General features: G+C 38.1%; 2 protein-coding genes across 8 annotated transcripts in view; both read left to right on the top strand.

Annotated features, from left to right (window-relative positions):
• Positions 1-14,135, top strand: part of ADGRA1 (adhesion G protein-coupled receptor A1) — a 278,773-nt gene extending 264,638 nt beyond the window's left edge. For all 4 annotated transcript variants that reach the window (XM_074591674.1, XM_074591678.1, XM_074591679.1 and 1 more), the window contains 2 exons: positions 8,668-8,763; positions 11,973-14,135. In XM_074591674.1, the coding sequence (XP_074447775.1) occupies positions 8,668-8,763; positions 11,973-13,194 (1,318 nt within the window). In that variant the 3' untranslated portion in view covers positions 13,195-14,135. The remainder of the gene's footprint in view (positions 1-8,667; positions 8,764-11,972) is intronic.
• Positions 14,136-66,097: 51,962 nt separating this feature from the next.
• Positions 66,098-130,059, top strand: KNDC1 (kinase non-catalytic C-lobe domain containing 1). 4 transcript variants are annotated; one of them, XM_074591866.1, is made up of 30 exons: positions 66,098-66,460; positions 71,137-71,335; positions 74,531-74,589; positions 90,916-91,062; positions 93,008-93,125; positions 93,483-94,504; positions 102,521-102,635; positions 105,756-105,827; positions 105,930-105,991; positions 108,207-108,365; positions 108,723-108,800; positions 109,405-109,498; positions 109,678-109,840; positions 109,934-110,778; positions 110,888-111,032; positions 112,590-112,681; positions 114,694-115,097; positions 120,394-120,487; positions 120,604-120,701; positions 120,995-121,206; positions 122,541-122,654; positions 123,053-123,200; positions 123,486-123,665; positions 124,833-125,048; positions 125,396-125,478; positions 126,719-126,869; positions 127,327-127,443; positions 127,546-127,605; positions 128,239-128,396; positions 128,676-130,059. In XM_074591866.1, exons 1-30 carry the CDS (start codon positions 66,362-66,364, stop codon positions 128,905-128,907), a joined length of 5,736 nt encoding a protein of 1,911 aa, XP_074447967.1. In that variant the 5' UTR covers positions 66,098-66,361; the 3' UTR covers positions 128,908-130,059. The 4 variants fall into 4 exon arrangements, with proteins under 4 accessions (XP_074447967.1, XP_074447965.1, XP_074447968.1 ...); XM_074591864.1 differs by having other exon boundaries at positions 127,321-127,443; XM_074591867.1 differs by lacking the exon at positions 127,327-127,443.
• The last annotated feature ends 14,120 nt before the right edge of the window (positions 130,060-144,179 follow it).

Here is a 144,179-nt window from a genome sequence, read left to right as displayed (position 1 = left end):
AATGCTCAGCTGAGCGAATCTAAGAACAAGCAACTTGGGTCTGTCAGTGAAGTCTCTGTCTTCATGACACTGATTGCTTGGTCATGAATGTCTTCTGAATCATTCTGTGCATATACAGCCAAAGAACTTAACAGAAAATAAAACTAAGAGTATTATTCTCTACAAAATGGATAATGTCACATATTATCTGTGAAGCTCATGCAATCAAAATTATTCAGCTCTAACTTGGCAATATAGCTCATAATAAAAATAAGGTCTCAGAATATCTCTTTTTAATACAACAAATACATTTCGTATCTAAAACCAAACTTATACCAAGTAGTGAATGAATAACCTCTGAATAAACTCTCCAAAGGTTCTCCTCCTGTGAAAGCTGAAAATAGTGTATTTTCAGTTGATGTTAAAATTACAAAACAAGGACTTGACTGGTCCGTTTGCTTTTTCTTCTGCAGTAATTTTTAAAAATTTCATCCTTCTTGATGAAAAAAACGTTACCTACAAAACAAGTAACTGAAACTCAAAAATGCATGAAACACAGGGGGATTCAGGGAATTGTGTTGGTAACTGCCATAATAAAATAATGGTTGACATAAATTCCTTTTTAAAAGTATGATTTCAAAATTTAGTCATAGGAGAACATAGACCAGAACCCCCTGTCAGTGACTTTCACAGTTGATCCAAATTAAAATATATTTCCTCCTCCTAGTCGTTTCATTTGGTTCCTTGGCAGGCTTAATGAAATATAACATCAAGTAAAACCAAAGAAATCCATATTTTCTATTTAAAATTCAAGGTGATTCTACTGGCAGTCATAAAACATTGATACTAATATAATGTGAATCGAGTATTAAATATGTGACAACATAAAGGTACAGCACGTATTATCACTATCTTTGCATGCTTTACTTTTCATTTCACTTTCATATTATATAAAATGGCATTGTCATATATAGGCTGTTAACAGAATTTCTTGTCTTGATGAGGGTTGATAGGTTAATGGTTCTTTTCTCCCCTTTGAAAGGCAGAAGGACATTCTGATGGTAATTGACTTTCTAAAGGTGTACTGCAACGCTCGGTGAAGCAGTTGGGTTTGATTCAGTAGGCTGGAACCGCAAAATAATTTCAGCTAACAGCTCTATGCCAGAGTAGTCAAATGCCTGGAAAAATGAGGTAGCAATGAATTGCTCTGAACAAGAGTATCAGGTATTTTACTACTAGAAATTAACTGTGGAAACAGAATTGAAAGGCCTGTTGTGTTCCCTAGGGATAAAATGGTTGTGCAAATAGAAAATACTCAACATATGAGTATTGTTTCTCCTCCTATTATTTCTCTTCAAGCATTAACGTAAACAGTTTTCTCTCTATGAGCTCCATGCTCTTTTTAAACTCTTTAAAATATAGATAGATTCTTTAAGAAATACGAATAAATATATTTTCTTTCTCATCAACATGCTGCTTAATATTTTACTTCTTTCCTTCAGAAGCACATTCAGCATGAATACCTCCTTACCCTGTCATCTATTCATTATGCCTGAGCAAGAGTAGAAGTCAATAGTGCCAAACTGCAGCATGGAATGCACTGTAAGAATCATCTCTCTCTTTGATTTCCAACCCCCCCCAAGGCATTCTACAATAATACAGAAAGAAAAAAAAAAAGCAATGTCTCTCTTGCTTCTTAGATACAATGGCTCTTCAAGTTGGCCTAGCTCACCAAGAGACAATACAGTTATCTCTATGTAAAAAAAACTCCCTTCTATTTCTTCTGAGTTTTCGTTTAAACATTTTTTGAGTTCTTGAATTCTTTTTTTATTTTTTTGGGTATATGCATTTTTGTTTCTCTGTCCTCTCTGCTGGCTCAGACTGTTTTACAGGGTCACGGTAAACCAAACTGCAACTGTACTGCCAGCCGGTAAATTCCTTTTCATCTGCAAAATACCGAAGTAGATATAATGGCTACACTAGCCATGAAGGGTGTAAGGGTGTTAACCAAGGAAGTTGAACAGAAATAGCTTCAGCACATCCTCTTGGCTTCCTCAACCAGCAGGGCCTAAATTCTCACAGTAGCTAACTGGCAGTGCGTGAGACATCATCTGACCCAGTCAGAAAGGAAGAGCAGCTCAGTATGAATATCTAGGGCAGTGGACTCACATGAGAAGCAAGTGGCTTTGAAGCCATTTGATAGGTGAGGTTTCGCATCTTCTGACACCGACTAACATTCTCCTGCTTTATCGTCCAGGTCCCCATATTATGAGTCTCTAAGGGCAGGTCCAGCAAAGTATTTAAACTCCTATCTTGTGGCCAATTCTAGTAAAAAATTAGAGCCTAGTTTTGTTAAATGGAGGCCTGGGCATCTTAAGATGAGCAAACAAATCTGCAGAGACTTTTCTTAATGGTTATGTCTTTCACGTCTCTGTGTTGTAGTCTCTGCCTCTGAATGGAGAAGGTTATATATATTCTCACAAGGACATTATGAAGATTGATTAATTAATGTTTGTGAAGCTCTTAATTTGCAATAAGATCTAGATAAAAGGGATATATATAAAAATTAATAACTACCTGTCCAGTGAGCTTTGTTCCTTTCGTGCTGAATGAGTGAAAAACAAACAAAAAAAAAGGACAAAAGGACTGTGAACAGGCAGTTAAAAATAATAACAATATTGCCACATAAAGGTGCTAAATAGAGTGTTCACACAATTCTTAATTCTGCTATTAGAACCTTTTAGAGGTTGACTTGCAATATTAGAGTTTATTTTAGCATTATTAGTAGATTGTTTTTCTTTGCTTTCCTTTTTTTTTTTTTTTTTTTAAATGTATTCTCCATGTTTATATTCTACTTTGCAGACAGGGAAAAAGCACTTAAGAAATACGGGCTATTTCTCTTCAGCAAGGCCATGAAGCAAAACACAGTATTTGTAAACATGTTCATAAGTCAAGACTATCCGGGAATAGGATTCAAAATGACTTTTTTTTTTTTTAATGAAAAGTCTATTTTCAAAATCCCATCATTTCTACAAAGTCTTCTTTTTATTTTATCAAAATTCCCAGGAAAAAGGACCATGGAATGATGTGATGCGTGAAAAATTCAGGAAGAATAATTTGAAAGTCAGGCTCATAAATTCAGCTTTCTACAGAGCAGCTACTTATCTGTCTGCCTGCCTGCCGGGTGCTTGAACTGTGGCATCTGGTTAGCTCAGAAGTTAATGACCATTTTCTGTATGGATTATTTTCACAAAGATGTTAAAATCAAATCCCAGCTTAAGGAAAAATAAAGGGGAGAGTCATTTTGCTGTGTCTCCTCTTTTATTTTCATGTTTATTTTGCAAGTGGCTAATAGATTGACATCTCTTCCTATATGAACTGTACCCTAGAAATAAGTAGAGCAAAACAGATGGATCTTTTTTGTACTGAGGAAAAGGAAAGAAATTAATGTTTCACTGATATCTTTATGTATCTAACATGTACCTTTCCAGACGTGCACGCAGAGAGGAATACTTTTAAATCTACATACATTTTAATCAAGTAATGTCTGCAATAAAGACTGTTTGCAGCTATTAAATCACTTCCTGATACATCTCCATTCTGCCAACCTCTGCAAAAAAAACTTAAAATCAGTCTTGCGTTACACCCACAAAGCCAAGGTCTGCTCCTTTTTGGAAGAATTCATTCCAGAGTCAAGGTTCTTAATCTGGAAACAATTTTGGGCTAGGGAATAGCCAGACACTCAAGCAAAAAGATTCATCACTGAGTAGAGCTCTCCTTTTACTTGCTGACTTACTGAGTAATATTTATGGAAATAAACTTAGAGGAATATACTGTGTGTTAAGTTAGCAGAATGGATGCTGCCTGCAGGCTATTGCAGTCATTCTTGATGACATTATCCTGTTTCTATCAGACTGGCTATGTAGCTCCCAGTATTTTGTGGTAGGGTTTGCCTTACAAGAGGAGTTCTTGCTGAAAGGAAGCTGGAAAACAGTAAGCCGTGATGTCAACAGAGGGACATCACCTCAAGCACTGTCTGCTGCTCTGTTGGGGGTTTTTTGTGTTTATGTCAGTGCATGTAGTAAAAAATATTGTACTTACTGGTCTCAGGCAGCTGCAGCAGGAACTCAGGGGTTCCCTCTAACGTTCGGTAAGTATGATTCCTCCCCCCACAAATGACTGCACATCATTTAAGCGTGTCTGCATAGCCTGGTTTACAGGCTGTAGGTGTTGCCTACGCTGCAGCTAAGAGGTGCGAGTGTAGCATGCTGAGGCCTGCCAGGCTAGCTTTAATCTAATTAGCTTGGATAATGATATTAGTGAAGATGTGATAGAATGAGCTTCAGTAAATAGATGTATTCTGATGTGAAAGCCTGCTAGGAATCATCAGGACATCCCTGGGTGACCAGCAACAACAATGTACAAATTTTAAAAACTCTTCCCTAGGGCTATTGAAGCAACAGCTTGGCAATTGCTTCAAAGCCCCAAATCATCCCACAGATAGTTTACAGTTTTCCCTATAAAACAATTTTAAAATACTATATAAATTAACTGCTTGTCAAGATCAAATTTTAGCTGGAAAAAAGTTTTAATTTCTTTCCTCTGGCTTGCCAGTCTTTAAAGATTTGCGTGCGTGGCTGTCTAGTCTCCAGCCAAGCCCTCTGTATTAGCTGGCTTCATCATAACAGGCACATCCGACAGAGCAGGGTTCTTCTGTCTTCTTACTTCTGCCTACATGTAGGACTCTTGTTACTGGTGGCCTGAGTATCACCATTGTGTTCTTGAATGGTAGGAGAGTAACACAAGTAGATGAAATTGGCTCTGGGTCCCGAGTTACTGCATGTTCTTTTGTGAAGAGGAGACAGCCCGCTGGCTTGATGAGAAAAATTAGAAAATTAACTCGAAACTAGAAAAGGTAATTGGAAGACAAAAGTTGGTTACTGAACCAAAGGATGTGGACCTTTAAAGCTTTAAAACCAAAAGATAGTCATGAGAGGAAGTAGTGAATGTAAGTTAGGCAAACAGTGTAGGAAAAAGATTGATCATTTTTTTCAAAATAAGAACATATACTTGGGGGGTGGGGATGGGCGGGAGGGGGAGGTGGTTGAAAAGCGTGTACTTGCTCAGTCTGCAAGGTTCATCCTTCCGGTACTGCTTTATTATATTGTGCTGTGAATGATCATTACTGGAGAGGAGCATCGCCCCTTACTTTTGCTCTTGTATGGCTGAAAGACACCAAAAGTTGTCTGCAGCAGCAAAAGCAGCAGAACCCAGCATCTCTCCAGTTACGACACTCAGACCACTTTAACTGGTCTGGAGAATCTGTATGTGCCCAGGCACTGCTGCATGAAATACCAGCGGATGTTAGTATCTGGGCTGCACGGGGAATAGCACACACAGGCTCCTCCTCCTCCTCCTCCTCAAGTCAGGCTTTGTAGGGACCAACAGGCAGTCAGTCATTGGCAAGGCTTAGTGAATACTGGGAGGGCACCACCCTAACCAGAGGATCCTTTAGATAAGGTTATATTTGTCTTGCTCCTGCGTGAACTCACAGAGAGGCAGTCGTGTTTCTTGGGCTTCGAGACAAAGTCCTGGATGCCATGATTTGCCAAGTCCCTTCATCTACTGTAACAGGGAGGTGCCTTGTGTTTAAACATAGGATGGGAATTAAGAAGTCTTGTACTGAAATAGATTTTCTGCGTGACCTTGAACACTTAATCTCTCCTTGCTTGTTTTCTCATCTGTACAACAGGGATAATAATGTTTATCGACCACACAGAGGACTGTAAGGCTAAATTAATTAATGTTATAAAGCACTTTGATTCTCTTACATAAAAGGTTTTCTGGAAGCATGAAGCATAGCTACTTATTATCTGCATTTTTTTCACTTTTTATTCATGCCCTATCAACTCTACTTCAGCTTTGTCTTCAAACTTTTTTGTCCTGACCATCTCATCTGGGTGAAAAAGAAATTGATAAAAACTAATGGTTGCATAGAAACTGGTCTAGATTTTTTAATTTTAAGTATACTGCCTCACAACTAACATGCATATGGATCCTCTTGAACAACGTTTCTTCTCTTTGGTGATTTTCCAGTGTGATCTTTTCTTCTTTATATATTGTTTAAGGTATCCATGAGTTCAAACAAACGGACAAGAGTATGCTCTTACAATTTAACTTAAATTTCTTTGATTATATTTTCTGTTCACTCTATTTTATTCCCATTTCTCTCTTGCTGACTTTTCTTCTATTTGGCAAACTTTTTTTCCCTTCACCCTTCAAGAATCCTGAATCCAGCAATGGCCAATTATTTGTATACACTGTCATTTCTATTTGCTATTTTACTTTTTTTTTTTTTTCCCAATGAGATAAGGCAGGCAGAGTGCTGTGCTGGATATCAGTACAGTGCACCTCGGGTACACTGAAACCATTTCACTTCACCTGATGTCGTTTCTAGAATGTATTTTCTTTCTCTTAGCAATGAGCCAGGATAGGAATTTGGCTAGATTTTGCCACGTTTCTGAAGCACTGTGTAGCTAAGTGCTTCCAGAACATCTGATGCTACTCTTGTAGTGTTCAACAGCCTGATGAAAGTGTGAGATATGAATTAGATTACCCAAATACTGGCTTGTCTGAGACTTTAGATAAGGAATGATTTAAATGTATGTATCCAATCTGTAAAAAGTGGCAACACTGCAAAAAATGAAATTATAGGTTGCATTGTAGGTAAATTCTATGGTGTAATCACAGATGAGTTTGAAGTGCAGTTCCCTATACTTGCTTCTGTATTCCTATTTTTCTGCTCCTTACTATTTCTTAGATAATTTGGGATTAACTTTTCTATGCCTCATTGCTTACCCTAGTCATTTCCTGAATTTCAAAAATGTCATTGAACATGTCTTTGTTAAAAATAATAATAAGCTATTAAACTAGCTTATTCAACATGCTCAAGTCAAAAGATATGTACAATCATTAAACTGCAGTGAATGAATGGATTTTGTAAGGAGGCAGCTCGTTCATTGGAATTTGTTGAGCCCTACAGAATAAGCCAAGTTAGAAGAAAAAATATATACTTAATGATTTTGAAGTTATAAAATCTGAAGGGCTTTTTTATGAATGTGGAGGATGATTTTCTCTGCTCTGTTTACAGCTTAGACCATTAGGACAAAGATTGATTGTAAATGTTTACGTGACATTTTCTGAGGCCTGGCCTCTAATTCTGCTTCGGAAGGAAGTGGTGAAAAGAGGTTAAGAAATCCTTACACTAATTCTGGGTTTGATTTAAATGCTGATTTGTTTAATCTTACTATAACTCTGTTTCTGTAAAAATCCTGCCTTGCAATGGCTGTGAAATTTCCCAATATTTATAGCACCTTATAGAAAACTAGTGGCCAGATTCTGGTCAGAACGTGTCCCACACATTATCAAATTCCTCTTAGTCCTGATGGACAACACAATAGCAGTGACTGGGAAGCGTCTGTATCCCTGCATACTGTTTCCTGCACCAGAGGAGTGGCTTGAAAGGAAACTAATTTTGTCTACTGACAGAAGAGCATTGGTTAAACCAGGAAATGAGTCAGGATGTTCAGAGAATCCGCTGAGCTTCTAGGTGTGGTGGAACGTTTTCCCTTTTGTCACTGGGTGGCTTTCCTTCCAGCTGTAGCCTCACATGCACAGGGCCGGTGCTCTGCACCCCAGAGACCCACAGCGGTGGAAGCGCTGTGCTCCGTGCGTAATTTTGTGTTTTGCTTAGGTAAATGGAAAATGTGATGGTGGTTTATTTTGCTGAATTCGGACATAGGAATGCAGGATGCCGACTTCAGTGACACATCCCCTAGGACTTTAATGTAGCCTGGTGATTCTACGGTGGAATGACTGCTGCTTCCAAGTGGTTCCATGGCATTTAACTGGTTAAAGGGGTGTGAAACTATGTGCTTTCAGTCTTCGAATACAGGTCTTTACAGAGAGATTAACACTTCGGTTAACACTCTTCTTGGATATTTATGAGATCTTGCTGAATTCTTAGAGGCCCTCACATTTTAATGCATTTGCAAGGCTGGGGTATTGAATGAGTGAAGAAAAGTGTGGTATATGCAAAGGGATATTTAATCCTCCTAATTTCTCCAGGTTTCTCCTCTGTGCAGAAAGAAACCATTTTGCCATGGGCTCCCCCCCCTTTTTTTTTTCCAAACTGAACTCGGCTTCTTTTGTCATCCAGGAGTTAGGGAAGTGTCTCTGTGATTTCACTGAATTTCCCTGGGAACATTTTCAGGTTAAAGTGAACACAGCTGCTTTGTCTGAATATTTTTAATTTATAATGCTTACATATTTAATAACTATTAAATAGAAATATCTAGGTGAGTGGAATAACTTTATTTGGCACGTATGTTCTTTTATTAGACACGGTTTTGTTCTTCATGTGACTGCAATAGTAACTACATTTACTAAAGACTTAAGAGATTGTTAAAAGTGGGTCCATATAAATATTAAATATTAAGCTGTTTGCTTCAAAAACTACAATGTTTATTGTGACAATACTTCATTCTTTGCTTTTCTGCTTTTAAGGATGTATTTAATATTTCAGCAATATTGTATACTGGAGATACTTCAAGAAGGTACAATTATTTAAAAAGCAGTATTCGACTACAAGTCAGGCAAATTAAAATATCGGTTATTATCTCTCGACAGATTTTATCTGATTAGTGGTGGAGTCCCTTTTATTATATGTGGGATTACAGCAGCAACCAATATCAATAATTATGGGATTGAAGGCAATGCACCGTAGTAAGTATAAACTATTATCGTAAAACTTTTAAAGAAAATATACTCTTTATCTTATGCTGATAAATGTAACTGACTTCATAAAGTGTACAGACATGCCATTTGGGATGACATTTATTATGAAATTTTATTAAATAATAGCTATGAAAGAGCAATGTCTTAATCTGGGGCTTGCTGCTTCACCTCTACTAATTTTACTCCATTACGGTCAATAGAATCACTTTTCATTTACAGAATTACTCCTCATTTACATCTGAATAAGTGAAAGGACATTAAAAGTACCTAATGGATAGCCTATTTAATGGAGCTACTAATTAATTAAATACTTTCAATTCATTATCTACCTTGAATTTATATCCTTCAGGTGACTTATTTGAAGTACTTTACAAATAATTATGTGAAAAAAGGACAGTAAAAATCCCGCCTCCCCCTCCTTCACCCCCATCCTGCTCTTAAAAACCAATTATTTTGGATTTTCACCACCTAGAAATGTTCCGGTCACAATGTCTTGCAATCCTGACATAGCCTCTAGTGTACTAGTGTGTTAGTGTTCAATATACCTCCACAGGCTGTCCAGGCATCATATCGTTATTAATTCTTGGCACGAAACATGAGATATCAATGAAGTACAATAAGTCTTTCCATAAAAGTGTAACAGAAAACGAATCAGACTGCAGAGTTAAATGCATTCTGTGTAAATGATCCGCATGGCACAATAACGGATATATTAGTACTCTGCCAGCGCTAGTACTCTGGAGGACATCACTCTTAGTTACTGCTTTGGGCATCTATTGTAATACATTGGAAACTAGTTATGTTCTGGGTAAAAAAAGTGGAAACAAGGGAGAATGGTTTGTAAGTGAGCATTTGGCTCCTTAAAGGCATTTTTATAGGTAATTGAAATTTAAATTCTGGTAATAAATTAGTACGTACCATGGCTAACTGTTTGCTCTGCCTAGGGCCTAACTCATATTCATATATTTATTCAAACTTATCCAATTAGACAATCACTTATAATCAACAGTATATTAAAAGACTCAATTATTTATGTTCATAAATGTGAGACATTTTTCATTTTGGCACAGTTAAAGAGGTTATACTTCTTTAATCATGGTAATCATAGCCAATCAATACCTGGTACCACAGTTCGTGCAAAAAAACAAGGCACAGGTGAGGGGTGGTTATAAGACTGAGTAAAAAGACAGCTTCTAATTCAACAACAGCATAGTGAGTTATATGCCTTATTCATTTTTAATAGTATTAGTACAGTAAATGTAGATGCACAAACTTGAACATTTTTTTTTACAGAACTGATTTTTTAAGTGATCCAAAATGAGATTCCACTTGAAATAAGAGCATCCCAAGAGACTGTTCCACTGGGGAGCATTCTATTCTCCACTTTGCATCAAATATGCAGCATTCAAATGTACTTCAAGTATTCACGTAGCCTTGTGCTCTCTGCTTATCCAATTAAATATAGGTGGTAACTTACCTATCTTTTCACAGTTGTCTTTCAGGGAATCTTTTCATGTGCATGTGTGACAGCAAAATACACACTCCTTGGAGTGTCTCTAAGTTCATTAATAAATGTGTGTATGTTTTTGTTTAAGGTTCAGATTTAAAAAAATTAAAGAAGTTATTCTGCAGTTTCTTGTGCTAAATACCCAGTGGGACTGACTCTTTTTAGCTGAGAGGTTCTCAGCCTAGAAGAAAAATTCTTTCTGCCCTTCTTATAGGAAGTGGTAGATGATTCCTGGCTTGGCAAGAATGTGATATCAGAGAAGGTTCCTCGTTGTATTGGAGGGACTGCGACCAATCACACACACCTAAATGAGTACAAACTGTCACACAGTGTCGCTGTTAGAGCTGGAGTGGATCATGACAAATCACCTGGTCTGTCTTTTTGACCCAGTGGGAAATTAGCTATATCCAAACCATTCCTGACAGTTATTTATCTGAGGTGCTTTAAATGCTCTGATAGTGGATAGACCACGCTATTCCAACAGCTTATTATCCTAATTGTCCTAACACCTAGGAAACTTTTTGAAAAATCTACTATAAATCTTTCTTGCTGTAGTTTAAGCCCATTACTTCTTGTCCTAGTCCAACAGATAAGGAAAGTAACTTATTCCTCTTTCCAAAAATCCATGCAATATTTAGATTTTAACAACCTAATAACAGCTGTACTAGCTTATACCACCAGCTCGGTTCCCTGTCTGTAACTGCGGCTAAAAGCAGATCATAGAGAAGAGTAAAAACTAGGCAAATACTCCTTCTCCCCCCGACCCAGGTTCTCCCAGTTTCCATCTGGGATTTCATTAGCCAGAAGTATTTTCTTCCCCCATGTTTATTTGATTAGATCATTCATCCTCAGGATGGTCCTGTTAGACTGCTACTAAATTATGTAGCTGACTGAGGCTTACTCAGCTCATACTGGCCTGTGATCTATTTTAAGCTGCTCTAAAACAGTTATAGTTGTATTATGTAAAGCCTAGCAAATAATGATCCCTGCTACAATAATATTATGCTACCAGTGTAACACGAAGAGACCATCAGTTCCCTTAATTTTTCTGAGGACATTCAAATTGATGTAAATTAACTCCCAGGAATTTCAGAAACAGTGGAGAATTCAGAAATGGCGTATGTCTTTTGGGTTCACTCACTGCAGAAAGCAGTGACCGTTCAACTGAAAGTCTTTTTTCAGCCTCTCTTATTACTTTGGCTGTTCTCTACTTTGGCAACAAGAAAATTCTGTAAGAGTTTGTATCGATGTTCATTCATACAAACCATTGAAATTTGTACATTTCTATTGCTCACACAGATTGTATAAACTATGCCTCATTTACTTTTTAATCAAAGTATTAGCACTGACATTTTTAATAGGAGAAAAAAGGGTTGACATAAATGGTCTTATACTTCACTGCAATTCTAGATTCTAAACTGACCTACATTTCTTGGAAATTTTCAGCTTTAATATCCTGTAAATTATATTAGACATTTTATTCTATTAAAAAATACGAAAGTGATGCCTCAGCTTAATTGATATTAAAGAAATGCTCCATTTCTCCACAATGACCCTATCTGAGCTTCTGAGACATTGTTGGGTCAAACAAGTTAGTCAGAAAGCCCAGTTTCACATCAGTCAGTTGCCCAGTACATCTGATGTGGGCTATAAAATGTTCTTGACTGTCTTTATTTTTTGTTGTTTTCAGTTGCTGGATGGCATGGGAGCCTAGTCTTGGTGCTTTTTATGGGCCAGTAGCATTCATTGTGCTAGTCACCTGTGTTTACTTTCTATGCACGTACGTGCAACTGAAGCGCCATCCTGAACGCAAGTACGAGCTAAAGGAAAAGACGGAAGATCCGCAGAGAATGCCAAGTACTGAGGTGGGCCATGGTCATATTACAGACTCTGTGTCCGTTCCCCAGGCAACCTGCTCTATGATTTCTTCTTCCTTATTGGAAAATGAGCATTCATTTAAGGCTCAGCTTCGAGCTGCAGCATTCACTCTGTTCCTGTTTACTGCCACTTGGACCTTTGGAGCACTTGCAGTATCTCAAGGTCATTTCTTGGATATGATATTTAGCTGTCTTTATGGAGCCTTCTGTGTGACCTTGGGGCTTTTCATCCTGATCCATCACTGTGCAAAGCGAGATGATGTGTGGCATTGCTGGTGGTCCTGTTGCCCATCTAGAAGAAACACCTATTCTGTCCAAGTTAACGTGCGCCCAAAGGTTAATGTCAATGGTGACACTCAAGTTCATGCACCTTGTCTTCAGGAATCACCGTGTCCCAACAAATCGGCTGTGTTTAATCATCCAGCAGCTAGCCACTGCAAACTCACTAACCTACAAGCGGTTCAAAATCACGTTAACTGCCTTTCGCCAGTGACACCATGTTGTGCAAAAATGCACTGTGATCAGCTACTCGATGATGAAGCTCACATTCACGTCCACAACGAGGGAACCTTCAGACCCAACATGCACATTCATAGATGTCTGAAAAGCAGAACTAAGCCACGTTATTTCAGTCGGCATAGATCTGCAGGTGAAAGAGAATACGCCTATCACATTCCTTCAAGTATCGATGGCAGCATCCACAGCTCACATACAGACAGTCCCCACAGTACGCATGATAGCCAGTCAGGTCACAGACGGGCCTGCTGCTCAAAAAGCGATCCATATCCTACTGTCAACCAGCCCGAAAGTAGCGATGCAAGTACTGTAATATATAGTTGTGCGAAAATGCCAGAAAGTGACACTGTGCACCATCCAGCTCATTTTGAAATGCACCCACGGACACAGTCATTGCCGTTTAATACAACGAATCACAACGGAATTCTCAAGGGAAACGTGCACGAAGCCATGATATACAGCTCAGATAGTACAGGAAATATCAAAACTGGCCCTTGGAAAAATGAAACTACTGTGTAGTTCATGGGCCATCATAACGTGGTTTTTCCCCTAAACCATTGTTAGCTTTGTTTTTATTCCAAACAATAAGATGACATATTTGTGTAGCTCATCGGTAAATTGTACAGCTTTTCCATCTTTATTTCTGTTTTCTTAAGAAGAGTCTAAAGAGAGAGATAGTGACGGTTTTAAAGTGAAGTTATTTTTAAAAGAAAGTTATAAAAATATTGCAAAAGATAATTAGAAAATGAAATCTAGACAATTGAATATGAGAGGCAATATCCTTTTGTTACGCAGAACAACATTTCTTTAGAAATACATTGTTTTCATTCATCGTTTTCGCTTTTGTTCTGTGGTAACTTCAGACACTTTTTCTAAACATATCAGCATCTTAAATTTTACTTATTTATTTTTGTAGCAAAATATTATTACTGTGCCATGGATTTTAATCAGAAGTGACTATGGTAGAAATGATAAACAGGATTTTATAAAATTACAGCTTTTTAGATCTACAAAAGTGATACTGCCTCTAAAGATCTTCTGTAGCATATGGCCTGTAAAGTTGTGTAATGTACAGTCTCTGTTCTGTCCTTTTTCTTGTTGGAGAGAAGTGCTAGGTAATGTCTCTGTTACATCTATGGTGCTGTATTGGTTGTATTTTGCATGACATACGTCAGGATATACCATTTGCTGTTTTCTAGTGTTACATGTGTTAAAAAAAGAGCAAAAAAAAAAAAAGTGTTGTACAAGGCTGTGAAAAACCCTATTGATATTAATCTAGAGCATTATAAATCTACAGAAAAAAAATCACTCTGCACTAGTTTAAGTGGCACAGTCCTTTGTATAAGGTTATATGATAGCTTTGATAAGGGTCCACTCTAATGTCTTTACAGAGCATGCACTACTCATTGTATGTGACACTGTGCGGTGTAATAGCAATTGTCTCAACAAGTTTTACACTTCTTTGTAAAGTATGCCTTTTGAACAAATCTGTAAGCTGTTTCACGATAACCTTTCCACATCTGTTAAGGTAGAGCAGTTTTATCATTAACTCTTTGAGGACTACAGTTATTTTCTTAAAATAGCTTATTCTAGTTCAGAGACACTGTGTATATATGATACTGTCTATTTAGTTACATGATCCAATGTAGTCCAGGGTTGTCAGGAAAGAGAACATTCAGTCATTTTCTGAAAACACACCTTCTTAGAGTCCATCTATTAATTTCACCACTTGCTTTCTGAAAACCCATTTCCTCCCCTAGCAAATTTCAGATCGTCTTCATCCTTTAATGCAAATTTGACCTTCTGAGAAGTTCTTTATGTTCATGATTTCTGCTGAATTGTAGGGCGTTCCAGGGTCAGTACCATTCTCTATTAACAAGGCTCTTGGCAAGAAATTTTTTCATGTTTCTGTGAACATCTGGACACAAAGCATCGACTCACAGTAGCGAACTGCATCATAATTATCCCTATATGAAATAAAACTGCTTTTTTTCAAATAGGAAGGGTGCAGAATAATAATGGATCGCAGAAAGTGAATAGGAGCATAGAGAGGAGACAAAAACGCCTACAGTGGGAAGTGAGCAGTGCATCCATAAAGAAGAGAAAAAGCACAATTCTGTATGGCCACATGAGAAAGTTTGCTGTCATGTCTTAACGCAGGCTCATGTAATTGCTACATCGCTGCAGAGAGGAAATAGAAAATTCCCTTGAGAGATCATCGGTCTGCGATTTTCTGTGTATATGTTGCAGAAATCTTCACATACTTCAACCCATTATTTTTCTGTTATTAGCAGTTTATTAGTCTCTACCTTTTTTTTTTTAATATGTAGGAATACGTTTCCTAATAGTGTACATAAAGATGACAATTATAATTGTTAGAATGTTATAAAAACATGTAAGTCAGATGAATGTGTTCTGCAGTGTTGCAGGTGGGAATTAGTACTCAAAGGGTTAATGCTCAGTATCTGAGTGCAAGAAATCTCGTTTTTCTGTATTTTTGTAAATTTGAAATATATATTGTAAAATCCAGCAGTGCAATGTATCCATCTCAGACTGTGTATTTTTAAAAGGTGAGCAAGAAGAATGCACTAGGTGGTTGTCACGTTTTAAGCCAATATACAACAGTTTCATGACTGCTTCTTTAGCTAATACGGAAAAAAAAAAACAAACGCCTGAGCTTTATTATGTATATGCTGTATATGCTTGAACTGTCTCTAAAATACAGTATTTTTCTTTGTTTGCATAATGAAAGATTTTCTTTTTAATAATTATTTTCTTTTAATATTACTTTTACTCATTCCACATAGACAGTGAGCCCTAAACAAGCATAGACATAATGTGAAATACCACTTCTCTGTGTCTCCGCACTATGTATATGTATATTGTGTAATAGCAAAATCCTAGGAGGTCTGTAGACCATTATGCAAAATAGTCCACACACACAGCCAAGTGAAATACTCACTCTGCAAGAACCCACTCGGTGAGCTTCTTTATTCAGCTTGTGTTTTAATCACCTCTGTTATTTTGTCCGAGAGGCTAGTTCCATCTTCATAATGGCTTACAAAGAAGTAAATAGGTGCTGCTTTCCACAGAATATCTTACGTGATAAAACTCTCTGGAATTTAAACGTAAAATATTAAAACACTTTTCTTATTGTGTTAAAAATTAATTTAGTGAATATTTCTGGGCTAATTTGGAAGAGATGTGTTATGCAATAATCTGTTTGCATATTATTTTTTCAGAAAATATACAGTATAACTACAGAGTAGGAAAACATGATATTAAATAAATATAAAAAATGTTTTGTAACATCAAATTTGACCAAAATGCTTTTTGTGCTTTTGACTTTTTTTTCCTTAAGATAAATGAGATAATTTCAACGCTTTGGGAGTCTGGCTTTGTTTTATTGTGGGGTTTTTGGTCAATTATCGTCAGTGAACTATTACTACTTTACCTGATTTTCTTTCCTATAAAAATAAAGTCAATGAAATAACTGGAGTATAAGAGATATATTGTCCTACTAAATTCCCCATGGACATGCACACGTAACATGCTTCAAAGTCAGCATTAGTTTTGGCGATTCATTGATGACAAAAAGGACTGAACAGATTTTTACTGTTCTCTTTCTGTCTGAGATCAAGCAAGAGAAGTTTCTTCCGAAAAAGTTAATTTTTGGAGAACGATGCAATCAACAGAAATCTGAAGGGTTGTTATTACAGTACTACCAGGATAAAAATATGGTCCGATGCTGCGGTGTTCTTCTCCGCATATAGAAATTCCAGTTTTCATGACCAAATTTCAGATCTAAGTGACTCCATTTTAAGTCACATAGGCTGTTTACCGGCAGAATTCCTATGCAGCCTCATATAAAGAATTTTGGTTTTAAAATAAAGCGTACATTTTTGCACATTATGCCTGATCATATGTGTTGTTCCCGAGAAGTCTGTTGGTTGTGTCTGCACTAATATGAGCAAGCAGTTGCTGTCAGTGACCATAAACAGATGTTCTCCTTCACCACACAGCAGCCTGCCAGCTACGCTTTGGGCACCCTATCCAGATGTTAACCCACCGAGGGAGGATTCGCTGCAGCTCTAAAGCATTCTCACTGCCTAAACCAAAAGCAAAGTCTGTGCTTAAAGCAAATTCAAGGCCGCCTTTGATAGACAACACAGGGAATTGGGCAGCCTTCACTCAAACACTAAGGGCTGAAGGCAGATAAACGTAATGGCGATGGCTTTAAGCAGTATAACTCCTCCTCCCTCCAGCTCTCTGCCTAAACTACCTGCCTAGTAGGTCTGCTGCCTCTAGACATCTGCCAAATCCAGATAAATCCAGGCAAAATTAGTCAGCTTACCTAAATTTCCTGGTTAGCTGAAATGAGAGTGAAACAGCACAATGGAGTTCATGATCAGAAAGTTGGAGGAAAATGTTTTGGATGCTCTGTCACAAAGCTGCTTGTTCATCCTGCGTGGGAACATGGGTCTAAGCGTCCTTGCTCTTGTAGAATAGCTGACTGTGACTGTGACTCCACAAATTTGGAGGTAGCTTCTGCTGTAAATTTTATGGCTTTTTACAATGAGTAGATTGTCTGACAGAGGAGGCTTATCCATTCGCATATTTGGGAAAAAGAAAGATGTCATCAGGATCAGGCCAATAACCTTTTTAACATAGAATCTTCTTTTCATGGACACAGAATAAAGGAAGGTGGGTATAGTTCTCTGTAAAGGAGACCAACTGTACTGTCACTGAGATTTGGTTGCCTATGACAAGAATGTCAGACCGACAAAGGCATTAGCAGCTCAGCAGCTTCCTTACCAGAACGTACATTCAAGTTTCTGTACCAGCATCCTACAGTTCAGAAAGCAGCTGCAGGAGGCAGCTGGATCAATCAGGATCCATCAGCTGGGTTTAAAGGTTGGCTGCCTGACTTCAGTCAAGCAATTTCAGTAGTAAGTTGATGCTCTAGGCAGCTGTTACTTGCTTAGTTAACTCTACAGAGAAGGGAGCTTTTGGTTTGGTTATTTGTTTTCTTTTGCTTTGCCCAGTTGGCCAGTTTTTAATTAGCGATTGAAGTACTAAGAAGAAAACTTATTCTACAGATAACCTTGACTGTATAAACCGTGGGGGTTTTGTTCCCTGTTACTAGGTCTGTGAAGGTGCAAGTGAAAACCTATTTTGTCCTATCAGCTTATTACTTGAGCTTTTCAGGAGCCAAAAAAAGCATCCGTGAATTCAGGACAGGATTATAGGGCTCACTTCTCTGCAAGGAGGGCTGAAATTTGGTTTGCAAGCTCTAGAGCAGTTCGACCTCAGACCAATATCCTACCTTAAGGTTATGCAGCTGGCCATGCCTGAGAGGTAAGGTGGTTTTTGTAAACATGGTGTTTGTGTACCCTACAGGTGCTACTGTCTCTTTACGTTTTGATCTATCGGAACGCTGTAGCGCCTTGCAGGCTGAACAACAAAATGACTGACGGTTCCCATCAGCCTGTCACTGCCCAGGTGTTCCCCTTAACCTGCAGCACGCTGGTGAGCGAGACTGGCCGATGGAGTCCCTGCTCTCATTCGTTCCTTTGTCTGTTTCCCAGGCACTCAGGAACACCCGAGGAAGGCAGCAGAAGGAGCGTATTTGGGGGTTAGGGGGAAACTCTAGGAGAAGGGTTAGCAGTAAAAAAAAAAACAATTAGGTATTACACATTATTCATATTCTCCTCACAATGCTTTCTTTTGTTAGGCCATTTGTTACTGAGCTGTAAGCAGTTACAGTCACTTATTCCCTGATTCTTTCCATTGTAAGACCTTGTTCTCTACTAATTAGAACATAGCCGAAAGTTAACCATTTAGCTTGATTTATACCCTCAGTAGTAACTGCCCTCAGATGGATAATTTTAAAGAGTTCAGCCAAAACGGCTGCGATGTTTTCAGCAAGGAGGGTCGAGGAAAGAATGTTTGTCCACAGTAACACCTTTCGGTGATTTTTTTTTTTTAATAGTTCTGCCTTCAAGGCCCAGTATTTGAAAACTCAGGGAAGGATGGTTTTTCCAAGAGGAGATAAGGGCCCTTTTTGCTGTTTCTAGAAAGTCAATGTTTCAGTAAAGACACCAATTTTAGCCACTAAAAATATCCTCACATACTTCTGTGAAAAGTCTCCCCTCTTCTTGGGACGGGTATGCCTTGACTGGGGCTGCACTCACCGACCGCGTGCTGCTGCAAGCTACAGCGGCTCTGCAGGACCTGCCCCATACATGATTGACTTCAGCTGCCCTCAGCTTGGCTTAGGATGGAGAGCAGGGAGCCTGGATTCTCATGGTCTCTGCCAAACTCTCCAGCTTGTCTGCCCCTCGTAGATGCCACCGAACTGCCTGATTTGCACGAGGAGAGGCAAATGCTGGGCTAGAGGAAACCAAAAAGAAGAGACTGAGCTTTTAGCAGTGGATCGAGTTGAATGGAACAAGCTGCCCAGAAGGAGAGAGGTTGGTATGAGGAGGAAGCTGCAGCAAGCTGGCTGGGGGACTGATTTGAAGCTGGGAGGCAAAGGAGGATCACAAAACTGAGAAGAGGCACTGGGAGGGTGGGAAGAAACTGGGACCAAATTGGTACTGAGAGGGGGAGTAGGGTGAAACAATTACGTCCGTGGGTGTTTCCAGGTTGGGTATGTAAGCTGAGCTTTGTGTCCGTCAGTAAATACGTGAAAACCTACTAGCAAAATGCCTATTGCTTATAATGTTGGTTCTCATAGGAAATGACAGTGCTGTCAGCTGTGCCATTAACGCAAGTGTGAGAGATCTGTGTAATGAATCACAGATGCTTAAAGCTGTTGATTAACCAGATATTTCATGTGCCGCATGATAGAATTTCTGTATTTTTAATGTCCTCTTTCAAAATCCAGGCACTATCACAAAAAAGACAACTGATTTCAAACAGTACTAGTGAAGCTGAAAGGCAAACACACCAAATTGAGGATCTGTTAGCATTAAGGTTGCCTTTGGAATTTCCATTCACACCTTTGGTCTGTCTTTTGATGTTGTTTTTAACTATTGGAATGAATGCTGCTTTCTAACACCTTGGCTTCGATGCTGCACGTTTAGTATTCTTTAAATGTGTGTTATTGTGTACAGCGAGAGTTAAGCCAGTCATTTCACCGTAAGCTCTTTTTCATGTTTTTTTTTTTTCCTTCAACTTTTAAAGAAAGTCTTCTCAGAAGAATTTTGAGGTTGAAGGTTTCTAATAACACAGACCCTGCTTTTCTGCCCTTCACTGTGCTGAGTGCTAGGAAGGAAGAAGCGGCTTGAAAGACTTTCCTTTGAGCTTCTCCTTATTTGGGGTTCTTTTCCAAGGTATTAGAGTAGCTGTAGAATTGTTCCAAGAGTTGTCATCTCTATGAGGATGTAGTTATTCTGCTGTAAGCTCCAGGAAGCTGTTTTCCCTTCAAAATCTCACGCTTCATTGCTGACCCTGAACCCATCGCCCAAGCCAGAAGCTGGAAAGCCCAGGTCCCCGTGACAAGATGGCATGGGAACGTGATATCAGCAGGGAGGGCTGGTTCCTCTCCATCTTGCGTAAAACGTATTAAAACTTTCCCTATGTTTGTATATGAGAAAAAAGCAGGGAGGAGAGAGTTAAATGACCAGCTAGTCTCTTCTGGGATAGTAAGGGGAATAGTTTAAGTGCTGGGAAAAAAAACCAAAACAAACCTCCAGCCATTCCAAGTTAGCACAGAAGCCTTAATTCTAGCATTATAACAATGTTGTATTCCACCTGACAGCACAGCACAAGCAACGTGACATACAGTCAGGGGCTATAGAACATTGAAAGTAACTACACTTCACCCACGATGCTTTTCCCCTGGGTAAAAATAAGCTGTACACAGTTGTACTGTGGAAATATTTTTTGCCTCCTTTGATGCACTGCTGGACTGGTTTAGACTAAGGATCCGTTTAACGTGGATGTGCACTTAAAATGTTTTTGTAATATTGCAGTGAAAAGAGGGAAAGTTAGTTTTGTTTGGTTGTTTTTTTTTTAATTACACAAAAAGCTAATCATCAGTATTACACTGAGATTTTTCTTCAGTGTGTAGCTAACGCAGAGCCAGCCAGCTGCATAACAGAGCCCTGCATCAAGAGCGAAAAGTAGCCATGGAAAATGGGAGTGGAAATGCTCTTGCTGTCAGTGGTTCAGAACTTCACCTGTAAGGGAACGATTCCAGATCGTGCAATCTGCTTCATTAGCACATTCATCGTCTCAGTGCGTTATTAAGGTTCCCTCTGCTTAACAAAGGCAGGGAGATCAGAATACGCCAGTCAAGTTCAGAATGACTTGAACATTCTCTGGTGTAAGTGGCTTACGTAGCTCATTGTAGATAGATGCGGGGAATCTGCTGATAGAGACAAAACGTACAGGATGGGATTTCAAAGGCCCTGGAGCTGTAGGATGAAAAATCTTTAGCAGAACTCCTTTTACTTAGACAAAGTAAGAATAAAATATCTTATGTAGGCTATAGGTCTTATGTAGGTTTGAATTTAAATCAGTGAAATGATGAAAGAGACCGACAAAGCGGCATTTTGAACAGCTCGGCCCAGGCTTTCCTTCCTTGTGTAACCACTGCTGGATGCAAGGAAATGTTAAATTTATGCAGTCTTTAAACTTTTTTCACTTTAGAGCAATAAGCTGTGGAGTTCAAATTACAGGCAGGAACCTTTCCATCCGTTTCCACGGGTCCTGTGTTGAACACACAATGAACAGAAAAGGCACAGTGTATGGTTCAGAACCTCAGCTGAAAACTGACAACACGCAAACCTCATTAAATGGAGGCTTTCCGTTGTCGCATGGGGTGGCAAGTCCTGGCACGCGTCCACAGGGGGAAGGACCTGGAGGAAAAGTGGGTGGAAATGAAGGAGAAATGGGGCATAAAGGGGAGGAGGGTGTTGTGATGGACGATGAAATGAGCACAAGTGCCTGCTGCAATGGTGTGAGCACGAGCGCGAACACAAGCCCTGGATGAGCAAAGGGGCGTATTGAGCAGGACTGAGGGGTGCACAGGTGAGCTTGATCCTGTCATAATAATCATTCAGAGAGGATGCCAAAAGATTGGTTATGTTTGGACTGGAAATATGTTTAAGCTAAAGGCACGTAATGTGTTCAGGTTGCGGACAAAGAGAAGAGGGGGGAAAAAAAAAGTTAAGGAATTTGATCACTGCCTACAGGTACCTATATGGGCAGAAGCTACCATACAGAAGGTTCTTTAATCTAACAGCAAAGGTATGAAAAGATCCAGTGATTAGGAGCTGAAAGTAGGACTTGTCCTTTAATCTGCAAAAGTAATTAACTTCATAACAATTCCTTAGTGATATGGTAAGTTGAAATTTTTAACTCAAGAGAGCATATCTTTCAGCAATATATTTCACTTCAAACACAAATTTTTGACCTTGGTCCTATAAGAACTACAGGGTAAAATTTTCCAGGCATTTACATTATATTTGATGTTCGGTACACTTAGCCTCAGAAAAATCCTACTTTCAGGAAGGTATTGTAGAGGTGAGGTAGAACAGAAAGGACGATGTCTCAACTTGCCTATGGAGAATTTAGGAAATTGTGTTGCACTCCAACACCCTTGGTTTTGGCCTTTGTGGCATTGTTCAGTTTAAGTGCCATTTTAATGTTTATGATCCCAGGTTGTTTGTAAACTGTGTATCTGAACAGAAAATCTTTATATTCTGCAACACAATAAAGCTCTTAGTTGATGCTTTAAATTAAAAATCTCCCTTAACCTCTGACTAAAACCACAATGGTACCTGCTTAATTAGATGTTATCAGTATGTCCTGTAACAGTGCATTAAATCAAATTCTTCCTTATCTCCTCTCTAGCACCTAATGGCCAAACATTGAGCTGCATTAAGAATTTGGTGTTTCTAATTGAATCCCTTCCTTGCAAACTTCCCAGGGTGTTGCCTATACTAGAATACATTCTTTATAATCCTCCATTTTTCTGTGTTTCCAGTAAAACTGCTAAGATAATTCCAGATTTCACGTTGCAAGTAGTAGAAAATTCGAGGATCTCAAAAGTTTCCCAAAACCTCACTCCAGCTTCTAGGTCCAAAGTTTCATCTTCCTTATTTGGTGCGTTTACTTGATCTGGGTGTAAAATGATGGAGCCTTTAGTCTGTTGGGAACAAAAGTAAAGCAACCATGTGTTAGGATCCTAACATACTGCACAGGGACTGGCATTTGCTAGGTAGAGACAGCCCTGATTTTGCACATAGTTTGTACATAGTCCCAGCATTTGTATCTGTGCACCTCAGACTACGATGAACAGGATGAAACTATTCCCGGGCTGTGCTGGGAGGTCTTCTTTTTCTTTTTTTTTTTTTTTTTTTTTCCCCTCTTTCCAGCCTCATGCACAACGTTTCTTCTCATATCCTCCTATTTTTCATTATCTGACTTTGGTTTGTGCACTCAGTCACGTTGCTGTTATGCCACTCACTTTTCCGTGTCCTTCTGGAAAGGCAGCAGAGGTTCAGTGCTGACCTCAGCTTACCTGACAGCCCCAGGTCTTCTGCTGACAGGGTGGTGTCATGGCTGTGATCTGAAATGCTCTTTGCTGACTTTTCTCTCTCCTCCTAGATGTGGATTTAGCCAGGGAGATAACTAAGCTGACGCCCCCCCACCCCCTCCATCTCTCCTGCCTGCTGCTGTGCCGGGTCCTGTGGTACGATCACGCGTGTCCTTGCTCAGGCACATTGTGTAACATCAGTGCCAGGCATCCAGGGGGTCATCCTCGCTCTTCCTTTCTGAAAACGCTTCAGCGGTGCAGCACATAGCTCTGCTTGGTTGTCTGTAGTGTTTGTTGTGAAACGTCCACACGTGGGAAGCGTTGTTCTGATTATAGACCTGTGGCAAAGCGATTGGAATGATTTCTGCGCTTTCTCACAGTAATCATTTCATTTGCCTAGTAACTGATTGTTTACGAGTACTGAAACCTGAGCACCACAGCCAGCTTAGGAGTGTCCTCTGCTGACGTTCCCCAAAAGCCCCAGTGTTGGGCAAATCTACCAGGAAGCACCATTTCTCTTTTAAGGCGCTCGCCTGAGTTCTTCATTTTCCGCTTCTGTGTTGCCCCTACAGCTTCTTGCTAGTTCTTGGGTTTTATTCTCCCTCTCACACTTTGCTCTGCGTGGCTCAGACAGCATCCAGATGGTCCCTTCCTGAAGTGAGTCCCTTCTGGAAAGAGCCTCACTGTTGTCACTCACAAGAGGACAAAGCTGACCTGAAAAGACTGGTTCAAAGCAGAAAGGTTATTTTTCCTTTCACTGGCACTTAGGAGGTATATAGCTCTAAACTATATACGTGTGTGTATGTGTACATATGTGTATAACTTGTATGTGTGGGGATATGTATAAACACACACACACCCCACATACATATAAATGAACAGTGGAGAACATTCGAGAGAGATCAACTTAGGGCTTGTTACTGTCTCCCTCTGTTTTGATCAAGCCGCCTGTGTTTTCAGAATATGTCTTCTAACCTGAAGTATTACTGGTATTTGCTATGTGTCCTACTGGTTTTAAATGGAACCGACAGTTTTCTAATTGTTACAGGTATTCCAACTCTGCATAAAAGGAACGAACCATTTAAAACCTCAGAAGCTTTTTCAGTGGCTGTAATTGCTCTTTCACTCGCACTGTAAGTACCTCCCCAGAGGTAGGGGAAGTTGCCACTTGTAAAATTAGTCTGAGAGAAGCATGAGATTCCTACTAGTGATATTTTTAACACAATTTTTTCACAGGCCGGACAAAATTAGACCTTTTATTATATCCCTGATATGCATTAGCAACTTTAAATTCCTTTTAATAAATCTCTTTCCCATGGAAATGTCTTGATTTATAAGCAAAGAATACTACCGGGCGATATTTCTAAAGAATTGAAGCCACATGGTTCAAATTCAAATTATTGCAGATGCATGTAGTTTACAAATGGAAATTCCCCCGTAAACCATAAGATATTGATGAGTTTCTCCAGTTAGGAGTTAAATGAGTCAGACCGCAGTCTGTCTAGTCATAACAATTAGAGGCAGAAATCATTAATAATTTAATTTAATTATAACCACTCTTTTGACTGTGGCTGGTGTAGAAGATTGCACATAGGAAAAGCTTGCATAATTATTATTCTGGAGATCATTCAGGACAAATAAAAGACTGAAAAAGATGTTAAATATCTTAAAGGACTTATTTTAATTATTTTAAAGTCATACATTAATTAAGGTGTTTACTTATTAATCCTTGGAAATTGAATTCTGTACTCAGAATAAGTGCTGTAATTTTCTTGAGTAAGTGCTGTGTTTCTCATACATAAGAGAGGTTGAATTGCTCAACCTTAACTTTAGAATTGTCTATAATAACTTGAGGGATGCTGACAATTAACTCGCTCAACAATTTCTCTATGCCTCTAGCAAGTTTTGTGGCTCTAACATCTCGCTCTTTAGAAATCCTCTGGTTGGCCTACTTTATTTGGGTCATTTACCAGTCGTTGTCTGCTGCTTCATTTCTTGCTGACCCTAATTTATCCATCTGGAATTAAAGCAGAATGGAGACAGAATAGATTCTGCGGCTGCAGTTGCATGCCAGCTATCGCAACAACCTGAAGCTGAAGCACTTTGATATTTGTGGCCCTTCTGGAGAATCTCCTTCTCACAAACGTAAGGGATTGGGGTGTCTTCTACCCTTTACTGCTTCCTGTTCCTCCTCGTGCTGGACCTTTGAATGTAGGAAGTAAACTTCACAAACCTTCTTACACATCCGTAGCTCTCCCCGAAATCTTTGTGGCTCAGAGTTTTAGTTATCATCCCGGTTTTATGCTCATGAAAAACGTGTTAAAAGCCTGAAAGTCAGGTTCATGATTTTGTTCTTTACCTCGTGTGCACCATATTCCCCTTCCTACTCCTCTCTCTTGGGTCACCCATATAAAACCCACACTGAGCGCTTTATCCTCAAGCAGGGAATCAGCCCTAGTGGCTACTGAAAAATGAGTGATTTTGGTCTAATTTTTTTTTCTTTCTAGAAAACAGAATTAACCCCACTGAAAAGTAATGTTTTGAGTTATGTGGAACATTGTAAGCGCATTAAAAAAGAGGCATGAAAGAATTTAGGTGGTTTAGATTAAGACAACGGATGCTGCAATAGCATTCACAGGCTTTTGCAGCTTTTTCAACCCTTGCAGGTCCCTTATAGCCAAAAACTATACATTGCCTTCTGTGCTGCAGTGCCCAGGGAAAAACGACAATCCTGCTTCTTCAGCAGAAATGCAGCAATCTCACCGCAGATGACAAAGTACAAAGCCACAGTTCTGCAACAGCAAGCTGTAGAGCTGCCTGGAAGGGCACGGTCGCGAAAATGAGAGGTGCCCTCCGCATCCAATTGTAAGTCGCCTTGCTTGCTTTGCTTTGCTTTGCTTTGCTTTCCTTTCCTCTCCTCCCTCCCGCCCCCCTCGCTGGCCGCGCAGACTGAGAGAGCTACTTCTGCACCAGCTGGAGCAGATTTAACTTTCACATGGGAAGTAAAATATTGGGTAAGAGAACGTGAATCATTTTACTGTTGTGCTGTAGCAGAAGGGTTATCAGTCACACTTTGTAACTTCGCGCCATCTCACAGACAAAGCCCCGCGTCGTAGCTGTAACCAAGCAGCACAGAGTATCGGCAGCTGAAGCCATTTTCAATGTTGTCCCCTAACTAGCTGATCTCTTCTCCCACACCGTGTTATCTGTGGGCTATCTGAAGTTTCTCCTCAGAGCACTTCAACATTTTGGTGGGCTCATTTGGTGGGTTGCCCCGTTTCAAAAGCTAGATGATGTCCTCTTGGTTACAAACCCAACAGTCAGAAGAATGACGGGCGTTACCACCTGCTGCAGAGACCGGCGGATGCCCCCAGCTTGATGTGGCCGTTCAATGCCGGTGACACGTAAGGTCTGGGCAGACGTTAGCGGGGAAAACAATTTGCCTACATTTGATTGACTCTCCTGTTTATTCTGCGTGCCGTCAAAGCCACCTAGGAAAATCTGGACAAATATTTAAGCACTGAAGTCTGTTCAAGGCATTAAAAATTTCCTAAGCATACAGATGTTATCGATTAAAAGTTAACAGTCTACAGCACCTTCCCTGACTGTCTCTTAGAAGGAGAAATCCTGTGTTTGTGAAATTCAGGTGCCAAATAAAAGATTAAAGCTTCAGGCTCGATTGTGGCTGTTAGAGCCCTTTCAAAGGCAGTAAGTCATTGGCCTGAGGTAATTTACCTTTTCAGGCTGTTGGAAGTAGGATACATAGAATTTCTCTGAATGCCCATCTGAAATAGCTCTTCTTAGCTACAGAGTGCGTTTATTGCACCTGCAATTATTGCAGTAATTGACAAGGTCTATTTTTCCCACATTAGACCAAAAATGAAACATTTATTTTGACACATTGGGCTACCGCCATCTGTGCCCCAGCATCAAAACATTTTTTTTAATGTTCTATTTCAGCTGTTCCAGTTGGCCTCAAAAGAGCTTGAAATCTGGCAAAAATAGCACCAATGTTTAACTGTGCACAGAAGGTATTATTTATATGTCAGTAGCACATTGTTCGCTTTCTAGGTCTTTAACAGCTGTATCTAATAACGTGATCCGTTACACATGCTAGTTTTCATGGAATATGTCACATGGCTATTAAGTATAAAGTGAGGGTCAGCATTTCACTTTTTATTTTTCTCGTGGATACAAGGACGCTGCGTGGAATCTCGGCGTAAGCCAGACACTGTATTATTTCGTCAAAAGTATTAATGCATTTTCCTGGCATTTGTAGAAAAATTGATTTCTGTTAATCTGAGTCTCTTCTTCAAACCTTGGGTGAAGAGCTCCATTTAAGTCTTTTTGTACAGAAATATATGGTATGTAATATCCCCCCAGGCAAGAGCTAGGACTTGGCTCTCAGATGACCTAATTTTGAGAGAGACAATAAGATTACTGAATTGAGGTGCAGCTGATATCAGTGCCCAAGGCCACCCCTAAGCTTCATCGCAGTCTGTGTGATAGAAGGTCACCTTACTTCAGTGTCTGTAAACTGTAAACAAAACAAAACAAAAAAACCAGCAGTGCAAAAGGCCTCACAGAAACATGTGGTTTAGATAGAGACCTGTTCTTTTTTCAAGTTCTTTAGAATACATTAATTCTAATTTTTAATGTAATATAAAAGAGCACTGGACACAAGATGTTTTTCTAAACTATAAAGCTAGTTGTAACAGTCAGTAAATAAAAACATAACAGTCACTTTGGCTGACCGTTAGAGGAATATGAGATAAACCATCTGAGCAGCAATAGCAAAATGAAAGTATTATGACACCCCCAAAATCTAAATATTTTTTTTTTATCTCAAACTCTGATAAAATCTTCCAATTCATTAAGCAGTAAATTCCAGATGCTGCCTGATTCGCCTTTTTCCATAAAACGAAGGATGCACATGAATCCGTAGACACATTGCTTTGGAGTTACAGGAGGAAAAACAGAAATGTCTTCAGGCAGATTTTTAGGCAAAAGGCATGCATCAGTCTCCCAGACAAATTGTGAAAGTTTATCCCCTGTTGTTGATGCTGAAACGAAAACATTATAGAAATAAATGTCTTTCAATTCAAGCTCACCTCATTCTGTTGGGACAGTAGCCTGAGGGGGGAAAATAGATTTGTAGCTGTTTCAGAGTTGCCCAGCTACTGTGTCCTGCCATAAGCTACTACCCTACAAAAGCTAGCAAGTGTTCAGTGTCGGCCCCCCCTCACTGACCGATGCTCAAGAATCTGATTTCAGTCAAAAAAAACCAACCAAACAAACAAACTTATTTAAGGAAAAGGGTAGACTTTATTAAAGAAGTTTAAGAAATAAAGAAAATAGTCTCAATTTTTTAATGCATGTGAAGTAGTCTAAATGAGAAATTAATAGTACAAAATTGAATTCATATGATTCAGTGGTGAGTTGTGGGTCAAAATAGCAGCACTGAGAACGAAAGGATGATCTGTTCAGATGGAAGCTGAGAGCCGTAACTGGCTGCGCCCTTAAAAAAAAGACTTGTAAGCTCCAGTTTTTGAATACAGTCTTTAGTTAAACCTTACTCCCCTCCCTGTTCTTAAGTCTCATCATATTTACAACACGTAGGTACATCCCTAAATAGCACAGATTACGATACTTTTTTCCCCCCACACCTCAGTATCATTCAGCCATCTCGGGGTTAACAGAAGTGAGCAAAGAAGTCTATTTTTGAGACTGTCTGAGAGTTGACTTTGATTATTCATAGATGAATCAGCATGTCGTCATCTCTGTAGGTCTAGACGTAAGAAAGGTATAATACCCAACCCCGTGCAAGTCACGACTGCAGCAAAAGCCCTTTATCTGAGCAGTACGAAAGCGCGTTCACTCAGGAATCAGACGCAGGCTCAGAGGCAGTCAAGCAAGAGCAGCTCAGCTAAAGCTCTGGGGAAGAAAAGAAAATGCTGGCCTGAAATATTGTGAAATATAAATAACAAGACCGGTTTCTGTTGCATAAGCGTATGCTGAATGACATGTGAAAAAATAATATCCTATAAAAACCTGAAGTCTCTCTTTCCCCAAAGGTAAAGCCATTCATGGCAGTTTAAGGCATTACTTGTTCTTTGCAAGTCTGCTATACCTGCAACCGCCATCTTCGCTGACAAATTTTCATTGCATCAGTGTCATCAGGAGAAAGGTGCACGGGCATCTAACTATATTTATTTAGCCAGCAGCTTCAATATTTTCCTTTTTCAGGAAACCTCATCTGACATTATAAATGTAAAAGCTAAAAGCTCACTAGGGATTGTAGAGCAATGCCAATTTTATAGAAGCGGTCAGATATTATCTAAAACTTCCTTGTTAACAATTCTTTCAGGTCCTGCAGGGTAGTTGGTGCACATTAAAAGAGATTTCCACAGAAATCCGTTTGCAGACTTTGCAAACCCATCCTTCAGTCTTTTTCAATGGAAAGCAATGTTTTCGCCGCTCCAGCTGTAATGGGATGCCCTGCAGTGTCGCCTCACCTACAATCTTTGCTCCGATCAACGTCTCAGGGGCAGAATTTTCTTCAGTGAAAACAACAGTGTTTCAATGACGTGGTTGAGATGCACGATACTGGGATAACGTATGGAGGAAGAGCTTATATCATCTTAAAACAAAATAAATTTTATATGTCGGAGACTGAAGTATTGCTCCTACCTTGAAAAGGTAGCTATGGTGCCTGTTACCAGATGTGAAGGCACACAGAGAGTGTTCATGAAGATGAGGGGAAGACTACGAGTTACAACAAGCCGTAAGGAGGAAGGCTAACCATCTGGTTTGCGCTCTGAAGGCCTCTATTGGAGCGTGACCCCCATTGGCTTCTTACTCTGTGAAAAGTCCTCAGGTGCCTTGAATGAGGTCTCTGTCTTATCCGATTAGGTTTAATATACTGAGCTGTATATGAAAGTTACAAAAAGTGTTCTGTATTTAAACTAAAAGTTCATTCCATCTGCAAGCGCTGCCTTGTCTACAATTATAATATGTTAAAATCCTTGGTGACCCAATAACGCAATGTTGGCGGGTGCAACTTGTCCATCCAAAGAAAAACAGTGTGATGCTGTCTGGGCCACATCAGTACAGGACCCCTGAAATATATAAACACGGAGAGAGAGAGAGATTAATAAACGATAGTTGGCATGGATATTTTTTAAGTTTTCATGAAAACAGACAGAGATGAGAGAATATCTGGAGAGGGACCAATTACAAATAACCCTGCACATGCATGCATAATTAACAGGATTCAAGAAGCAGTAATGATCATTCTTTTAACACAGCATAAGTCTGCCTAGAGAGGTGAACACATCAAAAAACCTCAGCATGGAATTTAAAAAAAAAAATCCTTGACTAGTTTGGCTTTGGGGAGCTTGTCAGATTATTAACATTACTTTAACCTAATTTTAATTTTGTTTAATGTGATTTCTTTTTCCATGAAGCTCTTTGAAAAAAATGTTGTTTATGCAAATAAACTACATGGAAAATTGGTTTTGTAACTAAATGACAGTTGACAGACTAGGCTGTAATAGCCAATTGGGAACTTCTAAAGCATGATGTGTTTACTCAGTAGTACAAATTGCATAGCTCTGATTATTAGGGACAGTAAATATCTTAATAGTGGCTATTTTAATTAACAGAGTCCTACGGCTGGATCTCAGTCCCCACTAAGACTGTTTTGTGCTGCTCCAGTGGCAGCAAAAATAGCCTTAATCCTTATTTCAATACTTGGCCTATTTAATAGTTCAGAGGAGCTGGAATAATGAAGGTCAGATTTGTCCCATTCATTTCCTACCGAAACAATGTTTCTTGCTTGACTGTTTGCACAAAGAATAAATCCTACTATTTTTATCCTCACTGTCAGCTATGACTTCTCTATTTGCCTTCATCTGACTCCATAGTTCTTTTTTTCTGTCTGGGATGCAAGTCCTTCAAGAAATCACTCTTCTCCCAAATCTTACATTCTACTTCAGTGTCAGATCTTGGATTTTTTTTAAGAATTTACGTCTTCGTTTGAATTTCAAGGTATTTTTATCATAGACCTCTATGGAATTAAAAAAAAAATCAAAACACAATTCCATAGTCATTACAACATCTGTAAGTAAGATAACAACCTTCTCACATCTTCAGATGTAGAAATATAGATGCTAGGTATGCAAAAAGCTGTTGAACATGTTGCCATTTTCCTGCCAGTGCAAAATTTTGCCTACTGACAGCAATTTAAAATAGCACATTGTGATGAAATTATGCAGCATCGTAGGCACCGGTTTCAATTCTGAAAGCCTGGTAATCCCAGAGATACATTTATTAACTGATCAATATTTGATTGTTGTGTTAAAAAAATTCAGGGAAACACCTGGGCCTCTGTAGCATCCTAACATCTGTCAAACCTTACATCATCCTAACGGCACAGGTCCCGTTGAGCAGAGGATGAAAGGAGGCCAATTCCAGAGACCACGGAAACCCCTCAGCAGGTGAGTTACCCGGGGAGAGAGGAGGCGGCCACCAGCCCTCTCCTCACATGAGTTATCTGATCTATCTGACAAGCAACTGAAACCCTTTCAAAATGACTGACTTCGAATTTCAAGGTATTTTCCTCTCGTCCTCCTTTCTGCCGGTCCTTTCACGCCTATGGGCCTCTCACATGGGAAGGGAGTGGATATTTGCTTTCTGGGCTGTTTTACTGCCCCCCTGGCTGCTCAGGATGCCACAGGCAGAAGGTCAGTGAAGACACTGCAAGGCAAGAGTCATTCGAGGAATCTGAAGGAGAAAAAGCTGGTGGCAGCACTAGTGAGGTGAGCAATGCCATGAATGAAATAGCCCCAGTCTAGCTAGGAAATCATCTGGGACTACTGAGAAGCAATAGAAATATTAGTATAGGAATTAAAATCATCTGGACAACAAAAGAGAGGAAGCTGAATTATGGTGCAGAGTGTCAAGCCAGATATAACGAGGGCAACCCAGCTGAGGTAGAATCATAATAATAAGCTGCAACATAAATAGGAAAAGTACACGTTGTTCAGGAAAGCTAGAAATAAAAGGCAGGGTAGTGAAAGACTATTATATTATTATATATTCATAATATGCTAAGCTAAAAAAAAAGGGATAACATGATAAAATGGATAAGTTTGAGGGAAAAACAATTTAAGGAAGGATCATAAAAAGGTTTAGATAATGTTGGATGGCTGCTTTAGCCCCCTAGAGTTTAATTTGCACTGGATAAAGATCTCCATAATGTTATTAGAAAGAGAAATATTAGCATTAGGGAAGATTTACTGTCTTTATGGGAGATTTTGACCTTCCAGAAATAGGCTTTAGAACAAATATTACTAATAATGGCAGAATGTAGGAATATCTAGCCATGGTAAGTAGAAGATTTTTTCACTGAACAAAGGAGGTATAACAAAGCCACGCATTTAGGAAGAAAAGCAATAGTTAGGCATTTGGGGTTAAACATTTGAAAACTTGACAGTCACAGCGTATCTGCGAGTCACGAGTGTAATAGGGAAGAGAAAAAGTAAAAACTGTACTCAAACATATCAGGCAAGCTAAAAACAATCAGGGACTGGTTAAAATGTATCTGCAACACAATAAGCAGTTCTGGTTACCTGTACTAAAAAAGACAAAAGTATTCTGCTAACCAGTTTGATGGTAGAGCTTTTTTAATTATTTGAGCTGAAGAGTACAGATGGACAATATGTAACAACATTGGAAGGCAGAATAAAGTTTGATAAAAAATGATCTTGGCTTGTTTAGAGAAAATAAATGAAGGCTGGAGGGGGTAGTAACACGAGGGAAAGAAAAGAATTATTGAAGCATAAGTGATAACATTGGCGTAAACCCAACTGGACCTATGCTTGTACAAGCAAAGGATAAAAGATCCTTAATCACTGGAAGATTTAATTTCGCAGACACACCAAGGCAAAGAACCCAGTGAAGATGTAAAACTGCGATTTGATAATTGAGATGGTCACTTCAGGTGACCCTGGCATCCAGGAGGGATGAGATGATTTTGACTCTTGGCACTGACTAGCAACTGAGATATTTTACCCTGAGATTTTGCAAACGTTACAGAAAAGAGTGATTTCCAATTTGGATGTGAGGTAGTTTCATTTCATTATTCCCTGATCTTAAATACCTTGTCAGTAATTTGGACTGTGCCAAAATATATGCTCTTACAATAACTAAGTCTTGGCACAAATTTGATATTTTTTTTAATATATTTTTGAATGTGTTTACAAGAAAAATGGAAAATGATAGAAAATTATTCGATTAAAAATAGAATTTCCCAAATGAAATGGTCTTTTATTTATATGATGTTACTATGGAGATACAATATGCTACTGAGAGCACAAAAAAAGGCATTTGGTTAGATAGATGCATACTCTCGTAGCCACATAGTAAAAGGGAGTTAAAATGGATACACTTATTGCTGTGAAGTTTCTGAGGAAATAATAGTAAAAGAGAGCTATTACTTAATTGCTGTTATTTCGAAGTTCAATAAAGGGGAGCTGAACAGATGTGATTCTCGCTGCATTTGGAACCAATGCTTCTGTCTGCAGATTCAGGTGGGCATCTCTGAATTCTTTACGTTGTTAGCCTTACTAAAGGTAGCTCTGCTTCTAGAATTCAGTATTTTTCACTGAAAGCTGAGTTGCTCTGGCACAACTATCTGGCAAACTGCAAAAACCACAAATGAAATGACCAAGCATATGACCGCATGCATGCTATTTCAAATAGCAAGTGCAAAAGCCTTGAAATTTCATGAAGCTTCCTGGGTCTTGTTACATAAACAATGCTATACAAAAAAATACCTTCCACTATAGTAAATATAATATATATAATACAAATATATATTTGTATTTATATGTATATTTATTTTATATATAATAAATATAGTAAATATATTCCACTATAGATATGGTCTATAAACCTACTGCCTTTTCAGATCACAGTAAACCTTAATGACCTGTCTGCTGGAGACCTTGCAGATCTTTTTATGTTGCAGATGTATAACGTAGTGGAGTGGAATATCTCTGCTCTTCAATACTCTTCAGCTAATGCTAGAGACGGAGAAAACAACTCGAGTAACAGAATAACCAGTCAGGTCTTTCCCAGCACTCAGCTGGCTGCGCTTTATCTAAATGTGAGTTCTTTGTTAGATAAGGCAACCTAATTTACTCTGTCTTCACTAAAAACAATCTCACGTTGTTAACGCCAGGCGTTCCCTGTGCAGTGGTCGGGAGCGATGACCTTGCAGCGCGCTGGGGCCCACCACCCCAGCAGCACCACAGAAGCTCCTCTATACTTTTATTCTAGCCATCACCTTACTGCTGGAGCTCAGGGCTGAATGCATCAGCTACAGCTGTCTGGGCTCTCTCAGCAGCACCTTGCAGAAGCGAAGCGTTCAAACACATTAGGACGGCTTCAAAAATAAGTTAGTGAGTTGGGGGCTAGAGAGAAGCCGTAACCCATCAAGAGCCACCTGCAAACTGTCAATTAAAGCTGCCACCCCACAGCTGAACCTATTTTGCTGCATACTATGGGACTGGTTTTTGTTAATGCATTCAGCAGAGTCAGAACATGTGATATTAAGGTTAAGGTTGTACTCCAATAGCTTATGAAAACCTGGCTATGCATTGCTTTGGCTTGTCGTGCAGTAGAAGAAATAACTTTGCAACTTTGGGAACTAAAGTCCTTACTCTGTCATTCACGAAGAATTTATTTGCCAAAAAAATTCAATCCAGGCTGTTCTCGTAGCAAACAAAAAGATATGTCTCGGCTAAGTTGCCCCAGATGAATCGTAAAATATAACTTAATATGCACATGCATCTGTTTCATGGAAACTACAGGAGAGAGGAAAATTTGTGAGTGTTTTAAAGGTTCTTTAGTAACGATGAGCTCAATTGTATTTTGTTAATGCGAACTCAAAGTTACAAAGAGGAAGACACAGTAATGGATAGAACTCCTTTTCCTCTTTCTGTCCTTCCCATTCCCCTTCCTTTCTTATTTTATGTCTAGTCTAATAGGCTGCTATTATGAGAGAGATCCTTTTTTGTGTGTTGCCCCTGACATGCAGATTTGTTTATTTGTCTCCTGGAGCTGAATTCAGAACCGCAGAAGCAGTTCTGGCGGAATCTCTCCTTATGGTTGGTTTAAACTACCTAGATCGCTCTAACAATGCTGTGGTTTACAGGAATGATGCAAAGAGACAATTGACCTTTATTTTCTGCCCTCAGATACCTGACCTGTTCCAGGATTACAAAAGCCCATGGTCCTGTTATATGACAGAGGTCAGAATTTACTGACACTGGTGGTAACTGCTATAGAGAACAACGCACTAAGGTATGCAATGTGATGAGCAGAATGTGGAAAAATACTATCTATATCTGTTTGATGATAGGGAAGGGTGAATATTGGCTTGTTTTGTGCCTTGCATTATCCAGCCAAGATTTTTTCAGTCTGTCACCAAGACAGTGTCTTGTCGCCTGTGCTGTCTGTCTTGCAGGCATGGAAATATCGGTTTTGCTTTCATCCCTTTTTTTCCTGGCAACACAGGGGGAATGGAGGGGGGGAACTTGTTAATATTAAAGAGAACAGTGCTGCAAAACTTAACAAGGGCAAAACTGGGCATCTCGTCTGTCTAAAGGCTAATGTAGCTGCCCAGGAATGCACAGGCATAGTTAAACCTGCAGATTTTGGAATATTAATCTACTAAAGGCCAATTACTCTGTTGTGAGATATTGGAAGGTCACATTGATGGCAGTACAAAGGAAGCATGAAATTTGACCAAGAGGTTCCAGCACGCTGGCTTTTTGGAGTTTGCTGACAGGAACAGGTGTAGAAACCAGGAGGTTGGGTCATTCAAAAAGTTACTTGAATTTCGTACTCTACTGCAAGAAACTCCATTGTACACAGGGAAAATCTCGTTCCTAAACACTGTCAGCTTGGGGTTGGTTTTTTTTACACTTAATCTTGATAAATGCCAGCATGGAGGCAGACTGCACAAATTTGATTTGGATGATAGAATTACTGTAACTGTGAAAATCGGGGTTCTCACCTGTTGGATTTTGTTTCTGGTTTAAGACATTTTCTAACAACAATAGCAAAGAGCTCCTTGATATATCCTTTCCCTCGTCTTTCCCCAACGCACATTAATAGTCCTGACAGTTGTCAGCGTACCTATCGTCAGCAGTGCTGGCAGGCGAGAGGAAGAACAGAGAAATGTGTTTATTTCACCAAAATAAAAGCTTGTGATGATCATAACTTTAATGCCTCTGAACTGTAAGTCATTCCCCCCTGAAATGTCAAACGATATAAGCCGAACAGGGAGGCAAACAACTTGGTCATTATTCAAGACAAAGAAAGGATATTTTTCCTTCAAAATAAAAGAAAACAAAAGCACCACCACTGCCTCCCCACCCCACCAAAAAAAAAAATTAGCTACAAACATTGCTTCTCAAAGGATTTCTTTTCTCACGGGATTCCTTTTCAAAATACAAAATTTTGAACAAAATAGACATTTTTCCAATAAATAATGTGGCCAAATGAAAGCTGGAAACCATTCCATTTCTGTTGTTACAAATGAGTGGGAAAAATCACATTAAATTGAAAAGCAAATTTTCATTGTAAGTTTTTCATGGACAAAAATATTTTCTTACAGCTGTAGGTTGAAGGCTATGACAATAAAAGTAGCTTTTGGGAACAGGAAGGTTCTCTTGCACTAATTCTAGAATAAGTTAATGTGTTATCAAGCCCCAGGTATACTGATGGCTTCATATTTTCAAAGATCTTAAGAAGGCCCCAAATTTGACATATCACGGCTATATATAAGTTTACAGTTGTGTATTAAAAACAATTCTGATGAGAAACGTTGTGCCACATACCTCTGAAAATCCAGCTCTCTGGCTACCTTTTATTATGTGAAGCTCTAATTACATTTTATGGAAAAACGAGGTGTAACTTATCTTACCCATGAGTTATAATCTCCACATTTTTTTGAGAAAACAGAGAAAGCATTAATATAAATTAAGGTTAGGATTTATCTGCACAGATTTGCCAAAGACAGAGTGTAGCCATCTCTCCTCCTTGCTACTTGTGGCATTTCAAAACTCTGGCAACTCTTAGCCAAGAGTGAAATGTTGGTGTTTCTAAATTCCTGAGACCAGGCACTTACAACTCATATTTTCACAGAGTTTGAAGGCCAGAAGTGACCACCTACACTGACCAACACATCACAGCCCAATAATCATTTCTGATTAAAGTGTATCCTCCAGAAGGCAAATCGCCACTTTTCAGCTTTATTTGTTTCAGTAGTTAATGTTAAATCTGTGCTGTCTTTACAATGTGAATTTTGTCTTCCATTTCCAGTGAGTGTTTTTGATCCCTACTAAAACTGTTCTAAGTGAGTAGCAGTTCTGCTTTTTAGTGGTAAACGTAGTAAAAATCGAAACAACTTTTAATTTACTTTCAGATAAGCCGAGCAAATTTATTTTGCTAAGTTGTTTGGTATTTCCTACGGTTCTACCATCGTTATTGTGATCCTGCCTCTGCAGTTTCTTAGCATATTTTTTTACGCTGGGCACCAGGGCTGTACAGTAGTTTGTATCTCTTTCATATTGCTGTTACTGGATCAAAAACACGCTCACACTTGTATTCGCTAATTAACTTGTATTTATAGGGTCAGTTTCAGACAATTTTCAAGGCAATTTTAAGGAGAACAGCATGGTCTTTTTCTTTTTTTTTTCCCTTGTGAAAGCTATTTAAGATAAGCAACAGTTCTGAAATGAGAAATTACATGGTCATGCATATGTCCACCCTGCATATGTCCACAGAGTGAACTGCACAGTATATCACCTCAAGCAAAGCAAATTGCCAGCTTGTCTGGAGAGATTTCATTTGCCTCCCACTGGCTTGGCAGAGCAACCTAATGTCTGCCTGTAACTGAGCGTGTAGATGTGTGCTAAACATGTCCTGGGACCCCTGCGGAACTCTGATCGCTCGTTTGTGATACCAGCGTAGATATTAGGAGCCAGAAGTTAGAAGAGCACTGTCAGGATTGTGTCCAGACTGACATATGAGACCCTGGGCCTGTTCTGCACATCCAAGTACGAAACACACCGTACACACGCGAACCTTCCAAGTGGATATATGCCAGTCTCACCAGTCATTTGCTGGTGAGTTTGACGTTGTATGTGCAAATAGGACTCTGTGCCAGAGTCTGCATTGTTTTAAAATCTGCATAGATTACAGGCTGTTTGTTGTTGCTTACAAATTTAAATAGGACCTGGCTGGTATTTGGTGGGGTTATCCCTTTTGTCGCTGCTTTTATGATACTCAGACACAGATAAAAAGCCATTCATTTTTTCCAGGCTATAACTGGGGATTTAACTTGATCTTTGTTGTACCTTGTCAATATGATCCCTTTATAATTTTTTTTTTTCTCAGAAGAAATCAGGCATGGATACATTATAATCTATTTTTAAAGTCCTTCTCAAGAAAATGCTACAATCTATCATTTGATCTTGTATCTGAGATATGGTACTTTTGAGTTCAGGAACTTTTATATAAAAAAATGCAGTGTTTCAGTCCATTAGTTGCTCACTTTAGTTTGACCCAGCTTTAACTGGATTGAACACTGTGCTAATGAGATAGATTGGAAATGGCCTTCACTAGAATGAATGATTTGATGATCTCTACTAATTTGCTATAGGACAATGACCACATTAAGGAGATGTATTTTTTTCTGGCTTAGAAAAGACTTCAGGCTATGTACTAATGGAAAAGGAAAAAAAAAAAAAGGAACTGACTTTTTCCTGTTTGATATCCCTCGTCCAAATATGTTTCTAACACTTACAAAGGGAGTACTTTACAAGTACAAAGATTACTTAATGTGCTAATTTACATTACATATATGTCTTGCATCGCTGTCATTTGTCCAACCTGTTGCTCTCATTATAGCAGAACCTGCAGCTTAGGTTTCATTTCAAACTACTGTTTGTAGAATCGAGTTTCAAATCTTCCCTCTAATCATCTGAAGTCTTACCTCTCTGGCTCTGTAGTATTCAACAGGAAGAATTCTGCCTTGCTAGAAGGTTGGATCAAATACATCCTTTTTGTCCTTCTCACCAGCAGTTAGATTAGAATGAGATGCCCCTGATTAAAATGCCAGTAGTTCCCCATCAGTAATGAAGTTGCACCACCAACAAAAATAGCTAGCCATAGGAGAAAAATCTAGCATGGGCAGTGTTCATCTCTAACAAGAGAATTCCCAGCGGGTTTCTAGGGCAGCTTCCCCAAAGCAGACATCCAGCAGTGCACTCCCATGCAGAGAAGACTTTCGGCTGGCTCCTTCCCAGACAGACTGCAGCAGCGAGCTAAGCACAGGGCACCCCCAGAGGGACTACTTCTTTGGAGGTCAGGAAGGAGGGAGAAGAAAGGGTGAGACAGGGTTGTCCTGAATTTATACCCAGCGCGTCTAAAAATGCCACTTGAAAGAGTGCAGAAAAAGTATCCTGTGTGTTAAAACATGCAAGATTTCTGGTGGGAGTTGTTCACAGCCCAGGACATTATATTCAATAAAACCTGGCATGGGGTTGGAAGGAGCAGAAGATGCTGTGAAAAGGGTATTTTAAAATCTCTATTGTTAACTAGTCTGTATTTGATCATTTTAAATTACATTTTCTGTTGGTGAATCATGAAGTGGCTTTTAGGTCAAGCTAATCAGAACAGTTAAAACTACCTTCTTGCTGTCCTACAGCGTCTCATTAACCCACACAGAAGAAGAAACCTGCCATTTCTCACTGTGTTTCATTTAATTTCTGTTCAAGTAACCAGCCTATTTCCGCTTGTCTAAGTTGTCACTAGGAAAAAAAAACAAACCTGAAATGTTAGATTTATAAATATTTGACAAGACGTGCTTTTGGGGTTTTTTTGTTTGGTTGGGGTTTTTTTAAATATATATAGGATGGGTCTTCCTTGTGACACAGCCTTACCTCCAGGACTGACCAGTACAGGAGGACTCAGAATGCCACCATTTACCAACGTTTCGAACCTCAACATCCCCTGGTGCCTCAGCTGGGACTCTCAATGGACAGGCAGTGAGCAATGTTCGCCTTTATTTCAGCATCAGCTGAAACCTGTAGCACCTACTTCCGCTGACAAACCTGGCTTTTAGAAGAGGAAGAGCCTGTATTTTATTAAGCAGTTGGAGCACTGAAAGGATTAATATCTACTAATTATAGCTATTTAAATGTTAGGTATCTAAACCAAGCTTATCATCTACAGAGAGATAACAGCTGACCTTATAGGCAAAAGACAAGCATTTCCAATCAGTAATTCATCCCTTCCTGATAGGCAGGACTAATCACCTTCTCTGAGAGCCTTGTTCTCTCCACTGACTATAAAGACAGCCTCACAAGTGGCTCGTACCATATGTCTAACTTTCCGAAGGCTAAAGTAGATGAGATAAATCCTACCTTTAACCAGGAAGCGCCTACCTGGGGTTAGTGCCAGCTCAGATACTCTGAGAGCTGTCTATTCAAAAGACATTTCCCCATCTTTTCACTCTCTCACTGGCAACTCCCTGTTTCAGAGTCGTAACTGGACCCATCAAAAACGGGCACCTGGGACCTCATTTTCACTTCTTGTCTCCTCGCGTTTCAATATTAAATAAATAAATAAGCAAGCTGCTCTCTTTTCAGCCTGTGTTCACACACTCCAAAAGCTCATCTGCAAGTTTGACTAGGGCCGAATGGATTATTCAAAGCATGCATGTTTGCAGCTTCGAAGGGGATTGTTTTGGTTCCATTCATTAGAACAATAGTGAGAAGAGTATCCAAATGCACTCACTGTGGCTGCCTGTAATGCTCTTATGCATATGCATTGCCATAGTCTGTACTGTCACGTGGACCCTTTGCGTCAAGTCTGAATCATTTTGTACCCACTAGTTAAGTCATTGTAGGAACGCTTTTTTTTTCTGTGTTATCAACTTAAACCTTTAAAGGGAAGCAAATAAATCCTCTGTGCCGTCTTCTTGAAAATGCAGAGTAATATATAAACAATGGCATGTTTGAAATCTGCAAATATTCACAGTTATTCAGTATTTTTGCCAAAGTAAATGAAGCCACTGACGATTTTGAACCAAATGAGCGCTCTCTGGTGGCTAATTTCAGTGTTCCAGTTTGTCATAAATTTTGTCGGATCATCATTAAAAAATCCTGCTAATTTTTCTTTCTTTTCTTTTTTTTAATTATAGATTAGCACGTTCCTGGTGCTAAATCAAGTAAATGATTTTTTTTAAATAGCGTCCCAGTTTAAAGTTCTCTTCCCTGTTGCTTGATCATGTTCCCACAGTTGTGATAGAAAAGCCAGGTATGACAGATATACAGGAACAAGCGATTCTCCCCTAAAGTCTCGTGAAAGTTCCTCTGTGATTGGTTCCTAATTAGCACAGGAAGGTAAGTGGTGCAAGGCAGAGCGTGGCTGGACAGTCCGCAGAGGTCTCCAGAATCTCCCCTCTTTATGCCTATGAGACAGCGGTGCTGTTTGTCTTTTCTGAGGTCTGGTTAGGGGGTTCCTGAAGTAGGTGCATCCCAGTTCCAAAAGCAGTTGTGCTGCCACGGGCATGTTTTTGTGCCTTTTCCTCTTCTGAAAGCCATGAAAAATTTAGAAGTAGCCAGGAGCATGGACTATTTCTCTATACCGAGGGCAAGTCCTTGCACCCTCAGCATCTTCTTTAGCAGAAGGATACTGTGGACTGGTGTGCATGCTTGGATCAAGGCCCAGCCTCAGATGGTAGTTTAGTATAAATTAACTTTGATCAAGAAGCATCAGTTAGACCAGGGGAAGGCTTGTGAGTTTGTCGAGCTCCTTCTTCCTGCTCACATACAGCTCTTCTCCATGAGGTGTCATCCAGACACACGTTCAATGTCTGGCTGAACAGAAAACGCCAGGGAATGCTTACACGGACTTTCAATGTTGGACTTTGTCCAGAGGAGTCTCTTTTAAAGTAGGTGAAACTTAATGGAGATTAGAACGTCACGCTGGAGTGGGAACACTTCCCAGGTCTGTCACACTTGCACAGGGAGGCCCCAAACAGGCTTGTCTGTTCCTGCGTGTTTGAGAAGGTGCGTAATGGTATAAGAGGTAAGGGTGACCTCAGAGCGAAGCCAGAAAAAGGTAAGTACTTAATATTCCTGCAGTCTCTCTGGCGAAATATCTTGTCCTAAGACTTTTTTAAAGTGAACTGGAAGTAATGTGGTTAATAAAAATTTCATTTTTATCATATAGATTTCTGTGATTAATAGGATCCCTTTTATTGGTTTTTCATTATTTTTCCTGGTAAAAAACTTGGCTGGGTGGGAGGGAAGGCAGCTGCCTCATTGCCTTATCCTGGCTGCTGCGCTCTGGGTTGGGGAACCCCTGGAAGCGTGGCAGAGCCTGGGGCGAGGCGCTCAGACCCTTAACACAGTTCACTCTGGGGCTGGCGCAGACTTCCATATTATGTTACAATAGGATTTGGATAATTGACAATATTGTCATTAGAAAACTCAGGAATTATTTTTACAAGCATGTTTCATGTGGTTATGTGATGGAAAACTGGAGAGTAAATTGAAAAAGACAAAGAAGTGTCTTCATGTGCCAAGCCTTCGTCTTCCTTATAATGGAAAAAAACTTAAGTCTAATGTGTGAGGATTAAAGAAACTGAGTTTACCTTTCTGCAAAGGCTAGCTCAAGGTTCATGCATAATTTAAGTCATACTTACGGTCTATTTTAAGGTCTTAGGTGAGACTTAAATGACTTATCAGCCTTAAGCTGAATTTTCCCCTCAGAGAAGCAATCTATATGCAAAGAGTAAATCAGAGATACGTTAATTTCTTCAGTACACAACTTCAGCAAGAAACAGGGTTTTTTTATGTTTTATGACTTGAACCACCTAGAAAGCAATGAAAAAGCCCAGTGCATCATTGAGATGCCATCCCTTCTCCTAAGGATGAAGGTAATGCTCTGTGACACTAATGTATCCTTGCACCATCTGCTTTTTCACTCAATAACACTCAAAGCTGTTCCTTTCAGAATTCATTCATTTTAAATGTTTAAATTTTCAGTGGATGGTATATAGATCATATAATTCTTTTTATATGTGTTTTCATTTATACTGGATTTATATGTTTTAAAATAAAAGAGGCCAAAACTGTACATGAACAAGAAAGAACTTGGTTGTGCAAAGTTCTTAAAGTAGACTTTTCAGTTTTATAAGATTTTATTGAGAGATAGAAATCCTTTGGGGGAGAATTTATATTATTCGGTAGGTTTTCCTGTAACATTTGAAGTGATCCGAAAGAGGGAAATGAAGTGCTCTATGTTTCTTTTTCAATAAATTTCATAATGAAGTAAAAACTCGGGATGGGCTGACAAACATAATCAAGAGTTTCATGTTTTTCAGGTCGAGGAAGTTGACATGTAAACTGTAACGTAGCACTGAATAGAGCTATTCAAACACACAACTGTGGGTGTCAGCTCAAATCCCATCCAAAGTCAGCTGGGGAAAGAGGAGGAGCACTAAAGAGTTATTCAAGGAGATGGTAACTTCTCAGTTGCAAAACTTGAACGTCCCCATATCGAATGTTACCTCCCAGTTCTCCTTTGAAACTAAAGCATGCACCAAGTCCTTATTTGTGGAGTAATACAACCTGTAATACTAGGGGCCCTACACAGTAATGTTTTCTTTGTCTGCCCCTGCCTGAGCACAGGTACAGTATTTTCTCACAAATCTGAATCTATTTCCTCATCAAAGCCTTTGTCACCATTAGTTTATGTTACTGGAAGTTCCTCCACTTGCTGATACAAACACTGAAACCGGTGAAGCTATGGAAGAATTTGGAAGTCCTCCTCAAGGGAAATGTCTATTAAGACATATATTGTGAAAATTAAATTTCATAGATGCTTCCGGTATTTTGGCCAGGCATTTATTTATTAATCTATATTATTAATATTAATTGTTTATGCATAAATGTAAGTGTGCCAAAGCAACAGTGAGCCTAAGGAAGTCTTCTGCACACAAATTTTAATGTATCACAGGGAATGCATTTGTATGGAAAAAATTGAAAGAGACACCAGAGGAGCTGCTGTGTAATGTGAACAGACAGAGCAAAAGGGCTACATGACAATCCAGGGAGAGAAAGAGAACTGTCAGATAAAATATAAAGGTGGAGCAATCACAGCGCTTGGGGCTGTGTTTAACTCCACTGATGCCAGGCCAGGGTGAGTTCCAGGATTTATTATAGAGTTTACACTCATCTTCCTGTATGCACCAAGTTGCTACAGCCTCCATAATTGTTACTAGAGACAGACCTCCTCACCAGACGGATTTCTAACGTATGCAATGTAGTCATACGCAAGCAAAGGATTACAGCAGAGAAAGGGCAGGAAAATCTCGAGGATGTGTATTTTGCCTTGCTATCAGCCAGCTTTTCCAGAAGACAGATTAAGAATTCATTGGACAGGAATGTTAGAAATTGCACTCTCTTTCTCTACTGGCCAGTACTCGCCAGCTTTATTCAAAGGTCTTGTTGAGATATACCCACGCAGAGAGCAAGCTAATAAAAAATATATCCTGGGTTTCTTGTTGTTATGTGTAGCGGATATCCTGGCAGCTTTTTCTCAAACTATGATGTGAACCGGCAAGTGGGTTGCCAAGAGTGAGATGAAAGAGCATGACAGAGACTCTGGAGTATGGTAATAATATTCTAATCCCAGCCGCACTTACACTGTTATTTTATTTATTATTTGTTGCATGCCTGGGGTGTGCCTGACACGCTGCAAGACAACAGGAAAGATGCTTCTCTTGTGCCTTAGTGCACTTTGCTGTGAAACACACAGCTGTGCCTTTTGTAAAAGCAGGGAGGCATCCTTCCTTATTTCTGTAAGGCATAAGCCCTTCAGAACCAAGAAATAATGTCCAGAATTCTAGTAATTCAAGAAACGTGACCTGAAACTTCTGCTAGTTACTTAAAGAACTGAATAAATTATTTCCATGGGATTGTTTTTCATGGAAATATGGTTGGGTTTTTTTGGTTCTCCCGCCCCCCGGCCCAGAAAGACTGTTTTAGATTTGTCACACAAAGACCATTAATGAATGCTCCTCCCACATTCTCCTCACACCTCTGGAAACATTTCTGGCCTACGGAGATGTAATTAATGTCTCAGATGCATTGTATCACTCTCTTCTCTCTGACATGTCCTAACCATAACAGAACCTGTGAAATCCTGATTTTCAGATCTTAGCAAGGCTTTCCTTGAAGGCAATTGGGAGTTCTATTTATTAAGTAGAATTCTTACTCATTAGCACAGGTGGGCCAGATGGATCAGGTTCTAAAATAAGGCCCTTTTATGACTCTAATTCTGCCAATGGTACCTAGAAAGCGAACACTTCATGCCTTCAAGGAGCTGCATGCCTTGAATTACGGCACTTTATAGTCCTCTGCTTTATCGTCCCTCTGGAATGGGAAGGATTACGCCTCGAAAGCTGCAATTTTTCCATGTATTTGCTAATAGACCTTTGAACTAATGCAGAAACAGGCCTCTGGTAAATCATACCTTCCCCAAGTGACTACGTCACTGGAATTGTTCCCAAGGGCTGAAATAGTCACGCATGTGACACGCGTTCTCCATTAGATCAGAAATGGACAAATCAAGTTCAGCCTTTGAATTTTTATAGAACTGAGCTGGGGGATAACATGTATAATCTAGTCCATTTAAATCCTTCTGTTACCAATATATGTATTTATAACTTTATGTATGTGTATGAATAGATGTTTTATATCTCTTTATTACTAGTAATTAGGTAGTCACATAAATATAGCCAGACAACCACTGCATGCACAATATAAACTGGCTGAATGCAAGGTAAAGGGTGATGAGGGATATATTCTAATGGAATCATTTTGTTCTTTTCAACCTCATGGACTTTTTTCTTTTTTTCTTTTTTTTTTTTTTTCCCAGCTTTCAGGATGGAAAAGCCTCTTCCTTTAGCTTCACCAAATGGACTGGGAAGACAGTCATATTTACCATGAGTAGTGAAGATTTCTCTAAGGGAGCCTGGATGTTAACACAATGAAGGCAGTTTGCTGTCATGCTGACCAAAGCCTTAGGTAAGTGCTCTCCAACTCAGAACCACAAGGATTTCATAAGGGCTGTGGTCGAGCTAGTGGGTTTTTACTTCTGCCTCGAGATGGTCACTGGCTTATGAGGTTTCAGTTTATGTCAGTGATATAAAAGATGTTTTTTCACTCTGCAATTAATTGTAAGACAGTGATAAAAGTGTGTCGCGTTTTCCTTTAGAATATGTGCAGACACACCTGTCTCCCTTGCAGGACTTGACCAAAACATTAGGCAGACAGAAAGAAATGAGCTAGTCCAGGGCCACAACAATGTCCAGGCAGCTGGAGCACATGTCATTTGAGAAGAATTGGGCTTGCTTTGACTGCGGAAGAGAAGGCATAACCCGGGGGGAAAGCCCAAACTGTAGTCTTCCAATATCTATGAGGATGTTACTAAGATGGAGACAGGCTCCTTACAACAAGGAAACCAGAGGCAGTGGCTATAAGTTGAAATAGAAGGTTCTGAATAGATGTTAGGTAAAAATGTTCTCTGTGACGATATTTAATCATTGGAACAGGGTCGAGGGAGTCTGTGGAATCTCCATCCTTGGAGGATTTCAAGACACTATTGGCCAAAGCCCTGGGAAACTTGGTCTGAATTCAATGCTGAACCTAATTTGAGCACGAGGTTGGATTAGACACCCCATGAAGTCCCTTCCAACCTGATTTATCCTAAAATTCTGTGAGACTACAGACCATTGAGAGACCCCCTTCTTCTACTTAAAATTTATACCCACAGCACCTGTTTACCATTGCAACAACAGTACAATCTACCAACTTTTATTCAAAAATCTAATTTCCGTTTAATAAAAATTGTTAATGACATAGGGAAGTAATTCAATGGTGATGTAATTTCACTCAACTCTATGCAACTAGACATCATTTTTTTCCTGGTGCGGTTGTACTGTTCCTTGCACAACAGAACCTTGATGTGTGCAAGTAAGTACAGTACAAGTAAGTAATACCATGGTATTTCATAGCAGTTTTGTCTGTGAACATGAGGTCTGTCTACTGTTTTGGTCGAGCAGTGACTCTGCGAAAGGAAACAGCGAAATACGAAGAGAAGCAGAGAGAAAACACAGAAGAGTCCAAGACAGAGTAGAAAATGCTCACATACCATTACTTTAAAGAAAACTAGGGAGAGGTAAGCTTTGGTGTTGCCAGAAAGTATCTTAAAATTGGAAGGGGAAAATCCCGAATTTTGTCTTCTGTCATTTAATTACTGTCCTGTTCCAGAAAACGTGACTTTCTGACTGTTCTTAATAAATAAACGTGACAGCACCAAAGGTATAATACGATTGATGTTTCCAAATCAAATTTATATGAAGGCTCCATATAATGACTGACTGGTTCAAAAGTGGGTCATGAGGAAAATTTGTTAAAAATATCTTAATTTCTAGTTCTGCATAACTTTTATGCCGACGATGTTTTGTAAAGACAATTATAAATTTATTCCTCAGCTTCCTACTTGGAGGCAGGCAGCTCAATATTACATATTTATATTAAACCCTCAACTAAGAATATAGTTATATTTCCCAATCCTGTTATAACGTGCTAATAGTTGGGGTCCTTCAAAGAAAATTTAATTAAATAGTTCCCTTGATGCACTAAGTTAAGCATTGAAACAACTAGCATGACATAAACCATTTAACAACCTTTATAAATGCATTTTTCCCCTAGATTTTCATGCATCTGTGTCTTGCTTGTACTCGGAATCATCCGATTAAGTTCCAGGAAATTCAGAGCGCAGCCATGCATTCTGGGTTCAGAACGTGCCGATGGCTGAACGGAGAGATTTGATGAGAAGTGAGTGGCAGTTTGCTTATTTTCCCAGTTTCGGCTGTGGTGGGCAGGTAAGTGCTAACAGGAAGAACAGGTTGGGAGTTCCAGGGTCCTCATGCACAACACAACTCAGGTCAAGCAATACGCTCACACACCTTTACCACACAAATTCTATTCGATCCTTTTGTTGTGGTGGTTGATATTACTTAATTATGTCTTGATAATGTTTCATCCTTGGCATGCATGGCGCTTCATCCACAGCTTAATGCAACCCCTCTTTTGTATTAGGAGAACAGACAGGGCTTGATGAAGGGCTGTGTCACTGCACCACGTTGGCCAGGGAGGTGATGATGTGTAAAATAGTGTCCTCTACTGCATGAATCGAGATAACGCACTTGCACTAGGTTACCCTCGGAGGAAGGCAGACTGGAGTTGAAAAACTTCCCTTTTAGTAAAGTTATTAAGCTGCAGCTTTTCTGCTCGGGTTTTGCTGCTGGATGCTATCCAGGACTTCTATTTCATCAGGGCTGAAATGTTATTTTTTTTCCTTTTGGAGGGGATTTATTAGGAAAAAAAATATTTTTTCTGCAAATTCTGTCCTGCAATTCCTCACTTGTGATGTTCTCAACAACAGTGAAACCTGACCTAAAGGTAACATTTTACCTATTAATGGGAATATATTTTATCTTAAGAAGTAAAGAGGTTGGCAAAACCTTGTGCCTTCAGGGGCAGCACAGTCCATTATATGTCACAAAGTCTGTGACAGTTATTGATATTGTTGCTCCATAAAGATGAAGGAGACAGTTAATATGCAGCACACACTGTTTTTTGATGGAAACACTACTGGATTCATTTCACTCTTTAAAACACCTGAATGGTATCAAGAAGCTCAACTCTGACTTCAAGTACTCCGCTGGGTATCTAAGGAGGCTGGTTGCCCTGACTTTCTACTGAATAACTCAACTTAGTTTCACTGACCACAGTATGATTGCACAACCCATGCCAGCAGAGGATAGGACCCATTGCAATTAATTTAGTTAGATTTTAACGAAAGCAACATTTAGATACTGTTGACCACTGGCCATGGTATGGAGAAATGCAATATATAATACAGCACTTTATGACACAACTCATCCAAAGGGCCAATAATGTTCTGTTTCCTTCCCAGATACACAGACCTGTGCGGAAGAGTGGTCACGTGATGGGTCAGCAATGCCCAATAAAATGAGAGTTACTTTTTGAACATTACTCAAAATGAAATGTAATATTTATTTGGCTTTTGTACCTCTCAGAGTGCTGTAGGAATGATGAGTAGGCATTCTTAATCCCTTTCCACAACCTGCAACAAAGAGGGACAATTGTTGGCATAATCATAAATTAGAAAAGTGTCCTCTCTGTCAAACTCTCTCCAGTTTGCCCAGGTGTATTCCTACTCTGGGTAAATTCATAGCTTTGGGAATATAGGTTTGAGTCCCAGAAATACAAATTTTAGAAATTAATCCAAGCTTTTTAAAAAAAAATGGTATTGATAGTCAACCGTTAGTCCAGACTTTGCCATGAAGCAGCTGGCAACCACCCTGAGCTAATGCAGTTATAAAATGCCATGCCTTCCTGTTATATCCTTCTAGATTTTCTCCGGTTCTGCTGATGTTATGTTAGAGCATTCTTCTGCCATGTTGTTCTTTACTTTCAGGCTTTTAGAGTCCCGGTATGAAATGTCAGAATTTCTTTTCTGAGTTCGGTTACTCATGGTCTGGACCACTTTCTTGGCAAAACCACAAGAATGGAGTATCCGTCTCTTTAACTTGCCTGCTACTATTTCCCCTGCATAAAGCAAATTATAATTAAATTATACTTGGAGGAATGCATCTGTATGTGGAATTCCCTAGTGCCTAATAGATAACAGAAGCAATATGAGTCCATTGATCTGACAATGAATATTCTGGGAAGTATAGGTTATGAATGAGTTTGCCCTGCAATATGATGACGCGATGATTTACTCTGGATGGAGGCAGATCACGTAGCACCAATGCTTGTGATCATGGTCATGTTATTTAATAGCTTTCATGCTGCTCATGAGGCAAAGAGTGAATTTCATCTCCAGTTCTCGCAGAGATTTTGATGCAAGGAAATTGAGTGGAATGCATTCCCTCTGACACACCGTTCCTGCACTCGAAAAGTAAACTTATTACTTTGGAAAATAGCTTTTTTTAGAACAACGTATTTTGAAAAAGAACTGTTCTGGTCAGTTTTTCTCTACAGGCAAGCCCATCTGATGAGAGTATTGCCATATGGTAACATTCAGACTTTGATAGGAAGCAATTTCATTGCTGCTGATCAAGCAACATTTGGGAAAAAAACCTGCTTAAACCTTTTTATGGCAGGTGATGTTGAAGGGGAACCTTTTCAAAAATAAAATTTTTATCATTCATTCTTACATTTTCTGAGCAAAATTGAATGCAGTATATATAAGCTTTGGTCGTGACACTCTACAGAACAAGCGAAAAATACTAGTCTACACATGTATTAAGGGGTATTGGACAATTTGTCACTAGATAAATTACAGTTTTGTAAAGAAAAAAAAACCATATTTTTCATAATGTGGCAGACACTTGGAAGTTTTTAGAGGAAAATTTATCAATATATCAATACATCAATACAGAAGAGGAGAGCCAAGCAAATGAAACAAGACAGAACTCTGTTATGTCAGACAACTAAAATCTCTGCTATATCTGACATAGTGAAGAATACGATTGGACTTTCCTGATTGACCTTTTTCTCACTGAAGCTGCAAGACCTTTTTAAGTACAAAAGGCATATTTGATGAAATTCATGGAAAGCAGCCAACCTATTATTTAATATTCCACATGACTGGATAATATTATTGATGGATAATAAGCAATTTGTTGGGATATAGCAAGGAAACTCATGCATATTTTTCCACTTACATATACAATTCACTGAGTAAATTAGTTTTCTTTATTTTTCTCTTTATTTTTCTATTAGATAGAAGAACTAATAGAAATTAAGTGGCATAACATGAGGTTGGGTTTTTTTCTGTGGAGTTATATTTCTATTTTATAGATTTTGAAAATTGGTCACTGACGTAGTTATGTAAGACCGATATAAAAATATTATGGGAGAGAGCTGTGAAACAAGTGAGCATCCTCATGGATTCAGAATAGCATCTTCAAAATAGAAACATGACAAATAATGTCTCCAAAACATAACCGTGGAATACCTTAGAGGTTTCTGAAATCAATTTGCAAATAAAGAAAAACTCATCAATCTTATCATTTTTGTAAGAAGAAAGAATTTCTAGCACACTCCCATTAGATGCTGTAGAGAATTTTGGACATAACAAGTCTTAGGAAAACCTTTGTGTTTCAAATCAATACAAAACTAGTTTACTTCTCTCTGGTTTGGGGCTGCAAGATCATGTTAGTACTAATTTTCATTGAACATTTCTTTGAAAGGTGCTTATGCTATTGTTCTCTGTGACTTATGCTATTGTTGTCTGCTCATTAACTCTTTTGTTATTTTTATTAAAATATTAGCAAACAAAAAAGTTACTTTAATACCACCACATAATTCTAACTTGTCTTTGCCATTTCTACTCTGTACAAATTTCCCTGGATCATAAATTTACAACCTCATTTGTCTGTTTGGTTTTCAACATCTGAGAGCATCTCTAAGCTACTTTTCATGGCACATTTCTCCCTTCTTGACAGTAGCAGATTTTATGACTATTGTGTCACAAGCGATGGCGCAGTGACACACAGCTTTATAAGGGCATCCAGTCTTTACCAACTTGCAAAGCCTGACGAATGTTTTCATACTGACTTGGTAACTGAGTCACAACCTTTGTGAATTGCCTGAGGACACAAAGCAATTCAAAGGAAGAGTCATTCAGAGAAATCTTTCCCGGCTCCTGTGCTCTGTTTGCTAGTTGACAAGTGTCTTTTTGTAATCACAGTAAAATGATGATTTCGAAAAGTGGGGAAGGATCATTCTGTACATGCTGTTTTCTTATAGTCTTAAGCATCTGTTATTGGCCAGTAGCAGAGACAGAATAACTAACTGGATCTCTGGTTTGATTTAGTACATCAATTTTTATATCCAGGCAAGAGGGCTTATATTCCTTCTCAGATAACTAGAGGTTAAATATTGTTTGATTAATGTGAATAACATGCATTCATTGGATATATGGAGGATCTGCTCTTCACCCAGTTCAGAAGAAGGCTGTCAAGACCTTGTTGAGCTGTATGAACAACCACCTCAGACATCCCTAACAAATGTCTCTGTGAAAAGTAGGGTAGGAGAGTAAGGGTAGGAGGTCAGTAATACTTTTTGAAACTTCCAAGAGCAAGTTACTGAGAGCTCTCTCAGTTTCGGTCCTGCATCTCTTCTGTCATCCTCTGGAGTTACACAAGTGTAATTTAAATTAGATTGGAAATGTGGAAACAATTCAGCCAGTGATGCATAAGGAACAGAAACCAATTCTCCCCCTTCTGATCTTCTGTCGAGCTCGAGAGAGTAAAGAGAAAATCACCCCTACCGCCATTATTAAAATATGGTTCCTAATATTCAAAGGGAAGTAATCCATGGAGTAAGAAGGCACAGTTAAGACATACGTACTTTGCAGGGTGGCACAATATCTTATGTAAGCCTAATGCAAATGCAACATGACAAAGGTTTTGTTGAAAACCAGGAAAGTTTTAATGCAGACTTTTTTTCAGCTCTTCTTTTCTCCCAGTGCCTGTTGCAACTGTGGGCTGCAATAACACAGAATTGCTGTCATTAATAGTATCGACCTATTTTACATGCAGAGGTAGACTCAGCAGGACGGATCATTATAAAATTGTAGACAACATTAAAATAAACTCTAGGAATTGAGGTGGCTAATCTGGATAAAGAGTTCTTAAACCATGAGGCAAGGTTAAAAATAATTCAACATTGGCGGGTAGAGTGCCTTGTCTATAGTTGGGAGAAGAAAGTGAATTCTGTCCTTTACTTGATTACAAACAAACAAAACAAACCAACAAAACAAACAAACAAACAAAAAAAACCAAAACCAAACAGCCAGTCACTGAGCCTGTTATCAAAATGCTGTCACAACCATTCAAGCTGCTTTTCCCCTCTGTTTCTTGATGCTTGCTGAGGTCCAAACAAAAAACTTGTGATATCCCAGTCCAGTTTCACTTTGGCTTTCTGATTCTTGCAGAAAAGGAAAGTAAGTAAGAGAACATCCCATTTTCGTATTATCTGACTGCACATCTTTAGGATAAGGAGGTATATATTTGCAGTGCTGTCAAACTGATACTATTGTACGCACCCCTGTATGTGCTTACTGCCAGCGTTGCTGGTGGACCTGGCATTCTGACCTATTGACCATCTGGCCTTACCCTGATGTAATGCAACTTGTATGGAAGAGACAACATTGTCTGGGGTTCTCTCTCTGACCTCCAAACATCTATTCCCAGATAGCCAGGATTCATGCACAGCGTGACCCCATGCTGAATTTATGCTGCTTATGGCAACAGTAAGATGTTTTGTGTCATGTCTTCAGAACACCCTGGTTGCTCCTTACCAACTGACCACTCGCATTCAAAGCGGTCACAGCCACTGGAGTCATGATGTTTTCTTACCAGACTTGGTAAATCCCATGTGTAGGCAAAGAAATTATACAGATGTCACCACCTGTGTAAATAAATATTGAATTCCACTGAACTGAGAAATAAGGTCTGTATTTTTATTGGAATAAAGGATGATGGATGATCAAAGCAGAGGCATCTAAGAGGCAGATATACGTCAAAGCAGAAGCCTCTAATACAAAACAGCACGTTATGCTCGAGTTCATGGTAGTTCATTCTTTGTGAAGGACCCACACTATTATTCTCAGGGTTAGGACATGCTTTCCCAACCCAAACTTATAGGGAACTTCTCTCCTTCAATGCCACTGCCCATTTTTATCTTATGATTACCCAAAAAACATGATTAGGCCCTAAGCAGAAGGAGGGTAGGGAGCAAAGAGAGGGACTGAAGATTAGTCAGATTAGGAAACAGGTCGATCAAGTTTGCTGAGTGAATATTTGTTTCACACCAGTCTTGCTGATGCTTACCAGCAACACAGCTTCTCCCAGGGCAGCTGGTGCCTGTTCCCCTGCCTGCAGCAAGAGGATTGACTCCCAAGGTGCTTTGCTAGCAGGATGGCACCAAGGTCAGGTATTACAAATTCTGTCAGGTTACAAAATTGCTTTCTCAGATAATGAGAAAAAAACTGGGGAGGGATCTTCACAGGTATTTCTTACCTATATCCTCACCTTCTCCCCTCCTTCAACAACAGAAGCAAGGTTCATTTTTCCTTAACGCATTGTATAGTGGGTTTTGAAATCTGCAGGTGGAAGGCACAGGGCTGTTATTATTACTTACTGTTGTAAAAGACAACACAGGGGTTGCCATCAGCGAACCTGTCTCTCAGAGTTAGGTTTAAAATTTGCAGTCCTCAGCTATCTGGGTAGGTTTAAGGAATAACTTCTGTTATTTGTAATATATGAAGCAATAAATGGCTACTGAGAATGATTAATAGCCAAAGTGAAGCTCAGACATTTCATCGATCTCAAAAGCCATTTATTGCAAGTATATGAAAGCAATAGAGATTATTGCTATTATACAACAAACCATAAAATCAGAAAGGAGAAAAATGCATCTTTTTCTTCTTGCGGTTGCTGAGAAAGTGTTCTGCGCTTTCCCTCTGTGCTGGATTTTCCATCTGAAACACACACTGGAGGCACAAGTGGGATCAATAACATCACAGACGCAGCTTTAAATACTGATTAAATGATCAAGGACAGATACTGTTTGAGGATAAGCTGAAAAATTGTTCACACAAGCAGCTGGTGCAGAACAGAAGTGACCGGACTGGACAATGAGGGTTTTGTGTGCAGATAACGTTTGAATTTTTCTGGCTGAAATTCTCTGCTTGTTATATAATCTCTCTTGATGAATTGAGCCAGAGTGCCAGGTTGTCGGCTGCAGCTGAGGTACGCCTGGCACGGCCATGGGGAGCTGGCACACCAGGCTGCTGCCAGGCTTTACTCTGTTCTGCCCCAAGCCTAAAACAGAATAAGTCGTATGAAGACTTGACGCGTTGGATGTTCCTGTGCTGGTTCTGTAGCACCTGAAGGCTCTCCTTCATACCAAAGAAATGTCCAGCACTTTGGCTTCACACTGGTCAAAGCAGTCCCAAGGAGGCTCTGGCTTCAGGAGGACATTCCTGGAGGCCAGGTCCTCTGGTCGTGCTCAGATAGCCTTTCGCTCAAGGTAGGAATAGAAGCCATTCCGCTGGTCCTGTGCCACCCAGAGAAGTACGTACATCTGGGGAATCCAGAAGGCATCAGCTGCAGCAGGACCACTGGAGGTATTCAATGTAAGTGAATCTGGTCTTGCATTTTTAGGTCTCAAGTGGCAGAGGCCTTATTGGGATTATTCAGAGAGAAGTCATGATAGGAAGAGTTTCCCCCTTATTTCATGCAGTAGTAAGGAATATCCAGGATTAAGGAAGTCATTGTGAAAGCTTGGGTGCAGGTGCTTTTTGTGTGTGTGTGTTTTAACCATTTTCCCTGGCTATGCTTCTATAAATAATAATGTTTTATTTCAAGAAGCTGAACTGAAATAATTTACCTATCCTTGTGAGGCAGATTAAAATTGGGATGCACTGCCTCTGAGATACGAATAGGTGACTCCTGCCTGCCTGTTGCGTGAAAAGGGGCAAAGCGGTTTTGGCAGAAGATAAACCCCCTTGCGTTCTAACACTCCTCACCGAGGTGGGAGGCTAGGTGCGGCTAGGTTTAAATTCTGAGTGATGCCCAATTCAGCACTATCAGTCCAATCGCGTTTAATATGTATTAAACTATTACGATTTGGATACACTAATAGTGGACTGCACCTTCAGTCTAGTCGTGCTCATGAACTAGCACGGCCACTCTTGAGTCTTTGGTCGCGTTCAGTGAGAAACCAAAACGACTAGCTACTTAAAAAAGTGCAGTTTATTTAAACAACAGATATATAGGTTCTTAGGATTGCCGGTGATAAATACACTGTCTGCAAAGCACGTGCAAATGAAAGTATTGTTACATATACAAAACGCGCGACAAAGTTATAAACGATACAGCCTGGCTTTAAATGTAGGAAAAGAGAGTCTCTAGAGAAATTTCTAAGTTTCCCGAGGAAGCACTCGGTATAATCTAAGTCTTACCCAAAGGCGTCCCTATGGGGGGGAAGAGAGGCTCAGCCCGTCGACTGATCCCAGAAGTCAGTGATGTAATTCTTTATGATGGTGTCTTCCCTGGGTATCCCCCCTTTCTTGGGCTATTTTTATACTATTTGTTATCTTCAAGGTGGAGTTTGAGTGACTTTAGTCATACATACTTTTATCATGATTGGTGTAAATTTCTCTCGCTTCACAATTAAAGGTATAGTTTACGAGAAATTCAGGGCGCAGACTCAAGAAGGAGTGGTCGCACCTTGGAGGCGGGTAGCCTTCGGGATGGAGGTGTGTTTTGGTATTATAATGACATTATAATGAGCAAAGTTCACACAAAGGACAGCATTTCATCAAAATTTGACAAAATGTTGGCTCTGAGCATCTAGCGGGCAGCTAATTGGCAGCTTATCTGTTTCATGGTATCATCCCATTCCTGTATCCGCTATACATCATAAGGTAAAGCCACGGAATAATTGCATCCCGTCCCGTACCTCATGTAGCTTATCAGGGAACCACAGATGTTGTGTCCTTCATGCCAGCTGCGGCTATTTTCTACCTCAGAAGCCTCTTGATTTTATACTTTTCCTTAATGTGTGAACAATGCTGTACTTTTGTATTTTTTAGCCAATTTAGTATTTATTCCACACTGCCTCTCAAAAGGGGTGCCCATAGAGACACCAATTCAAAACTTTCAAGAAATCGGCAGAATCCTATTCAGTGCTGGATGGAGGCATCAGCACTATCTTGTACTCTCTTCTGCTTCTCCCTGTGTGCTGTGAGAGTTTCTTTATATTCATGTACCTAATTGCTCGCTACAGCCAATCTTTTCCTCTTTTTTTAGTGTTTATATAAATCAACTGTCTTTACTAAGAATGAAAATTTAATAACATGTTATAGATCCAGATGAATCAATAGCTCTAACAGGTTGGAAGAGAGTTTTACCCAGTTGTTTCATTTGGTTTATCAAATTTTGGAGACATATACTGTAGTTCATGGATTTTATGATGCCCAAGATGGCTCTGGCTTCATCCAGGAGGTAACTGACGATGCCTAATTAACGACAAATGTTTCAAGCACATACTCACTGTAGCTACTATAGACTTTGAGCTGAATTCAGCAATTTATCTCTCTTTCTGGCTCATTAAACACTATTTTGAGCTCCACTAACATACAGCTAATGATCACGTCTTTAGGAGTCTTTGCAAATCAGTTACCTTTTCCCCTAAATTAGTTCTAAAAAAGACAGGGAAGTCTAAAAATCTGCAGTCCTGTAACCAGACTGCAGCTCAATTCTTCGGGCCTTGTATTGTTGGAAGGCTGAGGGGTTATTTTCTCCCGTCTGCTGATCAGTTCTTTTGGTAAGACTTTCTCTCCTCCTGCTGGTCTGCATGTGCAGGGTACGAGATTCAGTCTCAACTAAGTTTTCTGGTTGTATTTATAAATTTTACGGCTAGATTCCGGGTATTGACTGCTTCTCCTCAGAGGAGCATTTCCCAGTATAAAGGAGTCCCAGTGGCACAATACATAGATATTACTAATGCATCCATCAGCAAATTATCTAGGCAGCAATTACAAAATCAAGACTCGGGTAGTGCAAATAATTGATTTTGTTGGTGCAGTGGCTGAAATGAGAGGTTGGAAATGAGTCTTAATTCAGGTTGACTGGAAATAGAAGTGTTGGGGGTTTTTTTCAGAATGCAAAAAGGGCACTCACCTGCGTGTGGCACCGGGGTTCAAACTCAAAGCCTGTCTGTGTAAAGGACTACTACTTCCATCTGCCAGGAAAGCAGCCTACTCGCAGCATTTTCAAGCTATCGTAGCAGAGGTCAACCTTAGCAAGTGCCCTTTTCCTCTGTAGTTGTGACTATCATGTGAAAAATACAACTCTCTGGGACTATTTTGGAAATTAAATCTGCATTTTTAATAGCTTCAGTATGGTTCCTGCTGTGTTTTTCAACAAACATTTTCTGATACCCGGTATGAGATTTGCCTCAGTTTGTAAGTAAAAACACCTCTGCTCCTCACCTCTTGTGAGGTCAAGTGAGTTCATTGGATGATCTGTGCCTTTGAAAGTTCTTTCAACTATCTTTGTTACTGATTGAAGGGCTTGGCAGAAAGACTGACTTCAGCATTGTGATCTGAAATTGATTGTGATCAGACATTCTCATCAGCTCTGGCACAAAGTAACATAATATAGGGCCCTCTGCCAAGAACAGCCTGATCTCAGCTACTGAGAGCTTCACAGCGGAGTAGTGCAGCCCTTGGGCTTCCATGGAGAGCAGTTGTTCTCCTAGGGTAAGAAAGGAGAACAGGTTGCTGGATTAGCAGTGTTTTTATTTTGGAGGGCCTGTAAGGAGTACGGAGAGCAGCACCTGGTATGCTCCCAGGAGATTTGGGTTGGTTTGTCTTGCACGGATGGAATTTCTGAATGCCTTTCCAATTCAATGTCGGGAAGAAAGAACTGCAGTGACTTAAGTATGAAACACATTAGCTAAATCCTCATTGGAGACAAACAGTCACAAGTCACAATAAATCAAAAAGATTAAATTGTAAATATTGTATATTACCTCTGATGCTAGTAGATCGTGTCATCTGTGTTCTAGTTTGTCTTTATGTTTTATTGAGAAAGATTCCCAAGATAACCATGGTCATGTCTCTGGGGAAAGGAACAGAAGAACAAAGACAATCATGGATTTCATATCAGCTGTTGGGGACAGCAGGTGGTTGGTTGGGGAACACTAGGTCTTCAGGATGGACTTTTCCTGCTGATTCATTAACTTCAAGAAGGATTTAAACAATGCAGTTTGATTCCCTGCCCCATGGATGGGAAAATGCTTTGTCTTGTCAGTGTTTTTGTTTCCATTATGAGCAGCTCATAGTGATCTCATAAATCTCTGTAGACGAAAGCTTAAGGAAAGAGCCAAATGTCAGAAATATAAGCAATTTCAGGCTTAGAATTCTGCCTGCACAGAGTTAATTTTTATGTTTCTTTAATATGAATTTAAGATTTAGTTAATTATTATGAGGTGTTTCTCTGAAGGGTAGCTAGTACTACCCTGCAGCTTATTTTCCAGTGTGAAATTGCCATAGGCATCATAGTAGACTTTATTATGCACATTATCTTTTAAAATGATCTTCTGCACAACTTTTTCTAGTATTTCCAAATGAACACCACTAAAATGAATTAAAAGAGCAAGGGGACCAATAGGTACTATAAAGACAATATTGTGTTATGAAGACAATGTTATAACGTCAAAACTAAAGCAGTTTAGAATCAATTGGAGGATGCTTTGCAATTATAGCGTAAATTTGGCTCTCCAGGTTTATGGCTTAAATTTCCAGTTGATATAAGCCTCCTGAGTAATGTTGGAAGTGATTTGTTTTCATGGTGCCTCACTTTACCGCATGAAATAAGCAAAGCGGTCTCCACCTTGCAATACAAGCCTATTGTGGGAATACCTGGAATGTACAAAGACACTGAGATAAAGGAAGTCATATAACACTACAGAGTGATAATAATAGAAAGAATCCCATTATCAGTCTCTCTGTATGTATATATATGTGTGAATACACACACACACATATATTTCTGGATAGATACTGCCTATGACAAACCTAATAAGGTAATTGAATTAATGAGATAATGACTCAGAAATTCCCAAATACCAGACTTAGCACTGGAGTGATTTTGAACTCATATCTCCTCTAGTCCTAATTTTCCAGTGGTGAAAAGAAAGCCATTTGTTTGCATATTGGTTATTTTCCCACTTGTATACAAATAAAAACAATCCTGGTCTTTGATCTTGCATCTCAGTAAGATGTCTTCAACAGAAATTACACCATGACAGTTTTGCTATTGACTTCAGTTCGGGCCAAATTGTATCTTTACTTCTGCTGTCTTTCCCTGCATTTCAGCTGGTACAAGAAGGCAATATCCAAGTGCAACAGCATAGGATATTTAAAGAATGACAAAGAAAGTGGAGATGCCTAAATGCAAAGCACATTACCCTAAAGTAGCTCCTGGTAGGAGCTCTCTATGCCTGCAGTGCTACCTAGTAGAGTTCACGTAGAAAGAATTGGAGATGCAGCTGCTGTTCAGAAGAAATCGTATTAGATGACGGAAAGATGTCCTGAGGAGAACAGTGAAGAATCCTTTGAAAGTCTTTCATATGAGGACAAATGAAACTACTATTCAAAGAAGATACAATAAAATCAAAGTCTTTAGACAATGGACATGTGAGAAGATTATGAAGATGAAAAAAAGGCATATGCCTCCACAAAGAAATACACCAAGGGGGCAGATAGAAGAGGATTCTATTGATCTCCTAAGCACCTGAGGAAATTATGAACTTGAGGTTTATCAGTATTACAAAGACAACAAAAGTGTAGTGTAGTAGAAAAGCAATCATGACTAGAACACGTGTTTAAGAAAATGCACTGTTTGGAAAAGATAAAAACAAAGTCAAAGGCAACAGAAGAGATGTACACGTAATATGATAATCTGTAAAGAAATAGAAACTGAGATTAAAAGATAAAAGATAATGTTGGGGTGAAAGTGAATGAGTATAAGTAGCGGCTGGAAATCAGAAGATTCCTAACGTAGGAACAGGTGGAGTTTGATATTTCCATGAAAAGAATGATGTGACAGGTGCCTATAATCACCAAAGACTGTGCTTGATGATTCCGAAGTTTGCATTTCTACCATTCAACCCCATGAAAATGGAATGCCTATATATGGTTTTTGCCATACAGTAAGCAGTCTATGCATATAATTTTCTGATGTTCTTCAGAAATGCAAAGCTAACGCATCCCTATTGCCTTTATAAGATTCTGAAGTACTTGGAATACAAACTAACCTGCCACTTCAGGCAAGAGATTTATGCTTACATAGGATTCATAGCAGCAATGGGGCCGGTTTAAAAATTGCAGTATCTTTACCTTTGAATTCTTTCAGGTTTTTCAGTAGCAGCAACACATAATTTGCTTTTTATTACAATGCTTTCTCACTGCTGCTGCAAAGGCAGCAGCAGTTGGCAACTGGCAGAAAGCTTTTCCCTGTCTTGAAATATATATCACTGCTAAAGGAAGAACAGTCGTTTCATAGACTGTAAAAGTATTAAAGCCCATGGCATTAAAGCAATCTCTGATTAACAAAAACCAAACAATAGAAAGGATATAAGTCATACACGCAAAAAACCCAATTCTTTATACTGCAATCCTTCGGTTCCCTCAGTTTCACCCAAACTAAATTGAAACGAGAACCTTCAGGCAAACTGCCATTAAACGAAAACTCTTAAAAGGAGAATGTACAATCTAATTATAGTGTAACAAATGTGTACCTTTCATCTACAAGGCTGGTACTCCAAAATTTTAATAGTCAATTATGATTATATAATCTATTAAAAAGAATAACCAAAGTGCTATAATGAGAAGGGAAAACCTACAAAAGAACATGAAAGACATCTCCAGTGGCACAAAGTGGCGTAACAGTAGTACCCTATACAATTTCCTTTCTCCTGTAGCTTGTATGTAGATTATGTTGCAGAAACACAGACACTGAATTCCCATGAATGTATTCTCTGAACTATTTTTTGACAATATCCCATATTGGAAATAAAAGGCATGAGGCTCATAACTAAATCAGTAAATCACAGTTAAGAGAAGTACTTCCTTCAAGTTTGTAGGTCATTAATACATTATTTTCAAAAATCTCTTGAGAGTCTGCCAATTCCATCTTTCTTTTTTTATTTCTTTCTGATTCCAATCTTCTCTTTCACAATTTTTAATTACATAATGACACAATTAGAGAAAGTACTGTGAAGTGCTAACGCATGATCAAAGTCATGGAATAATTTCTATTCTGTGAATGAGCAACTAGACCAGGACCTTTCAACCTGAAAATATGAAACTAGGCAAGATATGACAACTCTATAGTATCACAAAAGATAGAAAGGTGACAAACAGGGAATCTATCCACCACCTTTTCCAATTTAAGAAATTAGGGGCCTAAAATGAAACAAAGAATTTACTTTATGCAATGCGTGGGTCAGCTGAGAAATTTTGCAATAGGACATGGTGGATAGTAAAACTATTCAGATTCAAAAAGTGAATGAACAACTTCATTAAAGAAGAAATATTCCAGTGTCTCTTAAACCAATAGACACTACCACTGCCTTAGGGAATATCTGAACTGTGACTCTTTGGAGGCTGAGAGACTGTACCGGAAGAACATAATACATAACTACCTTGTTCCTACACACTCTTCTCTAGACATCTGCTATCGACTGCTGTCAGAGACAGAAATCAAGTCTGCTATTTTGCTGCAAACACTGCTTACATGAAAATTACAAACTGTCCTAACTCCACAGCATTTACTACAAATTAGATAAAGCTTAAGGGGAGCATGCTAAAACTGTGAGAAAACTGAAATCAGATGTGTTTGACCCAGTCCCTCTGTATTGTCTGTGATCATACACCAAGTCTAAGACATAAAACTTCGTGTTGATTCCATGACATTTTTGTTGAGAGGTTTCTCATGTATACCTACACTATACCTGGAGTTTACCTTTGCTTAGTAGTTTTCCATCGCTATTCTGCAATTCAGAAGTCAAAATCTCTAATAATTGTGATTCCTGGTGTAACTGTTACTAAAGAGATCTCAGTTCATATTCAAAATCTTATCACAGGGAAATTAAACCTCTCTCTGGTACTTCCATAATTAAATCTGTTTCAAATATCCTTTACCAAAACAATTTCAGTCACAGTATATTCCTTTAATCTAGGGTAACATTTCTTACTTTTTTTCAGGCTATAGAATATTATTAGTGCAAAATAATTTTTTTATTTCTGCCTCTTGAGAACCCTCACCTTTGAGAACCTGATTGCTGTTCTGTATATTTCTGGTTTTAATATAATATTCATTTGCATGTTCAGCCTACCTCAGACTCAGAAGATAATTTCCACAGACACTCACATATCCACCAACACATCTTTCAAAAAATGCCTACCAATACTCTATAAAAACCTCTTAAGAACTTTAACTTTCTTAAGCAACATTGTGGAAAAGAAAGAACAGAAAATATGACTGCAGAGGAACTGACAGCATCATCTACATGTGGGGTTTTCTCTAACGCCGAACTGTGTAGTGTTGCATGTCCTCCAACAATTCCCGTGGGCCATGATTAATTGCAGATGTTAATAAGAATGAATACTCTAGTGTGAGAATTGCTACATGAATGTATCAAAGAAGTTACAATGCCTTTTCTGACAGTTGCCTCAACCGTGAGACCAGCGAGGAAAGCAAAACAACAGAATTACTGATGAGAGCAGAGGCTTAGCAGAGCAATTTTTCTGGAAAAATCTAACAAACCATATCAGTTCCAGTGACCGTTCTGTCCTGCCTACCAAGGCATTTGTGATACGGCTAACAAGTTTTTGTTTACAGAGGAATCCTTTGTTCGTTTCATTTTCCACTTTGTACATATTCCACTTAGTATACGGAGTTCTTCAGTGGAGCAAGGAAGTCAACCAGAGCAACCGAGAGATAGGTCTCAAGCATCCCGAATCACCTGGATACAGTCAGTTAGTCACTTACTCTGGCAGAATCTACCCAGCCTAGATTCAAGGTCCAAATAATTCAGGGTAGGTGTCTGAACCCAAGTCTGCCAACCTGACAGGGAAATACCCTATCACTCAATTACTAATTGCTTTTAGCAAGTGAATTTCTTTTATACAACAAAAACTAGCATGTGAATTTCCTTGCAGCACCCATAGGTTTGACTTACACTATCATTTTGCAGAAATGTTTATGAATGCTGAAGTGACAATTGCAATGGAGGGCTTATTTAAGATGTACTTATGGATGAGTGTAGTGGACCCAATGTACACACCAGAGAAAATTTTCTCTTTTCTTTTTTCTTTACAATGCAGTTATGAGTCCAACCCATGAGGGTCCATTATTTAGCATCCTTCTTGGGTAGACTGAGCTGCCTGAGGAAAACATTTTGCCAAATATGCCGGTGAAATACATTTTAAGAAACATTTCATAAATAAAATAGTGTTGTTATTGGAGTCGTATTGGGCTTTATTTTCAGAAGCTCCAGGCACTCACTGTTTCCCATGCTATAGTATTTGTTCACAATTAAAAGCCTGAGTTACCAAATGACAAGTATATATAGATTAGAAACATTTGTAATCATGAAAAACATTTTATTCACATCGATTTAGTTCAAAATGTTACTAAGAAGACAGCATATATATGAAAGATTCCAATCTGCCTGGGTTTATTTTTTTCTCAGTAGCATGCCATAACTGTGGAATGTATCCAATTAATGTTTAATTGGGAGAAATCTTACAGCTGCTTCAGGATGGCTTTTATGGGGCAGTTAATCAAAGTATCTTTGTTTGCTTCACAGTGTTTGTTAATGTATATTTTAATAGAGTATTAATCTTTCCCAAAGAGTACTACATACAAAATAGAATATAAAACTCTTGCCTTGTTTGATGTACTGTGCACAGATTAATTCATTAACATACTCCATTTTGTCATAGAACGACAGGAATACAGGAAAGCAGAATAATGAAAATGGCACTATTATTTTCCAAGTACCTGTAGCTGTGAAATTTAATTACAGGAGAAAACAGCCTGCTCTCTCCATCCACCATGCTGGTTACGAGGGAGACGTGAAGATTTCGCTGTGGCTGTGCGCACGCTTAAAGCTACATCAGGAGACACCTGCCCTGGGGTCTGTGCAGCGGGTGCAGTTACCAAAAACCCGTTACCAAACGGATTCCCCTTCCTGGGCAAAAAAGGGGAATGGCGACAGCCTGTTTGCACAAAACAGCTTGAGGTTTCCAGTGGGGTTTACTTGAAACAAAAACATGTGGTGGTACTTTCGAAGGAATCCTTGATCTTGAACCTTCAATTTCAACAGAGTCTTAATGAAGTTATTTTAGGCAGCCTAAGCCCTGTGGTGGACAGCAAAAATGGGCTAGGGCTGATAAGAACATCGGTAATACCAGCTTGGTATTGGTTTTGTTTGTGCTTGTTATGGTTTGACCTGCGTCAGGAGTTACAGCCATGGTGATCCGAATACTTGGGCCACCTGCCTAATTTTAAACGCCGGGGTTTATCGTTTATCCAAGCGATTTGGAGCATCGATGGCGGTACAACGCGGCCGGGGCACACGGGCAGGCAGGGCCGGGGTTTAGACTCGCCTGAGAAGGCGAGTTTAAGCGCTCCCCATGGAGGAAATCGCTCGCCGGCGGGAGCGGCTCCCCGGCCACACCGACTGTCAGCACCTCGGGCGCCGGGCAACAACGCCGCCACGGCCGCTCGCCCAGCACCAGCCCTCCCTCCCGCCGCCCCCGTTTGCCCGGACACCAGCCCCGGCTCCCGCGGGGCCCCGGCGGCTGCAGCTGGCACTGCGGCGGGCGCGACCCTCAGGGCCCACCGCCTTCTTGCCGGCAGTTTCGCCGTGACCGGCGAGGAGGGGGAGCGTGGGACACGCCGGGATTCGCCACCGGCCCCCGGCGACTCTCGGGGGCGAGGCGGGCGGCGGGGGCGGGCGCCGCCGCAGGAGGGCGGGAGCCGCCGCAGTGAGGCCGCGCCGCGCGGGCGAGGCGGCGGCGGGCCGCGTTGCCATGGTAGCGCTGCCCCAGCCGAGGCCTTAAGCGGGCGGCGGCAGGGCGCCGGGAGAGGCAGGGGGTGCCCAGTGGCCGGGCCCCGCCGGGAGGGGAAGGGGTTAAAGCGGGGCGGGCGAGCGGGTCCGGCGCCGTGGGGGTCGCCGCCGGGGGCAGCCCGCAGGCGGGTGTGGGGATGAGCCGCGGCGAAGGCTGAGGGCCGTGCTCCGGGCGCGTAGGGGAGGCTGCGGAGGTGAAGCCTCTGCTCCCTCGCTGGGCGGAATGGAGGCTGTTGGTGCCACAGAGGACGTGTTTTATGAGGAGGAGGAGGAGGTGAACTGCTACGACTTCGAGCCTCTGCCGACGCTGCTGGAGGATGAGGTGAGTGAGGCAGGTGCGGGAACGGAGCCGCCACCGCCCTTGCGCTCACCTGTGGTGAGGCGGCCTCAGGGGCGGCCCGCGGCGCCCCCCCCACCCCCGCTCCCGGCGCCTCCTCCTGCCCGCGCTGTGGGGCCGGGCCGCGGAGCCGGCTGGAGCCCGGGGGCCCACCCGCCCCGCCGAGAGTGGGCAGGCCACGGCTGCATAACCGTGTATTCACCGCGGGTACCTCGCTTTCTCCTGCCCGCTCAGTTGGGCTCAGTCCATCCCTGTGCGCCTTCTCCACACGACAGCAAAGTCACGGTCCTCGAGGGTGGCCGAACTCCTGCCGTAGCCGTGGGTTAACGCTGCAGTCGGGAAGTATGTCTCCTTGTCGCACCTGATCAAGGGAAATTTCTTACACGGGCAAAAGTGTTTCCAGTAGCCGCCAAACAGATTTTTGTACAACCATTTCTTGCTGCCCTGTGTAAAAAGGCCTCTGTCACTGGGAAATAAAAAAAAAAAAAACCAACCCAAACTGTTAAATGTGGTTGTTCAGTTATTGCCAAATAACCTGTAGCTAAACCCAGTTCTGTCATCGTGTTTGTCTGGGTTTGTACTTGGTTTTGCACTTTTTATTGCTTTTGTTCATTTTTCTTTGTATCTTTCCACATGAAGCATATTCCTTACCCCCTAGTGAATGCTTGGGCAAAATGTTTGCAGTTTTATTCTTTTTTTAAGTAAAAGTTTGGTGAACCATATGTGAGCCACTTGTTCCCCAAGCCAGATATTGCAAGCTTTCTTGTTTGCTATGTCAAGAATCTAAGTTGAATCTGGATTTAAAAGCGAGTTTGAAAATGAAAAGTCCCTTCCAGCTTTCTATAAGTTATCTAATGGCTCATCAGTTTGGCTCTCCCATTGTCTGTGTGGTAGGCCCTCTCAGACTGGCCCATGCAAAATACAGGAGGAAGGTGGTAGTATCCTCTGTTTTACACGTTAGCTTAAATATTCGGAGTGTTTCTCCATGATGGGAGAGGCTGAGGGTCAACCCTTCTGTGTAAGGAAGACCCAAGCCCATTTTTCTCACCTCCTCAATATACACTTTAATTGCGGATTCCTACCACTCCCTTCTATGTAGTCATTCCAGGTGCATGAATATTTTTGATATTCTTGTTGAGAGAATGAGCATGACCTATCACTGGTGATTGGAAAAGTTAATAAAAAAGGGCTGCTTTGAAGAGTACTCGGTGAGCTTTCCCAGGCAACCCAATGTTTTTCTTCAAATGCAGTGAATTTAATGAATGATGTCTGCCACGTTTCCTATGATTCTGGAATAGATTGTTTTGAAGTTTGTGTGAATTATCTTGGCAAAAAGACTTAGGTGGTAGAGAGCTGTGAATGCTGATGTACCTAACTCTCAGCTGCTTAGTCATTTAGTGGAGCCTGTGCATCACTGTACACAGTATAAGGAATGAGGTTGGTGTGTGATGTATGTGGTTTACAATAGCCTATATGTGAAGCAAGAAGCTGCCTGAGCTGAAGAGTAGGAAATAATGAGGGTGCGGGTGTATTTCAAATGCCTTTCTTTACTAGGACTTTCTTCATCTCACTCTCCTTAATATTTAATTTCAATTTTTTTTAAGAAGTTGTCAGTGGCAAATTAATTTGTTTTCTCTTCCTGCTCTCTCTTCCTCTGCTTAGTTACATAGGCTATTGAACTGTTTTATATTTTCTGAAGAAAATATAAGGGAAAGTTGAGAACTAAAGTGAATAATTAAAGCATGGTTGTCTGACCAGTTCACTTTTTGTAGTTCTTAAACAGTAATTGCTTTTACAAGTGTCTTTTACTGATTAGGAGACAACAGAGAAAAGGCATCAGCATCTCTGTTGGGTAACACGCTTGAGTTTTTCTGTAATTTGAGTGAACCAGCTTTCAATGGTCCAAAGTACTGAAATCGTGGCTTGCCGGAAACTTCTGTGTTAATAGTCTTAAAAGGATATTTATATATTTTTTTCCCCCATAGTGAAAACTTTGTTTCCGTATTGCTTTGGGGATGCAAACTAATCAAATGCATGTCTTGGTGTTTTCAATGCTTCATTCTCTAGAAAGGCCTTGCTTTACTGCCATAGCAGCTTTAATAACTAAGGTCAAGAGAGTTTGGTCATTTGAGAAATATGTGGTTTCTGTGAAGTAAATAACCTCACATCCTGGAGCATGGGAAAGAAGGCGGCAAGCCATCCATTGCTGATGGAAGCCATCCATTGCTGATGGAAGCCATCCATTGCTGATGGAAGCCATCCATTGCTGATGGAAGCCATCCATTGCTGATGGAAGCCATCCATTGCTGATGGAAGCCATCCATTGCTGATGGAAGCCATCCATTGCTGATGGAAGCCACTGAACATTCGTAGGTCTTTTTCCTTTTTTCCCCTCTGTATTATCTAATATTTCCTTCCCCTGGAAGGAGGATACATTTTTCTGACCGGGGATGATCATCATCTTTTGTTTACTCCCCAAATAACCACAAGACAAAGGTGGTTTTGTAGGTATAAACTGTAGATATCGCTACTGACAATTAATATCTACTGCAGAGCTCAACCTCAAAGCTTGACTCAAAAGAAATTCTGTCAAGTCCTGATTGTGATGGAATTTGATATTGAGGCTGTATTAAAGGTTGCAGTTTTTACTTATTTCACATAATCTCTAAATTGAGCCTTTCTTGTCCACATGCACAGATGAAACTGTCATAGTTTTGCATCTTTATTGTTGAAACGTATTTTGTTTTCTTTTTTAGTCTTTTTTTGATTGGCCATAGAAGTTAGTCTTTCCTTTCCAAGCCTATCCTCATCCTGCCTATTAGTTTGTTCAGCTTCAAAGCCTAATGGTTTGTGGTCCGGCTCCTTGTCATACATTTATGTTTTGAGATACAGGAACCCCTGTTCGGCCCTTCGTGCCTGGAAGAAGTTCCCTGTAAAGATGTGCAAAAGTTCCTCATCCGCCCTCAAAAATCTGGTGGCAGCATTACACATATGGTGCTGAGTACAGCACAGAGGAAAATTAGATCTTTTGTCTCATGTACCTGAACTGTAAGAGCTTTTGCTGTTCATTATTATGTAGGACTGAACTCAGTGAGACCATGGTCCATGATTAGTGCTATAAGGCACTGTAGTAATGCTGCCATTGGTAAATCAGTCCATCTCTAGGCTGATGAAAACTAGGATATTGAAAATAGAAGTTAAGTTTCCCAAATAATAGTGAGTGCCCTGTATTTCCTACCTGTTTTTTTTCCTCATATTTATTAAGTGCTATACTTTAGAAGAAAAAGCAAAATAAATTTTTAGACTAAAGCAATCCTTGTTTGAAGGATATTAGGAGTACAATATTTAATTCTCTGAAAAACATGTTAACAAACTGTTAACCCTTCTGTAAATGGTAATCCAAATATCATTAATGTTCTCCAGTAAGGAGGTATGTAAAGAAAGTTATAACTGTATTTTCCAAGGGATTAAAAGTTTAAACCACTGCAGTTCTTTGAGCTTTAAAATATCTCACATTCTGCTTTGCTGACAATGAAATACTTTTCTTTTTTTCTATATTCTAAGTAATATGCAGCTACATCTTCAGTTCAAGGTATATTTAATATCATTCAAAAGTATAGTCTTTCATCTTAATTACTGCATATATATGACAGAGTATTATGTGGAATTAATAGTGGCATAGCTTTGATACAAAGTAACTTCTGTAGATACTTCAATTTTTCTGTTAGCTTATTTTTCCTTACAGATGGAATTGGTGTTTTGGTTGTGTGGTTTTCTTTGTCATGCCTTTAAGTTCATGAAAACTTTTTACTTCTGTAGCTATCGGTAATGTATTAGTTTTGTATTCTAAAAAATGTACGTAAAAAGTCTAGCTGCTTTGAACAAAGCAGTGTATCTGAACATCTTGGCCAAAAAAGCCACGTTAGAGCCACATTTTTTTTGGAACTGGATTCTTCGTAGCCTCACTGCAATGATGGGGTCAAAGGAAGTTGACTTGTATTTTGGGATGGTAACTTAGAAACAAAGTCCATAAACTATTTTGATCACTGAGAGCTCTGGGTCTAATGGGGAGCATAGGACAACCAAAGGGTTTGGTTTTAAGTCAAAGTATAAGAACACTTTTCCTATGGCTTGTTTGGCTTTTGAGTGTTTATCAAATGGCCTACACCACTAAACTTCACCACAGCATCATTCTTAAAACAGGCTAATTTAGAGGGTACTCTTTCCCAGATCACAGATGGTAGGGAAAACTGCTGTGAAGAGAATATTTAAATAGTTTACCCAAAGGCACCTGGGAGACCTTAAGGGAGACATGGGTTAAACAAAATGTTTTAACTTAGTCTCTCTGCTTTTACCTCCAAATGGTCTGTTTCCCCAACTTTGATGCAGTGTTTATGTATCTTGCATAGCTCCCATAGTAAGTCTTTTTTTGACGTTGACATACTATGATACCTTTGTTCAGGTTAACTGTGCTTCTTAAGAGACGCTGTGTTAAGAGCAAAGTCATGCACTTGGTGTTTCTTGGGGTCTTAATCAGTGTCCTAGAAAGTCTGAGAACTTGCTGGAAACGTTACTTGTAGCCAATTGTGTCAAATGTAATCTATGATACACAAAGTAGTGTCATGAAATCCAGGGTAATTTATGAATTCATGTCTTGGCAGGAGAATGTGTCCCTTGCTGATATTTTGTCACTGCGGGATAGCTGTCTTACTGAGCAAGATATTTGGGCAATTTGCCTGGAGTGTTGCCATTCTTTGAAGAGCATTGCCCATTCTGCAATCTTCCAGACACTCTGCATCACTCCTGACACTTTGGCTTTTAACACCAATGGCAACGTATGCTTCATGGAACAGCTCAGCGGTAAGTATTTGTGTTTCCAGGCCATTTGTTTTAGAACTTTGGAAAGTCATAGTGAGAGACTGTAGTAAAGCATTGTGTTCTATTCTCAAAACTTGTAATTAAAGTAAAGAGAAAACAGAAACTTGTTTAGGAATGGGTGAGTATAGGTCCGTATGCTGAGTTTTGTGATTGATGAGCAAAGACTTTTGTGAGTTTGCTTAGAAGATTCTTCCTAGTTATTTTAAGACTTATCCAGGGGAATGTAATTTATGTCCGTTTTGAACACTGTAGGTTATGCATTTGTGTATCTGTGTGCACAAGTCTCTACATATGTAAAGCACGTTCTTGGTATCTTCCAGTTCTTCTCATTTCATGGATAATGTCCTATTTCAGAGAAATTTGACATTCAATGTATCCTGATTGTGTCCATAGAGAATGGAGCAATTCTAGTGCATATTCACTGTTAGAAAGGAAAGCGTTCCCTTGAATAAAGGATTATTTTTTATTTCTTTTGAGTCATGATTTTTAGACTTGGGAAGTGTGGTGACTGACTGAGAAATGAATTTTAATATGCTAAAAAAGAGTATGTAGTGGCATGTAAGATCTTCAGGTATTGTAGCAGATGAATGGGAGGATGCTTAACTTAAAAAATTACTTCTGATTTCAGCACAGACAAAAAAGCATGTTATTGTTGCTGTTCCTTTTTCACATGACCCATCTAAGGAGTCTTTGTCTTGAGCCTGTTAGGGATATTACAAAACACAAAATAAGCCCTAGGTCTTATTCTGTAGTCCTTTTAAATTATGTCAGTTTGCAACTAGAAGAATCATTCTAGTCCATATACACGCTGTTCAGGTTTTTGTTATGTTTTCTTTAATCTAACTTATTTTTAAATCTATGTCAGAATAAGTGTTTATTCTCTTAGTCAAAATCTAGATGACAGTATTTAGAAAAGATGGGGTAAGGTAACGTTGCAACAAATGAATATTTGTTGCCTTCTTTAGAATTAAAGATAGCATTTCAAGTAAGCAGGTAACAGCATAATATGTAATTAATAAAGATGAAAATGTGTCTTCATAATTGTTGTGGTATTTGTATGCTTAAATTCTTCAAATGTGTGAGTCAACTTTTAGTTCCATGTTAATCGGATAACGTGTAATCAATTTCCTTTATTTTAAGGAGCTTGTCATAACTTGAATTTAAAAAAAAAAGGGAAAAAAAGCTGGCTTTGTATTTGTAAGAATATATGAAAGATTTGTTGAAGAGAATAAATCTAGTGGATGAAAAATGCTGCTCAGCTAAAATCTTTGCTTGCAGCTGGGGAAAAAAAATTCTTCTTAAGTATTTTAGTCTAATTGAATAGCTGGCAAACAATTGATCCAGGAATTTTCCATATTCAACTGCTTAAAATGTGGGTTAATAAATTCCCAGGCAAAGCAAATGTACAAAGATTTTGTTCCCTGAAGTCATGTTAGTCTCTGAGGAAGAGACTTTTCATTAGATCTCTTTAAAGAAAGTTGCATTTTTTCCTGGGAATGCAAAAAGTTATGTATGTGTTCTGTTTCCTGCATGCACACTCTCCGCTGTGTCTTTGACTCTCTCTTCCCCTTTCCCTCAGATCTTGTTGCTATTTGGTTAAAATATAGTTTGTTAGGTAGGCACTTGGGGAAGTTGTCCTTTTTGCTTCCCTATAGTTGTTGCCCATGGATTTCTTCTTCCAGAAGAAAATTATAACCTCTGGATTTGCTTGCCAGTGAGACAAAACGAACAGCCTGTCGCTTCTGCTTTAGCAGCGAGTTCTGCTTCCTGCAGGTTCTGTGGTGCTAAAGTGACAAACATTCAATAGGATGTTCTGCCAAGGGCTCTGGTATCTTCTTGTCTCTTCAAATCAGACAAATTTCCATTGTAAACCTTATATTAAAGGAATACGGTGAGCTTTACTAGTGATAAAAAAATTATATGCTTCTACAGCCTTTAAAGTGTTCTATGGGAAGAAAGGGAAAAGATACTGGGGAGATGAAAATCAGCAGCAGTCTGGGGGCAAGGAGAGGGATGACAAAACATCTTCTGTCCATTAGTTCCCTTCCCCTTCTGCCCCCTATCCGCCCACCCCCGCAAATATCAGGAAAAAATGTGGTGTGGGGGGAATGTGGAATTAGTTTTGTACCCCTCTTTTTCAGTGGGAAAGTGGGATGGGGAACATAGTAAGGAACTGTAAATCAGTTAGTGGCATCTGGATAGTCAGCCGTGCCAGGTAGCTGCAATATATGAATACGTCGAAAAAGTCCTCTCTACCATGCAACTGAGTTTGGTATCTTCACAATAAAAGAACTTTGTATTTCACTTCTAACATACACACACAAAAGTTCTGTTAGAGCTAAAGCTAGGGTGAGTATGCTATGCCTGTAAGCATACTTTTTTTTTTTCCTCCCTGTTGAAAAGGGAAGCTTAGTCTTTGTTTGTAAATGATCTCAATCATCCATTGGCTCCATAGAAGGATAGACTTGGTGAATTGAGTATGTACGTGAAGAGTGGGTTTTCAGTTGGGCACTCTTTTAATCCCCTGGTCTTCTTTACTGGGCTGACATGACTTGAGTACTGTGTGATCCTACGTGTATGCTTGGATGCAGCAGCAACGTTGGTGTCTCTGAAGATGTTCCTTTTTTCCTTCCAGCTCCTCACTCGGAAGTGTCTGCTGCAGTAGCTCAGTTCTCTGCTAAGCAGCACATGTCCGGGGAACGTGCTTCCTCAACTCTTTTATCATAATTACAACAAACTAAGCAGAAAGGTCAAAGTTCTAAGCTAGCCTGTAGATGAAGAGGCAAATAGCTGTTCAGGTTGGTTTTGCTGCTTGAACCCTTATCCCTCAGGTCTGCAGTGGAAAATAGTGAATGGAAATGTCCCATCAGTCAAATCAAACCTGCACACCACAGCTGAGCTACACCAGCTTAGGTAATAACTTGGTCCAAACATAAATGTTTGAAAGCACGACGTGTTTAAGCATGGTAAATATATTTCTTTAGGAGTGTTTGACTGTTTTGTTTCTTAGTAGGAGAAGTATGGTATCTTCTTGTACTTTAGATATGAGTGAACCAAAATGCTGCTATATACATAGTTTCTTTCATATCAGATATGAGTGTATCATTATATTGGTTTGTTTTTTGAACGAGCAAGACTTCTAATTTCTAATCTGACATGTTTTCTTTTCTTTCAAAGATGATCCAGAGGGTGCCTTTGTTCCACCAGAATTTGATATCACCGGTAACACTTTTGAGGCAAGTTCATTTATTTAGCTGTAAAATAGAGGGGGGGTTTAATAATTTTAGTACTTCTGTCAGTACCAAATGCTCAGCATTCTCAATGTATAATTTTAACAAATTTAAAGATTGTTAATAGTAAATTGTGCTGTTTAGATATGTTTTGTGGAAATAAAAAGTAAACTTAAAATGCTATGTTCATCTTCTGTATAAACATTTGTTCACTAACTGTTAAAATTTGAGAATCTATTTTGGCTGAATAATGTGTTGCCCTAAACCACAGGTGATCTATATTATGTTCACTGGTATCCTTCACTGGTTACGGCTTGCTTGTTTGGGGACTAGCCATGAACTTTTATGACTAAATATAAAATTTGTTTGCCATCCTCTTCAATAAAATAATTCATGGAAGAGTAATCAGCAGTTTTATCTTTGATTTAATGAAGAAACAAATGACTATCTGTTGCTTTGCAATGCACAAATGCTCTACATTGTTAAATTAAATTAGATTTAAATTGTTTATACTAATTCATTAGCTTCCCAAGTCAACCATCTCATTTCATGCTGCAGGACTGCCTGCTTGCTTAATATCCTTTTTTTAATACAGTGTTTTTTTCTGGCATGTATTCTTAGATAATTCAAATACTTTAATTAGCAACATGTTCTATTCAAGGTATTAAAACAAATATTCTGTTTCTCTATAGTTCAATACAAATACCTTTTGCTTTTGTAGTTATAGCCTTCATAGTCGTGTTTATAGTTCTATATATTTCTCAGGGTGGGTGGGGAAGGGAGGAAGGGTAAGTGAACCTTGGAAATGTGTAGTACTACACGAAAGATGAGAATGATAAGACAGGAAGGGTAGCATTACAGAATATGAAGTAGTACAGTCTTTGAAGGTTAGAGATGCAACATTTCTCCCTGTTGCTGTGCTTTGTTAATGTAGTTATATAGGCCAGCAGAACTTTAGTGATTTTGTGCTCACACACACGCCCCCAGGCTAGTTTTTCGGGAGTCTTTGTTTGGGGGTGGTTAGGAGGTGACCAGTGTTGCATGTAAACTTGGCAACTGTAGTAGTGTTTATATTCAGATATGGTTGAGAGAAGCAAGTCCCGAAGTCACCCAAAGGTGACTGGTTTTTGCTTCTGAAGCTGGGCTTAAGATTTTACGTAAATATGAAGAAAGGCTGAGGGATTTGGGTCTCTTCAGTCTGGAAAAAAGACAGCTGAGGGGGGACCTTATCAACACTTATAAATACTTACAGGGTGGGTGTCAGGAGGATGGGGCCAGGATCTTTTCAGTGGTGCCCGGCAACAGGACAAGAGGTAACAGGCACAAACTTGAGTATAGGAAGTTCCACCTAAACATGAGGAGGAACTTCTTTACTTTGAGGGTGGCAGAGCACTGGAACAGGCTGCCCAGAGAGGTGGTGGAGTCTCCATCTCTGGAGACATTCAAAACCCACCTGGACGCGTTCCTGTGCAACCTGCTCTGGGTGACCCTGCTCTGGCAGGGGGGTTGGACTAGATGATCTCCAGAGGTCCCTTCCAACCCTATGATTCTATGTTCTCCATCCCTTGCCCCTTAACAAGCTTCCAAGACTTGACACAGAAACACTTCTAACATTTGTGGAATTATTTGCTTCTCTGGCAAACTTGCATTTCCCCCCAATCCTTTCTCCTTCTCTAGGAGTTGCTGAATTCTTATGCATATAGCAAATAAATACACTGAAAGATGTTCAAAGACCAAGGGGATGGGACAAGGTGAAATGGGGATTTGGGAAGACCATGGCAATACTGTGACCTGAAATTTTAGTTCTGTCTGATATACAAGGCAGTTGTATCCCTCTTAGTAGGATTCATCTGCGTACAGATTTATTATTTAACTCTTCTCTTTCAGCAAGCCTGTTAAAAGCCTGTGAAGCCCCAGTGAGTCCTAATACCAAGCACAGCACAAACAACAATTATACAGTCAGTGAAAGCTGTTTGGGTCAGGAGCGGGTCTGAACATTGACCCTTTTACTTTTTTTTTTTTTTTTTTTTTTTCCCAAAGACGGGTGATGATACATGAAGGTACACATTTGTGTGGAAGGAAGTCAACGTGCTCTGCCTTGTCTGTTGTGAAGCAGGGTAAGGGCTGGGTACCCTGAATTCTGTCCATTGCTCCTGTTTCTTTATCTAGCATGTTGGGGAGCCTTGCAAAGCAGGGAGAGCAGTGCTACAACACTGGTTCCTTCAGCTCTTTCCCATTGAGTATCCTAGGGCAATGCATAAGACTGAAAAGCTAGGGCTCTCCCCTTCATTTAGGTGGAGGTGTATTGTTTTACTCTGGGATTTAATGCATTTTGTCAGACAGCTATGGGATTCTGAGTATTCATGAATTTTCAAAGCTTTACCTCTTACTGTTTGTAGAGTTTGGTTGAATTTTAAGTACTTTAGTACCAGATCAAATACTACCAGGGATTCCATGCTGACCTTAGCTTGCTTTTGGAGTTTCTAAGACCAACAGTTATGTACTTGTAACAAGGGTTTTATAATATTGCAATCTTTCCAAGCTAGCTGTTTCCTTCTTGGTGCTAAACCTTCACGTTCTTCACTTTTTCAAAGATATTGATACTTTTGTCTATCCCCTCCTATTGTGGGGAGTGACCTCCTATTATGCAATAGCAGAATAGCACTGATTTATATACATTTCTATGAGGAAACCCTGGGCCCTTGTGCTTTCTCAGTATTATAAGATTCTTTGTACTATACCAATAAGCTGCTCTTTTTACAGAGGCATGAAATTGCTTGCGCCTTCCTTGCTAATGACCCTACTCAGTTGTTCTTTGTTGAAGGAGTGTTTTTGCAGCTGCTTAGTATGCTTTCTTGAGAACAATGGAAAGTAGTGTTTGTATTTAAACTATACAATTTCAATATAAATAAAAAAATAGTATTGGAACTACAAATTATGTTCATGATGATCTTTGATAGCTGTTACTCCAGTGTCAAAGCTCAGAGGTTTTTCTTGATTTGAGCATGACCTATTTTGTGGCTTCTAAAATGAAAGTATACAATGAGATTTGTATAGCTACTGGATGACTTCTTCCTCTTTAAACTATTCTTTTAAAAAAATCACTCAAATAAAGCTACAGTTACTTCAACAAGAGATGTTTTGTTTCCTGCTTGGTGAATTACTGATCCAGACCTCTAATGGAATTGTGACTCCAGTCTAATTAGTTACTAAACTTAGCTGGTGCTCACAAGCACACAAGGGTAATAGACACAGGAAACAAATTGAAATGCATTACTGTCCTGGTGTCTGAAACGACACTCCTGAAAAATTCAGTTTCTAGTTGGAATTTCAAATAGCAAGAGATCTAAAGCTTCGTCTAAATGACAGTGCACAGGACTGAAAAGTAATTGATTTCATGTGGTTTCTTTCAAACTTGTGCCTTGTTTTCTGACCTGCTCTCCATTTGTAAAGTGGGAATAACACCACCAACTTCAGTTACTGTTGAGAGTAGGAAGGTAAAAACTAGCCCTTCAGGGAGTTAGTTGTCAGCTTCAGTGTTGGGTGTAGAATAGACTCTTTAGAGAGAAAGACGTTAAGAAGGAAGTGTCAGTGAAAAGGGGCTTCTGGTGCCAACAGTGAAGTGTGGCTGAGCTTTCCAATTGGTGACTTCTTTAGTGCTGTCACAGTTCCAACCTGTGGGGTTAGAGGAAGGAATGCAGTTTCTGAGGGTCTCAAGAGACCTTTAAATGACTGTGTTGCTAAGTGGTTGGAGCAGCATTTAATTGGGTAGCTCCGTTATGTCCTTCTCTTCCTGGTGTAAGCATTGTCACAGTGCAAGGGCAAAAAAGGCAGTGAAGCAGTTGCCATTGGTCTCTAGGTCAGCATTGGACTAAAATAGAGAATCTCCTGAGTATCTGTTCATGTTAATTTTTTTCCTCTAAATTTGCTATCTCCTTACAGACTTCTATTACCATTTTGCCCTAGTAACTGCACTGTTAATGATGGGTGCTGCAAACAGAGAGAGGGAAACAAGAGAGAAACTTTAGAGTTACGATTCATACTGTAACTCCAAAGAAAAGGTGAATTTCTATACAGTACACTTATTATCATTTTTACTTTCTTAATGCATATGCAGGTATGTGATGTGGCTGTGCTCAGTAGAAGCTTTCTGATGACCGAAGCTGTTACTTCCCTCCTTTGATGGAAAGATCTCACCTTCTGCTTCTCCTCTAAGCTGGAAGGTGTGTCTGTATTTGCTATAGCAAGTACTGACCACTTTCGTTTGTTTTCAGTGAATCATGAGCTAGAAGTCAGTTAGAAGCATCTTGAGTCTAAAGACTACCCTCTAATTTTCTAATGTTTTACTAGTGTGCTACTGTAGGGACCTGTATAGACTGTGATTTTTTTCTTTTCTAGAAAAACATTTAAGAGACTGAGATGCAAAACTACAGATTTGAGGCTTCTTTTAAAATTTGTCTAGTTGACTATATATACTGGGCTTATCAAACAATTCCTCTTCAGTATAAAATAATACTGAGTTCTGATTTCCTCCTCTAAATAGGACGAGCTTTAACATTTTCCTAATGAAAATGGTTCCTATTTCATTTTCTTGCCCCGGACAGTACAGTGTTAGACTTGTGAAATTTGACCAATGGGAAGCCCAATAAGAATGGTTAAATATTGGTGAGTTCATTAATAGCCTTATTTCTATCACTACAATACAAGTTTGCCTCAGGTTAAAAACATTGGCTGTTGCAAACCAGTTCCAAATAGCTATTTGTCTGCATCACAAAACTGCCATTGAGTCTGACACAGAGGTTCATTGATGTAGAACCCCACATTTCTAAGATATGAGCTTTCAGTGAGATGAAGGACTGATGTCTGCCATGTGTGAACTTCCATTTATAATCTTTTAATAATGTGGCTATTCAATTTTGCTTGTTCTAGTGAACCTCTGTAACAGAAATCAGTGACTTTTCTGTCGTCTGCCTTTTTTTTTTTTTATCTAAAACAAACTGGATAATGCTTCTGCTTAATGACTTCTTCCATTATTTAGAGGTGATAAAATGCAGTAGTTCAGAATCCTCAATATGTAACAGGATTAAAACCTTTCAGAAATAGAAGAACTGAAAAAGTGATACAGAGTTGATTACTACCTTGAAGAGAAGGGGGAAATATGGGAAAGAGAATGGGAAGAAAGTGAAGTTCACATTCTCTCTGTTTTCTCATCTAGAACTTGGTCTTGCTTTTTGGTGGCAGGAGTGCGGTATGCTGATCTCTCACCTGGGAGAGAATCAGAACCAGAAAAGGCTGAACACGGCCTGTCCCTTTGCTAGAATGTGACAGCTGTCGAATTGCAGTTCTCAGTGGGTTATAGTTGATTTATATTATATTTAATTAAAAAAAAAAGAAATCAGAGTGTTTCAACCACCTTAAAAATAAACACTTCTACGCAAAGTGGTATACCTTTGTGCCAATAGAAAAGACAAGCTAAAATGGATTATGTTTGTTTTCTTTAAACTAGTTAATATTCATATGGCTTATTCCTATGAAATGTGACAAGGCAGTTAGATTGATATATACCATATACATACAAATATTTTATATGCATAAAAATGCATGGGTTGAAATGCCAAATGTAACCTACTGTTGAAGGGAATTGATAAAGAAATAAAGGTTCAGGGTATATATATATATATATGTATATGTTGGTCCTGCTGAAGAAAACTGAGCTGACAGTTGGGTGCTGCAGTATTTCTCAATAGCTGATCATTACTGAGCTAGAGCTCAGGTCTCAGCTGTTGGTCCTTCTCTAAATATGAAAGCCTTCATCTTTCTCCCAAATCAAAACAGCAGAAGGTATAAAGGAAGTCTTGCCTTTGCCACTTCCCTGGTCTTTTAAAGCAGTAGCTTTGAATGCTGTGAGATTCTCTCTACTGTTCTATTCTTTCTTTAGCTCTTGGTGCAGGAGGAAAAAAGAAAACTTTTTACATGCTCTCCTAGAGGGGTTTTTGGTTTTGTTTTTATCTGATGGGGGAAATAAGTCTTTTGAAACACCTAGTGCCTTTTTTTCTTGAGCTCTGTTTCCCTTAATTTCATGTAGCCTCCTCTTGAGACTAATTCTGTCTAACAGCAGCAAGGCTTGTCATCAGCAAATGGTCACTTATCTCCTCCTGTAGTCTAAACCATTCTATCTTCTGAGTGTTATTTAAAGCTGTCTCTTTCTTCAGTGACAAAAATAAATTACTTTTATTTGGTTACCTATGCCTCTACTGTGCTATAGAAGAGGAAATGGAATCCTCCTGCTCTTGCTTTTACATCATTGGCCCAATTGAGGTTCCACTCAGAAATCAGTACTGAGCAATTATCAGCCTTTATTTGCTTTACACAAAGAGCTAACCAAAGGAAGAATATGAGGCTGACAGGATTTTTTTTTTTTTACAGCAGTCTTTTTTTTTTCTTTTTTTAATGTATAGAATATCCTAAAGTTTATAATTTGATTACTTCAAAAACCTACAGCTTGTTGCTTAGTTCTGAAATTGGGCCTGCAAAGTTGTGATAGTGGTCTTTTCTAGCTGGCTTTTTGAGCGTATTGCCAGTATTTTTGCAGTTTTGCCTCTAAATCTGAAACACAACTTTTCAGACTGATTTCTGTTTTTATCAGGAATAGTCTGTCTCTTAAGCAGAAAAATGTCCTCAGAAGAGAAAGGACTGACTGTACAGGTAACCTGCTCAATGAAAATATGTAGTATTTTAGGTTTCTTCCTTACTTGGCTATTAGGTTCCTATAAGAAGGCATTATTAAAGCTAAGATATATATTTTCCTTAAGATTGAGGAAGATTATGCTCTGATGTACAAAAGCATTTTTCAAATCAGCTTATTCGAGGATTCTTGGGTTTGTGAGCGAAAGATTGGGAGTGAAAAGAAAACTTGGTGTTCCGTTTTAAAACAGTTGTTTCTTGTGGTAGTTAAAGTTTACTCTTAGAAGCCTGAGGAGGTGTGCTGGATAAAGTTGCAGATAGTTCCTGTCACGAGCAAAAATCTATGGAAAAGAGGACAGATTGTCTTCTCCTGTTATGCTTGTGCAGTGTCATAAAGCTCTAGGGTCCTTAATATTAAAGATGCACAAATGTTTTGGATCAGTTCTTGATCTCTAGCCTTTTCCACATAAACTCTTCTGATCAGTACTGATACTTTCTCAGCTATGGATAAAGTTGTCTTCCTTAGTCCTAGTACAACTGTCAGTTTCTGATGCTATTCATTCAGACTCATTTCTTGGGTGGACCCACCATCATACTGGCAGAACTTGGTTGTCTATTGCATTCTCCACTTATTTCCATCATTTACGCTTTAGAATGTTCAAAAATGCTTTTGAAATGTTAGCCTGAGCCCTTAAAGGCAACATGAAGACCTCCAGCAAAATTATTCCTTGTCATTACGTGGTATCAAAGATTTCTCATTCATTAATTTTATGTCTGTTTTATACAAATATTCAGGTTACTAAAAGATCATGATCATTGCTAGACTGGATCTGGAGACTTTATACTCCCTGGAACAAGGGCTAAAAATTCATTTTTACTGTTTGCATGAACTGAAAATAGAGCCATTTCACCAGTGTATGATAACATTCATAAATACCACCTTATTTTTGAAAGGTTCAGGAATTGATTGATTTAAAAGTAGATGGCAGAATGAACAACTGCCTAATCTCCAGATAAGACTTTGAGACTAGTTCAGTTTCCACTGTGAATTAGATGGTCGTAGAGTTATCTTATTAGGTTGCTTGAGATTTAGTCAACAGAGCCTTCAGGATTATGACAAAATGGTAGTCACTCACACATCATTCTCCTTAGTTACAGCATTTCAAAAAAGCTTCAAAGAACATTGAGAACACGCTTTTGAAGCTAAGGATCATGTCTCCTGGGAAATGCATTGCAAGTGACTTAAGCTTTCTTAGATGACCTCTGGAGCAGGTTTTAGAGTAGAATAGACTATTCCAGTTGGAACGGACCTACAGTGATCATCTAGTCCAACTGCCTGACCAATTCAGGGCTGACCAAGAGTTAAAGTGTGTTGTTAACGGCATTGTCCAAATGCCTCTTAAACACTGACAGGCTTGGGGCATTGACCACCTCTCTAGGAAGACTGTTCCAGTGTTTGCCCACCCTTTCTCTAAAGAAATGCTTCCTAATGTCCGGTCTAAACCTTCCCTGGCACAGCTTTGAACTATCCCCATGTGTCCTATCACTGGATACCAGGGAGAAGGGCTCAGCATGTCCCTCTCCACTTTCCTTCCTCAAGAAGCTGTAGAGAGCAATGAGGTTGCCCCTCAGCCTCGTTTTCTCCAAACTAGACAAGCCCAAAGTTCTTAGCTGCTCCTCGCAGGGCATTCCTTCCAGCCCTTTCACCAACTTTGTTGCCCTCCTCTGTATGCATTCAAGGATTCTCACATCCTTCTTAAATTGTAAGGCCCAGAACTGCACATAGTACGTGAGGTGAGGCCGTATCAGTGCTGAATATAGCAGGATAATCCCCTCTTTTGACCAGCTGGTTATGCTGTGTTTGATGCACACTGAACAGGTATAAACCTGTTACTATATACATACTCAAGGATTCCTGAACTTTTGAGTCCTTTCACAAAGGTTTGGGGTTTTTTTTATTTTAAAAAAAAAAAAAAACAACAACCCACCTTCTTTCTCTCAATTGTGATGGCAACAGGTGTTGCCTTTTTACTTAGGGATGCTGATCTAATCCATTTTTGAAGAAGCACATGAATGAAATATGTATGTTACACTTTCCTTGCAAGTTTTTTCTTTTGTTTGTGGCCTATATAGTTCAAGTCCTATCACATTATACATAAGTTCTATGCCTGAATATAGAAAAAGGAGCAAGGTTTTCTTCTGTGGAAATCATTCCCCTATGAAACAATAAAACAAAAAAATTCAAATCTAAACCAGCCCCCAACCATCCTTCTGCTGCGGTAGAGGGAAAACCCAAATCCTTCCTGTTTACCCTCCTTTGTTTACATTCCTGATACATACAATGAGAGCTACCTGCTCATTTGCTATTTCGTTCACCTACAGCTGTTCTGTGAAAACTGGTGTTTTGAACGTAGTCTTAACAAGATATTATGCAGTGGGCTAAGTTCAGAAGTGTTTGGCCAGCTTTTTACATTTGCATATGTATGTTCCTTGTAAAAAAAAAAAAAAAAATTAGGAAAAAATCTACATAGATTATTACTTCAAGAAGACTGAACTGGTTACTGTACAGTAACAAATATTTTACATATTGGAGTCCTGATGTCATTGATTCATGGCATGGTAAAGGAACTGGAATGCTAGTTGAGTTTGTTGGCCCAGTGTTCTTAACTGGAAGTGTAGCTCTTCACTTCTTTAGCTCCAAAATGTGGAATAAGCATCCCCAAACACAGGATTGTGCGAATGCATTACTCTGCTTAAAGGGACAGACTTTACCAGTAGGCACCTTCTCTTAAGTTTAGAATAAAAAGAATATACTACTTTAAAAAAATAATAATAATAAAAAAACTTCAGTAACTACAAATGACATCATATTTGCCATACAATGAAAAACTTATACAGTTGAGAGAAGACAGAGCTAGTCTGCCAGCATGCATATCACTGTTTCCCAGGTTTCATTTTTCCGTGCCTACAGGGAATAAATTGTGTTAGTTTAATTAAGTGATAAATGAATTACCTATGGCAGGTAACTTAAAAGTAAGGAGGTTAATGGCTGATAAATCATAAGGAGAGTTGTGACACATGAAACTCAATTTCAAAGGGAGTTTAAAAAAAAAAAAGTGTTCAAGAAGCTTTAGAGATAAATGCATCTTAACTTTTGCTACCTAACCACTCAGGTCTCCAGCAGTTTTACTGTGATATTTTCCCTTACCTGTCATAATCATACTTCTGTTGTCCTGCAGGAGAGGAGCCAATTGGCGTGCTATTCATCTGTGTTGGGGGGCTGATCTTTGTGCTTAAGGGAGCCTGAAAATGGAAGTGTAATAAACCTGTTCTTGATTTGTGTCCTCACCCTGCAAACACATGAGTAATTTCATGCGTGTAGCATGGTTTAAATTTGATCGAACTTCTGTGTATGTTTATTGTCATGTGACTTCTTAAAGTGAAATGAATGTTTACAAAGGTGACTGCCAATGGCTCAAGGTAATATTTCAGTCTTCGCTACAATAGTTAAGGTAACAGCTTCTTGAAACTATATTGAGGTCCAGCTGAAAAGTTTGTATTTGCTGACTCTCTCTTTTTTTTCATATATTTTTCTCTCTGTGTGTTGCTCTAGATCAAGAATGCTGCTTTTCAAATTAATTACTGTATAGATGCTGGTAATTTAGTCTATGGACAGCAGTCACCTGTGTTTTACATAGCCAAATGGAAAGCCAAAACATATGGCTGTTAAAGTGGTTGCAGGTAGCATGGAGACTGCTGTAAACCTATTGTCTGATTTCTTTTTTTTTTTTTTTTTAAACAAATGCATATGTCCTATCAAAGATGATCTCCAAAAAACCTGAAAAGAGGTTTGTATACAGCAGTGTAAAGAGGTGATTAGAAGTAAGTCAAAAAACATGCAAAAGACTTACAAAAGTCTGAAAATCTAGGAATTTTTTTCCAAATCTATCAAAACACAGAAAGTCTGCAATGATTGCAGATGAACAAGACGCAACAGAGGTTTTTCTAAAGAAAGCCATAGCAGAAAAACTGTTTAATTTTTTAACCCATTTTCATCTTGTAGGACCTTCAGGAGGTTCTTACATTGCAACTCTTCTTTATCAGGAGTTATCAAAAATTTGGCTCAAATAAGAGTGTCAGTATAGACTAGTGACCAAGTTGATGAAATTAGCAGTAAAATAAATTTCCAGGACCAGATGGTGAAGCAGCATTTATAAAAGAAGCAATTACTTAGAGTAATATTCTTTAGCCTGGAAGAGAATGCCCTGAGGGAGAAGTTATGCTAGAAATCTGTGAAGTGTGCTGTGGCGGCAGACATGGAGTGAGTATTTGCCAGCCCTCATAAATGAAGAAGTAGGTGGCAACAATGAGATGAACACGGGTGGACTGAAACAGGAGGAAACACTTCTTTGTTATGCAGTAAACTGTGGAAATTCTTGATGCAAAAAATAGATGCAAAAATGTTGTGTGTGGATAAAGCTTAGATAAATTCATGGAGATAAAACAGCTGACATGAACCATTACAGAGAAGAAGCCCACAATTACAAAACAGTGAGATTAGAGTGATGTGCTAGGGAGAGTTCCTCAGTTCAAACTGAATGATATAAATAGAGGTCACAAGAAACCAAAACCTAGTAAAAAGTAGGGACTAGACAACATTCAGTCATAGCGTATGTGATAGATGCTCTTTACAAGTGCATTTCGATTTTGCTTGGTTCATTGCTCCTTATGTTGTTACAGCATTGCTTTTTACATGCTTGTATCTATAAAGCCTTGCTTGTGTTTTGCAATGTAAACTGATCACCCGACGTTCACCTAAGAATATATTAAAGCTTGAAAGCTTTCACTTAGTTGTTAGGCAAATTAAAGGCAATTTGGGAATTGAAATGCCTGCAAACTTCAGCTGTGAGCTGAAGAGAAAATCTGACCTGTAGCTGCATTTTTGTGCCTAAAAAAAATGTAGAAGTCTTTTGTGGAAGAATTTTCTCAGATAAAGCTAAGTAGCAATTTGTAGTTAGAAGGGACAAACTGCAAGTATAGCTTTGGTTTAAAATGGGTTTTTTCTAGCATTTGCTACCAATTCTAGCTAGAGTATATATTTTGTGATTAGTCTACAATGGTTTAGCACTTTTAGCACATTCTGCAGACTAATTATCTACACATTCAAAGTGCCAAATGGATAAAAAGCTAATATTTAATACAGCACCTTCCAGTAATTGCAGTTATGTGGATTTGTAATGAAGGAAAGTATTAAAAATAATAGACCTATTTCCCTTTCATTTTGTGGCTGAAGAATATTACTGTATGACTTTCTGTTGCATAAAAATATGTTGCATTTTAGAGTGAGCACCTTGAAAAAAAGACATAAGTAAATATTAAATGTTTTCTCCCGATAATAATTTTCTCAAGCATTAGCTTGAATTTGTTTATAAAACTTTGAGGTTTATAACAATACTGAAGCTTTCATTTTTGGAACCTTTAAATGCTTTGAATTGTGAAAGGGTAGAAACACCTATATGTGTACAGCAATCTCAAAAAAAGAAAAAATTTGCAAGGTAAAAATAAGGGTCAGCTATGAATGTCAAAATCCAGAATTGTCTTGCACTATTCCCATAGCTTATCGTTTAGTCAGAAATGTTTTACAGGAAGTATTAGTTCTACAATGGTCTGGCTCTTTCAGTTCTGCTGAAGACCTACATTTCTGAACTCGGTAAAATCTCAATACAAAATGTAAATGGTCGTTATTCATAATTGCAATATGCTAAATGCTTATGCAGTCACTATTCAAAAGCTCTTTTGTCAGCTTTTATCCGTAGTGTTTGTCTGCAAGCATGAGTTCCCATAGAAGCTTAGTTCTTTAGCCCTGCCAAGCAGTAATACAACTGCGCCTCTGTCACGCCCTGTGTGTAGGCTTGGAGCTTTCACTTCCTCTCCTGATCTTTCGGTTTGCAGATTTTAAATGCAGAGCAGATCATTACTGTTCTCTGATTTCACTTCCTATAATGTTAAATGATCATAAAATGGCATGCAGCAAGCCAAGTAACTTTTGATTGGAACTGACAGAAGCCTTTTTGAATATATTTCACTCATGATATAAAATTTTAACATGATGGCAGAAGCTGTCCTCTGCCTTGATAAGTGCTGCCAGTACTTAGCCTGAACGTTTTAAAAATATGTAGTAACTTCACCTTTTGAGTTTTTATCTGTTTTTCTTCTTTTCACTTTTGAGTCTTGTTTTGCCTTTGTGTCTTGGAAACCAAACATCTTGTCTTCATGTTGCCATTTTGATTTTTAAAGGACATGTTATTTCCATGGTGTCCTTCTCAGTGATGCATACAATTATGATTTTACCTACAGTTCTTGTTACATTTGCTAACTTTTGGCTAAGAGTAGATGTACTCTCTAAGACCAAATCTGGAGATCCGGTTTCCTAATGTGACTTCCTTCATTTCTCCCCATCCTTTTTAAAACTGATACTGTAGTGCAGTCTTGCCAGCACGGTCTGTGTATTTTTCTAACAAGTTACATTTAGTCTTTAACTTAAAAGTCTCATTAGGAATTGTGAAGAGGTGGTTTTGTTGCAGTTTTTTCTTTTGGTTCTTCCTTGAAATGCATGCTATTTATCCAATATTAATATTGTTATCCTGCAATGCAACAGTTCCTATAATTCATAAACTATTCTCCTTAGCTAGATTTAGGCAGGGGTTTTTTAAGTGGTAGGTTTTTTTATTTTCCCCCAGAAACTAAGGAAAAATTGTCACTGGAAAAAAGAATTTTTCCAGAAGGAAAGTTATTCGCTGCCCTTTCCTATTTGTTACTTTCCTTATAGCACACTAAAAAAAAAAAAAAAAAAAACATATTGTGAGATTATTTTCATTAAGAGCAGTCCCTTCTAGTCAGCATTAGATATTTTATCCTTATGAATTTGCTTTATTTATTGCATTTAGCACTCTGCTCTCCTTTCCCAGAAAGTGACATTTTCTTCCTAAGCTTAAGCAGCATGGTAAGTAGAAGAAGCAGATTTGACGCATAAACTTGGGGAACGCCCCACCTAGTGGATGATCACAAACTGATTTCTCATTGCTCCAGTTCAGACAGGAGACTTAAGGTTACATTGGAATATTAATCATGTTTACTGCCAGCTCAGGAAACTGGTTAAATAGCTGGATTTTCTTTCTGCTTTTTCTTGTGGGGGTGATGGTGGTGGTGTTTGGGGAGCTGGGAGAGGGGGAAGGTAAAAAGAGGATTTACATGAAAGAAAGTTTCAAGTTGGAAAAGATACTGAAGTTCTCAATAAATATTTTGACGAAAGAGATTTATTACAAGCAATGGTGATTGAAATGGCCAGCTTCAAAACTGGCTTTCATGGATGTCAGAGGAAAGGAAGTATCTCAACAGAACTATTTTCTGTGTGGGGAAAAAAGTTCTTTCTTTATTCAGTACAAGACTGGCTTTTCCCTTGTGCAAGAAAAGATGCACAGGACATCTTAAAGAACAGGACAGCAAAATGTCGAAGCCTGTCCGCTTGCTTCTCAAAGGCATTTGTGCTTTTAAAGGCAGACTAAGGGATATGAGTTAGACCCCACAGTGAAAAAAAATTATTAACTGAAAAAAGTGGGATGAGGTAATATATTGCTCTGCCCTTCCTGTTCCTGTGTCCTAAAATGTCCGCATATGTCCTCATGTGGGTGAATAAAATTTGTCAAAAGGCAAATTTTTTGTTCCCTCAAAGTAAAGTTCCTCATCTTTCTGTCTTGCTCTTAAGATTTGATATTTGAGTTGTATATAAGGAGATTATATTCAAATATGCTTTCTTATTCTGTATTATAAGAAATATTTTGTTTCTTAAAAATTTTTTAGTGAGAGAAGACTAGATAAACTCTTGTTTAGTCTTATGCGCTATGTACTTGGGATAGACACTATGTTCTGTAAATGAAATCAGACGCTGAGGAATCACACGCATCTTTGAAAGAGGCTTAAACATATAGGTAACATCCAAATGATAAAATAGCCTCAAAAGTGATGCCTCTAGACACATGCAAAATACCACTTTTGAACTGAACAAAAAGAAGAGTAAGCAGGAACAAGAATCTCTTCCACCCATATCCTTGTTCACTGAGTTTCCTGGGAGTATTCTGTTTGCTAAATGCCAAATTGGCGGGAGGTGGGGGGAAATGTTGCTTTCCTAGTAAAGCAACTCTTCTACCCATTCCTGATGTTAGGGCGGGTATAGGGAGGCTGAAACTGCTTATTCTGCTCAGAAGTACCTTCTGAATTCAAAGGTGTCCCCACACTATATGGCATTGTTTCATCTGGTATTCTGACATCACTTCGTCTGCATAGTGTGTATCCATAAATTGTACATTATGATTTTTTTTCCTCCAGTTCTTCGAGGAGTGATGCATTTCTCTCTTTTATTAAAGTAAATTTGTGGACAGAGGTGATGTCGCTTGTTGTAGATAATATCAAATACATGGAATAACTTACTAATATCAAGTGTATTAAAATAGCACAGTACAATGCTGCATTTACATAAAAAGTTCTTTAAATAGAGCTGTATTATGTTTTTAAGAGTTTGTCTTTGTTTCCTTGTTATTTTTTAACTTTATGTTCAGTTTTCTGTTATGCTGTCCGTTGAGAAATGCCAAATGACACAGTTTACTGAAATACAGTATTTAATATTTAATATTAATGTGGATGGGGTTGTGGTAACTTCAGAAAGTATGACAAAATAACTGTCTTCCCATCACCTTGTTTAGTGGGTTATTTGCTCAGGCTGGCTGCTTAGTTTTGTATCCTTTTGCTAATATAGTCCCATTTCTCTGTGAGGGAAAAAAAAAAAAGGGCAAAAAAAAAAAAAAGCCAGTTCAGTAGTCCAATAGGGCTACTGCCACTGTTTACACAGACTTGCACCTTTTTTTTTTTTTTTAAGAAGCAGAAAACTTCTAAAATTAAGAGCTAGCTGTGTTGTATGGCAAATCTAATGCATTAGTACTAGATCTAAGAAAGTTGTTTCTCACCTCCATTGTTACTGGAGCTCATCATAAGGTTGTGGGCTTTAAGAGAAGCAGAGGTGGCAAACGTGGAATATTTCTTAATTCTTTCGTGTCTTCAGAGACAAGTGTTACTGTGCTGTATGGTTTCTACTCACTTTCTTTATGCTTGATAGCACTTAAAAATACTGCTATATATAAAGTTTTTGTTAAACTATTTTTTTTTCCTCGCTAAGAGGAATGCCACTTTAGTCTCCCTGCATGCTTCTAACTTAAATATTACTTGCATATGTACTGGGGGCTGAGTTTTATATTTAACTGAAGCTGATGAACAATTATAATACTGATTACTGGCAAGGAAGAAAAAAGGCGCTAGCTGGACCCCATAGCGTTTGGGTTCTTTTTTGGTTTGGGTGGGTGTTTTTGGTTTTTTGTTTTTTTGGTTTTTTTCAACAAGACTATCCCCCAAAGCAGGGCTGAAGCCCATTTTTGTCCTCCTATTGTGTTAAAATTAAAACAGCTTTCCAGTAAGCTGTTACCTTGTAAGTTAAAAATGAAAACAGTGTAAGCTGTATCCCTAGTGATCTCAGAGTTTTTTTGGCTAGAGAGAGAAAATTGGTAGCATATTTAATGCCTTTTTTTAAACTTCATGCAGGCACACATCTATTCTTTGGGTGCAACGCTGAAAGCAGCAATAGAATATATAGTAGAACCTGAGACAGAATCAGAATTTGGGCAAGATCTGCACGCTCTACTGGAACAAATGCAAGAAGAGAATCCTGAAAATAGGCCAGATATTGAGGTAAAACTGCCCTACATAATTTTCTGTTTAAAAAAATTGACAAAAATATTTGTGCATCTGTGCTAATTAATAGAGAGGTGATCTTTATATGTAATGTGCTCAGATTTTGCAAGGAAAGTTGAAGCTTTCCCAGGCTCAGCAGAAACACTTCCTTCTTCCTACTCTAATGGAGATACAACCTGAAAGGCCCATGTAAATGTTTTATGGTGATTTGATTTTTTTCAGATTAGTTTACACAGAGACAGAGGGTCATCAGATGTTAAAGCACACGCATTATGCTCTGAAATTTGTGTGGTGGCTCAGATGATGTTTGGATTGCGTTTAAGAAGGGATGGAGGGAGCCACACCCCAGGAAACCTCTGTTCCTTGACATGTTCAACGCAGTGTTGTTCAAAGCATTACTGCTAACTAGTTTTCTCTAAATATATAGATGGTTAGTGGTATTTGATTAGGTATCTTAATTACTTTTGTATTTTATTCCATTTAGCCCTTATTTTACCTATAATTTGTAGAAATAATTTAAAGATATATAGGATTGTTCAAGATGATGTTTTCAAAGAATTTACATTCTAAATATTGACGTTGATGTGTGACAGTTTAGCTTTAATGCACTGTTTTTGCAGGCTTTCGGACTGCAACCAGGGAGTAACAGTTCTCCAAATGTGACGTTTCTTGGATTCAGTTCTTTTATTTCAGGGTAGTGCTGTCTACTTTTCTGTTTGTTGTTTTTTTTTAGTGGTGGTGGTGGTTGTTTTTTTTTCCCTGAGATGATAGCGTATATTCTAAATGGTATAGCACCTGTAATCAATACTTTGCAGAAAGAGTGCTGCAGCAGAAGAATGTATAGATGCATTTTTATAAATCCCAGGCAGGAGACCACTCCTGACATAGGGCCTGCTTGATCAACTCCTGTATTTCTATTTGCTTTTGAGCAATAGTCAGGAAAGGGATCATATAGCACTCCCTACCATCTCCAATTGGTCTGTAGTCCCTGAAAGCTATTGCTGACTAGTGGCATCAGCCCCAAAATAGTGTGGGTCAAGGCTGGTCTGGGGTAATATATGGAGGTCACTTTGTGACCATGTGTTATCTTTTTCCATTTCTTTTCCACTGGGCCCTTTCTTGGGTGGAAAGAAGTTGGGGGGAGCTATATGGAGAGGAAAACCCATGGACTTTCTTCGGTATTTCACTAGACTCCAGCACAGCTGGATACCTGTTTCACTTTTTCATGTCCTTCCTCAATCTGATACATGAACCAGCAGAGCCATTTTCTTCTTTCCACTCAAAACAGCAGAAAAGTGGTTGAGCAGGTTAATGGGGTAAGAGCAGCTTTTCAGAGCTGTATGAGGTCTCATCAGTGTTTATCTAGGAACAGTTACTGAGGAAACAGTACTAATGCCATCAAATGAGGTTCAGGCTACAGAGTAGAGAGAGATAGTACTGTTTCTTCTTCTGATCTGATAATGATTGCTTTCTCTAATTGGGAATAGAGCTTTCTAGATATTGTATTTTGCAGTTTTTTAAAAGATACAGGATTTACTTTTAATACAATTCCAGTAATAAAAACATTTGTCATACTGCCTATGTCACTCATTTCAAGTGAATCACTGGCAGTTTAAAAAATAATCCAAACTTTAACTTTTTACATTTTCAGTATGTTATAAAGGATAACATTTCAGATTAAGTTTCCTCAGTTCTTCTTAGTGTTCTAACTGTAGGCTAGAACTTGAACTGTATTAAATAATTTCATGATAGCCCATGGTAAAAAAAGAAATTAATTCAACCACATAATAGAAACACACAGTATAATGAACAGTGCAAGAAAGACCTCCAATGTAGCATCGTATAAATTCAGATGTACTGTGTGAGTTAACATGATTCACTTTAGTCAAAATTCACAAATCTATTCATTATTAAATAAGTATTTAATGCTAATTTTCTCTAGAGCATTTTGTCATTATGTGAAGAAAAAATGAAGATTGCTTCATCAAGTAACATTTGTCGAAGCCTGTCTGCTGTTGGAAGAAGAGTTCTTTCAATTGAATCATTTGGTGCTTCTCAAGGTAAGCTTAAAATGTATTTAGTCAAGAATTTTAGATTGCCTGACATATCTAATGATTTTTAAAATACTGTGTTTCTGTACTTTCCTGTTATAGGTTTCTTTCTAGATAGCAAAAAGTCTTTATTAAATATTAGGTGATTTGGGGTGGGGAGCAGGGGACATACAACTCTTAATGAACATAGTTAATACATTTAAATTGTTCTTTATGATTAAAAGTGACCCGCCCAGAAGGAGTTAATTTGTGTAACATACTGAAGATAGGTAACAGCAGTGGCAGAAAAAGCAGTATAAAGATGTACTAGGAAAGATTAGAAGGTTTAAATGGAACTTTAATGTAAGCATCTGTTTTTGCATCTAGATGTCTGTGATAACATGTGGAAGGGAAGAATGTGTCAGAGAAGTTTGGGATCTAAATTATATTCAGATGAGAAAAACAACATAGCAGGTGATTCGTCTGCAGTAGAAGATGTAACAGCTACCTGTCATAAGGACTCTTCTTCAGTTACTATGGTGACTGGCAAAGAAAGTGGTTTAAAGGAAATGCAAATTGATCTGGATAATGAGAAAACTCAACATTCTCAACTTGCAACTCAAGCTAAAAAGAGCAAAGAAGAGGACAAACATGCAGTGTATACTGACAGTTTTGCTAGTGTTGCTTTGGATGTAAAATCATGTGTTATTGACCTCGAGAGAGATGGCATTTTTAAGAAAGGTTCTTTGAGAAAAATTAAAACCTTTCCAAAGCTACCACTTGATCCTGCAGATACAAATAACTTTTTTACTTCTGTAACCAACAGTGGACCACTAGCTAGAAAAAATCACTTGCTGACAGAAGAGTCACTACCTCTAGACAATAATAATGAGGTTGTTTTTTCAAAGGGAAATCTTAATTCATTTGCTATTTGTAGTCCACCAAAAATAGAACCAAAGAATCACCAGGTTAATGATCTTCATTTAGAAGCTCCATGTGTATGCACACAGGTGTCTGGAATGAATCTAGAAGAACATATGTCACTTATTAATGATAAAAAGATAGGTTTTGCTTCATCTGATCACAAAGAAGACTGTTCTGATGCTACCTCTGAAATGCCAAATACAGCTGGTATGCTAAAAGGCCCAAATCAATCAATTGCTGGAGCAAAAATGCTAGACAATTACATGGCGTTGGAAGACTCTTCTGAAACTTTTCAAGGGTCAAATGAAAATTCTTTACCGCATTTTAACAAGATGGCTTCAGTGTTAACAACAAAACCCAGTGGGAACAGATATGGATCAAACCTAATTAGGTCTCCAGAATTAAGCAACGGTGTGGTGAGCACAAACAATAATGAAGATAATCTTTGTGGAGGCAGAGGGTCAGAAATCAAAAGTAATGAGCAGGTAGTAAAAATAAAGTCTTCATTATATAGTTGCTGTAGTCACTTATGTGGAGATGAAATGGCTTAAATACTGTGTGATTGCTTCCCCCCTCACCCTCTTTAGCATCCTGGAAGATTGAATTTTGCTAGTCTGCACACTTTAAGAGTTAATATTGAAAACATGGTGATCCTTTTTTTCCCCTCTTTAAAAGTAAAGTGTTACAGTGAATTTATGCTACTGCAAAGTCAACAGTCATTTTAAATTTTGTTTTACAAATGGAGTATATTCACTAGTGTGTTAGAATAGCATACTTAATAGTTGATGACATTTGTAAGAGAACATTACCAAAGCATATGTAGACTTTTAACTCTTTGTGTTACTGTCAATGCATAAAGTTCACTACCTTGCAGTGGACCTCCCAGGCGCTTATGAAGATTGCAGAGTTCCTGACTGTAAACCTGACCTCATTGAAATCAATGGCAATATTCCATCTGTTTCAGGAGGTGAAAAGGCTCCACTTTTTTTTTTTAATTTACGTGTGCATTTAAACTTTTGAAAATTGTACATATGCTGTATCTGTTCTGTGTTCTTAAACTACCACTTCTGTGTGTGATGTATATTTCATGATAGAATTCAGATATGTGCACAATATGATGGATATGTTGTCTCAAGCATTTCATCTTTATATACAGCCAAATAAGAAAGGGGAGAGATGATAATTAGTCTACTAGAATTTGTTGATAGATAGTTGTAGTATGGTCTCTACTTAAATTACATATTCTCAGGGTGGACAAGTTTGGTCTCTGACTAGATGGTTTTCTTGTGTGCTACACTCAAAAGAGATGAAAACGATCCATGTGATGGGAGAGCTGCTGGATAAAAATGCAGGATGGCTGATACTTCTCCAGCCTTGCTGTGACTTGATAAAAATGAGCAGCACAAACTTCACACATTTCATTTCCAGAAATTATGCTTAGGTGAAGACGTTGGTTTTTTTCTTGTCTACTGACAACTCAACTTTGTTCTCATTGCCTAATAGCCAGTCTTCCAGTCACCATCCCATGCAGTGGCATCTAGGGTTATTTTCAGTCTGTGTCCATCCCTCTTTTCACCTTGCCTGAACACCTCCACTGGAATAGTAGCATAGGAATGTAAAGAGCCCTTTTGTTCATCATAGCTAAAAAAATTAATGCAACATTGAAGATTCTGTTCTAACTGCTCTTTTCCATTTCTAGTCTCTCCTCACCTCAATAGCATGTGTGTTTATTAAATTCATAGTGCAGGACAATAGTAAATACGGATAAGTACCACGTGGCATGGTTTTGCTTTGTAAGGGAGTTACTCATTGTATGCATATTGAGTCCTTTATTTAGTTTTTAAATCCTGCAGGTGCATTCTTCAGACTCTTAAGATCCGTTTATTGTAGACAAATCTTTTTTTTTTTTTCTGTTCCCTCCCCCCCTTTCCTGCTTTGGTCTATGCAACCTTACATATTCAGAGAAGAGTGCAAAATAATAATCAGATTTATAATCATTCCAAAGTCGTCTGCTTTTGCTATCTCACTTGTTACTCTAGATTTACATGAACCTGTTTAATTCCATAGATGTGCTTGTATTTCTAGCAAGGATCATAGCAATTTCAGTCACTGACTTCTTGTGAGAAAGCTTGTTAGTATACAGAAATATAGATATGTCTCAGTATTCAAGCAACAGAAACAACTGTCTTTCATCTTACGTGCAAATTTTTTATTTTTTTTTTTCTGAATAGAGGTTTGTTGGGGTTTTTTTAATGTTAAACTGTATAAACCTAGGAATTAATTTGCATGCTTATTTGTCATGGAGTGGATGGCTATGATGAGGCTGTCAGACCACTATAAAACCACTGCAGTTATTTGTTAGGCTTTTTTGGTTTGGGGTGGTTTTGTTGGTGGTTTGGTTTTGTTTGTTGTTTTGGTTTTTTTTTTTTTCACTCCAAGAAATAAAGGCACCACACTTAAATCACTTGCCTTGAGGTGGAAGTGGGCTTACTGAAGCCTCCGCGTTAACTAGAGAGGTGTGGTGAATAAACTGCCATCGCTTAAGAACAAAAATTGAGTGTATTGATAGGGGTTCTTCTTTAAGGAGGAAAAAACATGTTGAAATAAGACCTATATTCTGTCCTTACTGGATTACTGGGACAACAGTTTAAGTCTGGGTACATGAAGACACTTTCAAGAAAATAATCTTCCTCAGAATTATAGTTTCCAAAAAATCTTGCAGGATTTAGAAGTTGTAACAAATGTCCTGTTTGTTTTTCCTGCAGCAGCACTTGAGATTGGCACAGAGAAAAGGAAACAAAAATATGTTTTCAGGTTATTCTGCTATTCTGAAGTCCTCTTTTTCTTCAGCTATTTCATTATTGATTTAAATAAAGTGTTCTTCCAGCCTGAACAGAATTTCATTCTTCCAAATAAGTAGGCTCTTAGTAGACGGGAGGTTATCCTGCTCCCACTGAATTCACAGGACAGTCACAGTGAATTAGAAAAGGTAACTGTTATTACAGTTACCCTAATAAGCAGTCTCATAATACATATGATCTGATATGAAGACAGCAGGGTGGTGGTTGTCTATGAAATCAGAGTTTTCAGTTTTCAGTAGAAAAAATGGTTTGATAGACTCATGCTCTATACTTGTTTTTTTCAGTAATGAATTCCAGCAAATGTTCAGGTTCTGCTTGTTAAAAATCTTAAGTTGGTCCTTTTAAGAAAAAAAAAAACCACCAACAAAAAACCACCACCTCTGATTATTTAACTGCTGTAGGGAGGAAAAAAAGCATTTAAATTTATCAACATGTGAGCAACACCTAAGTTTCTGAAATGGCTGTCTGTTCCGTAAGACGCTGAGCTTCTAGCCTGGTAATCTTTGTTTTCTGAAGAGGGTCATTCATTTTCAGTAGTCATTGAACTGTATGGCAGACTCTATTATAAGTCTTAGAGAAGGTGGTTTGGGTTTTTTTAACGTTTTCAGTTTCTTTTTCCTCTTCTGGAAAGCAGATTTTATTCCTCAGGCTGCTGAAACATAGCATTTTCAGCCTCTGTCTTACCTCCTGACAATTGCAAAAATAAAGCCATACTGTGTTATCCTTTATGTGAAAAAGTTACAACTGATATCTGTACGCTTTCAAGTTCCCTTTCATTTCTCTGTGACAGCATTTTACCAAATACCTAAAAATGGTTAGGTTTGTTTTTTGGGCTTTTTTTTAAAGCTAAAACTTGAGTCTGAGAGTTTGTTCATGTACTGCAAAGGCACAAAAAGTGTGAAGCCCCAATTAATGTGATTTCTGTCTTCTGGACTAAATGGAAAACACCTCAGAAGATTTACAGCGCTGCTCTTTCACTAGTTTTCTATAACAGATAAGCATGGTTGCAGCAAATAGACCTTTTAGAATAGTATCTCTAGCATCTCTTTAAATATTTCTTGTTCTTTAGAGAAAGTGCAATGCCAGTCCCATCCGGTTGAAGATCAACCTTGTCTACTCTGGAGAACAGACAGTTTTTCTTACCTGTCAATAATACTTCTCCAGTGGACAATATTTTTCTAATACCCCAACACTGCTTCTCAATGTTATGTGCTTTACTGCTAGTAAGCATTACTAAAAATACTCGCTTGCTTTTGTCTGGCTACTGCAATGTATCTTGTGAGGGTTTTCCTAGTAATTTTTATAGTTTTGCATGCCATAAATAAATATTTTTCACTTCAAGTTTGAGTGGGGATCTTTTATTTCTCTAACCTGTTTCATTCCAATCAGGTGTGTCTCATCTCTAATGCTTTTAAATGTTTCTCTGATTCAGATGCTGTGGCTTTTACATGGGAAGGGTTAACAGGAACCTGGCATATACACATTTGTTTTCTGTTGGTCATTCATATCCAGTCAAGCATGAGAGAAGTGAAAAGCCACGTAGCTAGAGAATGACACTTGAACACTGGGGAAATAACACTTGAAGGAAAGAAAAGTTGTCAATTCCCAGAATAGTACTTATTAAGAAAAGAAAAATGAAAATCTTACTTGCTTTGGCTGTTTAAAATATGCCAGCATTATGTTCATAAAATCTAGTACGTTGGCATAGTCTAAATGCTTTGAAAAGTTTGGGTTTACAGTTCTGGTACCACCAATGAAATAAAAGATCTGTTAAATGATCTTCGCAGCACTGAAGAAAAAAACATCACTTTTTCAACAAGTGAGGCCTAAAATGCAATCTTTTTGGCATAAAACAAAATGTCACCAGTATGTAGCTATAGGCAGTAATCAGTCATGTGGCTTTTTCATATTTTCTGTCAAAATTTCTGTGCTGTGAAAAACATTTTCTTATTTTAAAAACTGGGATATATAATTGCTGTTATGCAAAGGCCTGTTTTAGAACATGAAGAAAAAATTTCAGGAAGAGGCACTGGATTATAGTTTTCTTTGCTCTTTGGTGCAGTTTCACTGGTGATAATATATTAAGAAATGTTTTATATTGGTATTAAAATGTTAGTGATTTAAATGGACTTGATGCCGTATGGATGCTGAACAGTTGTCTTGAGCTTGCTTTGCTGAAATATCTGAGTACATAGTTAAGAAACATCGCATGCTACAGGCGGTTTGACCAAAGATTTTAATCATATATTTTCCAGCACTTTTTTTTTTTCTCAGTGGCTGAGTGGGATTTTTTGAAGTTGTAGGAAACAGTAATAGCCAAGAATCAGAGACTTGCCTGTTAAAAAATAAAACAACCAAACCTGAGACAGTTGCCTAAAAAAGGGAGTTTACACTTAAATGTTTACCAAAACATAAACAGATTCAGTGGAATTTGAAAGCGCATTGTGTTAAATACCTGCTTTGAGGCTTAAATAAGAATTGCCTCATAACATTATGTTGAGAATTTTATTGGTTTTCCTTTGGAAACTATTTTAAGCAGACTGCATGTGCTTTTCATCACAGATGTAAATGTGGGATGCAATATGTCTTATCATTCACCTTGACTATGTTGGATAACTTAACAAGATGTTAGATGGAGAAGTTCCCAGCAGATCCGAACCCTCAATCTTCAGATTAAGTCTTCCAGAATTCTCTTTCTGGTATAGGAAGATGAGCATTAGGAACAATTAGGATATTAGAAGAATGATCTTCTCAGGTATTTTTTTCAGGAATAAAAATAATCTTTGATATTTTTCAAGGTGGAGAGAGATTGGAATTACAGTAAGAGACAATAGCGATGCGGTCTATATGCTAGACACAGGAGAATGTCTAGCATATAAATACTAGCTAGCAATATTAATATTTGAAGTTTAATCTTTCTTTAGGATGCTTGCCACAGAGAACAATTAGGATATACTCTTAAATAAATTTCACCAATCTGTAACCAGACTGCATCCTTTTTTTATCCTGATGCAGGTTAATTTGGCCATTCTGTGGATGGTAGTGATTCTCACTTCTGCTAAGATTTGCTTTTCCTACATCCTTTTTAGTTCTGAAACAGAATTTCAGTTTCTGAGGCCTTTTCATCCTCTATTTTGTTATCTATCATTGACACTTTCTTCTTTCTTTATGATAAAGTTTTGCTGCTGCTCTTAGGGTTTATTCCTACTTTCCTGCTGTGCTTAAATCTCTTTCTGTCATTTCTTTCTTCCTCTAGGGAGCTTGGATATCCCAGAAGTGATGAGAAATACCATTCAGTTTTCTGCTAACTTCAGTTTCCAGTTTAGTGAGAGATTCTTCTTCCCCTTGCTAGCAGTTCATCACCTTCTCCTAAAGTGAGAGGTGATTTTTGTATGTGATAGAGGAATTCCATCTTTCTCCACTGCAGCTTTTAGAGCCTCTAGGGACATTAACTTCAAGAGGAGGGGTTCTCTTACAGAGAAGCATGTGGCAGTGGTGTATGCTTATTACAAAAATATTGCCAAATCCCCAAACCTTCTAAATGTTCTAGTCAGTCTGTGGAATTTCTCTTTTGATTTCACTCCACTCATGTCAGCTGTGCAGGGTGAATGTAAAGATTTGGCTGCTGCTTTCATTGTAAAGTGCCTGTGACCGAAGACACTTGAGGCACTTGAGAACCAGGATGCTATGGAGGAAGGAATGCAGCACTGGCCGGGCACAGTAATCAATCAACAGTGTGAAGCTCGATCTTGAATGTTCTCTAGACTAATTCATTCTTTTTACTATCTGACCTCTTCCTTCCTGCTGTATCATTGATGTCTCTTTATCAGACAGTTCAAGAGCTTGCTTTTCTAGATATAATGGAGGAGCACATTGATGAAAGAATTTTGCACCCCAAGTGATAGCAAAATTTGAGAATGAAGCCTAACCTTATTACCTGGCTTGGAATCTGTCTATGCTGAAGTTACTAGTTTTTGCAATGTGCCACAATGGAGGGTAGGAGAATAAAAGCACCAAATTCATTTTTATATGTGTTGGGGGTAGGCAGAAAATAAAACCTTTTTAAGTAAATCAAAAGGTGTGTTTGATGGCATATCGTGTTAAAAATTAATACCCTGTCTGGTTCACCTTCAAGGAATATTTAAACAGTATGAGCGCAAAGTATTACTTTCCTTGAGAAGGTCTGCTAGCAAAAATTAAATTTTCAACAAAGTTTCAGCTGCAGAAATTAATGTAGTTGTTTTTCTCCTCCCCAGAGATTACAGGAAAGCTAATTCTGTTTGTTGATCTCGATGAAAGTTAATGCAGTAGATTGTTCATTACATATTTTATGATAAAATCCAAATAGTGCCTTGCTGAAGGGTGTTTCATAAGCAGGATCGTGAAAAATTGACTGCATTAAATGACAGTGCAGAGACTGATTTGTCAAGCGTAATGTTGTACTACCATTGTGTGTGAGATAGCCTTAGTCTATTTAGATTTTATGAACATTGATTGGGATATAAAGGTGTCTGTAAAAACAACAGAACAGTTCACGGGTCTTAATTTTTGTTTCTGTCTCCTGTGCTCCAGTTTTGTTTTGGTGGGGTTTTTTCGGAGTTAATCCTGAATTGCTTCTGGTAGTTCTTTTCCCTAACATGGCCTAAAGTTCATATTTAAAGATAGTTTACTATCTTAGGGCTGCATATGCAACAGAAAATGTGCTGTGCTTTTTTTTAAAATAGTTGGATGGGTCTGCTCTGACCCAGAGGTTTCTGCCCACAGTGAATTTTTTATCGTTCCTTTGGTAGATGAATGGAGATCGTAAAGTCCAGCTGATGTCGAGAGCCACTAGTAGTGATAAGGTCTTCTATTAGCACAGCCTGATCAAGAAGGTGTCTGTGCAGTACCATCAAGGTCAAGTTCTTACATTCATCCCCCAAAAAATACAAAAATTGCAAAATGTAAAACAAGGATTCTCTGAAGAACAGTAAGTTTCCATGGAGCAGTATCTTTGTCATGTTAAGGTATTATGCCAGCTATCAAACTGATAGCCAGGAAAACAAATGCTGTTACTACAAATTGAGCAGCCAGTGATTAAAAACAGAACATGCCTGGACTTCAAATAAACCTGTCATTAATTCTGTCGATATTGTTAACATCTTTCACAGAAGAACAAGAAATGTTGATGAAATCTTTAAGGTAAGACCTGTAATGCAACTATCAGGGTAAATCAGGATTTGAACGTGGGATTTTTTTGGTTGGTGATGATTATTTGGATTTTTATGCTTTTAAGTCTAGGTGGTGTCCCTATAATTACTTGTGATCTTTGACATTCTAACAGAGTATTTCCTTATTATTATAATAAAGAGCTTCCAAACAGCTCACTTTTCCTGAAACACTTCTATTCTTGCTGAAATCTCACTTGATTTACACTTCATGCAATTAAGAAACTACTGGTTCATCTATACAGCTAATTGTGCAAAGCTTTTTTGAGTAAGAGGTATTATTAGTTCATTACTGGCAAGTGCAATAAATACCTTTTCTTAATGCTTGTAGGTGAGTGCATTGTATGTTAGGATTTACTTTTTCATTGCATCAGTAAACACTTTTGGTTTGTGATAACTTTTAATAACTCTCTTCATCCTCACTTTTTTTCAGTGGATCTCTCTAAAACTCCTGTTGTCATGGTATGGTAAACCTCTGAAAGACTATGAACTCTGGGCATTATGTCACGAGTGTTTATGTACTCTGCAGACTTGCATAGATTATCCAGGTATAGCCTTTAATTATCTTAAAATATTTGCTTAGTTATTTATGTTCACTGTATTAACGTTTTCTTTATTCAGCTGATGCAAAACATCTTGACTTTCATTTTGTGTCCAGAAAAAATAATAGGCAATATTTCTAACATCACCCTCTTAAATTGTGACTTAGAATTTTTACTCAATTTCGAGCTTTCTTCTGTATATAGAAGAATGTCTGAGTTTTGATTGCTTTTGTGGGGGAAACAAATCTTTATGACTTGAAGCAGTGGAACAAATTTTGTGTCTAGACATTTTGGGGATGGAGAAACTACTATGACTTTTAAGAAAAGCACTGGGGACTTGTATCTTGAAAGCAGGAGGAAATCAAGTTTTATATATATGTAAACATAAAGCTTCCTCTCTTGCCTGCATTTGTTTATGACAAATGATTCCTGACATATTTTTGTCAGTTTAAAGCACCTAGGGTCTTGTCATGACATTACTACTTCCACGTTCCCTATGCTTCAATTTATAGAAGGATTATCAGAAGTCAACTTCTGTGAGAGGAATGAGGACCTGTCCTTTAACAGAATTGTAATACGTTGTATGCGACTTGGGAGAAGACCATCCTCAATTTCCATAGGCATTCTGAATGTTGGTTTAGTTTATACTAGTAATAAATCTGTAGCAGTTCTGATAAACAGAGCAGAGGTTCCCGTCACCACCCCGCTGCCTTTCCTGTTTCTTGATTTAAAAGGCCTGCTTTTGAGGATTTGGACAGGGATGAGTAACTGAATATAAACAATTGGATAGTAAGGTGCCGAAAACTTACTGCATCTCGTTTGTTTTCAGCTTCAGCTATTTTATTTATTTTTTTTATATATAAAACTGTTAAAAAGGAAATTAGCCATAAATGGAGATTTCTGAGCACTTTAAGCAGTGTTACCCTTAAAACTAAGCCTCTGATATATTTTGCGACAAAAGGATTATTTCAGCCTATAGCGTGTTCCTAATGTACCTGAAGGTTTCAAATAACTGCACATAATGGCTCAGATTCTAATTTAATATGCCTCGCCAGCCTCTGTTACTATACTTAAATGCACCCAAAATGAGTAAGTCTTCAAAACACTAAAGACTGAGTTGTGATCTGAACCTTATGTAGCCTGTAAAAGTGAACGTAATGATACAAACCCCTAAATGGAAGGCACCTTACTTAAAACTCCATATTTGACGCATAAAGCTACCTTGAATTTGAATATTGTTTTCAGGTCTAGAATATTTCTGCTAGAGGATTCTCTGCCTGTTCTGAGAGTAACTGTGCATTGTGGAATGACTTACGGTGGTGTTATTACTTCAGTGCCCCCAAACACACACAAAGTTCTTTCAGAGTTCCTTTTGAATATTATTAACTTATTAAAGCTGAAGCTGATATCATATAAAGTGTTTGTTAAAATATCTTTTGTCTTAACATTGGTAGAGTAAGATTAGTAGCTGATGAGTCATAGTCAAATACATTAAATGTGGAATAAACTGGATTATTTATTTACTTAGACAGCCTTTTCCTCCAAATCCTTCCCTGATTACACTTTTTTCATTATCCTAAGCAGGAATTATCTGGGTAAGAAAACATACCCCAAAGCTAGCCTCTTCATGTTTGGTTTGTTGTTTTGGGGGTTTTTTTTTAATTCAATCGTGCTACAATAGTTGTTTGTACCCTCCATTGAGACTTTACTTATTTTCTCTCCTCTTACCAGAGGATGTTGCTTACATGTTGCTCACAGGCGCTTTAGAGAGCCCAGGTGAGAATTCTCTGTTGTATTGAACTCCTGAGATGTGGTTTGCGTGAACTGTGTTGCAGATTCAGGGCCAGAGGCGTTACCTCTTGAGAAGCACAGCGAGCATAAAGAGTTCTGAAGGGAGCTGCCTCTGCAGAAATAACTAGTAAAGGTTCCCGTTCAGCAAAACTTTGCTTTTTAAGACACGTAGTTCAGGTCTAGCTTAAATATTATTGAAGGTAGTAGGCAAACCTTTGTTTACATTAAGCATAGTGAACAATTTAATGGCTTTAGATGTGTCTTGTACTGGTAACTACAAAAGCAAAATGGTGATTTTCTTTTTTTCTCACTTTATTTTTCTCTCTTAGACCTCTTCAATTTATTATTTAATAATAAATTAATATTTGTTTACTCCTAGACCTCTAATATTTTATTTAATAATTAATAAATTTAATGTTTTAACATCATTTAATTTAATGTAAGACTCTATTCTCCTAGTACTCTGTTTTTAATATGAAAACAGCATATTTGATGGTAGTCTACAAAGGGGTGACTACGTTGCTAGCCAGTTGGCTTCTTATGTTGAAACATGTCAAATTACGGTGCACTTTGAAGATATCAAACAGATAGACACAGTCTTACCAAAAGTTTTTCATCATCGAATTTATATAATGTGATCTCATGACCTGAACGTTAAGTTCCTGAAGACCTCAGATCATTTAAAATAGTTTTAGAAGTCAGTTATTTCTTTCCTAACTGTGGAAGATTTCAGGGCTTTGCAAATACCAGTCTATGTAGCATTTCTTCTGTGGGAGAGTGTGTGTGATTATAACTATATGTGCAAAACTGGACTCCGTTTCCTGTCCCACCTAGAGGAGTTCTGCATCTGGCCATATGTCTCAGCTGTCTCCAGATAATGAACCCTGTATCTTGGTGGGGTTGGAGGAGGGAAGAGAGGAGAGATTATATGCTTAAGATAAATTGACTATCTTTTATTGGTACCTTGTGAGAAGACTAGAGTACACCTAGCTGATGTATTTCTTTTTTTGTTTTGTTCCTTCCTTGGCCTTCCTTTTCAATGTTGGGTATAAAGAGAATAAACTTCGGGTATTCTATGCCCTTTTATTTATTGTGATCCCATCTTGGTTTACTTTCTTGTCTTTGTTCTGCAAGAATTGCTTTGGGTGATTATACATCTACTGACTCTTTATTGGGTGGTGTCTGTTCAAGCATTGTTGTTATTTAAAGCATCCTTTATCGTAGGGTAATTGCTGATGTTGCAATTATTTTTAAAATTATGTAATTTATTTTTGTTAGCGTCAAACAGTTAGAAGATATTTATTATGCCCTGCCCTTTTATGGCTTGTTTTACAGTGGTCTTATGTTTGGACTCTGTGCTGATTGACTGCCATGGAAGTATCCTCTTTGCTGCTCCAAAAGCTGAAGGTAAACCAAAACATTGGGTGCTTTGCTTTTATTTCTTTTGGGGGGGAGCAGAGAAGCAAGCAAATATCTTACCTTTTGTTTCTGGTTTCTTTTCTCATTTAGAATCCTGTGATATATTTTATTTAGCTCCTGAAATTGAAGAAGAGGATGTGGATACTGAGAAGGTAATGTGGTAGGTTATGTAGGTTGCTATGCATTTTATGAAAGGTCAGTTGTATCCTGCTGCTGCTTGACGAAGAAAGCTAAACTCTTACAAGATTCTGATAATATTTCTCATCTCCCAGTATTTCTTTGTTACCTGTTGGTTTTTTATATATTGATCTCCCATAAAATCAGTTGTTTCTGAAAAATAACTTTGCCTTCCAAAATTGTTGGAGTAACTGCCAAAAATCTGTTACTCAGTAGTTTTCCACAAGGCTTAATTATTTTTAGTTTGTTAGCAGTAAGACAGACTTTGAGGTCATGTTTTCACATCCTGGAGGTCACACCAAGATCAGTGTTTTAGACTGTGTAGGCTAAAGCCCAAACATTAATCTCATTTAGAAGACTGAATAAAAATACCACTGTCAGCATATTTTTGCTATGGGAACATTAGGAATTATTTCTCTTACCAATACAATTTTCCCAGAGCTTTTTGCTATAGATATAAGCCGTAAGGAGCTCTCAGACCAAAGATGATAAAAATGTTAATAAATAGCAGGTGAGTTATGTGTGTCCACCGCAACTGCATCTGAATGGCAAACTGTACCACAGTGATCCTAAGAGTTAGGAAAGCAGAATTTATACCTTTCTAGTATGTAACAAGAAAAAAGGTTAGCTAATATGTACCTTGTGCCCCATGAGTTCTTTAAAATAAGACATAGTAGTCCTGAATCAGAAAAAAAAAAATCTTCATTAAAAATCTACTAAAAACAGTTTGACTTTCTATAAAATTATCTGTAACTAGAAAATATTTATGTATCTTCTTTAAAACTGCTTTTTTTCTTAAACTGCTTTGTTCCAACGTGCAGGTTTTCCAAAGACTTCAGAAGCTTAAACTAAGCCTGAAATACAATACAGCAGTTTCACTAGACAGTAGAAATTAATAATCCTAAAGTCTTTAGGCTTTATTCTTTTTCTTTAAAAAATCTGAAGTAATCTTTTTTCCTTGATTTTCTACAACATTATGTATAAAACAAGCTGACCTGGGGTTTTTTTGCCTTTTTCTGATGCTTGTATAACTTCCTGATTGTTATGAACATTTACTTAGAAATACAATATGTGTATAGTGCCAGTCACAGTAACTGTACTCCCTCAGTAAAAGGAACTTTTTGAAGGATATACTGGATTGGACATCAATTTTTTCCTAAATAAATTTAGGTTAAAATTGTGATCCTATTGACCTCTTGGAATTCTGAGCCTAAGGGGAAGAATAATTTTTTTGGTTTGGTGTAGCTGCTTTCTCCTATTTCAAATATTTTTGTACCTATTTATTAGTAGCTTTTCCCAATGGTTCACAGGTTGTTTTCTTTATAGTGAACTTCCTTGTTACGTTGTGTTCATTGCTGTTCACTTTACTCAAAAGAGTGCTAGAAAACATTTTTTTTGTGGTGGGAGCACATTATTTAGCACTGTATTTAGGTTTCTGTCCCTTGAGGATTTTTAATATTTCAGAGGTAATGTGAAGAAGCACGGTGCTTTAATTTTGTCAAAATTGCATTTGTAGTACATGCTAACATACGTAAACTAAGCATTAAGTAGACTAAATTTGTCTCTGAAATTGTAATTCTTCAAATAGAACAATAAAGCTTGTGAAGATCAAGTCCTTTTCAAGGTCCCTCATCTCAGCAACTTCAATTGGTCTAGCTGCAGGTAGCGCAATAATAGCTAAAATAAATATACAGTACCACATTCTTCTGATAGGTGTAATCTTCTCTGTAAAATATGACTCGCACTGGCTAGCTTGTAATTACTGCGTGCCATTTACTTGCTGAATTATCATGACCTTTTTAAGTAAATTGCAGCTGTCCAGGTTTTATGGTAGAGGATTGCAGCAAGCTATGTTTTTACACAAGAGAGGAATTCTTCAAAATGGTTCTAAACCCACCTTTTTTCCTGAATGATTTTCCTAGACAAAGGATAAGACAACTTATGTCTCTTGCACCAACAGTAGAAAATTAGCTACTATTATTGCCCGTGCATGCATAACAGCTAGTTTTTGAATTGGGCTGGGATTTTCATCAGCATCTTCAAAAGCCAAATGTGATTTGGAAGTTCTAGTCATTATTTTTTTTGTGGGGAATAAGGGGAATTTTTGTATAACTTGCTGGAATTGGTTTTGAAGTGGAAGCTTTTTTTGGTCTGTTGACATTTTTCCTGTCTCTTACATTATACCAATAGGTCTGCATTTATGGTGTTGCTGCAGTTCTGTGGATGGCTGCGAAATACAGTGTTCCACCGAGTCACAAACTAGCATTGCCAAGAAAATTTAAAAAACTTCTTCTGGATATGGCAAGAAAAAATCCTGAAGAAAGACCTTCTCTAGTTGATGCAATTAAGGTTACTAGATTTAAGCAACTTTATGTGAAAGCTAGTTGTGTCTAAAGTCGCATTTTAGTGATTTGAATATCAAAATATTAATTTATTTTTGGTAATAGACTGATGTCTAATTAAATCATAACCAATCACTTTGGGGTTTGTTTTTAAAGTTACTTCCCTAGGGACATGGAGGAGTGTGTTTCTAATTTATATTGAAATTGTCAGTAAGGTGCTCAGAATAGGTTCATAAGACTTCCTAAACTTACATTATTTCTAGTTGACTATTTATCTTGACGTTGTCCTTGTCCAAGAATACTTCACTTGATTGAAAACTTATTTACTGACTGAAAATTATGATTTTTTTATTTTTTTTTTTAGACATGCAATCATTATTTACTTGAACAAGGTATAAACAGCAAAAATATTTTGGCATTGTTGAATAAATCTGTCTTTAAGGTAAGAGTACAACGTTTTTAATTCTCTACATTTTTTCAATTAATTCTGTAAATTGTTTTCCAGTATGATTTTGTCCCCTGCCAGTATAGTTAGATTTGTTCTCTTATTTTTATTTATTTATGTATTTATTTTCAAGTAGTCTAAGTATAGCTTTTTTCTACTTCTTGCTATTGCCCAGACTCCACAATCTGTATATGTGAAGAAGCAGTGACTTAATTTCATAATCTCTCTTTCATTTACCAGCCCTCTTTTCAGAACAGAAGACATTAATATGTAATTGTTGTGATCTGTTTCTGTTTGAAATATAAGTATATAATGCACACAGCATACAGGCAGTCCATGGAACAGACTTTGTTCAAAACTTTGATTACGTAAAATTTATGATTTGGAACAGAAGGTTATCAAGGTTTGCAAACAGTTGTACCAGTCCTTAAAGTTTTGTATTTCATTTGTTTTAATTCTCCCCCTTGGCATGACTAACTTGTTGCTTTGCAACATTCTAGGTTTATGTGGGGGTTGGATTTTTTTGAAGTAATGTGCTGAGCAGAATTTTAAAAAAGAAAATTGTTATAAATTCAGTTTGGACTTCAATTCTTATTGTTAGGCTATTGAGGAAGAAGTAATCTCGTCTCAAGATCATGCTGCTTTTGAATTTAAAAATGAAAGACATGAAACGGACACTTCAGAGTCAAGTCTAGGTAAGCAGTCAGACTCTGACACGCTTACTTTGTTTTAGTCTTCTCTAGATCAGTTCTCCATGCAAGATTTTCTCGGTCAGATACGCAAATTATTTTTTTTCTATCTAAACTGATTGTTATTTACCTTGCATTTATATTTTACATATTGTTCGTCTTTCTAACTGTGTTTTTGTTTTTAGGATTTGTGCCTATTACCAGTGAAAGTAAACTTGTAGCAGTTAAAGGACCAGTACCATGCCAGATTTCTCTAAATTGTGAGAAAGCTGCATTACCTGTTGCATTCACCTCTCCTGCAACTCACTTTAAGCCTATTATTCTGCAACAAAATGAAAATATAACAAAGTAAGTATATCCTAAAGCAGAATAAGGTAAACTTGAGACTTCATTGTTAAATCTACTGGCATTATCCTAAAAAAAAAATTTATTCCTTTTCAGAGAGATTCACTCACCAGTTTCTGAGCAATTCAAGAAAGAGACAAGGAAGGAAAAACAGGTGGATCACAACAAATCAGGATATATGGAAGACTCTAAAAGCAATAGTACTGTGGACACAGATGTTGTTGAAACTGCACCTGAAATACCTGAGTGTGATTCACAAGTTTCAGGCCACTCATCCCTGATATCTTCAGAAGAACAAAAGTCAGGCAATGCATTTACTTCTATAGTTAGGTTACCGTCACCATCTGATTCCTCATATATTCTACAGGGAAAGAACGTTTTATCTGAAGTTCCTTCCAGCTCCTTAGCTTGTCCTACATCTCCTAATTTTCTTCATATAAATAACATCATTCTCAAACAGGACTCGGAGAAAAGAGTTCTAACATTTGTACCAGTACATTTAGCTGTATCAGAGCAAATACCAAATAAACCTCTTCGTTCAAGAATTGCTTACGATTGCTATCACAGTTTGCCAGTGCTACTTTCAAGTACTATTGCAAGTTATAAAATGAGCACGCAAACAGAAAATGATGCTTCCCTTTGCAAAGTGCAAAATTGTGAGACTACTAATACACAGAACAAGTTTGGTAGAAGTGACCCAGTTATTCAAACCAACTGCCAAGAAATTGAGTGTGCTACCAGTGCAGACAGTAATTTCACTGAACAAGGACACGCACCGTGTACCTCAGTGAATCAAGACAATTCTCATCTCTTTGATGTTGAAGTCCTGCCCCAGCAGAACAGAACAAGTGACACTTTGCTACAGGAAGTGGTTCATCTTATACAAGAGGAGTTTGCATTTGATGGCTATCTAGAAAATGGAGTTGAAGTTTTTGATATGGGTATGTACATTTTCTTCTGTATATTATTATCATTGGTGTGTAAGAATATTGTTATTAATGTCTCTTTTTCCTCTTTCTGTTTGTTTATTTTCTTTTTTTTTCAAACAAGGTAACTTCATTTTAAACTTAAAGGAAATTAAGTTTGGTATGTTCTCTGATAAAATTTGTGAGAAGTTTTGTGACCTCTACTGGGACGAAAAATTACTGGAGAATCTCTATCAGGTAGTAAATGGAGAAAGACCTTCATGTTTATGGTAGGTTGTTTTTTCTTTCATACAGTTCAATTTAATGCTTTTCTCCCTACTTCCTAGAAGCAGGAAAGGATATGCTACTTACCTGTTTCCTGCCCACTGTTAATTTCATAGTCTTTTAGATCCTTCAAGGCTTTCCCCATAGCAAACAGTGCTTAATGGCTTAGCAGAAAGTATTTTTGCTAAGCTTGTCTGTAACTCCATTTTAGGATAGGTGAATAATGGAAACGCAATTCTGATCAATAATGTTTTCGACCATTGATGGAGAGCTTTGTTGTCTTGTTAAAAGATGCTGTTTAATCAGAAGTGAAATATATTGTTGTTACTGTTCAGTTTGCTTATTCTGTTTGGTACTTTATACATCCTGTTATTCTATTCACACCCAAGAACAAGGAAATTAGTTTAGCTTTGCTAGAAATGTTTTACTTAACTGGTTTAGTTTGACTTAGTGTTCCTCCTGGCAGTGTTCTGTAAGTAGCCTGTTCAGTGAGAAAACACCAGCTTAATGTATTTCTCATTTTTACTCTTTCATCTTCAATGACATATCTACCTGAAAAATAATAAAAAACATTCTTGATTTATTGCGGCCTACAAATGTAGCATACTTATAAAAGCTTCTTACTGAAGGCTATTGTAAACAGTAATCAGTTTATATGTGGAAGTTCTGTATGAGTGGGTTTTTTCTGTCATGGTCTGAAAGTACAAACTGGAAGTTTTGACCAAGAATCTTGGTAGATACCGTCTAGAAAAACTTCAGTGTTGAAAGATGTATTATCCCTACATCAAGTTTCAGAGAGAATAGACTACGACCTCCAGATACCAGAACCTGACATGCTGGCCTATTTCCCATTTGGGTTGGGATTTTTAAGGAGCCATTGAAAACTGGTTGGAGGTTAGGCTCTTAATTCCCCACAGTTTAATGTTATGGTAGAAGAAACTTGAGCTGTTGCAGCTGAATTACTGACATATATGAAGAGGTCATCCTTTATATGAACTTTTGTTACAAACTAACGTATTTGAAAGTGAGAGTGAAAAGCAAATTATCATTTATTATCCAGTATAAAAATACAGGTCTAGCTTTTAGATCATGTGCAAGAACTGTCTGAGAATATCTCTGAGACACTGCTTACCTAACGTTCTTTAGACAACAAATATAGTAATTCTTAGTTGTTACCTTCTTTGATTTAAGATTATGATTATTCTTACTAGGGATGACTTACAGTCAGACTGTTATCCAGAGGTTGAATCCTGAGTGAAAAACCAATTACAGTAATTTGCAGACTGAGTTATGCCTTCTGTTCCTATGTGTTATGATACTTCTGTTGGAATTTTGCCAAATGCTGTAAGGCAAATCTCTGTATCTTACTCAGTGTGCTTTAATATCCATTTGAACGTTTTTTCTTGTGAAATAACAGCTGAAGCTGAACATGCAAACTTCAGGAGGTAGTTAAATGCTATCCCTTCACATTACATGGTAGAGTCAGTTGTAAGATCTCATTTTACTGATATAAACATAAAAGTATATGAAAATAATTTTTCCTACTCTTCTTGTATTTTCAGTACAACTGAGGCAGATGATTCGAAGTGTGGCAATGTATTGCAAGATCTGAAGAAATCTGATAGCTCTTTGGCAAGCAGTGATCAGACAGAGGGTGAGAAAGGACTTCACATTTCTAGATCTTTGTGTGTGGTAGGAATCTATCAATGACACAAGTTTTCAGAGATGAGCACGTTGAGGATATGTTCAGGAAAACATGCACCTTAATACTTATGAATGTTATCAGTGAATCTGAACATTATCAAAGCCCTGGGGACCTGTTGTCTTTCATATGAAGCTTACATATGAACAGATGTCATTGGGTGGGATGCCTGTTTCATTTACTTGTTTTTATTTACTCAGATGTGTCTGTTGAAAAAGTCCCCAAATCCTAACTGCTACATGTAGTTCTCTTGTGTTCATCCAGTAGATGTTTGTAGATGTTCTAGTGGCATGCTTTAAAGTAGGGAGAAGGAAGGGGGACAGTCATACTGAGTCAGCTCCACACAACATAGCAAGCTTAGCTAGGCAGAGAGAAGAGCTTTAGAAAATGCTTATGACTCCTTAGGTGTTACTGAAGAAATTGCAGATGGATTGAAGGATGGCTGTGCAACAGATCTGGTCCTGCTTTGTTCACTTACCAGAATTAAAACAAAACTAGGCATAAAAATAAAAGATGGTGTTGTCAATAAAATTATTTACAAATTCTAGGGAAGGGAATTGTACCGAAATCTAGAAACTGAATTGCTTTTGGATTTAAATGGTCTTTTTTAACTATTCATCAAAAGGGTTCTCACAAACAGGTGCAAAAGAATAGTCCTTCCGTTTCTCCTAGGAATTTGTCCACTTCCCTATTCTATCCACTGAAGAGCCTTTTTAAAGATAGATAGCAAAATGAACAGTGAATCAAATGATTTGTTAATCAAGATAGTTTTGCCTTTTGATTACAAGCTTGATTACAGGACACCATTTCAGGGCAGTCATTGAGGTTATATTAGTGGATTGCTTACATGTACTTCTTCAGTGTGGGTTTTGCATTTTTCCTGGCACAACTTGTGATTGAAGGTTTACAAAATATTCCAACTTTCAGTAACTGAACTCAAAACTGAGCTGAGACTCGCGAATTCCATTATTATAACAAAACCATTACCCTTTCTAGGCTTGGTGTATTCACGGACAGCTTGTATTTAGTTGCTCTTGTATCGGTATTTAATTTCTTCTCAAGATGGATCAGCCAAGTTTCAGCATTGAAACATGGTTACTTCTGTGTTTTGAGCAAATTTAAACTGTGTTCTTTGCAGAACAGCTTATACCCCTACCCCTGCACTGTTAACTTTTAAGGCAAAACATAAAGTTGTAGGTTTGGGCTGCTGTCATTCTCTATTACAGTCTTCCATTTTGGCTCAGAATTATTGCAAATGTAGAGCCAGACTTTCCCATAGGTATGTGACTTCTTTGCACCAGTAATTTAGGTCTGTTTGACTCCAAGGTGGCATATCTAAGTCCTGGAGGGTTGCTCAAGTGAAAAGGGAGACTTCTGGCAGGCGTAAAAGCTCCTGTCAGCATCATACAAACCTTTGACTGTCCCCTCAGTCCCTTAAGGTTGGTAGTAGCTGTTATAACTGCAAAGAAGTTCCATCATAGCTCAAGGGAGTGAGTCCTGTAGGAGTAGAAAGTTTAACATCTGTGTCCCCTTTGGCTGTACCAAGTATTCTTGCCCTCTATGTATGGAATAAAGGCTTCAAAACTTATGGGTGGAAAAAACCTCAAGAGCTAAGCTTTTTACTAAAGCATGCATAGGTCTGACGTATTTAACTTTTGTTTTAAAGCTTCTGTATTATGCTTTGTTTAAATGCCTGTTGTATATGTGCAGAAAATATTTTGTAATTTTCAGAAATTGTATTGCTGAACTATTGCCTAACAGTTCTGAAATGTCTTTAACCTTTATCATTTTACAATGTCTAGTTGAGAAAAAGAAAGCACAGAGCCAAAATAAGCATCTAACACCATTGTTAGAGCACATAGGTAGTCTCAAAACTGCGTTTTGTATGTGTAGCGTTTAAGTTCAACAAAGCATACACGGCAGCACATGACCATTATTTCTTTCCCCCCCTACACTCTCTTTAGGAGAAGGAGAAGCAGCCTTCGATGTGAAGGCTGAGCCTACGATAAATACATCATTAGCTGAAATGGATTTTGATGGGTCACCTTCGGATAATTTCAAAAAGGAATTGAGGCTGCTGAATACTAGCCCTATGGAGAAAGAGGGAAAATGTTTACAAAGCAACGGCTGTTGTATTGGTACAGGCTTTGCAGAAGAAAATAGAGAGCCAGAGGAAGAGACCATGATAAAGATAGGTGGAAACAGCTACCTTGTGTCTCCCAGTCTACCTGACGTTCATGGCTGTAGTCCTGGTTGGAGCAGTGCATTTTATGGAGCTGAATGTTTTGATTCAGAAGTTCATGGTTACATGAAAAACCTTGGAAAGCAGAAACCAAGTGAGTCACAAAATATAGATGCTAAGAAAGTGGTAAGTACATTGATTTAAAATCATTAAGATACCTCTTTACTTGCTGGTTAAAAGTATGATAATATTTATTGTGTTTGTGAGTTGAAACCCCCTTTCTTCTTTTAGATACTGAATACTAAATACTCTTAAGAGTTTTTTAAATCCTCAAAATTTATGTCTTATCAATAAAACAGGGTAAGGGTATTATTCCAAAATAAAGAGCACTGACATGACATTGATAACCACTGAACTACAACCCATCTTCTCTTGCTGAAGTTGACCAGAAAAGTACTATCTGACATACTCATCAACCCCATGGTGGTAATATTACAGAAAAGAGCTAAGAATGGCTATGATTGCTGCGTATCACAGACTCTCAAGAGGTCCTCCCTGTCACGTGCTCTGAGCCCTTTTCCTTGGTCATGGTGAATTCTCTGATAGTTTCTCACCATTTGCCAGCACAATGGCAGTTATTTGCTCACATCTTCTCTTGGAGATGTGAGCTAATCATCATAATGAGTGTAGCCTTGTGCCTTTTAAGCAGCCTGGGGGTATGGAATGAGCATGGGCAGGGGGACGGGTTGTTTTAGATTAGCAAGGTCTTCCATTCCCTTAAAGATCATATTGATCACATTTAATTTTTACGTTTGTGCATCTACCTATATCAAGCTTCAGTTTTTAAATATTTTTGTAAATATTTCAAGTCCAAAGACAAAGAGTAATGATAATATATGAAACTGCTCTTGTCGATTTCCTTACTATGGGCACTTAGTTTAATTTGTTGCCAATTAATTTGTGTCCAAGTTACAATAAATACAATTATAAAGTCTCATCTTCAATTATTAAGTCAAATTCAGTTTGTATTCTGCCATTTTCTTCAGAGAAGAAGGTTAACGGAAGATTAAATACTCTTGTACAGCATATAAATGTTTCGAATGCATTGCAAAAGAAAAGTTAACTTTCACAAAAAAGCATGTATGTGCAGATAGGTATATTCTCTGTTGTACTGTTTATATAAAAAAGTCTTGCTATACTAGAATATTCAGGTACATAATCTTAAAAATATTTTTAATAATACTGTATTAAATGTTCCTTCATTTTTTTATTAAAAATGCTTTTTAAGGGTCTTGTTACTAAAAATTCAACAGAGGATAATGTAAAATATCAGTTACTCTTTGGTCGCATGACTATTTTTATTTGTTTCACTACCATAGCATCAATAACTTTAATCTTTCTTTGGCATTACTACAACACTGACTTTCTCTGAAACCCAGCTTCTTCTAAATGCGTTTAAAGTAAAAGCTTACAGGATCATAATGCTCCAATTGCAGCGATCTTGAACATTTAACCTGAGCAAAGAAAACCTTCCTAAAATCCTGCTGTTTTTCCAGACTCCATCAGTCATGACAATTTATGAAATAGACTATTAGCAATATTGTTGAAACAAGGTGAACTGTTACAAGTTTCAACTGATCAATATATATAATAAATACAGGGGGGAAATATGAAACTGAAATTTATTTTTCTGCTATTGCAGCATTCAGGAGACAATGATTCTTAGCTGTAAGACAATCAATTATCAACATGTAGGTGATGAGCAGCCCTACCCAGCTTCTTTCTACTGTCTTTCTGCTACCTGATGCATCAAACCAAACACTACAAATCAGCTGTGAAAATGTACAGCATCATTTTAATCTCCATACCAGTAGCTGACAAAGACCAGTTCATATCTCATTTTGAGCAACAGGGATGTTGCTGGTACAGCTGATAGGGATAGGAATTAACATTTATAAGTCCTCATGTGTTGTTGTACTTGGATGTAGCCAACAGCTCTATTTGTACAGCAAAGTGGTATTAGCTCCTTTTAGTTGATAATATGAACATTTATACATGTTATACTTGGAGTACTTGTTTTTGAGAAAATAAATGTGGTCATAAATTATTGGCATTTATGAAGTGTTAACACTGTTAATGTGTAAACAATGAGTAAGAACTGTGCACATTTCAAGGGAATGATGCACTGCCTAAACCAAAATACTGAGAAAATAAAATAGACTCAATGTGAAAATTAACATGAGTGTTCTGCCAAAGTAGAAGTTCAAAAAAGTTAATTATTCTAGTAGCCAACTTCACTCTGTAAAATATAATGGAGAAAACACGTGTCCCATATCCAGTCCAGGAGGAGTACAGAGTCCAAAGAAAGGTTCGTCAGTGGCTGTTTTGAGCAGGAAGGTCGTTTGAGTTGCTGGAGGGAAGTTCTGCCTCTCTTGCAAGGTAGAGCTGTTTGTCTCGACCCCATCTCCTTCCCTGTTTAAATCATCTGTTAAGCAGTTTTATTTCAGAAACCAGTGCCTTGATTAGCTGTAGTCTGGTCTTCATCGTCTGGCAAGGATTATATCAACATACTTTTTGCCTTAGGTCTCTCTGTCAGATTTTTAAAAAGTCAGCAATAAAGTTGAGCTGATTCTACAGCTTTGCAGTAAAGTGTGCTAAAGCAGTGTTTAGGAGTTGCTATGTCAAAGAGTGAATATTTAGAAATAGATATTTCAGCTCGACTACATTTGTCCTGATTTAGTGGCACTACCCTTTCATAGGCGTAGGTCTGCTTGGTCAGTTCAGGTCTAGTCTGCAACTGGAACTGAGTGAGAGTCTAACCACACAACAGTTTACAGTTTTGGCATCTCATTAGTAGACTTATCTCTCCAATTAAAATATTCATATGATTCAAATGTTTCTTTATCCACCTTCTAAAACTAAATGCAATTATTTTTTTTTAATTTTGTGTACCTGTAAGTAGGTTCGCAAACACACAGAATCTGAGTACCTCCGAGTGCCACAATGTATATTTATGACAGAATTAAATATTCTGTCATAAAAATAATTAACTTTTCTATTTTTCTACTGGAACCTGTTGGATATTGTCTGCACCTTAGATAAGTTGTGATTTAATAAGATGCAAAAAGTAAAACATTTATTATATGATGAACTATAGTATTAATTGAGCTATTATGATTCCAAAAAATGGTAATACATACTCTTACATTTGGAAAGAATGTGAAATAGCTAGCATAAAAAATAAATTAGTTATGGATCGAGGTGACACTGTCAAATGTCACAAAAATAATTAATGCTTTAGTGTGTAGGTGCTTATCAGATAATTCATTGTGGTTCTTAAGGTCAGCAAAGGTTAACCTACATTTAGAAAAGCTAGTCCTTAGGCAAGCAAGTGTACGTTCCCTGGCTCACATCACCTCTAGTCCAGAGCTGCTGATTTTGCACCCTCATACAGAGCACGTCCAGGCAAACCAAGTCCTTGCAGCAGAGCAAGAAGGGAAGGCAGCTGCCAGGGCTGCCATTTCTCTGAAGCAATGTCCAAGTCTGCCCTCACAGAGAGAAGAGGTTTTTTTCTGTAGTCTGATAAGCTGACTCCAGCTCTCTTGCAGCCCCAAGCCTTCACCCTTAGCCTTTGCCCTTTTCCTCTTTGCCCACACTAGGTTTCAGTCATCCCCCAGATCTCATAAGCTACTTGAAAGTGTCTCCACCAAACTCCAGTGCACCCAAGCTGTGACTAGGAGGTTTCTAGTGCAAGTTTTGCATATTCTGGCCAGAGTTTTCCCTTTCCCATTCCTTTTCTCTTTTCCTTTCCCTTCTGCCAATATTCTGCATCCTTTGGTGGAGCCGCCCTTCAGCATGTAAAAAACTTACGCTTCAAGGACAGATTGGAATTTGCAATTTTCCCAAGTAAGCAATGTCACTCTATCATTACTTTGTTCCCTAGAATAAGGGATGTTCTGTAAAAAAGTGTCCTGACAAATTAAATGTACTTCAGAGGGAGCAGAACAATTGAATGTAGAGCCTCATCAAAAGTGTTTATATTCTAGACCTACCTAAAATGCCATGGAATAGACTGAGAAGTTGCTACTGACTTCATTGCTACTCACCTGAAGTTACTTAGGGGACAATCCACTTCTGTCCATCAGATTCCAAATGCCAGAAAATGGCCACTCTTTCTGATTCCCTTCCTGTGTTCATAGTCTCTTAATCAACTTGGTTTCACTTTCATTGATAAAACAAAACCAGATCTTTTAGTAAAAGAAAGCAGTTTCCAATTCAGAATCTGGATAATAGCTTTTCTCTGCTTTTGCTGTTCTCTGTGATGCCTATTTATTGGTAAGTCTTTTAAAAATCCCCAGGGCTTTTTTGACTCTTGCTGCTAATGAACTATGTTGTTAAACCTTTTGAGCATTTCTGAAAAACAGTGACAGCTTTTTCTCAAACTCAAATTAATTTCTAGTAAGACCGTCCCATTAAAGCTAACCTATTTACCAATCTGTTGTTTGATATGTTAGCTCTGAGCTATGTGTTTTCTGATCACTCTGCTTGTGGGAGTTCTGTCTGCTGCATTCAGTGAACCTACTCCATTTAAAATGCTGTTTCATGTAAGTGGGTCACTGGTAGTTAACTCAGGACCCAAGTGCAAAAGCCACCACTTTCATAAAACACAACACACATCAAGTTTGTTGTTTCATAATAAATCAGAAGCTGAACCCAAGGATGGCCCACTTTCATTGGTTAGTAAAATAATGAAATCTTTGATATGCAAACAAATATAAATGTTTACAATAAATTTTATAGTATGGTGAGAAGCCTAATATACTTTCATTTCTACACATTGCTTAAGTTATATAATTATATAGAAATTTTTTCAATCATGTAAAATGCATAAATATAAAATATGTAAGCTGAACTTCAAAATTAATATGTCCTTTATTTATTGAGCAGATCTCCTGTCTGCCTTCTGACCTGGTTGTATAATGTAATGTAATTATACTTGTTTGTAAACCATTGCTTTCAGTCAAACATTCAGTTCTGGATGCAAATGTAGGTCAGCTGCTTAAGAGAGCATTTCTGGGGTCTGCACTGGTTTTAGAACCCATCACTTTTGATTCTGGACGACTTCTGAGTGTAACTTTTAAAAACGCTGTTGAAAATAACCAGATAAGTGCAATTATAACTAAAGGCATATTTATATAAATGGATTCAGACAGATTTCAGTGGGGTCTCACCATATGCAAACAAGCTCCAATTCCTAAGTTGTAGAACTATGGCATAACTAATGCTTTTCTGGGGAGAGGTGATGCCTGCTGTAACTTGCCTGTAAACACAGGTGTGAAAGGTAGCTTTTCCTGGTTAATATCAGATTCTTGTCTGTTTGGATGTTGATTTTTTTCATACAAAATAATTCTCTTTCAAAACAGTTTCCTGCTAGAACCTCGCATTTACCATTCTGATCAGAATCCCTTTTCTCTTTAAATAGGAACTAGAGCAATTGCTAATGATGGAGACAAAAAATTATAGAAAGACCATAAAGTTTTACCAGAAACTACTGCAGAAAGAAAGATGCAGCAAAGGTAAGAGTACGGCAACTTAGCAGTAATGAAATGTGTGCATAGTACTTTTAAGGATTTTTTTTTTTTTTTTTCTGTAAATCAGAATCATTGATGTTTTTATGTTGTGTGTTTTAAAGGTCCTGAAACTAAATCTATGTTGCCCAAATTGAGAGGACAGCTGCAGGAGATGAAATCAAAAGTGCAGTTTCTTGAACTGGTGAAGAAATACGTGCAGGTAAGTTAGACTTTATTTTGCTTGTGTTTCATTTGTCATTTCAATACTGCATCAGTGCAGTTTGCTGCCCAAGTCAGTATATGAACTGTGACAAGTTTTGTGTCAAAGTGCCAAATTAAGTAGGATCTAAAGGAATTATTAAAATAAAGGTAATTGCTAGTAGTATTGTTTAAAAAGGAAAAAAAAACAATTGTGTGAAATGTGATTTGGCTTTGAGTTGACTGCATTTTTTGTGGATTCTCCTCTTTATTTTCCTACCTTTTATTTTTTCATGGCTTTGCATCTTTGAGCAGATGATGTATGCAGAGCAGTGGGGTGTGGAATCCTGCGTGCTGCCTACAGTCATTCACAACGGGAGAACTGACATCATGGATGTGTCACCTATGGATGAGTCATCACTGCTTCTTTACTATAGCACAGAGAAACACCAATGTAATAATCAAAACGGAGTAAGAGTTCTGCAGGCTGGTACACCACTTGGTTTAATGGCTTATTTATATTCTAGGTATAGTATATTTTGCACATCCTTAATTGGGAGTGGGTTGAGGCATAGTTGCTAATTCAGGAAAAAATAGTCTCCATGATAAATGCTAGTTACTCAACATAGAGTAAGTTCTCCTCTCTCTATCAAGTTTAATATTATTTCTATGAACACTTATTAACAGAAACGGGCATGGAAATTGCAAAAGACAGTCTGATAAGAAATAAGCCAAACTGCTAAGTTTGGGTTTGATTAAAACTCGAAGCATTTGATAATAAATCAAAAACTAATAACTTTAAACTTTTTTATCATTTACTTATTTGCAGTTTTGCTCTGATAGTTGCCATGGAATCAAGGCTTTATGTTACTGCTAGCAGTATGAAAATTCTTTAGAACATATAATTTGATAATTCTTATTAATAGTGTCCAGATTTGAAAACATATAGGTTCTGTTTTACAGATTATTGTCCCAGTCCTTGAGGCTGACCAGGATGCAGGCTTATCTCAGGGATTAAGTGGGGACAAAGATGTCCTTTAACCTTCAACTAGAGTGAGGGCAGTGTTGTTTTAAGGTACCTGAGCCATAATAGTATGAAGGATGGAAACTGCCTGAATGACTCCATCAGACTTGTGCCACTGCAGAGGGAGCAACTTCCTCCCAGCTGCTTCTCCCAACTCATCCTGACTCTGAGACCCAGTTACTTATCCCGAGTGCTGCTTTTCCTGATAGTTAATATTTTGCACAAAGTGAACAAATTGTTTTGGAATCAGAGCTTCCCTAGTCATCAAACCCAAACTTTCATGGTTAGCCATAACCCATCATGGACCAGGACAATTTACCTGTCTTAAGACCTTGAGAGTGTGTGTGTATGTATAAAAACTTAAAATGCACTCATTTTTAATGTGTATATAATAAGTGTATTCTGTTGTTAAAGCAACTACTGCTCTAATTAGAACTACAGGAAATATTTTCTTACTTAAAGTATCTACTTTTTATGCTATATGTTATTATAATAAAAATCTTTCAAAACAACATCAAGTGAGATGATAGAAAAAAAATCAAAATTAAATGTTCTTCTGTGCCTTGTCACTTTTGATAATAGAAATGTCAAAGTGGCTCTTCACAAAATTGCAAGTAGAGAAACTTTTTTTAAAACAAATTATGCTTTCAGTGTTGGCAATCACAATATTTGATGGGTAAAAATAAAATAAAAAGGAATCAAGGTTTTATAGAGAGCTTGAGAATTTAAAATCCTTATTAATTCTTGATATTTCGAGGATTTCTTTGATGTTGCTGTACTCTAATGCAAGCAGAAATTGTGCTCTTGCTTGTCTGAAGTTTTTCTTGTGCTTCACAGAAATGCATTTTTAGAAGGTTACGTACAGCAGTTTCTCTACACATTTCGCTATTTCTGCACACAAGAAGAATTTTTGCAGTTTCTTCTTGATAGAATCAGCAGCACTTTATCCAGGTACAGTAATTTCCTGTGAAAAATATTATCAAAGCACAATTGACTTATAGCCCCCAATGGCAAATAAATAGCTGTTTCTGAAAAGAACTACTTAATTTAATAGAATTTTGATGTTTTTCTAAGACTCTCATGACAAGTGAGAATGAAACTAGAGCAAGTGCTCTATTTGACAATGTGCTGACTTCTTTTTTTCTTCTGAATCTGAGTCGTCAGTGATGGGTTGTAAGTACAACCACAGCTTTGTTTCCATAGAGCCATGGATTCTAGAGAAATGAAACGTAAGAATTTAAGATCGTACAGTCAATACCAAATAATACTTGTGGTTTTTTCATCCCTTCTTTTTAAATTGGAATTGGATATCAATTTTTGTGAAATAAGTGCCTTTTTCTTCTCAACAGTTCAAACCTGGATCCTTCCACATCGCTTAACAAAATATGTAACCGCAGTTTCTACATCCTGCAGGCTTGGATTGAAGACTGTTACAGTGTAGACTTTGCAACAAATGCTGATCTCTTGTGTACCCTTAAAGAATTTATTTCTTCCAAGGTAAGTCAGAATTTCAGTAGAAGCTTTAAGGAAAAAAAAAAATCAATTTAAGTCAATTATTGTATATGTAAGATTGTTATTAGAAAAAACTGAAAACTGAACTAGAAAAAATTAGAAAAATAATTACAATTAAAGTAAAGTAAAAGAGAAATAATGCTAGCTTTGACAGCTATGTTCAGTATGTCTGGCTTTGGACAGACATGCATCTTACAGATATGTTGTATCTTGCTTATAATTTATGGGAAATTGAGTTCAATATTATGTTAACCTGTTTTGCATTTACAGGTTGTTCTATTAAATGGCTACGGTGAGCGCTTGTTGTCATTGCTTGAGGATGCTTCTGCCAGGAAAAGTGGCAGTGCTCATCAGTGCTCCGGCATGGACAAATGTGAAGAGGAGAGCGAGGAGAACAGAAAAACATTACACTCTCTATGTAAAAAGCTCTCTGAAGATGTTTCCAGAAAGGGATGTATTTTCTTCAGACTGCAGTATATGGAGCACATTATATATTATATGTTATAATATTATAAAATTATTCCATATATTATTTTCTGACAAAAGCTAGAGTATCCGCCTTAGAGTCTACACCCTCCCTAATGTAGTAGAATTTATGTACCTGCATTTTAAATTTTCTTTTGAAAGTATCTAAGGCCTAAACTGTGGCAGTCATCTTAAGACTTAATTGCACCCTGTCAGCTATTTCAGTAATAATAGATCAGATAGGTAATCAAAATTTTGAGAGGAGTTGAAGTCTTCATCCTTGATACTAGCGTGTGACTCATAGTTACTAGAAAACATTTTCTCCTTTGTCAAACATTAATACTTTTTATTAGGCATACAACTTTGTAAGTCTATAAATATAGGAAAACAGTGGGGGATGAGGGGTTTCCTGCTAGAACTTCAAAGCTTGTAGCAAAAATTTGTCTGAACTTTTATCTGTATTTGCTGATTCATGCATGTAGTGTGCTAGTGAAAAGTAACGCCAGAAGCTGGAGCATACTGTAGTTTTTTCCTGAAAAAAGATCTCTCTAGAGAGTGACCAAAATGACATCTGGAAATCAAATGTGTCAATAATGTGCAAGTTGAATTTAGAATCATCACCTTGATAAAGATGCAGAGTTCCATGGGGTATCATGGGGATACAACCAATAAAGGGCGAGCAGAATAGAGAAAACAGGACTTCTTTTATTGTCACCGCATCATAATGATACTGGAAGATGGAAGAAGGGAAAAGAATGGAAAAATAAATATTTCTTTGGAAAGGGCTGTTTGATTCTAAGCAAAAGAGTACAAGAAATAGTAAGAGACAGTAGAGAGTAAAACATAAAATATAAAACTTTGGAATAGAAACTATTTTATGGCGGCAAGCTTAAATACAGAGAAGTTGCCATTGTTGATTGAGATCTAGTAGTCTCCTGCTCAGACTCGTCAACTCTGCTTATTATATTAGCTTAAAATAGCAATGTTGAATAAACCAATTAGTGTCTGGGCTAACCTTGAAGATTAGCTGAAGAGTTTTGCATCCACAAAGGTGTTTCTCTAACAAAACATTCCAGAAAGTTAAATCAAGGGGAGACAGAATGTTTGCTTTAGAAAAGTTGTAACTTTACATTTTTTTTTTTTTTTCTACAGAACTTTAACTGGAAACTTTCCAAAGGTATGGGACCAATTGCACAATATCAGAGAGAGCGACTGTACACTATTTCATCAGTTTTGCCAAAGCCATGCTACAACAGTTTTACAGAAGAATTCCCGGGCTCCTTTGCTAAAGCAGATGAAGTGGGACCGTATCTCTTAATAGAATACAGTGCGCAGCAGCTTTGTTGTCAGCTGACGTTACTGCAACAGGTACAAAGGACTAGGTTTACTTGGAAGTACAAATAATATCTATCTTCCTACTTTATACTCGGCCTCCTTTTTCTACCATTTCACAACCCTGTTTCAAGCTTATTTCATACTATTTCATAGTATGTAGTATAATGTTTTTCTCTCATAGTATACAGTATAATGTTTTTCTCTCGAAATCTCTATGGGAAAATTTTGAATGGCTAATTCTGTCCTTAGGCTGAGATCCCACTGATAAATTTGCTGCAGGCGGGGCGGGGTGCAGGGGGAACCTCTGTCATTTTTATCCTTGGGCATTTTAGAAGAACTGCGAGATCTAACAACAGCTATATCTTGCTCTTTTTGTTTAGGAAGTATTTCATAAATGTCATCCAGTACACTTTCTAAATTCAAGAGCACTTGGTGTTAAAGACAAATGTGTTGCTGTCCAAAAGTAAGTTGTTTATTTTAACTGCCCTTCTATTCTGTTGCTGCACAGTAACTTACTGTGTTACACCTTTAATACATCTAGGAAGAGGGAAACATTTTAAATACTTACTATCATTTTGACACACTAGACAGTCTGTTTACATACATTTTTGAATTTCAGGAGATTTTATATACGTGTATGTACATGTACCTATGCACGTAAGCGTATGTGGTAGGTCACACTTGCAAGGTGGTTTCTTTGAAATCTAAAGTGGGTCAGGCCAAAATATTTCTGAAGACTTGTGTTAGGGGGGTTGCTTCTGAGGTTTTCTTTTGTAATGTTATGAAACAGGCTATTTGATAATACCTGTGTGTAGGTATATAAAATCTCAGTGACCGTTACAGAATCACAGAATAGATGAGGTTGGAAAAGACCTCTCAAGATTGTGCAGTCCAACGCCCCTGCCTGGGGCAAGGTCAGCTAGAGCAGGTTGCCTGGGATCGCATGCAGTTGGATTCTGAATGCGGATGGAGACTCCACAAGCTCTGTGCAATGTTCGTTTTGTACTGTTATGTAGATGAGGTATCAGTATTCACAGATATGTAAAAACAGAGTGGTTACCAACCTGTTTACATTACTTGCTCAGTGGTAATTAATGTTTTCATCCAGCCGCATGGACCTAATTATATTTGCTTATGGTCTACTTCTTACATCTTCAGTGGATTCAGCTAGCTTCTAATTAGTACTTGTTAATTGCACTCCTGTAGTAGACTGTTCTGTTTAAGGACAGCAAATGAACACCTGAAGCAGCTCACCTTTTACAGATTATTAAATGGCAGAGGCTAAATCAGCTGGTAAATACTGATTTGGGGTTCAGGCATGGGAAACTGTGTGGTGCCATGAGGTATCAGGCTCGATTTCTTATGTGGCTGCAGTTTTTAATGAGTTTGGATTTCTGGCTATTATTTGTGTAAGACTGGATGGTTTGTTTTATTCAGTAACAAGCAGTGAAAGTCTCTCTATGTACAGAAATGTATACTGCATAAGCTTACCTTGTAATCACATATAATTATCTGGGAATTATGAGGAAGAAAAAGTAACATAGCTCACTGTGTACTTTGTAAAAGATTATAAAATCAAGACTGCAAGCACTGCAAAATTATTTTAAATGGTCAGAAGTTGGCATCCTCACAATCAAAAATTTTTTTGAAAATCCAAAATCAGCATAAATTATTTTTGCCTTTTTTCCCCCTTTTCTCCATAGAGCTGTTTCTACTGAGACAGTTTCACTTAAAGTCTGTAATCTGTTTCTGTCGAAGTGCATACAAGACCCGTACCTTCTACAATTATTAAGATATGCAGACAGTATCAGCACCTGGATTGCTGCTGAAATTGTAACATGTCACACGTCTAAGGTTTGTCATTGTTTTATTGTATTATTAATTATGAAACAGTTATTTATTTGTTATTGTATATGAGTTGCTATGTAGCAAAGTTGCAAGAAATATTCTGAAATACACCCATGAGTGGGCAGTTAACAATTTGGTTTGTTGTCACAAGGAGGGTCTTGGATATCTTGGATGTTTTGTAGCAGCAGGTGCCAAAACCTAATAGAATGTAAGAAATGGGTTGCCCGAGGAGAACAAATGTCAGACTTTAACAAGGCCACCTTGGTGCCAGAAAAAAGAAAACTTTGTCTTGGGGGGAAATGTTACTACAGTCAACAATTTTGATAACAAATTCAAATAGAAAACACATTTCTTCTTCTTCCTTCTCATTTAATTTTATTATGTAGATTTCTGTAGATTTACTGTATATATTTAGTATATTTTATATATATATAGTATATTGTAATATTTTTTTCAGCTGCAGGTGAGCTTGTTATCAAAATTTCTTCTTATAGCAAAATGTTGCTATGAACAAAGAAATTTTGCTACTGCGATGCAAATCCTAGCAGGCTTGGAAAATCTTATTGTACGACAGTTACCAGTAAGTTTGGTACTCTGTTCTGTAACTATTTTGCTTGACATAATTTTGTTACAGTATGAACATTAATATAAAAACCAAAAATATATTTTGTTCTGTTGTAAGGCCTGGAAAATTTTACCTGCAAAAGTAGCTGAAATAATGGAGGAACTCAAGGCTGTTGAGGTATAGTATAAAGTCTTTAATGTAAAAATACTTCTTTGAGGTTGGAGAAGATGCAAGATCTGCTTAAATGGGTACCTCTGCAGGATTAAAGCTGTAATTATTACTTTGAATTTAAAATCCCTTCATAATACAATTTAAGACTTCTGACTCTTAATCCGAGAGTTTACATTAATTTTCATGTCAGTATTTCTCAAAAATGTATCCTGTGTGTGACTAAAAATCAAGAAAGAAATTTCAAAGCAAGGTAGGACATTAGATAGACTTTCTGACTGCAGGAGCTTTGTGGCTGTAGTCTGTTTTGAAAAAACTTAAATGTTTATTTTATCACAGGCATTCTCCTATTGATCTATACAATTTTGAATTGTAGAGTGAAATTCCAAAATGTAATTTTGGCTGTGATTTAGAACAATTTAAATTGTGGATGAACTGTCTTTTGATTAAAGTTACTTTCTGTATTTGTGTACTTTAAAATGTTTGCCACAAGATTAATTCATAGCATTGTCTTCAATTTCAATGCCAAATGTTAAAATTCGTGACAAATAAATACGTAGTGCTAAACACATGGGCTTGAGAACTTGTAAAATGTGCCACAATACTTAATGTGAGATTTATCCGTGTGCATTTTGAAACTAGGTCTTTTTAAAAAGCGACAGTTTGTGCTTGATGGAAGGAGAAAGATTCAAAACACTTCCAACAATTCCATCAGCCCATGTTTTGGCTATGCACGTCCAACAACTTGAAACTGGAGGATTCACAATGACGAACGGAGCGCACAAGTGGACTAAACTTAGGTAATTATTTTAATTGTGTATGTATGTATGTCACCTAATTTTTTAAAATAGAATATTGTCTAATGGAGCAATGAGAACTAACGCTACATTTCAGTTAGCAGTTTAAATAGTTTCAGTCATTTTGAAATCTAACTAAAGGGACATATACTATAGAAGGGAATGCTCAATGCTTTTGAAATTCTTTTAGTTGGTTGGGGGTTTTTTGCAGTTTTTTGGGGGTTTGGTTTTTTAATCATCAGCAAAACAAACTAATCTTTTTTTACCATATTCTCTTTCAAGAAATATTGCAAAAGTTGTGAGCCAAGTTCATGCATTTCAAGAGAATCCTTATACATATACACCAGATTTCAAGCTGCAGTCTTACCTCAGACAAAGAATAACTCGTTATAAAGACGCAGACATTTCTGCCTTGGCAGCTGACAACTGTGCCAACTTCCATCAGATACCAGCAGAAAAACATTCTCGAAAAATTCAGGACACGCTGCGCAGAATGAAGGCAACATTTCAGTAATTATTTACATTTCATCTGTTCTATTCCAAGTGTAAATTGTAAAACTGGATTATGTTGACTTCTTCTCCTGGACCAATTCCCAAGCAAATACTTAAGTGAAGTGGCTTAAAATACTATCTCAAGTTGAAATGATTGTATTCTTAACATGGAATTATTAAATGCTAACTAATGAGACTTGAATCCCTGGCAACTGGATGACAGATCAAAAGAATAAAAATACAGATAAAAGTGAAGAGAGAATATAGATGAAAAGGATGATTAATTTTGTCACTGTTCTTTAGCATTTTTAAAAAAAAATAGCCCACAAACAAATATCTAAAATGTACTGTGGAAATAAGTTAAAATTACAGCTTCTGTTGCAAAGTCGGCCTGGCAGAGTTCAGAGTATAGTTCATTAAATGTTGAATATATTTTTATATAAACATGGTACACCTGTATCCTGTCACAGTGTGCATATAATTCAGGGACACAGACCCTCTGCTGTCCTTTGGCTGTAGGTGTGTCTTGCTTTTATGTTGCGCGTTATGAAAACTATAATTGACTTAAATAATCGGCTGTCTTTTCCTTCAAGCATACTAAGGAAGGAGAGGAACGCCATGCCGCAGCTTTTTTTGTTTTGGTTTTAATGTCATCAAAGTAACCTGTTTCCAAGTGAAAGTAAGATCTGAATCTAAATATTACCAATTTGTTGCTCCGCTGCTGACCTCATGGCCTTGTGAAAACAGTAAATGTGAAATTGTTGGGGTTTTTTTCCTCTTTTTGGCACAGGAATCACTTTGCCAATTTGTGTATGTATGTGTACACATTTGATTATGGCTTTTGCTCCTGAGGTTGCTTTTGTAGATTGCAGTGCTCCAGCAGCATTAAATAGAAGATAACTGTGTGAAATTTGGATCTGCAACTTGTAAAACTTTGGTGCTATCCTATTTATAGAGCTTATACTTACAAGACCTTCTAAATGGCAATGAAATGTGATGCTATTGCTAGAAAGTTTGTTGAGCTACCCAGGTTTATGCAAGGCCAAAACGTTAAGGCTACAAATTCCTTAGGAGTATTTCTACCAGGGGGAACAATGGTAGTATTAGAAGAGAAGCAGGGAAGGGCAAGGAACGGCTAAAATGAGCTCTGTCCTGAAAGTTTTTTGCTAGGATTGTGTTTAAAAAAAATGAAAATGTTTTGAGAGATGTGAAGAGCAGATGTAAACTGTCGTGGCACGTTTTGGTGATGGAGAAGGATAATGATGTAAGAAATGGGAATGTGCACACCTGCAGTATTTTGCAAATTGTACTATTGTATTTGACAGAAATGCATGTGCACATGTTATATTGTAGCTTTTTCAATGTTTAAGAGGAAAGCTTCTCCTTTTCTCTTGTCGATAACAGCAATATATACATCGCAGGGCACCTGCTTCTCACCTTTCTCAATAAAAACAAGGAATGTTCCATACTTTCCATTAAATACCTCAGTTACTTTTTCACGCTAGTATATTAATACTAACTTTTAAACACTGGAGAACTCAGTCCTCAACAGTGTTTTCTTACATTTCTTCTACTTTTAAGATGATTTGTTTTGTTATTTACCATATGTAGGTTTAGTATGTCATTAATTGTAGTATTCTAATTTACTCGTAAGGAAGTAAAATATGTTGCTATTTCTCTAAAAATTGCCAAATGTGAAAACATTTAATCTTTACCTCCTATCTTTATATTATACAGTGATTTAAGAACGTTAATGGTAATCTTATCTTCAGACATACATTTCACAGATTTGATCTATATGGGTTTATTTTAAAGAATTGTTTATATTAGTAGTTATTTGGTTTTTCTCAATTAAAAATTACCATTCACTTAAAGCCACGCCTTGCCTTTGAAAGACAGCAAAATTTTAAGTAGCATAATGTACTAATGTAAAGAACTCCACAAAACTTGCTAATCAGATGATCTTAATAAATTCATTTTATATATTTGCCAGTCAGACTGTGGAAATTGCTTTTGTGTTTTACTTATCGTTTGTATTTTGCATTTGTGCTCATATATTTCTAACAGTTTTTATCAGGATTTAAAGCAACTACTACAAGTAGAAAATACTATGTTTATTCTATGATAATAATTGGTGCTATACAAGAATTTAAAAATCATCTCACGTCTTCTTTATAATGCTTCAGTGTATCAGATCTTCTGTTGCTATAAATGCATAGTATTGAATTATGGTACTATCTTGGGGTATTTTCATCAATCAGATATTTAAGATTTTGTATTTTGACACCATGCCACAACAACAAAAAATGTAAATAGCTATTGGAAAGCAAAAAATCACCCTTTTACAAGGAAACTGGTTTACTTTTGTCCATGAACACTGATGTATGCACATCTTCTGTGACACAGATTTCAGAATAAAGTTATGTCTAGCATATAACTGTCTTGCTTATTTATAACTAAAGCAGAAAGGTTGGGCTAAAGTTTTCTCTCTTTGTGGGGAATGTCCTTTTAAAACAAAACGCAGGACAAAACATGTCAAAGAAGCAAGTTCAGTTGTATCTAGTTGGCAAAAAATTATTGGCATCAGTAAATGTATTGCATAAATGAGGGACTATGCAGTCTGGCCCCATGTTTCCATTCCAATACCAAATTAGAATGTTTGGAAAAAAATTGAGTTTGTTTTTTAAGCCAGAATTGCCACCAGCTGTCCTAGTTCTTCTTCATTTTTTCCACACTTCCCTCGTCTTGTTCTTATGTTGTTTATTTTTCAAACAGTGACCCACAGAGTTGCTGAAATGAAGTCTGTTCCTTGGGAGCCTTTCCAGTTGCTCTGTGCGTTGGTGCTCTTTCTGTGTCCCTTTGCAGGTGTCTGTCCCCAAGATCCCTGGGGTTTTCAGGCCTCCTGTAGAGAGCTGGGAACGGTGTCCTAGTTACACTAGCTGCATTTGAAAGCAGGTTTCCAGCTCCAGCACCTCCAGAAGCCGGCCAGGAAATGGGGATGGATTCAGTTGTATCCTATGAACTATTCTGTAGAAGCCCGGACCAAGATGCTGGAAAATATTTCATGAATCAACACTGATTCATGATTTTGACTAATGTCTTTCCTTGGAAATTTTTCAACCACTTCTAAACTTTGCTTTTATGGTTTTCTACATTCTTCCTTTATGTACTGGATTTGTTTCGTAAGCATTGCTGAGACTCATAACTTCTCCAAGGACTGTAAGTGATTTGCAAAGGATGAAAATTTTAGGAAATATGTTTCTAAAGAACAAATGAATAAACTACAGTTTGAAAGGAGGAAAGCTAACAATAGTTTTTCAGTGTTAAACAGATGGTTGATTGTTTCAGTCCTTGATATTACAATGAGGGAAGAAGTGCAGATGAAGTCTTTCTCTCCCTCGTACTTGCTCAAATACAATCCAAAGCATACGTGCCTTTAAATAACATGCAGTGTTCTGTTTAGAGTTTTTCTTTTTTTTTTTCCAGAAAACTTTCTTTCTCAGAACATGCTTTATAAATAATTATTTTAAAATACATATTGAGCTTTAGAAGGAGTCTCAAAACATTGGAAATGCAGATTTGAACACTGTTTAAAAATTCAAGCCCCATAAAGCAAGATTAATTGAGTGGTCATCTTTGGGATTTGCCTTACTAACAGGTATTCTTCACCTACAAATATTTTTGTCTTCATTCAGTTATTAAAAATACAAACATTGTTAATGTAAGAAATTTACAGATAGTCATTTTAACTGCTCCCACTACAATTTTCATTATAAAAGATTTTTACCAAGAGATCTTGTAATTATTTTAAGCACCAATAAATTACTAATTTGCAGTAGAAGATTCCATTGCGGGGTTTTATGTGATTTCATACTCTGATAGCTCTCAAAAATGTGAGAATGAACAATTCCACCTTTCCATCTCTATTTAAAAATTCCTGCAGCAAAAAGTTTGAAGGACCTTTTTCTGTGGCTGTTTTCAATCTATCAATGAGTGTCAACAACCCCTGTAGACTAGAAATTTTGATTTGCAGAATCTTCTTCTCTCCCTTTACAGAGAGAAGCTCCTTAGTTTCCTCTATTGCAATGTTTGAAGACGACTTCTAGCTAGTACGTGAAGGTTCTTTGGGAACGACCTGAAAGCAGGCCAGCACAGCTTCAGCCTGCCATTATTGTAGCGTGCTTCCCCTTCAGTGATGTTTCAGTATCCCACATGCAAGTGGAATTAGCAGCTGCCATATGACGTCAGGCCATTGCAGTAATCTAGTCTAGGATCTGGTCTTTTTCATCATTCTGTTTATTCATTTTTGGTCTAATGTAAATGATGCTTTTGGAACTTGCCTAAAAGACATGAGTTTAATTACTGTCTTGTAAATCTGTCGTGTGTCTTAGCTGTAAGATTATTTACTTTAATTATTCATTCTAATGCTAAGGTTAGTCTCATTCTGATGTTGGCATTATGTAGATTAAATATGTACTGGGTTTAGACACTAAAATATATACTGTTTTTAAACTGGTAGAACTCAATTGTCATAATGAAACAATTTGAGTTGCCATTATCACAGACACATAAATTGGAAAGTTTGACTGGGCATGGGTGAGCTTGAGCATCAGTCTGAGAATTAAAATCTCTGCAAATAGATGCTTATTTGTGATCATATATCATAAAGCTCATAAACAGTAACAGTAGTAAATTAATCACTTAAGTAACAGATACTCAATAATTTTCAATTATTTTTTTTTTTTGCAAACAAACTAGTGGAACAGATCTAGAAGAAAAACTGCTAAATAACAAACCCACCTTTGTTTGGATAACCACAGAGTGGCCGACAGCGTTAGAAAAATGCAAGGTTGTGTCCAGTAAGGCTCTGAAGAGGTCTGCCTGCATTTGGTGTTATTTCATGCCTTCATTAACATGCTCTGGTTTCTGTGGGGTTCTGCAGGCATGCTGAAGATGACTAAAATTTAAAATTATCTTGAAAATTCGGAAAAATAAAACGCAATAAAATAAGGTATGTTATACAGATATATGCAAAATTCCAGGATAATCAGCTACACAAACGTAGACTAGGATTACTGTTGTTTTGTGGAAAAGGGAGAATAAAGAATAAAGTCACTTATGCTGGGGAAGCCGTGTCTTGATATCCCCTCAAGGTATCTCCTAATTCTCTGTTTCTTGATGCAAGGAATTAAAAGGGCAAAGGGCTTGGAGATAAAAGGCCAAAAAAAGAACAGGTGACTCCTGAGATGAGTATATAGATCCATAGTCATTAGCAAAGTAACTTTTCTCCATGAAGGTAAACTGCAGGATAAAGATCGGATAAATCTGTTAAAGACTGTTGTTGGGAATATGGGAATACGAAATCCCCCAGATTAGTTTATTTAAATAAAAGGTAATCAACCAAAAGACTGAAACCTAGAGGAAGATGTGGGGAACTGCAATAGGTCACCAAACACATAGGGTGGGATAGCTGACGAATTACTGAATATCTTAGGCTGCATCTAAAATTGCAAGGATGATGTATTTTGAAATGACACGAATAGTCCCTCAGTTTTCGTTTGTCCAGACCAAGGGACATATTGCAGTACCCTGTCCTTCGCATCCCTACCCATACCATCTGCTTATGCCTGTGATGAAAGCCAGGATGTGCTTTGGTCCGAGCCCGGCATGGGGACAGTTCGGACATAGCTTTGGGTGTCTAAGCTAGTGCTGGGAGCATGGGGAATAATGGGGAAAAGCTGGACCTGTGGTACACAAAATGCTGTTGCAAAGTATTGGAGGGAACAAGCACATGGAAGGAAGGACATACAAGGGGAAAGAATACTGAAATGTATGTCAAAAATATATAGTTGGTTTAGAATCTAAAGACAGGCCTATATAGTTTTTTCTGTTTAAATTATAAAAAGGGTAGGTGCCATAGTATGGGGTCTGTAACTGATCATCAGACAGGTAGAGAGTGTGGAGGCTTCATTTGTACAAACGGACTACTATTTAAGATTTTACTGTGATTAATAGAGAGAAACTAGTTGAAAATCTGAAGGTGGAAAGCAATCAAAATCAAAGTTACCGTGAGACAACAGGGTTCATGATTCAAAGGGCAGAAGGGGATGAAAGAAGCAGAATAACAACAGTGGGCTACAAAAAAGCAAACTTCAATAAACTTGATGAATTGGTACATAAGGTCCTAGGGAAGGAATTCTAAGGCAAGGATAAGTTCAGAGGAGCTGACAGTTTCTAAAAAGAGGTTTCTAAAACAGGACATATTTTAAGTATAACAACAGTCTATCCTCACACAAAGGAAAGAAAACTGATAGAGCAGTGTGACTGCATTAGGAGCTCATCAATAACCTGAAAAAAGTCAAAAAAGAATAATGAAAAAAAGTAGAAACGAGAAGGCTGCATTGGCAAGAATAAATATAAAAGAACAGCACAGCAGGTTAGGAACAAAACTGGGCAGACAAAGTGCTATTGCCAGCAAGGGAAAAGCAAAACAATAAAAATGGATTCTTAAACCTTTTTCTGTTATACAAGAAGAGGTCTCTGCTTACCAGGAGAGGTGAATAAATATCAGATAGTGCAAAAGCCTATTTCACTCCCTACCCTCTAAACAACGTGTATCATGATCAAAGCTAACCAGGAAACAGGAGTGCAGGTCAGAATGGGAGGCTATCAAGTTAATTAGATGTATTAGAACATTAAATTCTGATTAAATCTGTTGTATAATAAAAAGAGTCAAAACTGAAATAACCTTGGAATGATTATATTTTTGATTGAGGAAGAATTAGTGAGTTCCCAAGAGAACCAGAAAATAATATTACTTATTAAAGGTGGATGAGAGCATAGGAATGAGTTGAAAGGCAAAGTACAGGGACTGACTTGGGGAATCAGCCAGACGAACTTTGATACCAGAAGAGTAGCTGAAAAATCTGTCTAAAAATCTGCAAGCATAGAGTAGTCTCTAGCATTTAAAAGGCTAACATGCATTTGTCCATAAAGTAATTTTAAAATAACTTAATGGTCTCCTTTGTCAGGGTAACTGTCCCAATAGATATAAACAAAACAGTATGTTGTATGTTAAAGTCAATAAACCCCTTGACAACAGATCCACCTGACCTGATTATATATTAGATTGCTAAGTTCCAGGTGATGGTACTGCAAGGTGTAACACTAGTTAATACATCATTTCACCGGGTAATTACCAGGGTTTGTTAAATTGTGAAGATAAATAGAGTAGGATGCAGTGGGGGTAGAACTACCTGTGTGTTACAAACGAAAAGCAGGTGCAGATCCCTCAGGACGAGGCACAACACTCAGGAAACACTTTTGGCTTTTTCAAAAGCTTAGCGTTCCACCGTGGGAATCCTGAGGCACTGATGCTAATCAAATGGGGACCCGATGCACTGGACCCCTGCTTGGGAGGGAAACTCGAGGGAAAGCATGGCGGGGTGAGTAATACGACCTGTGCTGATTAACGTATCATACACATCCAATGTCCTGTTTTGCTCGTTAGCTAACTGATGTAATGCAGGTGCTGTTGTCTGAATTCTGAGATCTACAGCTGGCCTTCACCTTGGCATTTGTGATGGGTATGTGCAGATGGGGGGGAAAGCGAACTCTCCTGGTTTACCATAACAAGAAGATAAAACGTGCCTGGGACTCTACATACACAGATGGGAAGAAGCGAAATATTCCAGGTTACCGGAACAACAAGATAAGATGTGCTTGGGACTCTACATACGGTGATGAGGGAGGCAAAATATCCTGGGTTACCATAACAAAGTCTTCTCACGCCCTACACCCGTATTATGACAGGTGGGGCCTGGATCCCACTGTGTCTGGGATTTTTACTAATGAAATACAGGGTGGGATGAAAAGCACGCTTACACAACATACAAGATTAGAACTCACAATAATCATGATGATGGTTTAAATTTAAGCTCTAAGTAAGCCTTGCATTTCTGAAGGATAAATATGAAATTAAAGATAACTGCAGAACTTCAGAAAACATCTCTGGAGACCATAATGGATCACAAACTGAACATGAATCCATGTGTACAGTTTTCAAAAAGAAAAAAAAAGGGGAGTGGGGGAGAAGACATGAAGCATACTATAAGAGACCCATATATGACAGAAGGTAATTATTTTGCTCTGTTTGTTTGGCAGTAGTGAAGCATCTGCAGGAATAGTTTAGCATTTAGGCACTGCACTCAAGATCCATACAGGCAAAATGAACAGAGGACCTTAATGAAAATATGTTTAGCAAACATAAACAGAGAAAAACTGAAAGAATTGAACTCATTTAGACAAGATCAGGTTGAGCAGGACTGTGAGTGTGAAATGTTGCTGTGAAAAGTTGTAGTAGCTACAGAGTGGGTTTTCTCCATGCTCTGTGAAGCTTAAGTCAGGCAGTACTAATTTTGAAGCAAGGGTGATTCTGTTTCAGTTTTTACATTGTAAAGCTTCCTGTGGAGCACTGGAGTAGGTTACTCACACACCTGTAGGATCCCCTTTCCTGTACATTTGTAAGAACAGATCAAACTGTCGTGAGTGCCCAGGCCCGTTTGGTCCTGTCCCTGAGAAGACAGAGGGACTCAGCAATGATCTTCAGTCCCTCTGTGTTCTCAGTAAAGTAGATTAGATTGGACACAAATTCGAATATTTACCTGCAATCAGGGAATGCTATTGATTTGGTTATTAATTTCATTGTATTCCAGTCACTTTAATTTTCAAGGTTTTACTTACATTTTTCCACTGATGCATAGCAAAAGAGTAGGTGTTGCCAAGGTGTTAACTAGAACTCATGTAAAAGATGTTAGAGAGGAATACTGAATTTCCATTATATGTATAAGGTAATGCAGTGGAAAATTTACTTTGTTCTAAAAGCAGCGGAGAGGTAAAAGCCTGCCGTGCACATCTGTGTGTTGGGGGAGGGTGGAAAGCAAGTCTTGCCAGTCCTCCCCTTAGCTGCTAAGAACTTGAGTCACCATCCCTGGAGGTATTTAAAAGACGCGTAGATGTGACACTTAGGAACATGGTTTAGGGGTGGACTTGGCAGTGTTAGTTTTACGGTTGGACTCGGCGATCGTAAAGGTCTTTTCCAACCTAAATCATTCTCTGATTCTGTGATTCTGTCACTGCCTCAGCTAAACTGCAACTTTTTCCCTTTCTTTCTTTGTGTAGCAGTTTTCTGGATGTGAAGTCTTCGTATAACCAGGAGGTGGCACAAGAGACCCTTGCAGCCTTTTAGATGTACATGCTGCACCATGAGCAAAGGTATCGTGAAAAACGATCAGCCTTACAGCTGTCTGCCTAAAATCTGCCCATTAGAAACAGGCAAACGCGAAATGGCAGAGGTTTTTGTATATTCCATTTTTAAAATTAACATGTATTTACATTCAGCTGCTCCCTTTAATCTTTTAGAGAAATGTGTGCGCACACAACTTCTTAATTTTAAATCTTAATTAGCTTCTATTGATGTGTAATGCACTCATTTGTGTAAAACCTGTCAAAGTAGTACACTGCGAAATACAGATATTGAATTACACATTACAGGGGCAGTGTTAAGTATCTTACCTAACTACATTCCTGTCCTCACCCACTATAGCCCAGCTTTTCCCTTATCAGTAAGCCGAGAGGGGATGTCAGGACGCGTCTGTGCCCCCTGTTCTGGGATGCAGCGAAGAGTCATTTGTGCTCTGTTGCTACAGTTCTGCATCCTGCCAAAGTTATTCTTTTCCTCAACTAATAGTAACATTTGCAGGATGCTTGATGGAAGTGACTGGAAGAAAGAAAATAGGAAGAAACGGTGTATAGTGAGGAAGACAGAAGAGGAGAAGAAATAACTAGAAGCATGAAATGGAGAAGAACTTTGAAGTCAGAAAAAAAAAAAGAGGTAATATTTATTTCCATTTAATTTGAACAGACTGGTTTTGGATCAGTACAAAGATCTGATTTCTATTAGGTGTGAGTTAAGGGAATGAAGAGTCAGTAAAATATTTTCACTGCTGGGACCAATGCATTTCAAAGCAGCAATGTATAGCATAGGCCAGGATGGGCACAGAGGGTGACAGATGACCCAGGGCTGCCAGCTGTGATGGCTTGTTCTCCTGCTGACTCATCATGCTCAAATGCTAACTCCAAAATGAAGGAAAAAAAATGATTCATTCTTTAATAGCTGAAAGTGAACAGTTACTCTCAAGAATGACAAATGCTTTAGTCATAGTATAGCTAAATTTCTTTAGAAGGTATTTGTGGGAAATAAAAAGTAAAAAGAATGGAATGTTTCTGATTTAATGCATTATTAGTTTTATATTTAATAGGTTGTTAAATGTAAGTTTAGAAGTAACCATCATGAAAAAAATTATCTTTCAGCAAAAACTGACAAAGAAAAAGGCCTTGATCTAAAATGTGAAGTAAGCCCCTCTGTTAGGTTTTTAAAAGATTTCAGGGCATCCAAGTGTTACATTTTGTGGTCTTGATCAGATTGTTAGTCCAAGTGACCTGAACAACTACTAAAACCAGTGGAATTTATGTGAATTTGCATATGCACATTATTCTCTGTAGGTGCATCTCATATTCCTAGATAATTCATAATTTTAACACTACACAGATCCTAAAGCATATTTATGCACCTAAAAATTAATCCCTATCTACTTTGGAAAATAAAACCATTCCTAAAGCCCCTTCTCATGCTGCTTCCTTTCAAAGAATAGTTTAAAAGTCCAATTACCAGTTTAGACAGAATTAAACCAACTACAGACTTCTGAGCAGTTTTGTTTGAGCAGTGTCCATAGCGATCTCTCTCAGTGACAGTATGACAGCAATGAGTGCTGAAGAAGGATTTTTATGCCTGAAACTTGGCTGGTTTTCCAACTGTAATAGTTTGTCTAATAAAAGTTTTAAAAATAAATTAAAAAAATAATCTGCTGATGAACCTTGCTTCTCTAGCAACAGCGGTACATGTTTTAAATGTGGTCCTGATTCATATAAACTTTGACTTCTTTTTTTAATAAGTTTAAATTTGGGTAAGGAACTATTAAAAACAGAAGACATCTAAGTGTTTTCTTTCTTAATGTTTATAGCATCTCTCTGCAGAATATATATCTTTTTAAAACATTTCACCAATTCTGCCTAGCTGCTGGTAACTGCCTTATGGTAAGGAGCCATGGGAGCTCTTGGCATTTTGAGCGCTGTGTTGATTTAGATCAATTCCAAGCATGATGAGCCATTTAATTTTCATCTATGCATTGTCACTCTGTTTATTCCAGGCCCTCCTGGTATTTCTGCACATATGGTCTTTTCATTCCTCATGGAAAAGTAGCTCTTATTCTGTCAAAGAGGAAAGATTATAATAATTGATAATAAAGAGATTGGTTAGAGGCCATTTGTAATGCTTTTAAGTCCCAAAGAGTGATTTCTCAGAAATTACAATGGTTGGATAAACATGCCAGGGCAAAGCCCATATAAACTGTACCCCAGATGCCAGCAGCCCTTGCTTCACTGGGCAGACCTTCACAGGAAACCTGCGTGTCCGCAGATGAACACCCATCCTCCTGTGTGTCATAAGCTGCCTTTTTTACTCTTTGAGTTGCATCACCCCCTAGCTACTCCCAAGGACCACACGTCCGCTCTACTCACATCTCAGAGGACCCTCCACTGTTACAAGAAAGGGTCACCTGGTGTTGCAAAACGACAGTCCCCTCATTTGCTCTTGTGTACCTGTAGGTACATTGCTCCAGTACCTGTGGGTAACCCAAGGCACTTGTCAGCCCTCAGTTACTCTCTCTTCAGTTCCTTCAAAGCTTCAATAGGAAGGGGATATCTCAGAGCACAATCCTGCCCCTCTGAGCTGGCTTACTGGGGCAGAGCTGGCCTTTGAGCTGGAAGATGTGGAGCAGCAATTAATTCTTAAAGGCCAGACTGTTATCCCAAAATATATCTTTTTCTTAACTGCCTGCCAAGCAGGACTAGCCAGTTCTGCAGACCCTCCTCAGCCTTGTGCATATACATTTCTGCAGAGCTGCCTTGCCTAAGCACCATTATCTTGATCCCATCCCACTTGTCCCAGCCAGCCATCTATAAAGCCACTTCTTGGCCTCTTTGAATGCAGCTCCTGCTCAGAAGAAATATAGGGGTCAGTGTCAAGTGACAAATCTCAACTCATTTTAATTCCCCTGGATGCTAAAATGTTCCTTTCTACATCACCTCCCACAGAATGGCCTGGCCTGGGCTGGCATTTGGCATTATGATCCTCAGAATCCTTTGGTCCTGAGGAAGCTGATGGTCCTTATTTTCATGGGGAAGGTGCTGACTCCCCAAAGAGAGCAATTATGTATTGTACAAGCATCTGCATAAAGTGTTGTCATCATCTTCAGTAAATGGATCTTAAGACTTCTGCTAGTGGCAGTCATATAGGCGTGTCTGAGCTCTTTCTCTCTACCTCCTTGTAGCAGCAGAGGGAAAGGTCCTGTATGGTCCTGGTCTACTCTCAAATTCCCAAGGGCTTTAGCATAAGCAGGTTTTCATCCCATTGGCAACATCACTTGATTTTAAACACACTATTTCTGAATCACAGTTTAGCAGGAGGTTTTCAAACAAACATCTACTGAATAATACATAGAAACAGAAAGACAGCAGCTTAAGAATTTTAGATAAAATTAAACTAGCAGCTGTTAAATATTGTAGCAGTCATTACATCCAGAAGTCATCTGCCATCTATCCAGGATACTTATACATTTTATGTGTAGTGGAAATGAGATTCGGTTTAACCTTGTCACAACATGATCAATTTGTGTCTCTGAGAGCTCAACATTTGACACCATCTTTTGGCTGTGACATTTGCCTCAATAAAATGCAATTAATAAACCAGCAGTGTATAAAGATGTAATTTGCAGCTCAGATGGTGAAAATGTCTTAAAATCTGTAAAGAAACTATGTGACAGATGCATCAGTGGATGCTAAAACCCGAGATTTTCTATTTTTTAGAGCACCATCATATGTCATGTATTCTTTTTGTCCTATCAAAGAGCTTTCCAAGTACCTTTATTCATTGACAGAAAATAAAGCTAGAAAAAAAATGTCATACAGGTAGACTGTTTTATACTTATAAAAAAAAATGTATATGGATATGTAAGTATATATTTTATATTAAGTAGCCTATATTATTTATATTTATATGTGTATATAATATTACGTAGGAACAAGGAATGGAAATAATTCTGGGCACAAGGGACATATTTATCTCCTCAGGATGGGATCTTGCCCCATCTGTGTTGCAGAATGCTGTTAAAGTAATCAGAGAGATTCAAATTGAGACGGAAGCTTGCAGAAAAGTTACACTTCCTTTTTCTGATGTTCATGAGAATTTAGTCCTGAGAAAGGCATTTTGTCTGACTGCAAGGGAGGCTCAGCAGGATTCTCCAGGCAGACAATGGCACCAGTATTCCCAGTTCAAGCTGGAGAGGCTGCTTCCAGGCCACAAGTTAAATATAGCTGACTCAAGGGACTTGCCATTTAGTAACTCAGTTAACACAGCAGATTCCTGTATGTCTCCTTCCCATCTCCTGCCTTCTTGGTCTGCTCTGGGAAATACGTTGGCACCAGAATTGGCTAGTACTCAGAACCTCTGATATTTTAAAATATTTTCTCAGGTTTGTGATGGGGGTAGTCTTCACATTTACCTGATGAAATGAAGACTAAAGAACCTGTGCTTGGAATATTTGGGCTGGGGCAGGGGAAGAGAAGTGAGGTGATTTTTTTTTATAAAACAGGAAATTTAAAACCAGTCTTGTACATTTTCGTCAAGCAAACTTTCTAAACTTTCCATTGTTAATCAGAAAGTGCTTGGAAAGGATGAATGGATGAGGTTTTAAGCAATTAGATATCAAACACTTTAATACAGTGAAAAAACCAAATATATATATCCTGCAGGGCTTTGTCCATGCTAGAGAAGTTTGTAGGCTTCTTTAGGTTTGTAACACATGTACAGGAGGCATTAATGCTTCAGCTTTTTTTCAGACATTTTTACACCTGTTTCCTTCAGAAAGCTTATTTAGACATTTTAGCAGTGGTTCCCTCGATTCCCTCTGGGAAGCTTGTTTAGTGGATACAGGCTGTTGCTGTAGCGCAGGCTGCAGAGTCAGTCCCTACTTACACAGACCAGAAACAAAGGGCTCCAGGAGGACTGCAGTCATGTCTGGTTGCGGTAGCACCCACAGGTTCTAGATCAGTTATTAGCCACCTTTAAATAAAGGTGACAATAGCGTTTGTATTTTTGTTGGTCAGAGACAATTAAACGCTTGAACAGTGGCATCACTGGTGGAGCAGAGGAGGACTCGGCCTATGCCATGAAAATGAGCAAGCAAGGAGAGACAGCTTAGAAGGGGCTCACAAGTCAAACTTGAACATCATTTAATGAAACAATTTGCTAGTAAGCAGAAAATGGTAGGATTTTGTGATGGATGGATATAGCAGCTACATTTTGAGTGGGCAGGAGCTGAAATGTAGGTTTTAGGAAAAGGTAGATGAAGAGGTTTGAGTAAAACATTTTGCTGTATTAATATAAAGAAAATGTATGTATATCTTTATAAGATTAAAATGTAATACATTGAAAAATTTAGATATAAACTAAATAATTAAGTAGGAGGAGTTCGATTTTCGAGCCTCTACCTCACTGACAGCCTAAGAAATAAGACAGAAGCATGGTTACATTAACTGTGATCACAGACGACGTGAATGCTGAGAAATCTAGCAGGAGTGGCAGAATAATAGAGCAAGTCACAGGGTAAATGGACAGTGGGGCTTGTGTGCAGGTGGTAGAGGGTGACTGTAAAGCAGAAAACAGGAATAAGGACAGACAAATCAGACATGCAGTCATGGTTTCTGGAGGCAGACAGATGCCGAGCAGGGGTGTGATAGGAGTTATCAGTGGTGCTGTAGTCCTACTCTTTTCTTGCACGGGAGGGGGGATGGAAAGGGGAGGGAATTCATGGTTACCCCACAGTGAAAAACTGCCCATAAAACACTAGGAACCTTTTGTCAATGTACTACAGGGGCATTACTGGAGCAGCCAAGTGTTCCTGGTGCACACAAAAGCCAAAGATGGGATAGGAACACTTCTGAAAGACAAGCGTAAGGTAATAAGAGGAAAGACAGGGAGAGAAAGCAGATAAACCTGTGTGACCTGCACAACTGCAAGAGATCTGGGAGGGAAGATATGGTATGGATTCTGTAACCTCAGCAAAAATCCCAGCACAACTTTAATTCTGAGACAATTGTTTTTTTCTGATTCTTTAG

Source organism: Larus michahellis, chromosome 6 (genome assembly GCF_964199755.1).
Source record: "Larus michahellis chromosome 6, bLarMic1.1, whole genome shotgun sequence".
Classification (NCBI taxonomy): Eukaryota; Metazoa; Chordata; class Aves; order Charadriiformes; family Laridae; genus Larus; species Larus michahellis.
This window is presented reverse-complemented; position numbering and strand designations above follow the sequence as displayed.

What these genes read in the sequence shown, in the direction of transcription:
- KNDC1 (XM_074591864.1), top strand. Translation starts at nt 66,362, where the DNA reads ATGGAGGCTGTTGGTGCCACAGAGGACGTGTTTTATGAGGAGGAGGAG. An exon ending in CGACGCTGCTGGAGGATGAG is followed by an intron (nt 66,461 to 71,136) that starts GTGAGTGAGGCA and finishes ATGTCTTGGCAG; the next exon opens with GAGAATGTGTCCCTTGCTGA. An exon ending in ATATAGATGCTAAGAAAGTG is followed by an intron (nt 115,098 to 120,393) that starts GTAAGTACATTG and finishes CTCTTTAAATAG; the next exon opens with GAACTAGAGCAATTGCTAAT.